General features: G+C 39.3%; 3 protein-coding genes across 3 annotated transcripts; 1 reads left to right on the forward strand and 2 right to left on the reverse strand.

Moving 5' to 3' along the window:
- The first annotated feature begins 17,505 nt into the window (after window positions 1-17,505).
- On the forward strand, window positions 17,506-68,059 carry SLC2A12 (solute carrier family 2 member 12). The gene is made up of 5 exons (XM_019732702.3): window positions 17,506-17,822; window positions 36,308-37,648; window positions 54,071-54,193; window positions 58,703-58,835; window positions 65,883-68,059. Exons 1-5 carry the CDS (start codon window positions 17,708-17,710, stop codon window positions 66,028-66,030), a joined length of 1,860 nt encoding a protein of 619 aa, XP_019588261.3. The 5' UTR covers window positions 17,506-17,707; the 3' UTR covers window positions 66,031-68,059.
- Window positions 68,060-69,670: 1,611 nt separating this feature from the next.
- TBPL1 (TATA-box binding protein like 1) lies at window positions 69,671-97,502 on the reverse strand. Its single transcript, XM_019732770.3, has 7 exons — window positions 97,260-97,502; window positions 76,206-76,384; window positions 74,122-74,204; window positions 73,897-73,960; window positions 72,259-72,362; window positions 72,073-72,167; window positions 69,671-70,279 (listed from the first exon to the last, which is right to left on the reverse strand). Exons 2-7 carry the CDS (start codon window positions 76,338-76,340, stop codon window positions 70,200-70,202), a joined length of 561 nt encoding a protein of 186 aa, XP_019588329.1. The 5' UTR covers window positions 76,341-76,384; window positions 97,260-97,502; the 3' UTR covers window positions 69,671-70,199.
- A 39,895-nt stretch (window positions 97,503-137,397) lies between these two features.
- Window positions 137,398-140,516, reverse strand: TCF21 (transcription factor 21). Its single transcript, XM_019732708.3, has 2 exons — window positions 139,711-140,516; window positions 137,398-137,946 (listed from the first exon to the last, which is right to left on the reverse strand). The coding sequence occupies exons 1-2, from the start codon at window positions 140,158-140,160 to the stop codon at window positions 137,857-137,859; spliced, it is 540 nt and encodes a 179-aa protein (XP_019588267.1). The 5' UTR covers window positions 140,161-140,516; the 3' UTR covers window positions 137,398-137,856.
- Window positions 140,517-144,179: the final 3,663 nt, after the last annotated feature.

Consider the following 144,179-nt stretch of genomic DNA (forward strand, 5'->3'; position numbering starts at 1 on the left):
TAATCTTGGCCTGAAACTTTTTTCTTCCTGATTCATTTTAAGTTTTGTTGCAGTAGATCCTCAGTATTTTTTTAATTTTTTCAGAAGGGTAAATAGCAGAAAATTTTCTGAGGTCTGCATGTCTGAAAATGCCTTTATTTTGCTTTCATGTTGGAGTAATGGTGTGTGTTGTTATGTAACTCTAGGTTGTCTTAATTGACCACCCTGAAAACTGGAAGCTCTTTTCTCTCTTCTTTCCCTCTCTCTCTCTCTGTCAATCTCTCTCCCCCTTTCCCCCAACCCTTCAAGGTCAACCACCTACTCCTGTGTCCCCTCAGTGGGAGAAGGCCATATTTCTCCTATTAACCTTTCCCTTCCCAACCATCATTCTTCCTCTTATTACAAACTCTCTATGCTCCTTTCTAGGGCCAATCTTTCCACTTGCACATCAGACTCTGTTCTCCTTTATCTATTAAAATGTATTGTTCCAGCTATTGTCCCATTTCTCTCCTGTATCACTTTCATTTTTGCTCTTCTCTTCTAGATCACTGGCACCAGCATATATACATGTAGTAACTTTTCACATGTTAAATAATCTCTCTCTTGATCCAACATCCTTGCCCAACTCCTGCCTGATTCGCTGTTTCTCTTAATAGAAAAACTCCTCCAGTACGCCAATTATTTCTCCATAAAACTGGAAAAAATAATTATTGAAAAAACCCTCTCCTCCATAGCATTATCCATAATTGCTGACTGGTTTGTCTCTTTCCATTCTCCTTTGAACCCCACTCCAAATGGCTTTTATCCCCATCATTCCACCAAAATGGTTCCTGCCAAGGTCACAATGTTCCTATGTTGCTAAGCACAATGGGGCAGGGGGAAATGATCAGTCCTCATCTTTTTTGACGCATCAACAAATAAAACGGTTTTAACGTTGTTGACCACTCTCCCCACCATGAACCATATTGTTCACTACACATCCAGAGCATCACACTATTGTAACTTTTCTCCTACTTCATTGGCCTCTTATTCTCAGGAAGAATGGGCAAGTAAAGAAGAGGAAAGTTTCCAGTATACAGACTAAAGGAAAAATTATGTTAAAATGAAAACGTGGAGGAGGGGTGGGGGTGATTAAGAGATCTGGGATGCAGCAGACAGACGCTAGGTAACTCTCCACGATTCCTGCTTCTTGATGTTCATTCTCTGGTGTGATCCCTTCTCTTTGAGTGTGGGTTGGACCTATGATTTCTTCTAGTAATCAGACTATGGCCAAGGTGATGGAATGTCACTTTTGTGATTACAAGATCCTTTCTTGCTAAGAGACTAATGCTAGGGATTCTCTTTCCCCAGCTGGTGTTGAAGAGAAAAGCCATATTAGGGGGCCCATGTGGCAAGTATCTGAGGGTGGTCTTCAGGTGCTGAAGGTGACCTCCAGCCAATAAACTCCCAATAAAGCAAGGACACACAGTTTTAGAGCTGCAAGGAAATGAGTTCTGTGAAGCTTCAAAGCAAACTCTTCCCCAGTCAACCGCCAGTGAGACTGCATTCCAGTTGACACCTTGACTGAAGTCTTTTGAGCCTCTGAGCAGAGAACTCAACTGAACTATGTATGCCCAGATTCCTGGCCCGTGGAAAGCATAAGTAGTAAATGTGTTTTGTTTTAATCTGCTGAGTTTGTGGTAATTTGTTATGCAGCAATAGATAACTGATACATGAGAGATCAACCCAAAATTTGGTCAATGGAGGTTCCAGAAATGGATACTGGAGAAAACAAAGGGGAGGAGATAATACATGAAATAATACAAGAATATTTCTAAAATATAAAGAAAAATTTAACAGCTCAAATTGAAAACTAATGAGAGTGAGTAATAAATGGGGAGAAAAAAGATTCAAACCAAGATAAAAAATTTTAGAATACCAGATTTTGAGGGGAGGAAGAATACCACAGTTTAGGTAGTAATTAGGTGGCCATCCTATTGCTAGGTAACTTCACAGTTCTAAGGAAAGTTTATTTTAGTCTAGTTATGTACCATCCCACACCATTACTCCAACATGAAGAAAAAATAAAGGTATTCTCAGATATGAATAGCTCAGAAGATTTTCTATTTCTCCTTCTGAAAAACAATATTGAGGATATATTTTAAGAAAACTTAAAATGAATTGAAGGAAGAAGAACGTATGAGGTCAAGAGAGACTAAACCATGATGAAGTTTATGCAGTGGACCTGGAAAGCAACCTATTCATATTAAAACAAGATGCCAAAGAAGGGCAGTGGATTCACCTTAACAAATATAATTAAGAAACTAGAGGACCTTAGTGAAAAGGTAAAGGCATATGCTTCTTTTAGGAAAATACAAAGACAATTAGAAAGTAAAAGAAATAACAAACATCTATAAGAAAGTCAAGGTTCAAATATGAAGCAATCTGAAATGTGGTATAATTTGAAGCAATTGACATAGTATAAGAAAATAAATTATTTAATTTTAACATTGGGACATATTTTGTCTTGTGGTGTTACAGATTTTAGTGACCCATGAGTACAATTCTTTCTTTATGCATCACATCACATTATTTCATTTAGTCTGTAGTGAATAACATATTCAGAATCATCCTGTGGTAAATACTGAGGTATGGTGAGTACCAATGTTTAAAAACAATCTATAGACAAACCATGAATAAATTAATTAGAGCTGGAGACACTAAAAACATAGATATTATAAGTATTGAAAATGTAAAAATAAGTTTAGTTTTAAAAGTTGGGAGGTATTATAGTGAGAATTGGAGGCATGTGGAAAAATCCAATAGAAGAATTAATAATAATTATAAAGAACTGGGACGAGAAAGGACTGGCAGGTTTGTGTAAGTGAAGGAGCCAGTAGGAAGTGAAATCTATTCTGCACTCTGTTCATCAATCCATGTGTGAAAGGGACAGCTTGGGACATTGCTTTCTAATTTCCACAACAACTGGATGGAGAGAGGAGGAGCAACCTCTCTGGGTAAACTTAGAATCCATTCCTCCGAGAGTCTGCCAGCTTTGCCCAAATGTTCAAGGTAGTGGGAGTGTGTGTGTGTGTGTGTGTGTGTGTGTGTGTGTGTGTGTGTGTCTGGGTGGCAGGGAGAATGCTGCTTCTCTAGGTATGGAAATCAGAAAAGCTCCCCATTCCCTTCCATTTCTGGATGGTGTCTCTCGAAAATCTTCCTCCCTTACAGTTTCTTGGGTCTTTTCAACCCCGAGCACTCACTCCACTTATTCGTGCTCTCAGGCAGCTTAATTCCCCTCAATGAGCCCAGGCCTAGGCAAAACAAAAGCCAGGAGGAGGGCTGTCTTCTGGGTGCCTGGCAACCGCTACTTCCTGCAGTGCCACACAAAAGCACCAGGGTAGCTGGGAACACAACGGCCTGTCTATCTTCTGGGATGGGGGAGGTAAACTCACCCTAGCAGCAAGATGCAGATACAAACTGATATTTTCAAGGAATGATCTTGCATCATTCTTCTCTCCTTCCTGCCTCTCTGTACAATCTTGAAGTCTCTGAAAAGAAAACTACCCTCTATCCCGTGTTCCCTCTAAAAGGACCAGGTCTACGTTTCCTAGGATGTTAGTTACCCTGCCCGAAGCAGCTTGTCAGTTAGAGAGGGATCTTCCCCAGACGTTCTGGTTCTACTAGTCAGGGGAGCCAGCGTCCACAGCAGGTGCACCTGTAGGCAACTCCCCAACTTTCTATATGCATTCCCAGGCTTGGAATTTTCTTAATCTGATGAAGCCCAGAGCAAACCTCAAGTGTGGGAAAGCAGTGTTTGGCTTAAAGACAGCTGGAGAGGTAGAGAGTCAATTTTTTTACAAAAAATAGATCTGGTTCCAGGTTAGGGTTAGGGAATTGTGCTGTTTTCTTCCTCACTATTCTTCCTCCCATTTTCAGGACCTTTGTAGTGTGGAGTAAAAGGAAAAACTAAAGGAGCCAGCTCAGCCTAGTTTCTTGTACACTGTGTCTGCACTCCCTGCCCCCTCCCTGATTCTACAGGATCACTGATCACCATGAACACACACTACCTTCATTCCTGGGTGCAGTCTAGCGTAAGAAAAGAAAACACAGGCCTCTGGCTTCCCTAAACCCTCAGTGGCTTGCTCTGAATCTTCCTACCATGAGCCCGGGCAGGGCTCCCTGTCTTCACTGGAGCCACTGGGGCCTCCTCCATGTTTCAATCACTTCACTTGGGTTCAGGGCCACTCCTTTAAGGACCAAATAAGAGCCATGTCTCCTTGATGAGGTCCCAGACCAGAAGGATTCTCTGTGCCTCAGCCTCCAGTTCTGAGGTGGCCTGTGGAAGGGTGCCCACACCAAGCTCCCAAAGCCTGCCGGAGGGCACCAAAGCTTTTTGTTGCTGTGGTAGATTCCCATCTATCACAGAGGTAGGATGCGGGCCACTGAAGTCAACCCATCCGTGCCTTGCTCTGGTACTCAGTGAAGTGAGCAATAACTTCCAGGCCTCTCACCTTCCCCTTTTCTTCACCTGCTTCAGTGGATAAGAGAGCAGTTGGCATGAGGAGAGGGAATAGACACAGAATGCAGTGAGGGCGAGTATGCAGCAAGCTGAGGCACTTAGCTTTGCACGTACCCATGCCTGTTTTAAAATAATAAGTTCCAAGTAACAAGAGTCTAAATCTTCTGAGCCAGCTCCTTCTCTACCAAAGACTCTAATCTTAGTATAAAGACCCAAGCCTCTTATATGTCCTTAAGGTGGGTATTTAGGGAATTGACCTGCAGTGTCCTCTGGTCTTTTTAAAAAAATTCTCTTCTGATGTTCTTAGACATTCTGGAGAATGTCGGAAGAAAGGTTGTTCTGAGCAGAGTCCCTATTGAGCCCACCTCCCAAATTAATATATTGAAATTCCAAACCCCAGAACCTCATAATGTGACCTTATTGGAAATTGTCTTCACTGATGTAATTAGTTAAGAAGAGGTCACACTGGAGTAGGGTGGGCCCCTAATCCAATATGACTGGTGTCTTTATGAAAAGAAGACATTTGGACACAGACACATACAGGGAAAATACCATGCTAAGATTGGAATTATGCTTCCACAAGCCAAAGAACTACCAGAAGCTGGGAGAGAGGTTTGAACGGAGCCTTCCCTAGCACTTCAGAGGAAGCATGGCCAAGTTGATATCTTCATCTCAGACTTCTGGACTCCAGAACCAACAAAATAAATTCTGTTGTTTAAGCCACTCAGTTTATGGTACTTTGTTACAGCAGCCCTAGCAGACTAATAATATACCTGGGATATTTCATTAGTTGATATCATTTCTGGCCTTGGATATCTGTAACTGTGGTGCCATCTATTTCATATTCCCACTTCTCTCAGCCTGGGACCCACAGTCACTTATTTTCTGATTGATTTCTACCCCAGGCCTCTTCCACTATCAATCTGAACCACTTAGCCTGTTACTCAGATGGCATGGCCAGGCTGGAAGACACTGGGGCTGCTCTCGTATTTCTGAAAAGGGTTAATTTTTAAAAGAAATTCAGAATTCGAGATATAGACCTTAAAGATTTCCATCTGTGTCCTTCCCTTTCATGAGGTTCTCCTGAAGTATGCAGCAGGATAAATCTTTTCAATAAACTCAAGCAAGGCTCTCTTTGTGTTCTCTTTCTGACATTTTTTGTTGAACATCTAGCCTAATGTCTGCCCAAGAGTTTCAAAGCACTTTATAGTTTATGTTTTGTTTTGTTTTGTTTTGTTTTCCAACATCTTCTTTGAAAATCCACTGGTTTTCCCCAAATCAACAGTGACTTATGGAATTCTTCACTCAGCCCTGTTGACCAATTCTCTAAAAGGGTCAAGACCTTGTCAAAGAATCAATGGCGACCAATTTTAATGTGGTAATCAGCCATGGATTGTATAAGAATTCAGATAAATTCTGCAACTATTCCTCATGCATAGTTGTTATGAATTTCATTGTACATCACAGGTTGTAAGGAATGTCACATTTCTTGTGTTCCTATAAATCTACTATATAAGCCCCCACTGGTAAAAAAAAAAAAAAAAAAAAGTTATTCTCAGTCATTTGGGGGCTCCTTCTCTCCCAGGTTGGGTAAATGACGTGGAAGTCACAGTGTTGAAAAGGACCATCTGGTCACTGATCTACAATGGAGGCCTCTCCTTTACAAGCCCCACAGTCCCTTGGTGGGGTGATTTTGTTGCTTCAGGGCACACTTAGACCCAGGAATCTTTGCTGAGGTGGTAGTCACCTCACTTTGTGCCCAAACCCCTCTAAGTGCAGCAGATTGCCACTGTGAGCCCGGCCCTGGTACCTCTCTGGGATCCCCTGAGGAAAGCATTTAGGATCCTCACTAATTGTGACACCACAAAACTCTCTGTCTCCTCCCCCAATTCTCAAAGCCCCACTTGTCGAGTGTTGCTTCTGGCTCTTTGGCCCTGTACTGGATTGAACAGTATCCCCTCAAAATTTATGTCTTTCCTGCAACCTCAGAATATGATCTTATTTGGAAATAGGGTTCTTACAGATGTAATTAGTTAAAATTAGTTACGATGATGTCAGACTGGAGTCATCCTGTATCACTGGCATCCTCAAAGGAAGAGCAGAAAGGATACAGACATAAAAGGAGAACACCAAGTGACAATGAAGGAAGAGTCTGACAGGATGTGTCTACAAGCCAAGGAATGCCAAGGATGGCCAGCAACCACCAGACGCTAGAAGAGTAAGGAAGAGTTCTTCCCTAGAGCCTTCAGAGACAGCATGCCGACACCTTGATTTCAGACTTCTAGCCTCTAGAACTATGAGAGAATAAATTTCTGTTGTTTTAAGCTACGCTGTTTGGGATACCTTGTTACAGATTCTTTTAGAAACTAGTATAAGCCCCAAGCACTGTCCCACCTTCCCGCTAGCTGTTGGATAATCCAGCACAATCCCCCTCCATCAGCCTGGACTTTGGCAAAACCAAAGCCAGAAGGCAGCATGTCTTCTCAGGGTCAGGTCTTTGTTGCCTTCTCAATAGTCGGCTTCTCAACAACCCCGAGGCAGGGTGGTTCAAGCCCTGATTCCCTGTGGGTGCCCAGGTGGGGATGGGCTGGGATGGAGCACACACTCAGTTATCTCTATAAATTATGCATGTGGAATTTATACAATATTTGTAAAGCTGATATATTTGGACCATTATCCAAAATGCCATATATTTTGAGTCATATAGAATGTAGCCTATTTATATTGGATTATTTCTCTGAGTATTATGCATTTAGGACTTGATAGATCTAGTTGCTTTACTTTTTTTACAAGTTTTCCAATATGAGATGGGTGTTGATCCTGTCTGCTCCTCATGCAAAGTTCAGGTCTCAGGTTCCAACTCATGGCACATCCCTTTCCTGCTTTCCGCCTACCATCGATCTAATTTAGAACAAGAATTCAGAAATGAGAAGACTGTCACAGAAGACGCTCGTTAATATGCTTATTTGGACTTAAAAAATAGTTTAAATATTTCCTGATGGAAAGTATTATTTAAGTTTTGGTGTGACACAGAGGCCTACCATGATATGTGACAGATGTTGTCCACAGACTGAATCTATAATTCCTTGCTTTTACTGAATATATTTAAAGAACATATACATTATACAGTGCTCTAGAAAATACAGACTTTGCAACTATTTAAATTTATGGTAAAACATTTAGATGTCAGCCTTAAAATACGTGAAGAAGTACAGAAGTTTTCAAGAGTTTTTCAAATGCTTTTAAAGTGTATTTGAGCAAAAAATGTTTGAGGGTCACCAGCTAGAAGCAATTGAGTAAAGAAGCTAAATTGGCTTCATGTTTCACACGTCAGTGACTCTTCAGGACATCATTGTACAACAACGCAATACACTAATCCACAGAAGAGTTCAGAAAATATTCTGACTGGTTCCTACACTTTGTTAACTAAGACAGGGAGGTATGTAATGCATATTAGGATGATGATAAAAATAAAATTCCTTTCAGAATATTCATCAGAAAGTCTACTCATCCTCTAATTCCCTGACCATGGCAAATTTGGCCCTTCGGTACATTTTATGAATTTTTTAAAATTACAGTTGACATTCAAAATTATGTTGTATTAGTTTCAGGTGTACAGAATAGCAGTTAGACATTTATATAATTTATGAAGTGATTTCACCCCCCGAGACAAGTTTAGTACCCATCTGGCACCATACATAGTTATTATAATATTATTGACTGTATTCTCTATGCTACACTTTACATCCCCATGACTATTTTGTAACTGCTAATTTGTACTTCTTAATCTCTTCCCCTTTTTTACTCACCCCACCATCCCCTCTCCCATCTGGCAACCCTCAGAGTGTTCTCTGTATCCATGAGTTTGTTTCGATTTTGTTTGTTCATTTATTTTGTTCTTTATATTCCACATGTAAGTGAGAGCAGTACATTTTATATTGCTTGCTATGATGTTTAAATGTTTTAGCATGTAGAGAAGAAAACAGAAAGTACCTGAGAAACTAAGGAAAGAGAAAATTAGAGTTACTAGGTCATGACATTAATCTTTGTCCAGTTACTGACCTGTACCTTGACCTTGGACAAGTCTCTGTCCTCGTCAGTCCTTTGTCAGGGGTGAGGCAAAGTGAGAGTAGCATCTGCAGGGCCCAGGGCCCACATCAGGTTCAGCAGCACAAGTAATTTGGATTGACAAATGCTTTTTGTAATTCTAATAATAAAAGATAACATGAAGTTAATAATCCTACTATATAATAATGAATGACTTCCTTTATAGATCAGTTTACTTACTCAATAATGATTGTGCATCAGAAAAACTCTCCTGAGCCCTAGAAAGGCTCATGCTCCTTTACACCGTAAGAATTCCATTAAGATGTCTTCCCAGAACTAATACCTTTCCATGCCCACGGTAGCTTCAAGTGAGAGATTCTGCCTCAAGTCTCAGTGTAAGACATAAGAATTCTGGAGACAGCAAAAATTACATGAACCTAAGGAGTTCATTTATAACTAAAAAGCTAAGTGTCCATAGAATTTAAATAGAATTTGGGATCTAGAAAACTGAAATGATGGTTGTTGGATGTAATAAGAAGAAGGAAGTGTTCATTCAGTCTTTGAGAGCCACATTTAGAACAGAAGGATGTTAGAGTCAAAAGGAAGGTCAGGCACAGGTGCCATGAATGTAGTCACACAGTCTGGAAAAGTCTCCAGTTCTTCCACAAGAGTGCCTCATTCATTGTTCGATCCTTGTCACCTTGTATTGTGCCAGGCACATAGTAAGCGCACAATAAATATATTGATGCATGATTGAGTTTTTAAATGAATGTCTATATTCCCTTTACTATAGGGCCCAAGGACACCTGGTCAGACATAGATGCAGCATGAAAAAGTAGCTAACAGAGGCACAAAAACTGCACAGAATGATTGACAAATGTCACGTCCACGATTGACATGCTCTCTTTTTCCAGTAGACAGACAGACACCAGCAGTAACTTAACTGCCATCTCCTCAGTCCCTTGTAACTGGAAACCTGCTCTTTCTTTTTTCTATCAAAAGGGGGCAGCAGAGAAGAGCAAATTCAGATACAAGGCCTGCTGTGAGCAAAGCCACCTGGTCCCACAAATATCTTAATGCAAATTTCCCAAACTGTGCCTTTCTAAGAATTAATGGGGATTTTTTGTTGTTGTTGCTTTTGTGTGTGTGTGTGTGTGTAGAAATTAAGGATCTAAAATTAAAGACGTTAAGAGAAATCCACATTAAAACTATTTAGTGTCTATGCTGAAATTTTTCTTAGATATTAAAATGTGTTTGGTGACTCAAGAACAGCGTATATGTCATGCGGGGTCTCTGGTCCCGCTCCCCACACAAGAATGCAGGATATGGCTAGGCCAAAAAGAACACCCACGGAGCCATAGGTAGGGGAGTCATACCACTATATTCTCGATGGCGGCTGGGTTGGAGACACAGGAAGCAGGAGCCACACGATCCGCAATCTGCCGTCTGCTTCTCTGCCAACCAACCCACCAACCCCACTTGCTAGCTGCAATTCTCACTTGCTAGCTTAGCCACAGCAGTTATATACATATTAGCGGCCAATGGCTAACTGGTTACAGCTGATGGCCATCTAATACCAGAGCCAGCACCTTTCCATGTGAGGCCGAGAGCCTGGAAACTGCTCTCTGGGTCTCTGTCCCCACCCTATAATATGGAGAATTTCTCAGACTTTTTAAATGATGAAAAGAGCCCTCTTGTTTTTTAATCCCTTAGAATGCCTATTAACACCTTAAGGGACAACAAAGCTCTGTAGAAGATGAATTAGGAAGATCTGTCCTAGCAGATCCTTCCTTTCTTAATGGCTAAATTGATCCTCTCAGCTTTAAGGTATCAGCTCTATTTGTCAACAACGAGAGAAGGACTGCAACATTGACACCTGCCATTTCATGAGTAACTCTCTAAAGATGCAGGTTAAAAACAAACTCTCTAAAGATGAAGGTTAAAAAATATAGACATACATACCCTCAATCCTTTATACTTGGTGCTTTCCCGTCTCACCTTCTCTCCTAGTAGACAAGGTCAGCCCCCAGGTTTTCATCTGAGAGTTACAGGTCTTCCCAGGGGCCTCCAGCTGGGTACATGGCTCTGTGAAATGTTGAGTCAGGTCATGCGATTGTGAAGGCTGGAGATTCATGGACCTTTCTGGTTTATCACCACTGCATCAGATGCCAGTCTACTGTCACATGCTGCTTCTATCCTTAGTTAGAAAGAGAGAGCATGATTTGAATGAATAAACAAATAGACTAAGCATTAACCTGGTTCTCTCTTATAGCCACATTGGTGAATCAATTATATAGCGCCTTAATGGTTCTTAAAGTGCTTTCAGATACTTTATCTGATTTTTTTATTAACTAAACTCCTTTTAGAAGGCATATGTTAGGGAATATTTGGACTCTGGTCAACAGTAACAGCCAAAAATGAATTTGTTGCTTCATATTGAAGTGGTTTATAGAACTGAAGGAAAAAATAGGAAGAATAAAGTCTTGGGTACAACCAGGAAAGTTCTGGAGAAATGAGTAGTAGAAATTAGTTGATGGTCTGTTCTGGGTTTTGCCATGGGGAATGACTGACTTTTCCACTCAGGTACAGTGCTTCTGTCACTTCTCAAGACTCACATTTCAGGGATAGAGCATCTGGTTGTCATGGTAGGCAGTTACAAGCCTACTCCTTGGCTAGGGGCTGGTGTACATTAGCTGGCAGTTCCACCAAAATGGCATGTAATTTTGCCAAAGAAAATTACAAAAATATTGTCCAAAAAAAGGGGGGGGTGGATACTTGGCTGAGTGGCAACAGAATTAGTAGCTTTAGGCAAAGCAAGTATATGTCTTCCTGTCTTAGAGATGCAGAAACTGAGTCTAGAGGGATGATTAAAATTGCCCAAAGTCATGTGGATAATAAAAAAACAAACAAAAAATTCCAACATTATAATTTATTTTATCTTACTCTTGAACCAGCATTTTTTCTATTATTACTTTACATTTTTATGGAGTTCCTTGAATGCAACAATAACAAAAACTATCATTTGTTGAGGATCACTGTGGTCAGATACTGTTCTAAATACTTAGTGTACTCATATGTTAATTCATTCAATCCTCATGAGAACCCTAGGAGATGGGTGCTATTATACCATTTTAGAGATGAGGAAATGGAGGCATAAAGATGTTCCAGAGCTAGCAAGTGGTACAGTCAGAGTTAAAACCAAGACTAGTCCTAGAACCTACTTTCAAAATCATGCTGTAATGAAACAACAGAATATCAACTTGAACTTTGATTGCTTACACCCTCTTCCCCATCCTTTTCTTTGGTATTATGTTCAGCAAATATTTAGCAAGCAACTCAAAGTTTCAGACACCATTTTAGAATCTAGAGGAGTTGCAGTGAAGAAAGTGGTCGGTCACAATATGGCCTCATGTTGTTTACAGTCTAATAAGGAGAACAGGTTAGTAAATCATTGCAGGGCTCTATGCTTAACCTATTTTACTTTTGCAGATTTTACAAAAATGTATGAACATATGAATGCATTGCTGGGCCCCTCCCATGGCTTTGGAAGAGCCAATATGAGTGAGGGGCCCTGAGTATTCAGCTTTGTTAGCTTTGTGATTACTCTGCCTCTGCACACATAACAAAGGACTCAGCTAGATGAGTTCAGAAACCCGCTCCCACCTGGAGACTCTGCAGTCAAGAATAATTCCCATAGTCCTTCTCTGAGCTGGGCCAGCCACCTAGGGCAGAGCATATATCTAGTAACTTTGAACACTGGACATGGTGACCAGAACCACTGCCACCATAGTTGCAGGAATGGGGCCTGTGAATCCTACTGCCTCGTGCCACAAGTTTCTGATGCAAAATCTGGGATGTGTGATCTGCGTGTCAGAGCCTGACCCTAGGTGTAAAGGAAGCCAGAAAAGGGAACTTTCCAGCTTCTGTGTGGGACAGTCGATCTACTATGCAGCATTCCCCTCACTGACCAGTAAATAAGGAGACATGTAATGAAGGCAGACCAGAGTTCCCAAGCCAATAAAGGCTGATGTTGTCACACAGGATTGAGCAACTTTTTCTGACATCATGGTATACAAGGAAGGATAACCTTCCCTTCCTACAAGGAAACGCTTAGTCATTGAATAACTGTTTTTTTGTGAATGCCTCCATTCAAAGAACACGTTAATAGTTCTGAAAATTTAAAAATCAGAAATAATTTATTTTGAAAAATAGCTAATCAAATGGAGATGGGTGCTCATTTTATATAGATAAGCAGTACAAAAGCAAACATAGGCCAGACTAATAGTTAAGACAGTGCAATGTAAATGAAGATTATAATTTGAACAGCCTGATTAGTTGCCAAATGCATCTTTATGCAAATTAGGAAAAGCTGCCCCTTTTTAAATGATATTTTTATTATCATTTCCTGTTTTATAAACAAAAAAACCTCTCCTGTCTATGAATCGAAATGACCCAACTATATTTGTATAGTGTATAAATTGCACAACAGCATATGGCAGCCCTAACTTCGAAGAACATTTTTTTAGAATTATTCTTAGATATACATTATAACAACATTAAGAAAACAATTTTTTCAGTAAATACTTTTTACACATGATTTTTACATGATTAGGACTGGTCTAAATTCCTTAATGTGCCCTAAGATTACATTCTAACATATTAGTTATTTTTAATTTTTCCAAGTTCCCTTCTAGCCTCTACCAACATACACATACATTTTAAAAAAAAATTATTGTAATGGTAGCTAGCATGCAATTTTCTACTCTGATTTTCCCATTTAAAATAATAGAAATAACATTTCTTTCCATTGCTACCCTTTAATGATTTATTATATAATTTTATATCAAGTGGACTTATCTGTGATCTGAGGAACTTTAATCAATATGTTACAATTGGTATTTTACCCATGAGAAGAAAAGTTACTTTGACAACTTTTAGAGAAAAAGTTTTAGAGAAAACTTTTAGAGAAAGGAGTTCTTTAGATAGTATAAACGGGTAAAATAATACATTTTCTTCCAAAACATCATACCAGCATGAATATTTTATTGCAATATGGTTAATAATAAAGAGTTGAATTTGTATCTGGATTTTTTTTTTGTCTAAAGATCATTTTTCCCCATTTGTGTTTACACTGTAATGAACCATTTTAGGATAAAAAACTCCTACGGTGCATTTTACATAAACATAGAACAATGGGCTACACCGCAGAGAAGCAACAGGGTGTAGTAGAAAACATGTGGATTTTGGAATCGAATGAACTTGGACCCTAGTGCTTTGAAATGTTATGTTCTGCAAAAAGATTTGAACAAGAATGCTCATAACAGCTTTATTTCTAATAGCCCAAACAAAACAGCCCAGGTTTCCATCAGTAGGAAAATGGATAAACTGTGCTATATTCACTGATGGAATACTATTCGGAAATACATAGAATGAACTACTAATACACACAAAAACATGGATGAATCTCAAAATCATGCTCAGTGAAAAAAGCCTTCCACAAGAGAACATGCTCTATGATTCTATTATATGAAGAGCTAAGACAGGCAGAGGTAACACGTGGAAATAAATCAGAACATTGGTGCTTCCAGAGGTTGAGGGGGAAATTTACTCTGAAGACACGTAAAGGAACTTTCTGGGCTGATGGTCATGTTCTGTAACTTAATAGGGATTTGGATTGTACATATGTATGAGCTTTTCTGAATTCGTAGAATGGTACCCTTAGGATTTGTGCACTTCATTGTGTGTAAAATGTCTCAAAGAAAAGAAAACCTAAACAAATATTGAACTCAAGTTAATGATACACGTAGTGAAGCATTTCAACTTAACTTTGACATGTGTAAAAAGTAATGGATCAGTGGATGGATAAAGGGATTGATAGAGGGATAGATGGTAAAAGAGCACACATAGTGAAATGTTGATTGTAGAATCTAGGTTTTCCTTATGATTGAAAATTTTCACGATAAAACATTGGAAACTATTTTTTGATCAGGGATGTGATCCATAAACTTTCAATTTCTGCACAATGGAGGCAATAGCATTTACTTCAGTAAGTTGTGAAGTTTAAGAAAAATTGCCACAAAAATAGGCCTGGCATAGAGTGGATGCATGTAATGTTGTTTGCCTTCTGTTTCCTCCCCTTTTACCTGTTTTGTCAATTTATAAGTCATGATATGTATTTTTGGATTTGGGAGCCCTGTGAATCAGTGGTCTAAAATGGTATGTAACAAAATGATTGAGATTATGGGGGGTGAACTGTCTGTCTGCTGTCTGCTGATTATACATTCCTTGAATGGAGGAATAGCTTTTAATGATGATAGTGGCTCAAACTCCAAGGAGGAGGGACAGCTTGTGGTGATACTTGTTTTAAAAAGAGTAACAGAAAGGAGAGAGAAGACAAAGTGTTATAGGCAACCATCCTATGGGTTTTGATATTAAAAAATGAAATAGCTATTCAGCTCATTAAAAACTCCATTGTGAGCGCTCATTTACTTAACAAATATTTATTGAGGGTCTACTACATGCCTTGTATTGTGCTTGGAGCTGGGGATACAGAGATGAACGTATGGTATGTACGAGAAAAACAAAGGTGACTGCCCTCTTGGAGCTTACATTCTAGTAATGCTAAACTTGATTGGATTTACAGGGATCAGTCTGTTAGCCAACAAATATTTACTGAGTCTTTACTCTGTGCCAGGCACTTGGAATTTCATAATGAACCAAAAAGATATAATCCACACGCTCGTGGAGCTTACTATTTAGCAGATTAGGTGGATTTAGTCAAATCATTGTGTGTAACTATAAAAAATACATTATAAGCGTGCAAAAGACTGTGAAGGAGAAATACAAGGTTCTTAAGGAAGTTTTGAGAGGAGAATATTTTCCTCTAGCCTAGGTGAAAAGAATTTTCTCCTTCAACTTTTACCTGAGGTAAGAGAATAAAGTGAGCACAGAACAGAGTTGGGATAGCCAGAGGCCCATGTCAGGCCAATAGTGGAACGTCAAACAGCGCACCAGCAGACAATGTAGTCAGTGGCATCGTTTGCTTAGTCTTTTTGATTTCTTGTCGGTTTATGCCTTTGGAGTTCCTGTATTGTTCGACTATAGAAAGCAAAGTGGGAATCATTGAACTGCTTTTAGCCATTCTAAGGAATTCTGGAATTGGGTTTATCTTTTGCTGAGTCAAAGACTACAACAAACACCCCAACACTTTCATGGTGCCAAGAAGCCGCTGGAGACACAGAGCCTGGGATCATAAACAAAACAATTATACAACTGATTCATTGCAAGAACATGCCCCCCCACTGCGGTCATTGGTTCTGAGCTGAAAGAAGATAGAAGCTGAGAGAATATGGAGAGCTGATGAGAAATATGTGTCTCACAGATAAAAGCTGCTCCTTCTACAATCATGGCACATCCTGGGAACTAATAAAAACTAAAGCGTCATTGTACTACATTCTTTAATGGGGACAAGCTGATCTGTGGAATTCTGAACTACTCACCTCTTCATCAGGAGGGGGCCAGGCTATTTTTGGAGAACTTCCATTTTCCAGCGCTATCAGCAGACGTACAATAGGTGCATAATAAATACTAATTTAATTATTACAGTGTTTTTTCATTTGCTACCTGATTCCCTGAAGGATAAGAAAAGTATAGAAATAGCTGGAGACGAGCAAAGGAAATGTACAAACGATAAATTAACTTAGAGCTGGGTTATGATCCAGCTAAAATGCCGAAAGAGAGTTCCATGTGGTTCAGCTTCACCCTCTATAAGCACAAATTCTTTTCTCTGTCTGGAGGAATGACTAGGACTAAAAGCCATATTTCGTGGCATCTTCTTAATGTCAAGATGGGCTGAAAGTACAAGAAGCCAAGAAAATCAGAGGAGGAGAAGCCTGGGAATTTAGGATATAGGAGAGTGATAGCATTAGACCACCTGGCTTCGTAGTCTCAGCTGTGCCCCTGAGTAGCTGTGAGACTTTAGGCAAGTTATTTCCTCTTCTGTAATATGGGTCCCTGCCTCACAAGTTTTTCTCAGAAGAATTGTTTGAGTTCATGCCCTTAGCACAATTTCTGGCACATAGTAAGTGCTCCATCAATTTTAGTTTTCACTTCCAGTGGTTTTCTAAAATAATCCTAATTTCCGCTCAAGATTTTTCAATAAATATGATTTGCTAAATACATAACTGAAAATAAAGTGTCGTAATGCTGCCAGTTTTTTTTATATAAACATACTCACAAATCAGGAAAAAACTCTTTTTCTCATGGCTGGATTTTGCTTCAGATTATATGACCACCATACCCACACAGTGCGGCATACCGTCTGGCCTTTCTGAACTGCAAGTACCTTTCTCCTACAATCAAGCTATCACATAACCTGGCAGAAGATTCAGAGTTCATTTCTCTCTTAAAGACCACTATGCATGAATCAATTGTGTTACTTTGTTATAATCCAAGGGTAAAAGAAGTCCAAAGAATCTATGCATTCTGAGTGTGTGTGTATTTGGTCTCAGGCCCTGATTTGTCTGACAGGCCTTGGAGAGAGAGAGAGTATACAAGGCATTCACCTAGTCTAAAATCAGATTAAAACAATAAAGATATTTTATGCTTTGTGTAAACTGGTAAGTGTCATGACTCTTGGAATGACAGTCTTGTTGAAAATTTGACACACTTTTCCTTCTGGTATGTCTTGGCATAAATTGTTCCTCTCTCTGCAAGATTAACTGATACCATCTGTTAGTATTCTGGGCCCTGACTCTCAGCCTGTGTTTGAATCTGCGTTTCTTTTCTCGGTTTCTTTTCAAAGGTGCAAGAACACAAGCGCTACCCCTCGCTGATGGCCAAACGCAAAATCAGTCCGAGCTCCCGTTTGTTCCCAAGCCTTTTAACCCCTTGCGCCCAACTCTACATCTGAAGGCAAAAACAGTCCTCGGAGACTTGGCCCACCCCCTGCCTGTGATAGGCTGCTTGGAATAGCAACTGCCTGTGTCACCGAAAAGGGCAAAGCCTTCTGAAATAGAAACAAAGTTGGTCACAAATCACATTGGCTTTGCTCGAAGTTTTTTTTTTTTTTTTTTTTCCACCTTCTTTAGCATGCGACCATGGGGAAAGTGACCACTGCTGTCAGGGAGGGAAGTCGGGGTGGTTTGGTGCGGAGGGAACGGCTGTAACTTCTACGTGACTATGGTACCTGTTGAAAACACAGAGGGCCCCAGTCTGCTGAACCCGAAGGGGAGACCAGCAGAGACTGATGGCAGCGACAGAGCCAACAGCGGCAGGCATCCTTCCTGGACCAGAGGTAAAGTGAGGCAAATGGGCTTGGGGGACTGTCTAGAGTAGCAAGCTGAACTTGTGTCTCACTCCTGTGTGCGTGTGCGTGTGTTTAGACATCAGTGTGCTAGGTGCACAGAGAAAAGGAGACAGATCTGGTGGGAGGAGTGACAAGAAGTTATAATGTGAAGGCTGAAGTCCCACTACTGGTAAGGTGGGTCCCATCGATTATGCTGACAATACAATGTATAAATCTTTTTTTCATTTTGGGGCATTTGATAAGATAGTCAAGTGTAAACACACACACCCACTTTGGCATTTATTGTCACACATGGACAATCTGCAACAAGTGGATATTATAACTATAATTTTTAAATCAGTATTTATTTTAAGTAGGCTTCATAAAATTATTAGTTACATAATCAATGAACACAGCTTGGTTTTTAGGTTCCAGGATCTGTAATGAATTGGAGCTTTATTCAGCGCCTAAAACCTCTGCTCCCTTGCTCCTGCTCTCTTTAAAACTGGTCTTTCGAACTGAGCTTTTAATTCATTTCTTTCTGGAGGTGAAATTTGGAAAGGTTTAAATTCATTTCAGTTATCTGTGCTAAACCAAATGCTTTTCTTCACTTGCACATTTACAACTCCCACAAAAACATGGCACACTTTTAGCTGTCTGTTCCTATTCATTCAGTTCTCAAAGGAATAGAAAGGAATGGTAATATGAAATGAAATCAAACACAGATAATTTTTTTCTTCCTACTGCTTTCCTCAGCTCTGCTCCCCCTAGCCATATAATACATTCCTAGACCATATATTGGAATTTCATGAATAATCCAAAACACCAAATGATACAAAAGGCATTTACCTTTCACCTTGAAATGGATCTGTATACTTATATTTGCACTGTGGGCTTGTCTGATCTTAGAATTGCAGCAACGACCTCTCTCATGGAGACACAGAGTGGTACCTCCTGGGGAACTGAGAAGCTGTCATTCTTCCCTGTCCTGCTCCTTGCTCAACTTTCTCTTACTTTCCTCTTTCTAGAATGAATATCTGGCGTCATCTTTCAATATAGCCTAGCCCTCTCTTAAGCAGAGTTTCTCTAAATGTGTTCACTGACTCCTCAGTCTAAAAGTAGGCAAGGGAAACTTGTATTTGGGGGTAAGGGGAAAGATTTAAAGAGTTCTCCTCTCTGAACTTCTGGAAGATTGAGCTGAAGGACTAGCTGAGGTAGTGAAATCAACAAAAAGGTTAACTAAATAGTGTCAGTGATAATGGCACAAAGAAGATGAAAAATTTTGTCCTGGATGGGCCTCCACAGTAGCAATTAAAAATTGACTATTAAATTTGGATATGGCTTTGAAAGCACAGAGTACTCTTAATAGGTTAAATTGCACAAGTTTACAATTATCTAAAAGGAATTTAAGATGTATGTATGTTTGTAAAGGTTGAATGCATGCACAATTTTCTGTTTAAAGTTCAATGGCTTATGTTCTTGAAAAGTAATAAATGAATAAATACCACAAATTATCTTTTAAATTTAATTATAAATGAACCTTTATTATGCACAAGAGGAAGCCTAAATGTTTCATCCAGGAAATTCAGAGTATTTAAAATATGCTTTAAAATGATCATACTGTTCCTACATTTGAAGATAGCAAGTTTTTCTATAGCTCTAGATGGAATAATTAAAGCCAAAGAGGAATGAGTTATACAATCCAGGACAAGGTAATTAAATCATGTGAGATACTGAAAAATGTAACAAAACAGAGGTCCTAAGCTCTGTAATTGCACCCCCTTAATGTCAGTGTGCACAATAAAAAGTGTTAGCAGGTCTTCCTCTCCAACCCCTCTTAAACTGAAAAGAATGCTCTGTTCCAATAACTAGAAGCTAATGAATATAAATTCATTTTCAAAAATCTTTAACTCAAAGTGGGTACATTTTTAGTAAATTTTTCAGTCTTTATAGACATGTTGTAACTGACTTGATAGGGCAGGGTTGAGCTCAGCTTGAAATTCTGGTGCCTAGAACCAACAGATATAGGTAATATGAGAAACGTGCACTGTTGGATCATCTCACACAAGGAGAACATGAGGCCAGAAGATGTGTGGTTGGCCCACGTTCATGCAGTGGCTGGTGCAAAGCTGACCCTGGCAGCCTCTCACCTAGAAGGCCTAAAACCTCTTCCTCCATCTCAGACACAGGGTCTCTGAGTCTCTTCTAATTTCATGATTCAAACAACTGGCTAGGGAGAAGATTTCCTTAAAGCGCTCTTTACCCCACTAGTACTGCTTTTTCCTCTGGATCTGCCCAAAGGGTCAGAAACCAAGAACAATATCCATTGTATGAATGCAGGTTCTCAGCACTACAGGTCCAGCCACCGAATGCACTGGAAACCAGATCATTAGAACTGGACTCTCTGTTCCATCTGAAAGAGCTGCACTCCATGCTCTCTAAGACCCTTCTAAGTGCCAGATGCCACAGTCTGAAGTTTGTTTGTTTTTTAATTTATTGGGGTGACAATTGTTAGTAAAATTACATAGATTTCAGGTGTACAATTCTGTATTACATCATCTATAGATCCCATTGTGTGTTCACTACCCAGAGTCAGTTCTCCTTCCGTCACCATATATTTGATCCCCCTTACCCTCATCTCCCACCCCCCACCCCCCTTACCCTCTGATAACCACTAAACTATTGTCACAGTCTGAAATTTAATAAATGCACACTTCTAATCAGATGAATATTCTAAGGCAGTTGTTCTCAAATATATTTAAAGCTGTGAACTTTGTACAAATGGAAGCCGAGTAGGTGGTCAGTATGTAAGACAGGTCATCGTGGCCTGCTCTAGTGGAGAGAAGGGAGGTAGAGAAAGGAAGGACCTGCAGCCTGGCTGCTTCCCTGCTTCCTCTCATCCCTTGTAGCCCCCCCACCCCCCCAATCAGGCTCCTCGAGTGGGATCACATTCAGCAAACCTGATATCCATCATTACTCTGGTTAGGCAGGTCATTTTTTTCCGTTGGGGCATATTTACTGTGCCCCTACTGAGTATTGGGCCTCCAGGTTTAGCTTAACCAGTCCTCTTGAATCCAGTGAGGCCCAGCTTTCTCAGGCTTCCTTGGGCAGCCCAAGGGGAAGTCTGCTTGTAACACTGAAGGGACTTTGGAGAATAAACTTATCCCCAGGGAAGAGAAAGTCAGGCCAACCCTCTTGACCTAGTAACGTGTAAGAGAAGCGATTCCAACAACAGACCAGTCACTATGGTAAGACCCAGGTCTGGGCCGTTGCCTTTTTTTTTTTTTCCTTCAGGTTTTCATATATTAAAAAGTAAAGTGACAAAAATTATTGTGTTTTAAAAACATGTATTTAAAAAATTAATGGCTGATAACAAAAAATGTTTGCATGTACTTTGATATTCCCAAGGAAGTGACAGGATTTATAGACATGTGAATATATGAGAAATTATGGACTCTTTTGTGTGGAAATAAGATCATATTTAAAGATAACTATCTCCTTTTTCATTTTAGTTAGTTTATCTCTCTCTGATTATATATTTAACCTCAGTTGGAAATCACATTAAAAGTGTAAATTTGAGACTGCAAGGACTGGGCAAATGGCTTCTCCAAGATCTAGGCAGGGAGAAGGCTCTAAACAAAGTTGGCGGGAGCTGTTTCACCACAGACTCTGTGAGCCTCGCGCTTCACCTCATTGGCTGCTGACCGCTGAAGCCCACGGCGGCCCACCGCAGCTCACATCGGCAGTCCAGCTCCAGGGAGAGCCATTGTTGAGGCGTAGCTATAGGGCGCACAGCTCACTGCCCATGCGGGAATCGAACCGGCGGCCTTCCACATTAGGAGCACAGAGCTCCAACTGCCTGATCCACCAGGCTGCCCCATCCAGATCTTAAACGGCTCTTATTACCCTTTAAGATCATGTCACCAAAGAGGCCCGAGAGGTTGTCACTTGCCACAGACCACCTCTTGGCTGCCACAACAGCAGCAGACACACACGTGTGGGAGCCTGTAGTGGCAAGGCCTGGCAGATATGGACGAAGCCAGGCCAAAGCAGTGCTGCTAATCTGGAGTGACTGAAATTAGCTGGCAGACACCAGTGTGCCTGAACTGGTTTTACAGCCAGTGTCTGCTCTGATAGGTCAATGCCCCTATCCCAGTTGTTAAATATTTTAAACATTATCCTTGTCTCTGGTAAGCTTGCCAGCAGGAGCTGACACCCAGAGTTCCCAGGAACATGCCTAGTGGTAGCTGATAGGACCCTAATGTGAGCCCTCGAGACATATTCTTTGTGAATTCTCAAGGGAGTACTTTCTACTGGTCCAGATCTTATAGTAGCTGGTGAAACCAGAGCTCAAAATATATTGAATCCACTCTGGAGCTGACTGAGGAAATTCCAATTTACAGGTACATATCAAAGGTGAGTCAGCTGGTTTTAAAATGCAATTTTTAATTGCTATAGATGTGTGGAATTCTATTTTTCATTCGAAAAATAGTTATTAGGTTGGTGCAAAAGTAACTGCAGTTTTTGCAATTATCATTATTATTCTTTTGTTCATTTATTTATTTTTAAGGAGGGTGCAGCTCACAGTGGCCCATGAGGGGATCCAACCGGCAACCTTGGTGTTATTAGCACCACGCTCTAACCAACTGAGCGAACCGGCCACCCCTGCTATTATTTTTAAGCTTTTAAACTGCAGTTACTTTTGCACCAACCTAATAGTTCTTAAATTTGCTTTTATAGGTAGCATTTTCTCAATAGGAGGAACCCAAGTATTGTTTTAGCTTCAGGGTTTAAAAGTTCTGAGAGCTCCAAACCACCCTCCATTAGTGTACAATTAGCTTGGGCTTCTAAGAGCTGAAGCAGCTATTTACTCAGATTTTATAAGCAAGAACTGGTTTTATAAGATTCTTAAATTAAGCAGAGTCAGCACTCCCTAGTTCAATTTTTTTTTCTTTCTCAGTAACAGTCTTCCCCAAGAGAATGAGTTATTGAATACAATAGGCAATGAAAGCCATGTAAAAGGACACCAAATTATGGTGGTTAGAAAGGGGAAAAGTAGAAATGGTCTCATTCCCAGGTTGCTATTTGACCTGTGGAGGCAGGAAGATAAATTTTCATCCTACCTTTCTAACTTCTGGTTGGACTAATCAAATAACACGAGACAGATGAACAGGAAAAAATAGCACCATTTATTACAAATGTACATACATGGGGTCCCATAAGAATGTGAGACTGGAGGACAGACTGGGCATTTAAGGCTTATATGCCTTCTTGAGCTAAGGAGAAGGGGAGTATGGTGGTTTGGGACATCATATGGCAGGAAGACAATTCAAATGGTGATGGAAAAGCAAATGTTTGGTAAATAAACGTTTGCTGGGCCATGTTTAATAATGGGACACAGAGAGGACTTTGATCAATGGGGTCTTCTAGGTTCTTCCCTAACACACCAAGTTCATATTGAATTATAGTTGTCTATGACGGTAGCTCTCTTCTGGGAGCAGATCCTCTATATAAAATATTTTAAGCAGTTAGGGGGAAGATCAAAGGTTTTTCCTGAGTCTTTCTTTTCTTAAAAAATAACCAGCTTAAAATAACCAATCTCCCAAAAGGCATACTTTGGGGTACCAAACTTTGCTTCCCCTCAGACCAAATATCAGATAAGAATGATTTCTCATTACATTTTTCCTCAAAAATTACTCAATCTCAGTTAAAGGTACAAAACCTGAGACCCCCAAATACTTCCCAGCTGAAACTTTGAGTCAAATATGTTAGCTTTATAGTATATCATAAATTCATATAGGTTTTATCCTATTTTATTTTGTTTTGATTTGGCTCAATGGTATCATTTTCCTTCCTATGTCATAACACACTTATTCATGCATTTGCTAACTGGCTACACCTCAGTGATATATTAAATTTTCTATACAATTTAAGGAAGTAATAATAAGACTAAAGTAATTTATCACATTATTCTAATTTTAGGAGCCGTCATTATTTTTGAACCGTGAGTCACTTTCTATGGTGCTGCCAAAATATCAGGGAGAAAAAAAAATGCAGTTTTTCATGTAACTTAAAGAAGTGATTTTTTTGTTTGTTTTTTCCTTAAGTAAATCAAGTGTAATTTAACTTTAAACTGTTAAATTGTGCTTCCCTTGGAAGTAATTATTTCTCAGAAACAAGAAACACTTATGACTCAGGTCTACCTGGCATTGCTAATCTCTGAGACTTAACTATGTCCATATTATTTTGTCCAAAATATTTTGCTCCTGAGCTCACCTGTTGCCCTACTTTGTGGAAGTCAGAGTTGGGAGCTATGTGCAGTGCAAATTTAGAAACCTGCCTGAAATGGCATCTCAGCCTCAGAGGTGAAAAGTTTTTTAAGAATAGGGGGGAAATTTGTAATTAGAATTAATTTGTATGTTGAAATAGCATCCCCAGACTGATGATATTTTTTCATTTCCATTGAGGAACAAAGCTATAAAAACCCCAAGGCAAAATCACAGGAAGAATGTTTCATGCTGTAGGCCCAATTATGTAGGTACTGCCAAAAAGAAATGAATCTAAGAATTTGTAAAAAGGCATAATTGTTATTTTATTTCCTTTTGCCCATCATCCAGACTAAAAATAAAATCTTTGTTGAATGATTATCATGGCCAAGAGCTTCTGTCACAATTATATCTACTTATCTTTATAACAACTCAGTGAGGTAATATTACCCACAGTTCACAGATAAGGACACTGAGGCTAAGAAAGCAACAACTAACATTTACCAAACATTTACTGCTATGTACTTCTATCTCATTTATTTTCAATAAAAACTTTATGAAGTAGGTAATACTATCTTTGTTTTAGGAACGAGGACACAGAAGAACAGAAAGGTTAAGGGACATGTCAACATCAAGCACTCTGATTCCAGATTGTACCCTCACCATTAAGCCCAGGTGCCTCCTGGAGAGAAGCAAAGTGGCTTATTCCAGGCAGCACAGATAATAGATGGCAGCGCAGAGATCTGAAGCTCAGTATCCTATATCCAATCCAGGGTTTTGCCCATTTGATCAATAATACCATCCAGCACTGATGTCTCTACTTCCTGCTCTGTTTGGTGAATTTGAGTACCCAATTACACTCATTTCAGAACTTTATTGCATTCTATTTTAGCTAATTTCCTAATTTTACATGTAACATGTCTTTTTCTATAAGAGTGTAAATTCCCAGATAAAATATATATTATTGTACCTATCAGAGCTCTAAGCTAACTGCAAGTGCTTAGAAAAGGTAAGAACTATGCCTTTTCTCTGTATTTCCGTCAGGGATCACATGCATGGAGCCCAAGTGTCACCATCTTGTGCCATCAGATCCAGACGTAACCTAGGAAGTGTCTTAACACAGAGCTCACAGGACCACCCTGCTGATTGTACTGTCTGCCATCCATGCCCAATACAGTGCTGGCACCTAGTACACGCTGAATTGTTACATGAGTCAAAAAGTGTTTGTTGAGCTAAACTAAAGAGTATTAAAAAAAAAAAAAGTATTTTAATTCAGCAATACTTATTGAGAGGCATGGTGCTAGACACTTCAGGGTAGAAAAAGGAGTCAAAGATGTGATTCATGTCCATAGATTTTTACCAACTCATCAGAAAGATAAGAGTCTAAATAACAACAAGACAATCATTTAACAAAGTTTGAGTGTCTATTATGATTCAGATATGATGCTAGACTCTGGGTCCATGGATGAACAAGAGACATCCAGGCAATGTAGGTGATTATTAGCAATTGGTGGGGAGAAACGAGATCAGGACACCTACAATGGAAGAGGTGGGCAGATACATAACACTCTGGTAGTGCCCGGGGGACAGTGAAGCCAGTTTTTGAAGGATTCTGTAAGACAGTGTGGCTAAGCTGAATCAACAAAGCATAACTGAAGCCAAGAGGTTTACAGACAGCATTCTAAGTAGAGTAATTATCTTGTATACAAATTTGGAGAACAGAGAATGACACTTTCAGGAACTGCAAATATTTTTGTGTGATGAGAGTACAGACTTCAAACGGGAGAAAAAAAGACGACAAAAGAATCTGAAGACATAAGCAGGGCCAATATGATGCACTTTTGTGTGCTCTGTACCATGAGAGGAGGAATTCTTAGGCGGAAGAATACTTAGGAAGAAACCATATCAGTTCAAGAGAAATCAAGAAAGTTTCTGAAAGTAATGGAAATGATGACCGAATTAGGGGGTCTTGGAAAACTTCATCTCATGTCTCCAAATCCTCTAGCTTTATGGAGTTACCAGATATTTAAATAAAAATAGCTTCAGCTCCCGTAAGGCTAAATCTATATGCCTCCTTGCTTCTCACTCCTGCCTTGTCCTCAAGAGTCTTGTGGTTCTTCTGATTGCTTTTTGCACCAACTTCCTGTTTCCACTGGAATCTTGCCCCTCACTTCCTACATTAGTCTTTTATCTTACTTCTGCTCCAATCCCTAAGTGGATGATAGCTCCTTTTCTTTCATGTACTCAAATCCCATTCACACAAGCTTTTATAGATTTTTACTAATGATTTGAAGAGAGCTGGGCCCATTCTTAAAATCCTCTTGTCAAATCCACCATAAGGAATTTGTTATAAACCAGTATTTTCTAAAATCCACAGACCTCTTGCCCAATTGTTCCCTTGTGTTCTGTCCCCATTCCTACCTCCCACAACTTGACAACCTGTCGTAATATTTTCTTCAATTTCTCCTATTTCTGAGCTCTTTTAGCTATTCTTTCTTCTTCTTCTCCTCTCTCTCTCTCTCTCTCTCTCTCTCTCACACACACACACACACACACACACACACACACACACACACACGTCAAAATCCTCCCTTTATATTATATAAAACATCTTGGCCTTTTCTCTTTCTCTCTTCCTCTTTCTCATAGTCTGGCTGTGTATTATCAACATGCCCTATGGGCTTCTCCCCTACCACCCAGGCATTTATTTTTTAGTAAATAAAGTGTTTTTCCTAAGAGCTTTACAGCCACAGACTTTACAATTTTATTTATTTCCTTCCCATTTTGTATCCCTAAATAAATAATTTAAACAGCACTAAGAGTGACTTGCAACCATTTTTGAGTACATGGACTCCTTTTTAAATAGAAAAACACATTCAAATTTTCACATAATAGTCTTCACCGTTTTGTATTTATTGATTAGAAAATATAAAATGACAGAAAGCTACTTTTGCATTCACTAGCACTTAGAATTAAAAAAAAAAAAACCTTATCACATCCATGTATGTTTAAATCTTGAAGTACAGATATGTGTGTTACTTACTACTGTTCCAACAGCCAATAATCATTGATGGGATGAGGGTCCTTTTTAAAAACCTTGTCAGTTTTCAAATGTCCATAGTTCACCACAGCTCTCACACATCGAGAACCTCCATCCAAGAGACATCAAGTCTCTAGGTAAAATGGCTGCCAGTTTGTTCTCCAGATTCACCCCTCTTAACTCTATTGAAAATCCCCATGAAAACATGGGAAGAGCTGCACACGTACAATAGCACTAAAGCCAGATATATTCTCGATGAGTTAGAACTTAACCGTAAATAAAATGCAAACATGGATGTCATATATAAAATAAGACAGTAAAATGTTAGATTTTCACAGACTGCATCCCTTATTGAGAGAATTTTCACCCTCCAGAGACACAGAAGACGTGTCTGTAGCGCCTAGAGCTGTTTTCTCAGATGGTCAGAAGTTTTTGCTTCACAATGCAATTCTTCCCACTCCTGTCTTGTCATTATTACTTCTCTTTCTATATCTCTGTAGGGGCTACAATTTCTAAGATTGCAGCCACTTTGGGCTAGACAGGAAAGACAGTGCCCACTGTGTTTTGAGACATGAAGTCAATGTAAGAAGGGACAAAGCCTAGAGGAGCCCCTGGGATGATGCGCTATAGAAGTTGTAGTTTTGTATGGACTCTTTTGGATAAGCAAGGAACTACAAACTGCTTTAAATAATGCATGTATGATATTCCTTATTCATAGTCAGGGGACCAAGAAAAAATTCCTTTCTCAGTTCAATGGAGCCACACCAGGAAAATAACTTCTAGACGTCAGAAATTTGGCTAGTGGCTTTGCACATCAATTGTCGAGGTTTAACTAAGGTCTAACTTAGAGGAATTTCCAACTGCAACCGAGTGGCTAGAATGAGGTCAGACACTGCCAAGCTAAGAGCTGTTCCAACTCCCTCTGCTGCTGCCATCTGGGGAACTAAAAGATTCAGATACTCACTTCTCAGTCTCTCTTGTAGCCAAGTTTGACCACGGATCCCACTGGTTCTGGTCAAAGAGACATTAGGGTAACTTTGTAGGGGAGGAAAAAAGTTTTCCTCAATCCTTTTGTGGTCCCAGGCTGGGTCTGAAAATTAAACTGACAAAGACAGATTAACAGCAGAAAAGCATCCAAATTTATTTAATATAAGTTTTATAAGACATGAGAGCCTTCATAAGGAAATGAAGACCTGAAGAAATGGTTAAGCCTGAGTATTTTGATGCCAGGTTTGATGTAGAAATATGATATCTTAGAGAGTATGAGGTAAGTGTAGTCAACTTGGGGGAAACATAGCAAGGCCTGTTTGTTCAGATTCTTCCTGGCTTCTCTTTGGAGATAAGATTGTTTTTCTCCTGGTATAGGGAGGGCACCTCTTACAGGCTTTTATGACCTGCTTCAGGGGGAAGAGTGAGGGAAAGGCCAAAGGAACCCTCCTGCTTCTGTCATTTCTCAAACTCCTTCAGCTTAAAATATTCAACATGCCAAGGTGCCATATTTTGGTGTACTGTGTCCTGAACCTCATCATCTTTCAAGGTGCTTCTGGAAAGTTCCCTCCCTTATAAAAAGAAAAAGGTCTTGCCCTAAGCCTTCTCCCATTGTATCTTGCCTTTGAAACTGGTTGTGAGAGAATCTTATGCCTGGAGCTGTGGCAGCCACCTTGCCCATATGATGACAAGTCTGGACAAAAGCCAGCCCTCTGAGGAGGCAGGAACAGAAGGATAGATAATGAATTCTTGGAGACACCAAACTCAAGCTGGTCATCTCACTAATTAAACAATAAATGCCATGATGTTTTAAGCCCGTATTTGTCAGGGTCTTGGTTTCTTACGGTCAAAAATGCCACTGACTTGTGCGGGCTGGGTAAAGAGAATGTAACAAATCTGGTTATTGGCAAGTACGTTTTAAATACCAAGGCAACACATGCATTTTAAAATTTCTTTTTACAGGAAACATAGAAATTTTGTAAAGTATCTGATTTTTGTTCTGTATAAATTTGTGAAAATGGACTCTGAAAAAAAGATCTAGGACATCTAATAATAAGAGTAAACTGAGGTACAGCTAAAGGAGCTAGCTGAGAATGGAGATGCAAATAGGCCTATATAAGACATGTAAAGAGTGTGAGAAGACTAAAACTGCAAAAGCAGAATTATTAGCTGAAATCTGTGATGTGGAGGATAAATATGAGAAGCTATTCTAGATGTACATAAAAAGGACAAGGAGCAAGAGGTGAGAGAGGAAAGGAATATATATAACTAACACATAAAGAATTATGACTCAATAAATGGGGGGGGGGGGAACCAAAATGACTAGAAGAAATCTTTTCTGAGTAGAACTCAACTAGTTACAGAAAAGCTTAGAAGAAACAATCACCCAGACTTATCCTTGAGAAAGTTTCACATTGAAGGAGGGGAAGAAGAAAGAGCCGGAAGGAGAGAGAAAAAAGAATGAAAGTCATACATGTAGTAATCAGGCAGAAAAGGATAGTTAAAAACAAAGCAAGATGCAGGGAAGAGTAAATGTGCAAATTTAAACAATGTCCCCTCTTTATGTTTCCCTAGCCAATAGAATTTCGAGAAGACTGGTTTCAGGAAAGTGTGTCTAATCAAAACAAGGATTGGAGAAACAAGAAAGAAAGCAAAGTTCCTATCTTTTTGTCTGCAAAAGGTCAAACAATAGTAGGTATGGAGAGAGGCCAAATTTTCCGTTGGTCAGAGTTTCATTATATGCTAAAGAGAGGATTGACGTACAGGGAGAGGGGTGAATAGTGGTTAGAAAAAGGCACTGGCTCATGCCCAATATTAACCACCACAGACAGAACCACACACGGTCCAGAGCCAAAAGGCAGTATCTGGGACCTTTGACAGCTATTGGGAATACCACACCTCAACTGTTCATGGGAGGTGCCCTCTGGGAAATTGTGTGAAGCAGCTTTCTGGTTAAGCCATCACTCCTCCTTCTTGTGGCACCCAACAGTCTCTCCTGAGCTGTTGTACCAGGCACTGTGTGCCCACCCCCCCATACAGACGCTCCCCATCTAAAGCAGAGACAGACGTAACTCAGTAAATCCAGGATGCTATAAGGCCATGGATGCAAAGAGAGAAGTGAGATTAATGCTTACCAAAGAGAGGGAGTCTGGAAAGGTTTTGTAAAGGGGATATTTGAGCTGGATCTTCAAAGATAGAGTTGGTTTCCCTAGACTGAAGTAGGGTAAGGACATGCCGTGCGGGGGAACAGCATGAAGACCAGCACAAGTCTGGGGAAGTGCACAGCATATTCCAGAAACAGCAGGTAATCTGGATGTGCTGAAGAATTGGTACCTAGAGACTGTAGTGGGACCTGAAAAATCTGCTCCCCTGAAAAGGGACCATTAAACGCTGAGTCTGATTGATTAGAGAACATGTCCGTGCACTGAGCTGACATTTAATAAAATATAAATATACAAGGGACAATGAAACATTTTAAGGTCTATGCAATGGTTTTCAAGTTAACTAGCTAATAATAGTGCTGAAAGCTTTATAGAAATGCTAACAGTATGCTGTTCAAATGCTAAGCATTTATGCAAAGATAAAGTTCTATATGCTAACCATTACATAATACTAAATATTAACCTTAGCCTACTGACAAAACTGGGAAGAAGAGGACCAAGGTGTGGTATTCTGGAGTGCTGTTATCATTCATTCATTTATTCATTTACCCAACAAACATGTATTGAGTATTTATCTTGTGCCAAAGACTAGAAGTGGGAATACAGATATAAGTGAAACAGAATTCTTGGCTTTAAGGAACTTTCAGTCTAATAGGGGAAGACAAACAGGTAAATAAATGAATCCTTTAAAATGTGGCAGGTGCCCTGAAAGCACACATTCTGTGCACAGTGGAAGCACTGAGGGGGTAGGAGTGGAGCAGCAGAATAAGGCAGAGCAGGGTGGTCATCGTGGAGGAGGTGGCTCTTGTGATAATTCTTGAAAGATGGGTTGGTGTTCAGGAAGAAGGAGCAGAGAAAGGGGAGACCACAACTACAAGGACATTTGGGGGCCACTGCAAGTTTTTGTTGAGCAACACAAGAAATAGGAGGTCTTCTAAATTTGTGAAGCATTCAGTTGGTCAAGCTGTATAATTACTTGGCCGCCTGCCAAAACCAAACCAAACCTGTGTATGCACGCTTTTCATTCTGTTGTAGGATTTAGTCAGTCAGCAAGTGTTTATTGTGTGTCCTTTATGTACATATGTAACGATGGGCATATGTGAAGAAAGGAAAAAAGAAAGCAGACAGAAACTCAAATATTGTGGAAAAATTGAGTGTTTCTTTGCAGGCCATTTAGTTGTGTGTTTTCATCTGAGTCACCATGAGCTGGGCAGACAATGAAGCTATTGTAATATTGGCTGCAGTCTCATGGCCTCTGGGGGCTGTCTGTCCTTTTTGCCCTTGCTGAGGGTCTTGGCACTCTCCTTTGCATAAACCCTCCTGGTTGCGATCACATCTTTGATAGGAAGAGTTTTACTTCATTACCTTATTAAAGAATCATCATTGCTTCAAAAAGAACATGGCTCGCATTCTAGCAAATCAGCAACACAGAGTGCATGCATGACCCAACATCCTGTGGGGACCCGTAGCCAATCACCAGATAGTTGCCACTACTGTGATGTCCACAAAAGGATGAGAATTCCCTATGGCCCTTCTGGGGAACACAGGGATGTCAAGGAAGGGTTCCTGTAAAGCAAAGGTCACAAGCAAAATAGCTAGCGAAGTGAAACTTCATCAGGAACGTTAAGGGCGGGCTGTTTGATTTCAGGTTGAGTGTTTTTTGAAAAAGCATTAATTATGATTCCTCACCCTACTCGCTCCTCTAGCACTGACTGTTTCTCATTTGTCCACCCAGCTGCCCCAAACTCTCCCATCTGTGTTTAGGCAAACATAAACCCCACCTTCTTGCCACATCCTCTTTCTTCCTGTTCAATGCCAGATTTCTTGGAAAAGTGATCTTTGCTTTCTGACATCCATAGGATAACATCTTGCTTCTATCATCATCAACCAAAAAGTTGACACAGGAAAAGCCCACTCCTTATGTTTCTCTTCATTGTTTTTGTGTGGTAAAATAGCACCAGGAAAATTACCTGTGATGGAAGTTGAATGGGAAGAAAACACTTTCCTCTACCCTCAGAGTTCTTTCTGCTGGTCTAATAATCAAATAGACATGAGACAGATTAGCAAGAAAAAAATAACCAAATTTAATTACATACACATATATGGAAACCCCACATACATGAGAGTCAGAGACAGAAAGAAAACTTGAGGTATATACGACATTCTGCGCTAAGGTACACTGGCGCTTCAGAAGCAATTGCAGGGACAGCACATGTTCAGCAATTATTAGTTTGCCCTGCCATATAGGAAGGTAAAAAGTGATTTCTAGTGATAACCCTTATCATGGGCCAAGTCCCTAATTTAAATTCTTCTGGATAGTTAAGCGGGGAGCAGAAGTTTCTCTTAAGCCTGCATGGTCTTGGTTGCATTTAGGCTTAAAATAATCTGCATATCACTAAGGCATATCTTTGGATGGCTAGTTCTGAACCCCTACAAAGTCATAGGGTGTCACAGGGCTGCAATCTTGGGAGCATTACAGACTAGCTTTCCCCACTGAGTTGGAATTCAGAATCCAGAATGGGCAGCTTGAGGATTGTAGTAGAACTTCAATAGTAATAAGTAGCAGTCATGAGATGAGTGGGAAAGCTAGTTTTGGGCAGTACCACTTAAAGCATATAATGGGGGAAATTATATCCCTCAAATAAAAGTCAAACAATGAAGACCTTAGCATAATTCTGAAGCATATAAACCATGTTGGTATGCCCCCCCCCCCGTCATGTAGTAATAGGGTCATAAAATATCGTAATACAATTTTTTAAGCTTTTACATGTAAATTTCCTTGCTAGATTAGATAGATAGATGATAGCGAGATAGATAATGTGATATATAATTTAAATTTTTTTAATTTTGTAAAAATTGTTTAACCAATTCTTATAGAAATGATTTACTATGTCTCTAAAGAATCATGCTTAGTACTAGCATCTGGGTCTCAAGAGGGACATTGACAAACTGGGATGGTTTCCAGACCCTTTGCATACATCTCAGTCTGCCAATATCCTATGAGCATTGGCTAAAAGAGTTAGGTATATGAAGTTAAGTCCAGAAAGCAGAAGAAAAAGCTGAATCCCTCTTCTATTGGAAGACATTTTCCCCAGACTACAGGAAGCTGGCTTGCCCCACCCCTTACCCCCACTGCTCCTTAACCTGTCCCCTTGGACTGTCTCTAAAGTAGGTTACTAGAGCATCAAAGGAAGGGACTCTGCTATCTCAAGGGGTCTTTCCTTTTGTAGGGAAGCACTATTTCCCATCTGAAAAAAGAGGAAAACTAGGAAGGGGAAGGAGAAGGACAAAGTGGCAAGGACAATCTTCTGCTATTCTAGTAGTTCTGGCCTCTATTCCCCCATGTCCTTGATTCAGTATCCTCATGCTGTCCTCTGTCGCTCTAAGTCCCCTTCTGGAGTGCCTCACTCACTATGCCTCTCCAGTGTTTCATTCTCCAAGTCCCTTCTTTCTCCAATCGACTATCAGAGATCAATAGCTAAAACACACATGATAATCAGCACATCAAACATAGATAAAATGAAGAATTATAAGTAGAGATATGAAGCAATATAATATTCTCAGCCAAATGTAAGAATTTGACCCAGTTCTCCTGTGGTAGAGGAATTTGTTGAGGCTTTTAAGATCACACAGGAAAAAAAAAAGTGGCAATTGAAGACATGAGTGAACCTATAAAAGAGTACTTTCAAGTCATTCTGCATGTAAAAATTAAAACAGTACATAATAAATAATAGATAATAGAGATATTGCTAGAATGTTAAGTTTCTTGAGGTGCAAGCACCACATCTGTTTTGTTTTATTGCTATATATGTACCTCAAATGTCTAGAAAATGCCTGCTGTGCAAGAGTGCAAATATTTATTTGTTTTTCTGATTAGCTGGATGAATTGCTGATATAACTTCAATTTAATGATTTGTGTTTGCAATGCTCATAAAGTACTTTATTTTATTTTATTATGGATTAGTGAATTTTTATTTGCGCCTCCATCTAAATGGCCAGTCCTTTTTAAATTTATTTTTGGAGTCTCCCACTTTCCCATATCCCATCAGATTCCTGGAGATGTAAAATGCCTTGGATATTTGTGGTGAGAAGAGGTATAGATCACCTTTATTTGACCTGTTCCTTTCACCAGAGCTAAACAACATTTTTTAACCACACCCTCGATCCCCCACATTGGTGGGGTTAAATAAGCCTTAGCTCAGCCTGTGATCATTGTGTGCCCAAGCACATGTTTCTAGTGCTTTTTACACACATCTCAGTTCTCCTTCTTCTCCGTATCCTTTGCTGTTGCCTCGTCTTCTAAATGTTGGCATTCCCTAGGTCCCAGGCCCAGTCCCGCTTCTCTTTCCCCTCTATTCTGCCCCCGTACGTGATCGCATCCATTTCCATGGCTTTAAATACCAAATACATGCTCCTGAATCCCAAATACATATCTCCAGCCTTGACTTACCTCTTAATTTTCAACTCTGTATACTCAACTCCCTCCTTGACATGCTTGTCTTAATGTCTGATGTGTAAAAACAAACAAAACATTTTAGAAAGTCTAAGATGGAACTTTTGGTTTCCACTGCTCCTTTTACTCCCATTCATAGCCAGTTCTCTTCCCAGTCTTCCCAGGGTCAGTGTATCACCCAACCAACTGCTCCAACCATGGAGCCATCTTGGGTTCTGACCCACTTCCTTATGCTCCAATTTCAATTCATGAGCAAGTGTAGTCATTTGAACTAACTGTTGAATCTATGAGTCTTTAGTTCCACTACTTACACTCAAGTCTAAGCTACCATCATCTTGTGTTGAGACTAAGGCAACACACTGCTCCCTGATACTCATCTTGCCTCTTGACTCATCTACACACAGCAGCACGAAACTCATTTAGAGTGTCAACACCACCTTGCCAGTCAGTGGGCATTGACCTCATTATACGTGGAATACAATAAAAAGTTGCCCCTGTGACCTGCCAGGCCCTGGATGAAGTGTCTCCTTTGTATTTACCCACGTCACTGATGCCTTCTCCCTCCTACCTCTCCAAGCTTCCGCTGTGCCCCACACATGATGTACTGGCTGCCCAAGAGGCCTTAGAGCATGATGACAGCTTTCCTGTCCTCAGGCTTTGTTCACTCACTGCTGTTTCCTGCCCCAGCAGTGGTCTCCTTTCACCTACTTTTGGTTTGGTTTGGTTTCAGTTTTGACAAGTTACAAACATATAACAAACACTTGTGCACCTACCACTGAAAATTAGTAACTGTTGTCATTTTGCCATTTTCCCTCAGCGTTTAACATTATAACGATAGAACAACATAAATTCCCTTTTGCTCTTCTTTCCCCATGTTCCATCCCTTCCTCCTTACTCAGAGCCAGTAATGGATATTGTGGATTTCCTCCCCTGCATCCATTTCTCCCTTCTTTCTGACACAGCTCTAACTTTGTTACACCCCCTCCACTCCCCACCACGCACTCCTGCACTTCAGCAAAAGCCAACTGTGGCCTAGTTGTGGCCAAGGAGACAGACATGAGGAAGGCTTCCTGGGGGCTGGGCTTCGTTTTCCCCAGGGTACCCAATGGTAAGCCAGGAACGTTTCTTGAGGCTCCTATCTGCTCTATCCTGCTCTCCAGGGTTTGCCTTAGGGAACTGGGTTGGAACCAGAGGAGTGGGTTCTCCGAATTTCTGATCCAATACCAACGCAGGAACTGAAGTGTGTTCTTATTTGTTCAGTCTTCATTTCATCATCTGTCATCTGCTTATCTTGCATAGCTATCGGCTGGACACTTACAACAACATCACAAACAGAAGCACACGACTTCCTAAATGTCTCCGCCCCTCTCCTCCCAAAAATAAAAGAAAAAGGATTTTTCCTTTTATATTTAACCTTTTTTTTGGTTGGTTTTTTGGTTAGCATATTATTTTATTATACTTATCTGTGTGTTTATACTCAGTGCTATGAAAAACTCACTTACAGAAGGTTAAGTGTCCACTCAGATATAAAATGTTTAAAAGAACAACTCACAACTGACATGTCTGTTTCTACCCTCTGCTTGTAGGTTGCGGCATGTTTACTCTCCTGTCATCTGTCACAGCTGCTGTCAGTGGCCTGCTGGTGGGTTATGAGCTTGGGATCATCTCCGGTGCTGTTCTTCAGATAAGAACCTTATTAGCCCTGACCTGCCATGAGCAGGAAATGTTTGTCAGCTCTCTCCTCATTGGGGCCTTACTCAGCTCTCTCACTGGAGGGGTCCTCATCGACAGGTATGGAAGAAGAGCTGCAATCATGCTGTCTTCCTGCCTACTTGGACTTGGAAGCCTAGTGTTAATACTCAGTTTATCTTACACAGTTCTTATCGTGGGACGCATTGCTGTAGGGGTGTCCATTTCACTGTCTTCAATTGCCACCTGTGTTTACATTGCGGAGATTGCCCCACAACACAGAAGAGGTCTTCTGGTGTCACTGAATGAGTTGATGATTGTCATTGGCATTCTTTTTGCCTACATTTCAAATTACGCATTTGCTAATATTTCCCATGGCTGGAAGTACATGTTCGGCCTTGTCATTCCTTTGGGAGTTTTGCAAGCCATTGCAATGTACTTTCTTCCTCCAAGTCCGCGTTTTCTGGTGATGAAAGGACAGGAGGAAGCTGCTAGCAAGGTTCTGGGAAGGTTGCGACCCATCTCAGCTACAACAGATGAACTCACTGTGATCAAATCTTCCCTAAAAGATGAATATCAGTATAGTTTCTGGGATCTGTTTCGTTCGAAGGACAACATGAGGACCAGAATAATGATAGGCCTAACATTGGTGTTTTTTGTACAAATCACTGGCCAGCCAAACATATTATTCTATGCATCAACTGTTTTGAAATCTGTTGGCTTCCACAGCAACGAGGCAGCTAGCCTCGCCTCCACGGGGGTTGGGGTTGTCAAGGTCATCAGCACCGTCCCAGCCACTCTTCTCGTAGACCATGTCGGGAGCAAAACCTTCCTCTGTGTCGGCTCCTCCGTGATGGCAGCCTCATTGCTGACCATGGGCATCGTCAATCTCAATGTCCACATGAATGTCACCAACATCTGCAGAAGCCATAGTCCTATCAACCAGTCCTTGGATGAGTCTGTATTTTATGGACCAAGAAACCTCTCAGCCAGTAACGACACTTTTAGAGAGTCCTTTAAGGTGATCACATCCCACAGCAGAAGCTCACTACTGCCCACGAGAAATGATGTGGATAAGAGAGGAGAGACGACCTCAGCATCCTTACCAAATGCTGGACTGAGCCAAACTGAATCCCAGATTGTCACAGACCCTGCAGAAGTCCCACCTTTTTTGAAATGGCTATCCTTAGCCAGCTTGCTTGTTTATGTTGCTGCTTTTTCAGTTGGTCTTGGACCGAGTAAGTATTTTTATTCCTTCCCTCTCACCCCTTATAAATATTAACGTATTGCTTTTGACTAGTGAGAGAGTATCCCACAGCTATAATATATCTTGTATATAGAACTACTAGGAGCAGGAGAGGGAAATATTGGCCACTTGATGTTTCTACTGATGCAGAAAGGATGCTTGGCTTATATCTGCTTTGTGAAATGTGCAGGGCTAGTATTCCCCCAAAGGGTAAGTTTGCCATTATCTGTCACATGAGGAGATTTTAACACCAATTGATTGGGGATGAACTAGACCTTGAAAGATATTTACTGCCTAAAAGAATATATTGCTTTATGAAAGCAAAGTTTAGTGGGATGATATGTGTTTACATATCATCTGGTCTTCATAGGTGAAAGAAAAAAAATCAAGATTTTCTTAAAGATGCAATAGTGGATACATTCCAGTAATAATGAAGAAGAAGGAAATTATGAGTTGAAAAGGAGAATGCATTTTTTAAAGTATATTTTATCACTAGAGTAACCTCCCAGGGTGCTTTACTCTCGTCTATTAAACAGGAGAGTGGGAATTAAGTTACTCCCTTTGAACACAGTACAAACAATTTACAGGGAGAAAGATACAAGGGGGTTTTATTTTATATGTCTATCCAATGGCAAAGTTTAAACACTTCTCTGAAACAAACTCTCTAGAGTTTCCTAGAATAGGTTGTTTTTAGCCTCACATCAAAAGTTTAAACCTCTTTGTAGGGAAATTGTGAAGGGTCTTTTGTACTAGAAAATAGGGCCTTTCACTAGAAAATAAAGTGCTTAAAAATCCAGGGTAGTCTCTTTCTACCACCCTAAACTTCTACCCTTCACCTCTCTCTCTCTCTCTCTCTCTCTCTCTCTCTCTCTCTCTCTCTCTCTCTCTCTCTCTCTCTCTCACAGGGTTAGTATTAAAACTTTTGTTGACAAGGATCAAGGACCAAACAAACTTGCTCAAATAAAGGGACATGATGGAGGTTAGGAATAATAAAAAGACATGGACTGTGTGGAATAAGAAAGAGGAACCAATGTAGGTTTCTGGTGACAGGAACTGGACAATGTTTCTGGAAAGAAAGTTATTTGAGGGCTGAGTTAATGATCCACTGTTAACTCATTAACTATTCATTCAAGTGATATGTATGGAGTGACTAATTTTTTAATAATGAAGAACTATGCTAAATGCTGGGGAAACAGTAATGAACACGACAGATAATGTCCCTGTCTTCAAAGAGATTATAGTTAAATGTACTGAGCTATACTCCTTGTGTCTTCTTCTTTCTGGTCGGCAACCAGCAGGTTTGGCTTGCTCAATCTGAGCTAATTAATAACTGAACTTGCACATGGCTGATATGGCCTCTCCTCCAACTCTTCCTCATCTTTCAGTCTACTCCCACTTCTAAGTGAGATCAGTCTCTAGATATGATTCATTGAAATTCCAGAGTGAGAGTAGGAATCTGATTGATTCTGTTTTTTGTTGTGCTAAGTTGTAGGTGGTTGTTGTAGTCTAATCAGTAGTGGCAAGATTGGGGCCACTACTCCAAAACATGGGGCCACATGGTCCAAAACATGGATGACCAGAAGCTGGCCCTACTTCTGGCACTCTGAGTAGACAGATTTCCCCATAAGAGGTTTCCCCATGGGCCGATAGAGTAAACACTACAATACTATCAGTCTCAGATCTGTCTGACTTCTTCCTGAACCTTGACTCTGCTTTTTAAGACTTAACAATGATATTAATAAATACCATTAATTAACAGTTTCCTGGAAACAAGTTTTTACCATTATTTCAGGATTCAATTATCTTGGGTGTGTACCTGTCTTAGTAGTTTCTGACTGCTATAACAAATTACCAAAGACTGGGTGGTTTAGACAACAAACATTTACTTCTGACAGTCTGGAGGCTAGAAAATCCAAGATCAAGAGACTTGCAGATTCTGCTTCTTGGTTTATAGAAGGACACCTTGCTGTGTCCTCCCATGGCAGAGGGGAAGACCGAGGGGGTGAGGGGAGGAGAGAGAGAAAAAGAGAGAGAGAGAGAGGAGACTAACTGGTTCCTTTGTGTCTCTTCCTATAAGGGCACTAATTCCATTCATGGGGGCTTCACTCTAATGACCTAATTACCCCCCAAAGAACCCATCTCCAAATACCATTACCATGAGGATTAAGATGCAGTCCATACAATATGTATGTGGTTACTCAGATATATAAATCTAATGAAATGTGAGCAAGCATCTTATATTTTTATTTTCAGAAACTCAAAACTCTATCAGAAGGGCAAGATATGAGTGTTATCTTGTAACCAGGCATAACTTTGTGGCATAACTTTTTTTTATGTCAATAGGTACAAGATTTTGCTCTTTTGGTAAACTTCAGGTGGTATTGTTCCACATATTTCCTTTGCCAGCATCTTTTTTTCTGCATAGTCATAAAACTAAAAATATCTCCTTTTTACATCAGTTACTTGATCTAATCATTTGAAATGTCAAGAATCAATTAAGAATCTAAGAAAAGGTTAGCAAAAAGAAAAGGATACCTTCTTTGGTTTAACTCAGAGAAACTTTCAAGTTGGCAGAGATTATGACATACCACATATTATGAGAGCCATTGATGTTGTTTCCAGAACCAACCTATTCATGGTAAGAATCTTCCTTAGCTAATGCTGCTCGTCTCTCTTTAATTTTGGGGTAACTTTGAAAAATGTAGCAAATCCTCAGTTACTAATATATCATCTGATGTATTATTGTATTAGAGCAAGAGTTCCCCTTCTCAGGAAACACAATCTGATTTTGGAAAAAAACTGTTGGAGGTTGTTTATTTACCTTTTTGCATGACTTAGATAGTATTCTATATGAATTCTTTTAAAATATAATTTAAGCTTTAAATTCAACTAATATACACTTATTATGTCAAATACTGTGGTAGGAAGTTTTTACATACTTTGGAGGTCTACATTTTACCTTGACAACAAGCCTGTGAAGAAAGGGTATTCAGCAAATTTTACAAATGACGACATTGGATCTCAGAGAAGTTAAGTGGCTTGCTCAAAAAATGAAAACATACTGTCTTCTGAAATTCAGTGTTAATCCCTAGCCCAAGACAAGAACAGGCGGTCTTGCTCTGGTTTTGATAGTAAATGTTAATTATTTTTAGTTCAGTCCTCTCCAGGAAGATACATTAGAAGTAAGGACGAATGAAAACAGGGCATCGTGAGGCTATTAAATGGGCCACAATGCATTTTATTCAAGATAGAGACAGTCTCTCTTTTCCTGAAGTTCAGTGAGGTTGAGTAAGCACGTACTCTTTATAAGGCTGAGCCACAGGATAAAACAGGAGGAGGATAATGATCAGGATATAGGAGTTTTTGATATGCATGTACGTGAATAACTGAACTTAATTAAGGTAATGTTTAATACGTATATTGGTTAACATTCAAGTTCTGCTATAAAAAAGACCTAAATAACTGTGGCTTAAGCAAGATGGGATTTTCTTTCTTTCTCACTTAACAACTGAAGCCGGGTAGTTCTGGGTACCGTGGAGGCTCCCGGATCAGCCCCCTAAAGCCTATAGTTAGTGTTCCCAGACATCGTTGTAGCCAGTGCTTTAATATTCATTTTCAGTCTATCATGATGGCTACTTAAAAATATGAAAATGCATTTTAAAATTTCATCACCGTTTTCTGAGAGCTAATGGTCCCTTGAGAATCAGTGAAATGCACAGTCAATTAAAGGGAGGCAGGGTATAGAAAGGCCTAGATAATAAGACAGTATGAGCTATTCTATCAGGGAAGCAAAACCACTGTGTGTGATATGGGGTAAGGAATTACCTACAGGGATTAGACCTAACACAGTCGTGCTAAGAAAGCAAAAGTGTGGAAGGGGACGCGTAGAAGAAAAGGAAAGTCATTACCCAGGGCCATGAAGGGAAGCTGGTGAAGAACCCTGAGGAAGGCTGTTGCCTCAGCCTGGCTGCAGCCTGAAGTCTCTGCAGGTCAGCAGGGCAAGCCCAAGGTAAAGCTGCACTCACCTCAGGGGAGCAAAGACAACGGACCGTGCTAGGACAAAGTGGAACCCCTGAGAATGAACTGGAGCCCACATCTGTCTCTCACTGCATAGACTTGAATAATGACACATGCCACCTGCAGAAAAACTGGGATTCTTCTCCATAGAGCGCTTCCAATGTGCCTGGCCGAGTAGTTGGAGAAGCTGAAGCAGGTGATCCGGTGTCACTAGCTGTTCCTCTACACCTACAAGGAGATTCAGCAGGTCACAACAATATGCACAAGCTGCAGAGATGTCTAGCGCCCTGCACCAACCCCCCAAGCACAGGGCTTAGGTGTCACTTTAGCCTTCCAAGTCTCATGCAAATTTCTCTTCCTGCCAACCCTAACCCAGAACTACACATGAAAGGGAATTCTGGGAAACATAGTTCCAGCTTAGCTAAATTAACACAGTGCAAAACCACCAGAGTAATAAACTCTAGAGTAAGAAAAAATAGATGTGAATATGGAAAGAAATATTTGAAAAGTTCAAAGGCCCTGTATTCTGTCTTCAATTGCGGTAATAGGCATTTATTTTTTTTTCATGAAAACATTAATTGTGAAAATATATGACAAGCTCCCATTCCATCTCTGTTAAAAAAGAGGTGAGGTCATTTCATTAATGTCTCTTGGCTTTTGTTTCTTCAGTTATAAAATCTAAAAACACTCTTTTGCTAATGCATTATGAAAGATTTCATATTTATTTTCTCAGGAACGTTAATTATCTCCCTTGAGCTGATGACTCTCACTTATCTCCAGTTCAGTCGTCTCACATGACTTCTAGTTTCTTTTTTCCCAATGAGTACTAAACTTTTCCACTCGATGCTTCACTGTCAGCCAAACACAAGAAGCCCAATGTTGAATTCTTATCCCCTCACACCAGGGGAACTTCCCTTTCTTTTTCTTGGGCAGTTACTGTGCTAGTCACTCAGGTTTGATGCTCTGGGGCCTTTTCCCAATCCAGTCAATGACCAAATGTTCTTTGATTTTCCCTCACCAATGGCCCCTGTGTTTATCTCTTCCTTCCCATTTCTGCCATCCTAGCCTAGCCCTTATGGTCTCATTCTTAGCTTGCAAGGAGACCCTTCCTGTAGTTCTAGGCCTTTCTCAGCCCATCCATCCTCCGTACCAGTGTTCCTTAAATACCATTTTCCACATGTCACCAATGCTCACACACCTTCCATGGAGTCCTACTTTCTACCTCATCAGAGAAGTCAAATGCCTTGAAAGGTGAAAAGGAGATTAGAAATGATCTAGTCCAACATTTTCCTTTCATAGAAACAAGCTCCAGAAGATTGAGATCACACAGATTTAAAACCAGAACCCTAGGCATCTGAAGCCTAACTCCATGCTTTTTCTACGACTATATCACCCATCTTTGAGGGAAAAATTGTGTGATTTTCAAGACTTTCCATCATCTCACCCAACTATCTCAAGGCATTTGCACAACTCTAGGGGGCACCATTTACACTGTATTCTATGGAGTTGTGTTCCAGGGTCACCATTCATACAGAAGTACTTGTAAACTCCACATAGACTATAAAGTGAATGATGCCTCCTGGCTTTGTGTAATGAGGCACCACTTTACTTCTCTGGGTTTCTTTATGCCGCACTGCTCTATGCCCAAGTCTAGAGACACAAAGCTCTTATTGTGGCTTCTTTTACTTCCCCCTTTACTCTACCCAAATCCTTCCTATCTTTAAGTTCAATGAAATTCTTCTCTCCTCTATGCATTCACTCCATGTCTTAGAGGTCTTTATTTGTATGAACTACTAGTTATTTCTAATGTAGAAGAGTTCAGTTCTGGGCTACAATAAGCCTGAATTTAAAATCAGAAAACTTCGGTTCTAATCCGTATTGGCTGTGTGATCTTTAAGTCATTCATTTTCTCTGAAGCTGCTTCTAATCTATGAATTGGGCATAATAATACCTGTCTTATCTCAGAATATAGGTGAGCATCACATGAGCTAAAGTATGTGTGTTTTGGATGATATAGAGTATGGTATATTATATAAATGGAAGTTACAGTATGGTAACACAACTTAGTCCTTACTGATACAGCATATTGCTTCTGGACATTTGTTTTGGTTTATTGGCCAGAATATGGTTAGAGTGTAAGAAAGAGTTTAGATTATAAGCTCTTTAAGGAAAGAAATGACATTTCATTTTTTTCTTCTCTCCCTTTAAGTGAGCACTGCATAAGTCTGCTTGAAAACCATGTAGGCATACATTTGTGTTTCTAAGGAGGGAAGTGGGGAAAGACTTTAAAAACAAGATGCAGATATAGAAAAAACCTCAAATCATGCATCTTTACATGTGTCAAGCTATCTAGGGGGCAAACTAAGTACCATGTGAGTTTGAAATGCTAGACTGTCAAAGAAACTCCTCTTCCTACCAGGTACCATCATGAGTTTCTTTCAGAATATTCCATCACATGGGCATGAGTTCTAAAACTCGTGTTTTTTCTCATAAGGAAAGATGCAGGAGAATTAGTAATGCTTGGAAATGACTCGCGGGAGGCATTTAGGGCTTTTCTTTGTCAAGTCATAGACATTTGGGAATTTTGGACACACAGTACCTTAAAGTAGTCCCAGATTTTTTAGACACCTCTACTTTTTGCTACAACGTAGAGAAGAAACTCCCCTTGAGAATTTCTTAGACAAAAAGCAATACTAGTGAGATAAAGGATCTTAGAGTTGAAGGAGGTTTGGGTGTATGAAAGGGGAAAAAAAACTCTTCATCTTGTGGTTTCTACAACTGATAACTGCAAATTCCAAGGACTGAGTGGGTATTCACACCTGAGGCTGGGGGGCATGTAGCCTGACACACAGAATCCTGTATTAGCCACTGTAAGCAGAACAAGCAGTCATTTCCCCTCTGTGGTTTGGGGCTGTTGGTTCTCCTAGAGCTTTTAGAAGGGATCTGAATAATCGTCCTTTTTATTTTTCTTGCCAAGAGTCGGTCATTTATGTCCATATTCATTTTGTAGTTTATTTTTCACCTTTAAAGAAAACATACCATAGGAATTCCAATTTAATCACTGAAATTATATTCTAGAGCATGAACTGCATGAACCAGCTGGAGTTTAAAGAAGATTTTAATTAAGAGCAAGGTTTTCATACCAGATCTTGAATGCATTCTAAAACTTATTAACCTAATATGATTATTGCTCAAGTATTTCATTTAGAGAGTTGATCGCTTGTAATAAAGCAAATCCTTTCTGTAAACAGAGGCTTAAAGGGAAAAGTATTTCTTGTTCTAAACTAAAATTGAAAGCAAGATTATACCATGTTTATTAAACCTTCTTAAACATGGTTTGACTTAGAACAACATTCCTTAATTGTATTAAATCCCAGCATAATTTTTTCTGTCAAAAAGTGTTTCTATTTTCAGGTTACAGTGTATGTCTTACGTCATTTTACTTTCTGGTCCTCTGCTTCCCTAACTGTAAAATAATAGAGTTGTCCTAGAATCTGGAATTCAGGAGGGGGGATGAATCAGGTATTGTATTTTATGCATTTAAAATATTATTCTAAGAAGGAATCCAAAAGCTTCAGCAACCTGTTGAAGGGGTTCATGGCTCAAAGAGGTAAAGAACCTCTGCCCTCTATTTCTCTATAACTAATATGAAAACTTTTCTGTCAGATAAAATCAGGATACATACTCTACCACTTTTATTGGAGACTGTTATTAAACATTCTGTTTTCCATACCTTATTTCCCTTTAAATCTATTCAAAATCTTAACCTTACTCTCCACTGTATTTCTGGGGTGGTCCTGATCAGCATTTTAGCTCCTTTTAATGACTGAATATCTTTATCATGGTTCATGCTTCTGGGGAGAAGATTCTTGACATTGTGAGGACTTAGAGCCACATGAAGATTTCTATTCTACTCATGCTTCCAAAGTAAAGCAGAGATGAGCCCAAACCCAAGGCAGAAAATGATTATCTCATGAGGTCATTTGAGGTGACACTTGCATAGAAACCCTTTCTTAAATAGGCACTGTAACGCAAAAAATATGTGTGGCTGTTCTGTTCACAATAATTATCAGGGCTTTTTTTAAATTTCCAAATTCTGTAAATTAATTGGCCTCTTCTTACATCTCATGATTAATATATTTTCATTATGAGCAAATGAAAGGAATTTGTCCAAGGTCGCATGTTAAGTTCACTAATTGGGCTGTGACTGCCATCCTTTTACTACCTTTGTATTCATACATTCGAGGGGAACCTTACACTAAAGACTAAAGGACAAGTGACACAAAGTCACCCTCCCTCCCCCAATCTCTTCTACCAAATAGGCAGGAGTTCCAGCAAGAAAGCATCTTGGAGTGACCAAGAAGAGAAGAGAGAGGGGAAAAGCCCTCTTGATTCACTCACTTATCCAACACATGTGTATTTCTCACCCATGATGTACTGGGCATGGTGCCAGGTGCTGAAGATTTAGAGATGGCTGAGTGAGATCCACTCCCTGCCCTCATGGAGCTAGTGTGGGGATGATCAATAAGCAAGAACATGAACACAGGCATAATGCATCTTCAGGAAAAGAAAAGTGTTAAAATTTAGTGATAGAGAAAAATGAAGACTAAATGAAAGAGCATGCTTGGAGGAGGATTATTTTGGGTTGGGTGGTGACAGAAGGCATTTATGAGGTGGTGACATTTGGGCCAAGGCTTGTATGAAGAAAACAATGTGAAGATCTGGGAGGAGAGAGTTTTAAGCAGGGAGAATGACAGGTCAAATGGACGTGAGGGGGACATGAGCTTAAAGGTTTAGGAAAACATCCAGAAAGCCTATTGCGGCTGTACAACATAGTGTTTGAATTTGGATGAGGCTTTGATATCAGACTGCCTGGCCATGAGCCCCAGCTTCACAATATAGGACTTTGGGCAAGTCCATTCACCTCTGAAGGCATCAGTTTCCTTATCAAGAAAGTGGGGCAATACTGTCTATCTCATAGTGTGATTGTGGGGTTAAGTGAAGCAAGTTGTAGAACGTGTACCTAGTTTAGTTTTTGATATGCAGCATGGACTCAACACACTCAGTTATTAGTTTTATTAAACCTCTGATTGTGGTCTAGACATGAGAAGAATAGTTCTGATAATGGCAGCATTGACATCAGCAGCCATTTGCTTAAGTCATGTCATGATACACAGGAAGTGCTCTACAGTCTTATATTGAATTATGATGCTATGGTCCTTCTCACCCCCCTTCTAGAAACCAGTTCAGTTGGATCAAGACTGAAAAAAATAGATTTGTGGCTTGAAGTATGGTTCAATTTTGGATTACCTATAGTCAAGAGAGCTTCCTAGGAAACCAGACAGGTTGTACAGAAAATCTCGAGGCTTTGGTGAAAGGTGACAGATGTGATGTAGGCTGAGAAACATACAAATGTCCACTCTTCTAAGTTGGTGCAACTAATTTAGATTATATATCCTGTGTGCACACAAAAGGTTTTGTTTGCTCTTTCTTTGAGCCTAACCTTGGGCCTGCCCCACAATAGGGGCTCAATAAATATTTGTTAGATAAGTCAAAAACATCTCAAAAAACAAAAAGAGATGTTTCTGACATTCTCTCAGCTTCTGTGATTAAATGGGAAGTCTCTCTCTAGTCTAGTGTTGATACTCAGATTCTCCTCTGGTATGAATCTGAGTCAATATCTAGGGAATGAGAGATGTATGTGTTTTGGATAGAATCCCATGCACATCTGACCGAAAATTATATCTGAATAAAGCTATTCAATTTAGAATGCAGGCCCATCTCCAAATCAATTGATGACTAAAAACGTTCATGTTTGAAATATATTAAGATTAAGGTAATTTAAAAAATTATAGTATTAGACAAAATATTTATTTCCAAATTTCTATTGTTTTCTCCAAATGTGAGACCCAGCCCTTCCCCTGAAAAGCAAAAAATAAATAAATAAGATGGAGATTAGCCACATCATGGGATAGTTATTCCTATCTTGGTTTAGTAATTTAGAATGTTTTAATCTTGACTCTTTACCAAAAATAGTTCAAGGTAATTCTTTTATGGTTTTTCTAAGAGAAATATGTGAAAATCTGAACCTGGAATTTGGGGGTTATTTTTGCTTGCTTAATTAGCGTTAGAGCTTATAGAAATATTTCAGTGGATTATCTCAGGCTTATGAATCACATTAAATCCCTCAGATATGAATAGGCAGTCCAAAGTTAACAATAATAATAATAATAAAAGATCTTTGTAGAAAAGTTATACCATAGCCACAAGTAATCAAACTTTCAAGAATTGCAAACTAGCCATTTTAGCCTACTTGCAAGCTACCAAGTTAGACTATCATAGTTACATGTTGGCAAAAGACACAAGAAAGCCTGGTCAGAGACAAAGGAATGTTTGTTACTCCTAGCAATAACAATGGTCAGAATATCAGCATTTGAACCAGTTGCCCAAACCCTAATACTCACAGGGCAACATGAAGAGGGTCAGATGATACCTACACACATGATGGGTTACTTTAGAGAAGAGGAACCCCAAGCTTAGGGAACCTAAATCTTTTATAATAGACATTAAGACAGCCTGATTTCTTCCCTGCAGGGAGACTTTATCATTAAGTTACTGGATAGTAAACACACTTTTGCTCCAGATGAGACACTATCTCTATCTTCCAAGGAAGTTTGTATAAATTCCATGAATATTTCATGTCAATCCCTTCTGGCCTGCAAAGTTTCTGTTGAGAAATCATCTGACAATCTTATGGAAGCTCCCTCATAGTGTTGTCTTTCTCATGCTGCTTTTAGGTTTCTCTCTTTGTCTTTAACTTTTGCCACTTTAGTTATAATGTGTCTTGGTGTGGGACTGTTTGGGTTCATCATTTTTGGGACTCTGCACTTTCTGGACTTGTATGTCTATTTCCTTTACCAGGTTAGGAAAGTTTTCAGTCATTTCTTCAAATAGGTTCTCAATTCCTTGCTTTCTCTCCTCTCCTTCTGGTACCCCTATGATGTGAATGTTGTAATACTTGATGTTGTCACAGAGGTCTCTTACACTATTCTCACTGCTGTTCTGATTAGGTGTTTTCTGCTACCTTTTCTTCCAAATTGCTGATTCAATTCTTTGCGTCATTTAATCTGCTGGTGATTCCTTCTAGTGTATTCTTCATTTCAGTTATTGTATTCTTCACTTCTGTTTTTTTCATGGTTTCTTTGTCTGTCTTTATGCTTACAATCTCCTTGTTGAAGTTCTCACTAAGATCCTTGAGCATCCTTATAATCATTGTTTTGAACTCTGTCTCTGGTAGGTTGCTTGCCTTCGTTTTATTTAGATTTTTTTCTGGATTTTTCTCCTGTTCTTTCATTTGAAACATATTTCATTGTTTCCTTGTTTTAGCTGTCTCTCTGTGTTTCTTTCTATGTATTAGGTAGATCTGCTCTCTACTAGTCTTAGCTGGGTGGCCTTATGTAGTAGGTGCCTTGTGGAACCCTAGCACAGTCTGCCTGGTCACCTGCCAGGTGCTCCAGGAGTGTTCCTTATGTGGGTTGTGTGTGCCCTCCTGTTATAGTGAGCCTTGATTGCTATTGGTACGTCAGTAGGTGGGATTGACCCTTAGGCTAATTGGCTGTAGGGTTTGACCATGTCCATATCTTGCGGGTTGCTATGCAGGGGGCATACTCCACTGAATGGGATTTGCCCCAGAGGACTCTGGTGCCTGTTGAGATCACCCTTTGTGTGCGCCATTTGTGGGGCTAATTGGGCAGTGCTCTGCTGTGGTCTGAAGTCATCTTCCAAGTATATTGGTTTTGGAGCCTCTTAGGAGGGGGTCCGGTGCAGGCCCAGGTCACCTACTGCGTGTGACCAGCCAGGGACTACCTGGTAAGAGCTACAAAGTGCTCCATGGTTGTTCACTGCCTGTGCTAACTGTGGAGGTGCGTGGGAGAGGTCACACTGTGAACTGACTATGGCTACCACCAGTACTAGGCCTGGGACAGCTCTGCAAAAAGCCAGGACACTCTGAGGCCTGCTGCCAACTGCTGGCTCACTTAAGGTTCAGCTACCGATAAAACATCATGTAGTATGCAAGTTGGCTAAGGCAGGGAGTCACTACAGTGGGAAGAGTTGCAGTCACCAGATTAATGTAGATTCTGATTTGGTGCCAGGGCTGAGCCTGGAGCTACTCAGCAAAAGTCTCAGAGCACACCTCTCTAGGCCAGTCGTTGCCTGCCTGGGGTCCACAGAGTCCCAATTGCTTTCCAAGAAAGAATACAATGTGGGTGGGGCTGGCGGCTCACTGAGAAAGTGCCTCTGGCTTTGGGGGAGTTGGGTTGGGGTGGGTGGTCCTAGTGGAACTCACCAGACCAATTCAGATTCAGATTTAGCCATGTGGGAGAAACCCAACACAGAAAAGATGGTGCCTGCCTTGTGTAAAGTATTTCTTTTAAAAAGGAGTGAAGAAAACTCAGAGAGACAGAGAGAAGGGATAATATAAAAAATAAAAATAAATTAAAGCTGCCCCATCATTGTTGATGTTGGAGATGGTGGCCTATGGTGAACTATGTTTTTTTAAAGAACGTAATTTTACCATTTAGGGAACTTATGAGGCTAGAATTTAGACATCTGGTTGGAAGGAAACAGGCATATTCCCTTTCAAATCCACTTTTTAAGTAGTTGTTTGCAATGAGAGAACTAGGTGTGCTGCATACTGCTTGCAAAGACAATAAAGGCCATAAGATTTGGCTTCACTCCTACAAAGTACAGGACACTGGCTGCTTGGCAAATCAAGTTGTTGGAAACTCTACAGGCTGAGTGTAGAAGTTCCCCCAAAGTTGCTAGGAGTTTTGTTAAGAGTTTCAAGACCTCCATGAATCTTTCAAACCTGGGGCTAGCATGCCAGGGGATTCAGGAAGAGCTCAAACCAAATGGAAAGAGTGCCCAGAAAGCTGTAGGGTTTAAATCTGAAAGCACAGGGAGTGAAATGACACCCTCAGTGGGAAAAACTATGGCAATGGCAAAAATATGGAGGAAGGAGGAGATAAACATGGCAGCTCACATGTGGTAGGACTTAGTCATTTCCATTGACTGTCCCGATTAATCTAAGTCCATGTCCTCTACTGCTCCCAGAGACACTTCAATGTATTTGTCCTTCATGGTCTTTTTAGGATACTCTGTGCAGCTGTAAGCACTATCTGCCTATTTCATCTGCATCAGGCAAGTTCTGACCGGCAGCCCTGGTGATTTAATGTCATGTGAAACATGACTTCCAATATCTGTGGACATTTACCTTCCAGCAAATCCAAAATTCCCTCAATCCCTGAAGCATAGAGAAGACCTTAAAGATGTGGGCAGATGCTAACATTTACAGAGGCACGTATTGCTGAGGTAGTCCTGCGATGATAGGGTTAAAGGTATAATAGACAAGGAGAATTGCTTCAGGGCATGCTAAACTGCAATGGCTGCACTCACTGTGGTTCACTGTGTCTCTGAATACTCTGTGGATTCCTCACAAGCAAATAGCACAAAGCATCTCCTGTAGGTCTATCATCAGAGTAGGTAGGGGATAATGAGGACAATCAGAGAGAGCCCCTTCTTTACTATGGCAGTGAGAGTAACATGATTTTCCTTGGGCGAGAAATTAGGCCATCTCATTAGAAAAAACATCAGTGATTTTAAGAAAATGTACACCTGTCATTATATTATAAATATCAACATAATAAATCCTCAGATGATGGTTTACACATCTGTGCTCCTTATGAACTAAAACAGAGCTTCTCCAGTCCTTCTGCTTTGGGCATTCACAGCCCATTTCCAGGGCACATGGAGGGCACTATCCATGGGCACTATCTTGCTCCTAAGTCAGCCATGGAAAGACTCGTGCCTTTTCAGTAAGGTCTATCTTGCTGCAAGTGTCATTTTGACTTTTTATTTCACTCTCTGGATCTGAAAACCTGTGATTTTATGTTTCTGAAATCACTGTTAAAATAATATTCTCCTTATTTGTGACTTGACAGGCTCTGTATTAGGACGTTGAGCTGTCCTCGTTGAAACACCTGTCAATTGTTGCAACATCCAGTTCATCTATTAGATAAACCAAAGTGACAACTCTTGAATTCTTTCCACTAGATCAAAAAAGTAGAAGCTTTCAGCAATGAAACATTATCTTTTGAAGTGTCAGGTGCAAGGTTTGCCTGACAAGTTTCCATCAGACACTGAGGAAGTCTCTCTTTCAGTATTCAGTTCATTGCTCACTGACTGGCTGAACTGCCCAAGAACTTAAGCTCAGCTGCTGCATTGAATGCATGCCTAGGACAGGTTTTCAGTGTGGATCTCTGGTGCTTTTAGGCAAACCCTGGACAGCTCAGACTGAGCACTTAGTACTTTGTGCAACTGTCCTATCTCCTTGTTGGCGAGAGCCATCACTTTCTATAAGAGCAGGATAGACTCATTCTCATCTGTGTCCAACATGGCTCTGATGACCCCAGCAATGACCTTCCCAAAACCCCACCAAATAATTCCAAAGGCCATCGTGATGAAAGGTGGGGAGGGGAAGAAGGGTGTTTCATAGGCGGTGAAGTGGGGATGAAAATAGATGAAGGAAACCTGTGCTAATTCTTTTAGTAAAAGGAAATGGAAGAGTGTCCCTTCCCCCAGCTCCTCTCACAGTTGCTAAAGCCAAAGGCCACATAAGGGACCCTCCGCTCCACCCCCACCCATGTGAAATATTCATGGCAGGAAGGTACATAGGGGGATTGGTCTGTGGCACAGATTGTTTAGCTTCAAGGATTTACATAATTTTATGTTGTATTTGCCCAAGAACAGGTCATTACAAAGGCTTCACAGAATTACACAGCTATCATTTTATTCAGAGCCGGCTCCCCAGTCTTGCAAAGCTCAAGACAAGGTTATCTGAGCATTTCACTGGTTGTCAAGGATAGAATCTGCAAGAACCTAGTGAAGGTTTTTTTGGGGAAGGGAGTGAAGGGGGAAAGTATGGACTTTCATTTTTGAATTCCCTGATGATTAGAACAATAGTAATAATCATGTCCCTTCTGTTATAATTACCGTCCAGGCCCTAAAGGTAACCTATATAGATTCACTTGGAGAAGATAACCAAGAAAAAAGTGTGTTTCCAGCCCTCTCCTATAATTTAATTTATTTTTCTTACTTTCAAACAGCAAAGTTACCATCAGATGTTTTCTCGTGTCACGAGAGGCATTGGTAAAGTAGAGGCCCAGCTGAATGCTCGGTTCTGGCACAGGTGGTCCACGTGCTTGCTGGGTAGTGGGGCCCTCCCTGGCTTCTTGCTTCTTCCTCCCACCACCTCCTCTGGGTTAGGATGATGCAGCTGGTCTGCATTTAAATGCTGGCTTTCTAACACAAGGTGACTTTGTCAGCAGAACTAGTGCTGGGGCAGTTCCTAAGTCCTTCTTTCCTCAGAATCGAAGGTGCTTGCGCTCCACATTTAATTATTGATTAACAAACATTTATTCAGCCACCACCAAGAGAGCACCATGATTAAAAAGCCTGATTTCTGGAGACTGACCGCCAGGGCTCAATGCCACTTCTGCCACTTCTGAGACCTGTGAACTTGACAAATTATGAAGTCCTTGAATTCTTACTTTCCTCTTCTATAAAAGAGGGAGTAATAGTTCCTGTCTTGTAAGATTTTGTGAAGATCAAATGAGATAAGGTTTGTAAAGTGCTCAGTTCATTGTAAGAACTCACAACTGTTTTGTTAGGTAAACTCAGTTTGATAGGCTGTGAGCAGGAGACAAATTAATTTACTCCTCTACTGCTCTTTCTAATCCTGTCAGGCAGCTCCTATAAGTTTCCCTGTCACTCTCAGTTAATAAACAGTCCTCTGATTAGTTTTCGTGCCAAGAGGAGTCTCTTTTCAGAAATTCAAATGTTTAGTTGGGTACAATATTCAAATCTTGGAGCTCTATTTAATTTAGAGCATTTCTCCATCCAGCTTGGAAGCCCAAGTAGGAGAACTGAGAACAGCTGCCTCCTTCCTCCCGCCCGCCCTCCTAGCTTTATTTCCTTCCCACTCAGTAACTGTGAGGTTGGGCTTCTCCAAGGTCAGGGCCAAAGGAGATTACACGAAAAGGCCCAGAGGTAGAGCAGCAGACTGAGCCTGAGGTTCTGTGCCCCAACCACTGCTCCTCACATTGGCATTTGTCAGGCCTGGGTCCCATACCAGCACTCTGAGTTCCTCTCCCAATGCCTGGGGACTATGGTCAGGCTCCCTGTGCTTCTCCTGAGTCCTGTCTCACTTGGCTGCAGGGAAGGGAAAAGCTCATGGCCCTGCTCTCCAACCACACATCGTGCAGGACAGACGAGGGCGGGCCCTTCAGTTTCAATGGCTTTTTGATAATTCTGCTGCCTCGTCTGCCTTTTCTTCCAGTGCCCTGGCTGCTGCTTAGTGAAATTTTCCCCGGTGGAATCAGAGGACGAGCCATGGCTTTAACTTCGAGCATGAACTGGGGCATCAACCTCCTCATCTCTTTGACATTTTTGACCGTGACTGGTAAGGACACATCCTGTTCCTCTAGTGTGTTTGTGCTCTTGGGACAAATGTTAAGGAAGTACACTCACCTAGAAAACATTCTGGTTTGGACATTTTCAAACACATTCAAAAGTAAAGAGAACGGCAAGGAACTGATGACCCTCCCACCCAACTTAAACAGCTGTCAATCTTAACACATGTGTAGCACCACCTGCTCTGCCTTCTAAATTATTTTAAGTTATACCCCAGACAGAATATCATCTTGTCTATAAAATTTCAGCATGGACCTTTAAAAGATAACACATTTAAAAACTATACCCACAATATCATTATCACACCTGAAAATATTAATAATAATCCCTCGGTAGCAGTCAACATATGTATTCATGTTCTTCCAAGTGTCTTATAATTATTTTTTATGGTTTGTTTGAATCATGATCCAAATATATAATTTACAATTGATTGGTATGTCTTATAATTTGTAGGTTTCATCCCCATTTCTCCTCCTCACCCCCACAACTTTATTTTTTCAATTAAATTTATTGGAATGATATTTAGTTTCAAGTGCACATTTCTATAATACATCATCTGTATATTGCATTGTGTGTTCACTACCCAGAGTCAGTTCGCCTTTCATTCCGATATATTTGACTCCCTTTACCTTCTTTTACTATCCTCCTCCCTCCTGTACTCTCACAACTTTGTATTTTTGATGAAGAAACTGGGTCATTCTTTTCATAGTTTTCTCCAGGCAGAATATTGCCAATTGTCGTCACATATCCCATGACCTTTTGTCTTTTGTGTTTCCTGTAAACTGCACTTTAGATCTAGAGGCTTGAGGAGATTTCGATTTTCTTGTTTGTTTGCAGTCTCCTTCACAGGGGATGGCGTGTGTCCTGCCATTTGAGGCATATCTTGTTTGCTTGTCTCCATTTGTCATGTCAGCTTCCTTGGAGGACCATTGCCCAGATTCGTTATGTTTATTTTATTTTTCCTTCTAAATTTTTATCTGTAATATTTCTTTAAGGAGAAATTTCTTCTATAACTATTAGAAGAAATTTCTACTAACTATTATTTGCCTACCCTGAAATATGGGTCACGTAAGAAACATAAATGCTTGAAACTTTCCCTTTATTTTCTAGTTTTTGAAATAGTGAGGTTGTTCCCCAGTATCCTCCAAAATTGACTAAAAGTTGAGTTTTCTCTTTCCTTTTTTCTTTATATATATACATATATATGTGTGTGTATATATATATAAATACATATATATGTGTGAATATATATATATATATATATATATATATATATATATGTAATAATATATATAAATTTTGCAAACAAAGAAACAAGAAAATGTAAATCTCCCCAAGCCTCTAGATTTAAAGAGCAGTTTACAGGAAACACAAAGGATAGGTCATGCGATATGATAATAGGCAAAATTCTGCCTGGGGAGACTATGAAATGAATGACCCAGTTTCTTCATTAAAAATATAAAGTGTGTGTGGTTGGGGTGAGGAGTAAAGGAGGTAAAATACTAAATTATAAGAGACATATCAATCAATTGCAAGGTATGTATTTGGGTAATGATTCAAGTTATAAGAGAACTGGATGAATGTGAATAATACATATATATTATATATAACTTTTCAAAAGTGGATATATACTCAAAAAAGTATATATCTATATAATAGTACTTCTGAATCTTGTAAACTGCTTTTTTTTTTTTTTTTTAGCACATCTACTTTTTGAAATGAACTTTTGGAGTTGTTAAATAAGCATGGTTTGAGTTTTTACATACAATTTTCTAATGTTATATCCTTCCTACATTTTTAGAAATAGTCCAAGATTAAAGGAAATAAAGGAACTGGTCATTAGCACTAACCATATTTCTCCTATTAAGATCGTGCTCGAACGCACATGTATACACAGACACAAACCTTGTCTGATGTTTGATATGGAGAAAGAGAAATATAAAAGAAAGAATGTAAATGCTAAGGGACAAAAACAGATGACACAAGTCTCTGGGAAGGATAGCTAATATATAGGATGAGCTACAGAAGATTCAGAAATTCTGCATAGGCTTTAGAACAAATGTTGGGAAAGCATATCCACTGTTTTAAAAATCCTGCAATGATCTGAAACCTGTAGATGATATTTAATTGGACTAAGTTTGAAATTCTATACTTTCAAAAATCAATTTTCCAAGTGAAACACAGAAGGGCAGTGAGCCCTTGGACACCAACCTTTTGAGTGCAATTCCATCTACACAGATAGATAAACACTGCCACGCGGGGTCTCTGGTCCTGCTCCCCGCACAAGAATGCAGGATATGGTGAGGCCAAAAAGGAACACCCATGGAGCCATAAATAGGGGAGTCATACCACTATATTCTCTCTGGCGGCTGGTCGAGACACTAATCCAAACATCCGCCAGTACCCCACTACATGGGGTCTTCCTGCACCCCAGTCTTGCTGCTGGCTGGGCAAGACACAGGAAGTAGGATCCACACGATCTGCAATCTGCCATCCACACTTGCTAACCCCACTTGCTAGCCACAATCCGCGGTCCACTTCTCTGCCTGCCTGCCTGCCTGCCTGCCTGCCTGCCTGCCTGCCTGCCTGCCTGCCTGTCTGCCTGCCAACCAACCAATCAACCAACCAACCAATCAACCCCCTAGCGTAGCCACGACAGTTATATTAGTAGCTAATAGCCAACGAGTAACAGCTGATGGCTGCCCAGCCACAGCTCATGGCCATCTGATTACAGCTGATGGCAATCTAATAACCGAGCCAGCACCTTTCCACATGAGGCTGCGAGCCTGGAAACTGCTTTCTGGGACTCTGTCCCCACAGACACAGACTGTTCTAGAGAGATAAACTTACTCGGCAGTGGTCAGGATAGAGCTGCTATATTGAGTTCAGCTCTGCGTATATTTTTCAAGAGAGTTGTTTAGATGTTTTAAGAGGGTTGCAGTGTGTCCACCAAGCAAGTGCAATCTAGTGACATGGGCATGTGACCTATGGTCTGTGAAGAACAGTTGCAAGAGTTCAGGCTGTTGGACTCGGACGAGAGGATGCTTGGGGATGGGATGTCATGAAGAAGCGATGGGAAGAGACGATTCAGAGGACAAAGCAGAACCTCTGAACAGAAGTTCTTGAAAGGTAGACTTGAGGTTAGGAATTAGTAAGGAATACCTTTTAACACGGAAAGCTCACCATGCAGCGAGAATCTGTGAAGTGGTGAGCCAGTTACTGAAATTGCTCAAACACAACCATCTAATGAGACAACCTTTTTTGGTTTCTTTCACCCTCTATATTCTGGTTTTATGCTCCAGAGAGGGCAAAAGAGCCAATTCTACAAGCACTTTATTAAGCACTCACTTGGGCAAACCCCGGTGCTAGCAGCAAGAAAAGCAGAGGGACCGGAGTTAAAATAAAATGGCCAGAACTGTAGGGCCGTGCCTTCTTCCTGTTGCGCCCCTCATCCCCACAACCGACTGACAAGTGGTTAACATGCCTAGCTCATTCCACACTGCATTCACAAAACTGCCTTGTAGGGAACTGTTTGGGTTACTTTTCCTGGCTGACCAATCATGACTTGTGGCTGTGAAGGGCTATTTACATGGTTTCAGCCTGTGGTTGGTCTGAGCTTGTGTTCAGAGCCAGCTTCCTTCTCACGACTCCCTGGCACACTGGACTTTCTGCTGCTGAGCCAGGGGGTGGCACAATGCAAATGGCAGATTCAAGTGCATTGGGGGCCGTTTCTCACCAAGTTAATGTACCTTGACCTTGGTCAGTAACTACGAAGGGACCGTAACTTTGGCTAGAAGTGGTCAGAGGAAAAACTAGGTGAGCAGGTGAGATCCATCCTGCTTCTTGTGGACGCAAGAATTCACTGAGCTCAATTCACTGAGCAAGTGAATTCCTTTCATTGGAACCATTATCACTTTGTTTTCCTCTGAATCCAGGAAGAAGCATCACAAATATGCTGCTAGATACTAAATGATAAAATATTGCCAACATGAAATGATTTATTCAAGTCAAAAAAGGGTGAGCTCATTCCAAGAAAAGTCCATCTGTATAAATATGTGTTTTAAAATGTTCCCTAAGTAGAAACCTAACTGCTATGGCAGGGATTTCCTAGAGAGGAATTGTGGAATGTGAGGAAAGAGAGGAGATATTTCACCTTCTGCTTTATATGTTTCTGTGTTGATTCAGGTTTTCTTTTTGCAAAGAGCATATTACATTACCATTTTGAAAAAGAAAAGCATGCTCACCAAGAAGATGGCGTTGGGTTTAAACTAGTTACAAGACTGCTGTTTATTTTACCAGAGAAAGCTGGGGTGGTTTATGAACATGAAACTTTCAGAGGCTGGGAATATTTTTAATTTGTGATTGCTATTTCCCTGGATACTACCTTGCATGTTTGAAAATACATGCATTTTTATACATGTGCTAAGAAGCAGCTGTCCATAGGCGGGATCAAAGCACACAAAACACATTTGTAACCAGTTTCTTTTGTCCTTTTTAGATCTCATTGGTCTGCCATGGGTGTGCTTTGTATATGCAATCATGAGTCTCGCAGCCCTGGTGTTTGTTGTTGTGTTTATACCTGAGACAAAGGGATGCTCTTTGGAACAAATATCAATGGAGCTGGCGAAGGCGTAAGTATGATGTACATTGAACTCCGAACAGCACTCTTGGGTCAAAAATGCAGCTTTTATATACAACTAAATCATAATAATGTCTGAATTATTTCAGCATATTCCCTTAGGTTTAAAACTATATCTCAAAGCATAAATCCAGTTTATCTCTTATGTATTTAATGTGGGTGACTCAGCTAAGGAATTAGGATACCAGTGTTTTCCACTAAGTGAACCTTTCAAAGTTCTTTTCAGTAAGGATGGAAGAACACCTCTCCTCTCCCTAGCTTCCCTGCACAGGAGGGTTTTTTTGTTTGGGGTTTCAGGGAGGTCCTATAGGGTTTCAGGCTCACCCTGTGCTAGAACCGTGACTTCAGTCCTTCCAGCTGTCACCCCGCCAGTCTCTTTAAGCCCTAAACACTTGTTAACACTAAGATTATCAGGAAAATTCAGGCTTCAATGTCTACAATTATTCCAAATATGGCGCAAAGTAAGCTTAAGAAAGATCAAGAATTTCTTATTTGAATAGGCATTCAGAAAACCGGTTAAATAAATTTCACCTGGAAAGATAACTTAAACAATTAAACTTAGAAATGGGCTGTAAAAAAGAACTCCCCTTTTCTTTCACTAGCGGAACTCATACGTTCTAACTGCTAGGGAAGGGGATGGTGTACAGGGGCCAGGAATGAAGGGGGAACTTGTTCCTCTTCCTAGGATTAAATCCTTCTACTTGAAAATGTAGAGATACTTGTTCTTGGGTCTTAATACAGTGGGGGGAAACTACATATTTAGTTTGTGACTTTCTTCTAAAAATACTTTCAATACACTAGAGAGAAATGTATGATTGCATGAAATTGTGGGCATCGTGATTCTTCAGCTTTTATCTGAAGGAAGAATAAACATAAACTGATGGTAGGCATATGTGTACATACATACTTATATAGCCCAAACTGTTAATCCTGGTTTATTAGGATGTATAGTAAGCGGGACTAGAAATTTTTCATTTTACTTTATACACTTTTAAATGGTTTATAATTTTAAAACATTTCGCTTTAGTAAAGCAAAACATTTACCTCAAGCCTTAAGGTAAGTATCAAATTGTAGGGCTACTTTTTGATATAGAGAAGGCTGTTTTTAAAAAATAAAATTAGAATGAAATTTATTCTCTTATAAAGAAAAACACAATTGTCAGGAAGGCTGGCTATATATATACCATTGCCTGGCTCTCTGCAAATTGAAGCCAAATGACTGGATTTCTTAACGAGCCTAGAATCTGAACAAGACTATTAATTACAGTAGATGATTCAAACAATAGCCTCAGATCTTGATAACTCGATGTGTTCATCTGTAAACTGGAAACATTTCTGACAGTTGAGGCCTTTTCCAAAACTGAGATGCCAGGACACCAGTGTTTTTCAAATCTGTTGGGCATCCTTCCCTAAAGCTTGTTTCACATTAGTTACCTATTTAGGTAAAACAAATCATCCCCACATGTACCGTGTTTCCCCGAAAATAAGACCTAGCTGGACTATCAGCTCTAATGTGTCTTTTGGAGCAAAAATTAATATAAGACCCAGTCTTATTTTGGGGGAAATATGGTATCTCCTTAGTTCTCCTTCTATTCCCACATTATAGGTATTTCTGAAGATTTAGCTCTGTATCCTTATGCCTTAAGGGCCACCTCAAATCCTCATCCTGAAAGCCCTGAGTAACTAGCCCTGGAGAGCATTCTCTTCTCCTGGATTTTCAGTATTTTCTAGTCCCACTGTCTTCTATATTGCCTTAGCTAACCCTCTTGTGGTTTCACCTCCTTAACTAGGTTATAAAGTTTTGGTTTCCAGAAATGGTCTCTGCCTATTATCTTTCTCATGTAAACTTTACAGTGTTTACTGTGTTTTCCTGAAAATAAGACCTAGCGGGACAATCAGCTCTCATGTGTCTTTTGGAGCAAAAATTAATATAAGACACGGTATTATTTTACTATCAGACCAGGTCTTATATAAGACCGGATCTTATTTTACTGTAAGACCGGGTATAATACCGGGTCTTGTATTAATTTTTGCTCCAAAAGACACATTACAGCTGATTGTCTGGTTAGGTCTTATTTTTGGGGAAACACGGTAGCTTGATACTGATTCCCAGCAGATGACTAAAAAGTATCCACTGTTAAATTCAGTAACTTGTGGACAAGGCCAATGCTGAATTCATTATGTGGGGATTAGATCACGGGTAATAGTATAAACCATACAGGTTTTGATCTGTGGGTCATAGGATGTGACTTAATTTATATAGTCTGTGCAATGGGAGGAGGAAGAGGTGTAAGTGAGATATACTGGCTAAACCACAGCACTTCCTCTCCAGCAGTTCAGATACTATTTATTCAACATTTTGTTGGCCATCTACTGTGGACCAGGCACTATACTAGGAAAGAACCGAAGCTATAAGAAGACAAAGAATCCATAGGTTTACTTTAGGAGGCAGACAAGAAGACAGACCATTACTGTGTTGGATGGCACAAAGGAAAGTCGTGTATATTGGAGTTCGTCTATAAAAGCTTCCTGAAAGAGATAATGCCAAGGCAGAATCTTGAAAGAGTTATCTGGGCAAAGAGGAATGGCAGGGAGTCGGAGTTGGGGGTCACAAGCAGAGGCAGGTACACTCACCGGTGTGGTATGACAGGACACATTCTGAGCTGGGGAACTGAGAGATGAGCCCAGAGCACAGGGCAGAGAGCTGCCGGGAAGAGTCTTATCTGTTTTGGTAAAGAATGTGGATTTTATCCTGAAGGCAGTGCGTCATGTTAGAAACAATGGAGCACGGGGGAAAGCAGCCCGATTCTTGAAGGAGCACTCTGGCAAATATGGAAAATGGAAATGAAGGAGACCTCTAGGAGTCAGTTGGAGGAAACAATGGGGCTGGCTGAGGTGTAGGGATAGAAAGTACTACACAGCTCGGAGCTAGACTGGAAAAGGCAGGTGCGGGAATGGAGGGAACCAGGATCTCTGTAGCTTAGAGAACCTACTATACAATGGGACATTCACCCACCTAAGACCTGGAAGAGCAGGAAGACAGGTCTGGGAGGCAGGAGTCTGGTGGGGGTCGGGGCAATACCGAGTTCAGTTTCTACAGACTGTATGTGAAGCGCCTCTGGGAGAATGCAGGTGGAGAGGAAAGAAGAGTATGTGGACATCGGAGCTGGAGCTGAGGAGAAATATCTACATTGGAGTTGCTGGTTCTCAACACAGAAGTAGCCAAGCAGGGGCGGATCCATGTTTTGTGGAGCCAAAGCCTTTGAGGGCCCGGCTTAAGAAAAATACTACAAATTATGAATGTTTAGGCATGACTATGTGGGTGGGTCTTGGAAGGGCTGTGCAAGTGGAGTCCCAGGCTTCAGGCTCATTGGCTTTATGAAAAATCCACCTTGTGTATACGCACTTTTCAGCTACACATCTACTAGCTGGGGGAGAAAAATTCCTTTAGAAATAAAGATTTGTTAAAATTCTTGTGAGCAACATTAACTAAAAAAAAAAAAAAAAAAATTGAGGCAGAGAGAAAATAATGAATTAATTGAAGGATGCTAAGGACCTTCCCTGTTATCACTCCTTATTGCACTTTTTCTTAAAAAGTCTAAGTTGAAAGCAGAATGTTTTCGATGAGTTAAGAAACTTTTAGATCTATTTTTCATAGAGGGCTGTCAGAAAGTATCACACTGCAAATTAAATGAAAATTTGAAGGCAAAATTTCAGAAAAGCCCATCTTTCCATCTAGTGACCTGAATAAGACATTCCTTAAGAACATATATATGATCTAAAACTCAACGAAACTATTCAGTCAGAATTTGGGGTGGGGAAGGAATCTGTCTAAATTAGTAAGACTCTGAACTAGGAAATAATTTTGAATCACATTTCTGTTACTTTTGAGTCATGCAATTACTCAAACTTAAATCCATACCCTCTCCAAGAAAGTTATAAACTGCAAATCAGGAGAGATCCAATGGGAGGTTGGTATGAAAAACAAATAGGTAAGGGCACTGGCACAAATAATTATGAAAGATGAGGTGGCAAAATAATTCTTCATGTTAAACTCACTGGTAGCAGCAGTAACAGTATCCCTTGTGGGGAAGCCCAGTACTGAGGACAGACAGGAAACAAAGTTGCTTTCAGCAATCTTGGCAAATCCTTATTTATGCCACCCTAGAGAGCGTAGGGCTTGTCTTAGCTTGAAGCAGCAGATTGGCAAACGCTTTTTAAATGAAAATGGAGAACTCTTTAAGTGTGTTAAATTCACCTATCACACTTGAACTGTTAAACACACATATACTTAGAATCACCCATTTAAAAAAAAACAACGTAAGCAGACAATTGTGGAAATTAATCAAAGTATGTATGAAGTATACATGCTAAACAAGTTTCCCTGGAGGGAAATATCAGACAAACTGAAATACGTAATGTTATTGAAAAGTTGTCGAACTAGCTAAGTGGGGTGGCAGAAAGCCCAGGGAACTTGCTAGGACAGGGAATCTGCAGGGAACTTGGAAGACTGAGGAAGGACCCTGCAGAGTTAAGGAAGTCTTTATGTTAGGAGTTAAGGAAACAGTGAATTACCTTTTGTCACCAGGAAAACCGATAACTCAGAGGTGGATATCCCAAGGATTGGCTAAGGAGTAAGAAAGGAAACTATTCATAATATCGATTAACTCATTGCTTAACATTTTCATGTTTGGAGTTGGGTTCTTTGACTCCTATTCCTACCAGCCTGAAAAAACAAATATTCTTCCAAGGTTGTTAAGTTTCTTATAAAATACAAGCTGAGAGGTCAGGAAAGATTTGGACAATAATGTAATTTGAAAGGATTTTATTTTGAACTTCTGCCTTGCCAGCTACAAACTCAAAATGGGACGTTTGCTACCTGTGCTATTTCAGCTGTGACTTTTATTCTTTTTAACAGTTTAGGTGGAAACATAGAGAGAAACCCAACAAGTTAACGTTTTGTAAATATTTTAGTTCTGAGGCTTATGTTTCACTTTTAGCAGTTAATTTCATGCGGCCATTCCTTTATTCATTCATACAAATTCATTTACTCAATAAATATTTACTGAGCATATATTATATGCTGGACACTGTTCTAGGTGCTACAACAGCATTAATCAGTAAGCAAATATGCCCTGAGAATTAAAATGCACCAGTGAGATATAATCGGGGGGGCTACTTTTGATTGGATCACCTGAGGAAGTTATACTGCGAGATAACATTTAAGATAAAATCTGGGTGATCAAGAGCCAACCCCCTTCAAAGATAGGGAGAAAAAGAATTCAGGCAGAGAGAAACAGCTACCGCAAAGACTAACCCAGAAAAACACTTGACCTGTTCCAGGGATCGAAAGAAATCCAGGAGGCTGCAATCTTTGAGACTCGGTTAGGAAGTCCGTAGAGACTGGTGTGTAGGGATTTGCTGGCTGAGTTTGGATTTCATTCTAAGTGCAATGGGAAGCTACTAAAGCATTTTAAGCAAGGGAATGCCGCGATCTGATTTACATTTTAAGGCGTGCCAAGTGGGAGTCTGCAGTCACACAGCTGAACATGGCTGAGGAAGCACACAGAGGGCTGGGTCTCATTTCACATCACGATCACCAACCTCAAGCAGCCCTCAATAATCACATATGTTCCTGGTCCATTAATTGCCTCCCTCCTAGACAACTGTTCAATACCACCTTCTCTCTGGAAACCTCACCTCTTCAGCCCTCCTTATTCCTGCGGATGGCCTTGCTCTGACTTCATTGAGAAAATGGACACAATCAGAAATGAACTTTCATAACCTTCCACACATCAGTATTTGTATCCAAAACATCCCTCCGGGTCTCTCTTAACTCCATCATTCCTCGGTGAGGCCAACCACTTCACGCCCTCTCCCCTTCTCCCCTTCGCTTCTCCATGCTCACCCCTATATCCTTTATATTTCACCTCTGCTGGATCTCTCCTTACCATCAATATAGAAACCTAGGGTGGATTCCCCCCTGCCCCTGCCAGCCAGAAGAAAAGTCTTTTGATCCCATTTTTCATTCATGTACTTGTCATGCTCTAGCTATGCTGGTCTTTCTGTAAGCACAATACAAGTACATAACTTGCAGTTCTTCACATGGTTCCCTCCCTAACTTCATTCTGGTTTCTGATCAGATTTCACCCCTTTTGAGATGCCAGTATGATACAGCACCTCTCTCCAACTAAGCCATTCTTTTTCCCTGCCCGTTTATTTTCTCATGAGCACTTTTGCTACTTGAGATTACATGCTTATGTGCTTCTTCTCTCTATTAAAATGTAAGCACCTGGAAAGCAGGGGTCTTTATCTTCTCTACCCAAAGCACCCAGCATACTACCAGGTATGTTGTGGCCAATTGATTAACTGGTTTAATCCCAGGGGAAAATATCTGAAAGGGGAGAGAGGTCCAAAGATGGCCTTCTCTTTTTTAATAAACGGAAAATACTAGAACATATTTTTATGCTGAGGGGAATAATCCTATAGAAAATAATTTGTCAATGCAGGAGCAAGGGGATAACGCAGAAGGCAGATGATGTAAATACAGGCATATTGGTAGTCTGAAAACTGGGGGAAAAAAGATTTGAGATGTGGCCTCCATTAGTTCTACATAATATCCTGTTTCCCTGAAAATAATACCTAGCTGGACCATCAGCTCCAGTGCATCTTTTGGAGCAAAAATTAATATAAGATCCGGGTTTTTTTTTGCTCCAAGACACACTGCAGCTGATGGTCCCACTAGGTCTTATTTTGGGGGGAAACATGGTACTATCCTTGGATTCCTTCTCTGCATGTAGGAATGCCGTGTTCTGAGAATACACCCCACCCACTCACTCTTTGCATGAGATTGACCAAAGTTCTGTGGTATCATGAATTTTATGATACATCAAGGCTTTGTAATAAAAGATTTTGTCTTTATTGGATAGCTAAAACATTAAAGCCCCAGAGTGATGTAAAAAAAATAATAGCCTGCGCATTTTTGTTAAGTACTGTAAACAAAGAATGAGATTTTCATTAGTGCCTCTTTCTCTTTCAGGAACTATGTGAAAAACAACATTTGTTTTATGAGTCATCACCAAGAGGAATTAGTGCCAAAACAGCTTCAAAAAAGAAAACCCCAAGAGCAGCTATTAGAGTGTAAAAAGCTATGTGGACAACCACGGCAGCTTTCTCCAGAGGTCTAATGGCCTCAAAACCTTCCAAAGGTTGATACAGTATAAGAACACTTAGTAGGGTGCCTTCATAACAATATATATTGGCCACTCCCATGCTTTTTTAGTGTTACAGAGCTAGTTTTAAAGGGACACCCTGTAATTATAAAGATAATCTTTAATCTCCACCCACAAAAGGTAAATGAAGTGTAAGGTACCAAGTGATCTTTCTTACTCTGAACAGGATACGTTAAAAAAAAAAAAAAAATACTGGCTGGTTTAATGCTTTCCACCTTTTTCACAGAGCAGTCTTTGAAAGACTATGAACTAGTGATGGAATCACCTTTTGCCTTAAGCTATTTGCAGCTTTATTATTCAGACACATAAGTGGTCTAAACACGAGCTTATGGTTTTTTGTCTACTAAGACACTACTTGCACTGGGTCTTGTGTAAAATAAACAAACAAACAAAAAACCCAGGATACAATGTGGACAACTTCACATATATTCTAGATTAGGGTAGGGTCCTGGCTAGTGATAATTCCTAATTATAGTTTAACAAGTACAAAGAGTATGCATCTTATTTTTACAAATTATGAACTATAATGTAATGTAAAATATATTTTACCAATATCATGTTAGTACTACAAAATATTATAAGAAATAATTCTGCAATAGTTGAGAAAAATAAGTATTTTCCCATCCATTTAAAAAATATGAATAGAGAGGACAATTTCAAAATCCTGGGACCATATTTATTTAGAAATAGCTGTTAAAACATTAGGAGTCAGGCCGTTAGGTTATTATTCCAAATCTCTAAGCAATTAGGTCTGGTTTATTAAGCTAAGCTTATAAAATTCTTTGTATGGCATTCATGATAACTTAACAGCAACCAAGAGTTGCCTGCAATTCTTTGCACTCCTCAGGATTATCACTACCTCAGGTTATGGCATACAGACTATAATCGATGCTGACTTTCAGATGACTGCAGACATAATAAATGACACTCGGACATCAGGACAATTCCCTCACTATGTTCTTCTCTATGATGAAACACAGATCGCCAACTGTACCAGAAACTTGGCTTTTCACCCACATAACAATGGGTTGCTCTCGTGTGTATTTCTCCAGTTGAATTTAAGACTTGGTGAGGCATTTTACCAATAAAATTTGGATATGATAGAAAATCTACAGTAAAGGATCTCAAACCACTTAAGTAGTAACCCATTAAATTACTCATATTATAAGCTATGGAAAACATAAGAAACAAAGTATGAACAATCTAACTTGAAAAGGAATGCAAAAATATGATTAACCTGAAGAGAATCCTAAAAATCAAAAACCCTTTTTATTCAGCTTGGAATTTTCCTACTGGCCCATAACAAGCCGTCCTAAGTTTGATATAAGGGTGTATGATCTATATTTCCTTGTAACACAGTGGAAGACTATAACCGATGTAAACAATAGTAAAACTGTATTATCAGAGACTCAGAAGAATGACTAAAAGTCCTGGTTCTGAAATGTACTATCTCAATTAAAATTGGCAGGGGGAAATTTTGAGGAAAGGAGTTTTGAGATCTTAATTCTGCCATGGTCATGTGATATGCAAATCAGAGCATGCATTGTTTCTTATTCATTTGTTTTGGAAGGAAAAGGGAAAGTGTGTTCTATAGTGTCAATTTAAGAAACTCATTATGAATCTTTGGTGGAATTATGTGCTGAGATTTTTTTAAAAACTGTAATAGGTAATCAATGTGAAATTGTTTTTCTTTGGAAAGCATCACAGAATGTAAGATATTTAACAAAATTACTATGTGTTTTCTTTGAAGTTCAAACACTTTAGCTATTTCTTGGTTTAGCCATTCATTGTAAATCGGCAGGAAATTGTATATAAACCTATTATGTTAATTACTAGTGATTTTAACTTCAGTATCTTAAAACACTTTATATTTTTCTTTTATTATCCTGTCTATAAACAATTGTCTTCAAATTAATTTTTACACAATGCACCTCCAATCAGAGCTTTTTGATTTCCAAAAATAAAAAAGGGGAAATACTTATAATTTGTATGTATATATTCACAGTTTTTATTTATAAAAAAATTTACAGCACTTGTGAAAAGCCAGCAGAAGACATCAGACGCACTCATTTCTTACCAGCTCTGTTAAGTTTTGTGGGTTATCCGTGACACTTTGCCAAGTGACGCTCGTGCAGCAGCCCTGAAACCAGACCCGGTCAGATTGTCTTTCTTCCTCTTTTCTGAGAAAGCATTTTGACGAGTTACTGATCTAACTAGGTTTCAAGTCACTCAAATACTGAAAATGTTAGGACACCTGGATCTGTACCTTGGCCATGTAATCAAGTTTTTCCCCCTTTCTATATTTCTTTTTTGGGAACACAGCAAAACAAGAGGTCACTTATTAATTACTGTCAATTAAAACTAAGTGGGAAATCTCAAAAATTTAAAGGTCTTCTCAGAACTTGTAACTTTTTCATTGAATTTTATTAACTATTATTTTATGAGGTTATCTCTCCCTACTGGAACTTTAAATGAGGCAAATAAACACAAATGTAAAAAAAGAGAACGGAAGTGTAAAAATCACAAGTCTTTCACAAGAAAGAAAATATATACAAGTTAGCCTATGCCCCCTGCTTATGAGGCAGAGGCAGGGTACGGGGAAGGCATCAAGAAGATGCAAATAAACGTAAAATGGTATGTCTTTTTCAGTGCAGTGCTTAAGCTAGGTTTTCAAGATTTTATAATAGGGTAAAGAAAAAAGAATATGGAGGTTAAGATGTCGCAATTTTTCACAAAGGTTTCAAAGCATTTTGGAATTTCAGGTTTTAAAGGAAAATTGCATTAGAATATTGTCTCTCCTAACTGAGACACTTGTTTGACTCTCCACTCAGTTTTATTTCTAGGTAATACCATTGTTGGTTATACCAAACTCCTAAATGCAGTGGCAGAGCCCAACAGCAAGCTTGATCCTGTGTCACCATCCAGGGCTTGTGGGTGAGCCAGAGAGCCACTGCTTCACAAATGCATATGTATTTTAACTTTCAGAGTAACCATTCATATACTGAATAGTCACTCTTTAGCTCCATTAAATAAGACACAGCAAGGGGAGAGAGACAGCTTGCAAAATGGCTTTAAAGTTCAAGTTGAACTATATTATAATGATACTGTGGCACAGAGGCAGCTTGTGGAGACTTCTTGTTAAAATAGCACAACATATCAACTTCTGACAAGACTCTTAGTATAGCCTTGAGTACCAACCTAGATTATTACTTCCCTCTACCAAGCATTGAGTCTTTCCAGAATAACAAAGGTACATATGAGGTACAACCCATCACAGCTTCTTTCTCATATCCATCTTGTAGATAAGAGGTTTCTCTTTTTAAAACTACAATTTTGTTACTTTTAAAAGATATTTAACATTTTCTATCATATTAAATTAGCAACATAAAACATTATGCTTAATCTATAAAGTTCTAGTCCAGTTACCTAGAATTTATACACTTTTTTTTTTTTTTTTTTATCTGCAAGAAAAATTCCTATTTGATATTTGGTAACAGAGCATTAAAAGACTATATACACGTGGCATATATATATTTACAAAACACACTTCAAAAAGAAGCCAACACACTTTAGCAAAAGTCTAAGCTTGCATAGATTAAAAAAAAGAATTGTGAATACAATTTTTATTAAAATAGAAAATGGGGAATAAAAGTTACAGAATGGATATGAAGAGAGACCTTTTCCAAACTTTTATTTGTGCACATTCAATTGAAAAAGATAACTTTTACAGGTTCTTTGGTGCCCATATTCAGCATACAAAAATGTAAAAGACTATTCACAAATAAAACACATTAGCTCAAACTGGAAAAAAAATAACAACAAAACAATTTAAGGTAGTGCACACTGTGACAGCTCTGTTTATGGGGACATGAGAATTACTGCGAAAATAAATAGAATGTCTTTGTGTAAAAGCAGCAACGTCATGTCTTGTAAACTTCCTTTTTATATTACAGCAAGGTCTGAAATAAAATCCAAAGGGACTGGTGCTTACACTGTAGCCGTGAATGCATAAAAGAGTCTATTTCCTCAATTACTGTTGGTCCAGTTTTCCTTTTGTTTTGAGTCTAATGTGCAGCAGGTTTAAAAGGTGCTCAGTTAGGGATTCTAACCAATTAAGCGATGAATTATAAAATTTCTTTCCTGCTTTCAAACACAAATGGGTAAATCTGTTCCACAGCAGTAGCGACCGCCTTTACATTGGGCCCTGTAACAAACACAATGAAGGAAGGAGTAAGAAGAGGCAAAGAGTGCTAGAAAAAGCTCACTTGTCAGAATGAAAAATATCCAAGCAGTTCTGGGATCACTGTCTTAAAAAATCTACACTGACATAATTATACACACAGTCATATGAAACACCAAGAGAGTAACATTTTCTTCTGCACAATGAAAGGAAATCTGGAACAAAAATGGTGTTCCTTATCTTGTTTGGGGGCACCAGTGTGAAGAGCATATTTAAAAAAAAATGCACACAACCAATCTCGGAGGAGAATGAGAAGTGCTATAATAGGTTTATTAAAGGAAGAAATGACTGATGGGATGAGACGAGTATTGTCCTTTTGGTCGCTGTAATCTGGCTTTTAGTTAGGCTACTACTGAAGCTCCCAGGAACATCGAGGAACACAGCAGAGCAAAACAAAGCTGCTTCCAAAGTGTTGGGAAACCAGAGGCTGTTATAAACTACATGGTCTAAAAATGCCCACAGATTTACGACTACTTGGCAGCACCATGTTTACTACTAATCTGGCCACCTCACCTTCACAGCTTAGTCAATAGGAAAATAAAAAAGCACAAGTGAATGAAGTGACACTACATATTAATTAATTATATAACACTATATATTATTAATTTATACAATTTATATTCCTCCATAGGAATAACTCTTTAAAACTGTAAATTTTCATTTAAATAGCTCAAAAGAAACATAAAGGTGGACAATACAAAATATTTTCATAAAATCCAATTTGAATAAATACGGTTTCCCTAATAGATACTTCCTTTGAAAGATCCTGAAATCCTACGTATGCACCCACTGTGTACCCTTTGGGTACTGATCACATCTTATCCTGCTCTGCTCCTTCCTGCTCACCGCACCCCCTCACAGAGTATGGTGCTTTGTCCACGGGCAACACTGACTATGTGTTCACTGAATTGTTAATGTGTCCTGGGATATTCCAGATATAAGTATATAATGCATAATAACAAACCAGGTCAAGTTTGTTACAGTGTTAATTACCTATTAACTCAAGATGGATTTTCCATATGCATCGCTTTATTCTAGACATAGCAGGGATTTATCAATAGACTCTGGGCCCCTCAGAAGTCTGGGTTCCGAAGTGTAAAAACAGACAGTTGAAAGAAGGGAACAAACAGACTTGCTCCCCACCAAGGATTTTTAAGATTCAGGCAGAACCCTGGCAATAGGCTTTAAAAGGCTCCAAGGAAGGTATGAAAACTCATGGTATGAATCAAAACTAAAACTTATTTGTTGAGCGTTTAAAGGTGTTAATTAATAATTTCTATTCTACTCTAAGGATTGAAGGAATAAAAATAAAAATTCAAAGATACTAATTTCCCTTAACTCAATTTTGTCAAAAGTTGGGCCTACTAAGTAATGTCCGTACCATTTATAACCACAGTACCTCTAAAAATCATCCTGCACAGCTAACGCTACCCCTTGACATCTATGTGTAGTCTTTGAAACCACCCCTTCCAAATACTTACAAGACTCAAAAGATATAGCAAAATATACATAATGTATAACAAATAGGGATGAACTATGGTTAAATATTTTGCTTATGTAAAACCTCTATGATGTTCATAAAATGTATTTCTCTGGAGTATTTTAATCTACAGTGTTAAAAGTCAAGAGATTGGTTACCCTTGAAGGGCAAAAGTGACTAAAGGGGACAAATTAGACATTATTTCTCTTTTGGCATGGGCACCTCTTATCTCATTCAATCCGTAACTGACAAGTTTGGTTTAAGTATCATAAAATACCTGTTACTGTGATACTTCCTGTTGAAAAAATCTGTAATGTAGCTCTTAGAGATTTTATCCGATAGCACACAGCAGGATGAAGTTCAGGTTCATAACTATACGAAAAAAGTCACAATTAACATAAATATTTATAGCCTGACAAGTAATTTCAAATTGGTAAATTATCTTGATTTTTCAAAGACCTACCTGGCATGAGGTCTATTGTTCTTTGTGAATTCTGGCAAACGGATTTCAAATGGCATGTTACACACTGCTAAAACGTTAACAACCTTAAAATCTGTAAATATTACCTTTAGGAGAGAAGTGAAACTCAATGAATTATTGTGAAACAACAACAAAAAAATCTGCTCATCAGGGAAATCCTTAATAATTAAGTTTCAATCTTTAAAAATAAAAGCAAACAAGCTAAAACAGATATCTTAAGTATAGATCCAGTATTTTAAGTTATCAATGACGCCTTAAATGCTATAATTAAAGAAAAAAAAACAACCTCAAAAACCTCATTAATAAATAAAACTCGAGATGTTTGCATGATTAAAACAGTTCATCGGAGTTATTTTGAATCTTATGGTTTAGTTTAATTTTTTGATACTTTAAATGGGATATTTAATCTACTGGGATAGGAGAGTGAATAGTGAAGGAAAAAATCAAAGCAGAGTCCTCCTTTCAAGAGTCAAAACGGAAGAGCTGTCACTTTAAAACTCAATAAATAGTTGAGTGCACACTGAACTCCAAAGATCAGACTTTTTCTTATACGCAGTAGGGTATAACGACATTTTTGTGAGTTTAGTTAGATGTTTATTTTTGGGTATAGAGTTAGGGATAAAGTGGTAAAATTATGCTTTTAACTGATTGGGATTTCTCTCAACATTTCCAGTTTTATGCTAAGACAAGAATATCCAAGGCAGAAAATGGTATCAACTCAAATTAATAACTTTAGTCATTCCTATCAATATCTCGAATGGTTTCATCTTATTATCATCTTTTCAAACACTCCTCATAAAACCACAATTATGGATAAACTAAGCATCCTCCATCTTAGTACTTGCACAAGGCTGCTGTATAGTTATAAAATTGTGCACATGGCACCATCATTAATCGTGTCTCTATACTGCTACTCTCCACAAGCACTAACTCCCATGTCCCAGCAGCACTTCAGTAGCATCCTGTCACCTTCACCCTCAGGGGACTGAAATCATCAGAAAGAAACTCAACTTCCCATCATTTCCCATCCAAATCCCAAACAGCTGAGGCCCACCTCTTCAGGGACCATAGCTCACGTTTATCTTTCTTTCATTTACTCATCATTTGCAAGTGACTTAGCAAGTCCATAAAGTGCATTAACTTTATTCAAATTTATACCTCTACAGAATTATATCTGACAAGGTTAACCTGCTAGCAATGGTCACTGTCCCAGTGTGAGAGCATGCCAACCAGCATGTACGTATCAACAGGAGCTGCAGGAGCAGCTCTCTCTGTTCATCCTGACATACTTAACTCTTGAGATGATCAAAAACATTTTTTGTTTTTGTTTTTTCCGTAAAAAGTGAAGAAACTCAAAGAGTTGAAAAGGTAGTTAACTTGTAAGGAGACATGTCTGTCTCTTTATAAGAAAGAATTTGGAAAAAAGCGAGGATCCTTTACAAATACCCAAATGGGTAAGTATTACTACTAAATTTTTACACTGAAGAACAGTATAAAAAAACTAGAAAAAGGTCAATCATGAGAGGAGTTTCTGTGGTGATTTCTTTAGTCTATTAATTTTAAATTCACAAAAATAAATCCTTGAGTATTTGCAGTTGGGATAGTTTTTGAAAATGTTACCTGAAAACCTAGTTTCTGCAGACTGCGGGCTAAACGTCTGGCACCAAATTTAGCTTCTTCTTCACTATGGTTTTAAAGAAAGAAAAAGATTAACAGTTATACAGGAAATGAATTTTATACTGAGGAACATGAAAAACTGTACACATGATTTTTTTAAGTCTAGAAATGTACTATCCATGATGGAAAAATTTTAAGATTAAAATTAAAAGCTCAAGTAACATTTACCTTGTTGCTCCAGTGCAAATAATTTTTCCTGAGGACCAAATTGTAGCTGTAATTCTAGGTTTTCTAAGCTTCATTAATACTTTCTGAAAGAAAAAAAACCAATTACATAATAAGGATTACTTTTTCACATATGGTTCTGGCTCTATGTGGTTATTTTAATGTTTAAATACTCCAAGCTTATTCAAGACTGAAATAACTGCTCCAAATCACCCATTCTGAAAACAAGTACCATACTGAACAAAAGAATGTATTAATACAAAACAACATTTAACTAATTGAAAAATACATGGGTCTGTATAAGTCTCTCCTTAATGCTTGAAATCAACGTAAAGTATGTAAACATTTCATCTCTCAGTCCACTCCGGTCACAGAACTGGAATTTTCAGTTTGCATGGATCCTCAGCCATGGCAAATTTGTTCAAACCTCAGGAACTTTGCAGTAGCTGTTACTTTCATCTGGAATATATTTCCTTCAATATTCTCATTTCATTCAGGTCTCCCACCAGATGTCACCTGCATAGAAAGGCCTTCCCTGACTGTTCCAGCAAAACAAACATCCCTTCACTGCCCTCTATTAAATTCTTACTCTGCTTTATTCTGCTTCATGGTACCCATCACTACTTTATATTGTCTTACATATTCCAGGCCCACATACAAATCTTGAATGCAGGTGAAATGTTGGAGCTGGAGATGTAATTCTAGATTTCTTTAGATATGAATGGCATTTAAAGCTATGGGGTTGAACGAAATTACCTACAGAGTAAATATAAGTAGGTCAAGGACTAAGGTCCAAGATAACATGTAACTTAAATTTCACCGCAACTTTTCAGTTATGGAAATATTTATGATATGCCCATTATGTGTAAGAGAGATAAATGTTTACTGAATAATGTAACACAAATGAATCAGACATTTCACCTTAAAGCTTCTGTTACATTTTGAGGTGTTCCCTTTCTCTGTCATGTGCCATATTGTCAAACTAGAATCTAAGCTCTACCAAATCTGGGAAGACAAAATTTACCAAAGAGCCAAAATAAAATTTGAGCTAAAATACATTATGAAATTTCATACACAAGTGGCTGAGAAACACCAGACTGAGTTCATTCTACATTTAATTGTCTTTCATTACCAGCTTGTCCATCAACTCAGCTTGTTCAGTAACCTTCCTAGGAAAAATGACTTCACCATATGGCATGCTAAGTTTAAAAGTAGTGTTAGACATTTTCCTCTCTAAACTTTTTAGCAGATATATTTACCCTTTTTTTTTTAAATGAAGATGGCATTATTGAATAACTTGAAAATCTTTAATTGTGGGACACTGAAAATTTTAAATGAATTTCATTCATCTTTACTTAGTTTCTAGTACTAGGAACTAATGATAATTTAGCTAGGTATACTGGCATCTAATTTTTAGAGCTTAAATAAAGCCTTCATATATATTCTTAATTTCTATAATAAATGTATAAGATATCTCTTTCATCATTCTTTGGTTTATAAAAGCCAAATGAACACCCAATGTCATTTATAATGTTAATCTCAAAACATTAAGGTTAAAAGCAAGTTACCAGCTTTTATTTTAAATATTGCAGGTTTAACAAAAACTAAAATTTAAAATGCACAGGTTAGGACATGAACGATATTTCCAGCAATTTGTTACTAAAGAATACCAACTATCTTGGCTAAAGTGGGGTATGCTAACATACTGCAAAATTTACTACACACACACACACACACACACACACACACACACACACATGCACGCCTGGGCATCATTCAACTATAACTGTATTTGAATAAGTATACATGAAAGTATAAACAGCCCTTCTTCAGCTGAAAGCAATGGAGAGAACAGTAAAATGTCTAGTAGCCAGTGGGTTTGGTAAGACTTGGAGACAAGTCTCCAAAAGCTGCCGCTTCACGAGAGGAGAGGCCGCTTCTACAACAGGGCTCACAGTTGTATCCAGTACAACTGGCACCCGGTAAGAGACAAACTACCTGTAGAGTGAATACGTTTTAGTACAACATGCATATAGCACTATAAAATTAGGCTATGTAAGCACACATACCAAAATTCATATACTTACTCCAACATCACGCTTATAAATTACATTTGCTCCCTCTAAAGCAATCTTCCTTAAGTTCAAATGGCATCTTGTTCTAAAAACACAGACTACATTTGTAATTAGAATGTCCAATGCAACATCACTGTCTGCATCCATTGGGGTAGTTTAAAAACTTAGCTTCCCACCACGAAGATCACATCCTGAGAAATAAAACAAAATAAAGTAATTAAACGTAAATGCTTTGCAAATTTTTCACAATCTTGAAAACTAAAACACAAAGAAAACCCATCATCTTTATTATTCATTTTTTAAAATACTATTCAAATCATGTCCTTCTTTTCCCCACTAAAAATGCCATTTTAAAAAAGATAACATGTCGTATAATATCCTTCCAAATCTGGACCTAACTTTCATTCTTTAAAGTTAATAAGTAACTTTTATACGCCAGGAGCCTGCCAGACTTATCTCCTGCCACTTGCCTTTATAACCATTGTGTTCTAGGTGTATCTCAGTTACGACAATTCTCTAAACACACCAAGTTCAAGGGCTGGACTCCATGGTTCCCATGTCCCACTTGCTAGGGCTATGAAAAGGATGACCTAGTTTTCCTCTATTTCGGATAGAGTAATTGACTTAAGTTTAAAGAAGCAGAAATTCTATTTATGGCATTTATTAACAGACTTTTCTCATTTACTAGTTATTGATTCATTCATTCTTCACTTCTGAATACCTTCTATACACTGAGGATACTGGAGGAAAACATGAGTAAGGCAAAGTCTTTTGTCAAGGAGCTCTAACAAGTAATTCACCATTTTCATCAAGATCAATCTTCCAAAATATGTATCTATTCAAAACTATGATAGGAGCTTTTCTATATACAAACAAAAATGAGCCCAGTTTGTACTGAGCATATGACCCATATCCAGCTAAAAAATTCTGTTTCCACATCTTAAAAAAAAATAAGTAATGGTAATTCAACTTATTTAACCCACAAAAAGAAAATCATAAAACAGTAATAATACCATTACAATTATCTTTACGATTCCTTGCAGCCATGATACATAGAACTAGTATTCTTTATAAGGATTCTATTATGTGACTAAAACAATGAAGGTGCCAAGAGTCCAAATAAAGAAAATTCAACGTTGTTTTTCTGCCTTTCAGTATCTGATGGAACACAGTAAGTCAGACCAAGACTTCTAACAGCTGTAAAGGGTCACACATACAACATCCAATTCTGTGTATCAATTGTACCTCCACTTCATTGTATTTCCTCGCTTTTAAGCTCCCTTCAATCTGCTTATCTTCTTCTTTTTCTGTTCTTTGTGTATGTTTGAGCAACCTTAAATGAGCTGTATGTATCAGGTGGGGCAGGGGTAGCAGTGGCCCTGATGATAGACGTATGGGTAGAGTAATCAGCAGAGGGCAGAGGCAGTTAGCAATACTGATCTTCAGCAACAGACTCAAGGTCTGACTAACCACTTTACTAGTTACTAGAACTTGGGCAAGTTATGCAATCTATCTGTGCCTTGGTTTTTCTCATCTATGACATGTAATAGATGGTGTTGTGGGGATTATAAAAATGTATGAAAAGGACTTAGAACATATATCTGGGAAATAGTGCAAAAATGACAGTGATTATGGACAAAATAAGGTCAAATCAATAGGCAGAATAGATTTCTTAGCATCACTTCCCATGATTGTATTATAACTGCGAGGTGGGGGCTCCTAACTGCTTATCCCAACGTCTATTCCACCCTTCTTTCAAAAGGAACAGAACCCAGATGTCTAGCTGGGCACACTGTGGCAGAAATAAAATACTATGCTTTCCAGGCTCCCTGGCAACAGGTACAGCCAAGAAGCCACATGATTCTGTTTGGTCAAGGAAATATGAAATGAAACAGTTTTGTCTTTTGGGAAGTCTGCTTAGAGGGACTGAACTAGACCAGCAAACACCCCTTTGGCCTTTCTGCTCTTCTGCATTCTTGCTGCCTGGAGTTTGGACATGAGGACGGGAGCCATTTGGGATCATGAGACTGGAAGAGAAGGACGGGAGAACAGTCAACACAGAAGAAACCCGAGTCTCTGATCCCGTGACACTCCTTATTATCCCTGCACTTCCTAATTCAGTTCACGAAGATGAGAGAAAAATCAATTTCCATCTTAAGCCCCTCATATGTTGGATTTCTGTTATATGTAGTCAAACCTAATCCTAATCGACACACATCCCATGAGAATAGGTTACTAACAGCACAACTTAAGGAGAAATTACGCATGACGAAACTATGTCAAATTTACTGTTTCACACAGATTTTTTTACATCAAATAGGCTAAAACAAATTGACTCAGATCTACTACTCTTGAGTATTAAACTGTTGAACTATCTGAGGGGAGAATTCAACGACAATACGTAGGACAACAATAAGTCAAGAAAGGAGTAAAGCAAATCTTTGTGAATGCAAAGAAGCCCTGAAATTCATTTACAATAGATGAAATTAATTTAAAATAGATGACTGTTTCTGTACTTGAGCAACTTGAATTCTAAAAATGAGGTCATGGGCATAGTTCATCATATCACAAGTTACTAAGTGTTCACATTTTAGATTAATAACCTGGAAAGCAGCCTCAGGAAATATTATTACTTTAATAATTATGAAGAAGTCAGTACTTTAAAAAACAGGCATCCTATATGAAAGACTCCACATTTGTGAAGAGGTGTAAAAAAAAGACCCATTTTCAATCTGTTTATCTATTCTGTAACACCAGAGTGGTTCAAACACCCACTTCTTAAGGCTAAGCATATTATATCCCTTTAAGTAGGATAACTAGAATGGCAATCCAGTGAAAGGGACAAATCTCAGTTTCTACAGAGCATCTGACAGCTTATCGTATCTCTTTTAAGTGTAGCTAGCTAATTTATCAATGGGTTAAAAAAGGTCTTCCTGAGTAAACTTTAAAGAGGAATTGATTACTCCTAAAAGTAGTTCAAAAGGCGTAGGTTATTCCTGAAAGTACACATAAAACTTAAATTTTTTTTTAAAAAAAAAGGTGAGTTAAGATGGTGGAAACTAATTCCCAGTGGAGAAGAAATGTTCCAAATTGCTTGTGACTATTACATTACCTATAGTTAAGCAGCTGGAACATCTATTCCCCCACTAAATTCTGAGCTTCTTGACATCAAAGACTGTATCTTAAAGGTCTGTACATTCCCATGGCTCAACACTAAGTCTGGCACCTACGGTAGTAGGTGGTCAATTGTTATATGGTGAATGAATGCTAGAAAATCCAACATTTCATTCTCCAGTCTATATTAAATTTCTCATCTACCTAGAATTCCAAAGTATTTCTTTTAAAATTAGGCATGGAAAAAACTTAAGTTGGCAAGCCGGAAACTCAACTTCCAAAGCCACCTATTTTCATATGAATGCAAAAGAACCAGGAGTGTTTTTCTTCCCTACACACCTTTTAACAGAATATCCATGTATATAGACTATAGCATATGTATATAGACTATTATATTTCATGCGGTTTATATGTAAATTTTTAACTGGTTTATACAGTTCCAAAGGGAATGTTAAGTAACTCCACAAAAAAACATAATATTTGAAAGTGACATATAAACTCACAAATTAGTCACACCTACCAACACTACAGTATGAAATATTTAAGATACACAAAAGGGAAAAAAGAATAATACAATGAACGTCTATGTACCCACTACCCAGCTTAAAAAATAAACATTACAATACAGTTGATGCCTCCCCTTTTACTTCTCCCAAACCACACCCTCATCCCTTCCCTCCAGGGGAAACCTCTACTCTGAATTGGTGTTTTACCATTACATATGTATTATATTCCTAAATCCAAGTAAGTCATGATAAATACACACACACACACTCTGATGGATTTGGTTTGCTAACAGTTCCTTTAGGATTGGCACCTCTGTGTTCATAAGTAGAATTAGCCTATAGTATTCCTTTCCTGGACTGTCCTTATCTGGTTTGAGTATCAAGGTTATACTAGACTCATTAGACAAGTTAGGGTGATTTCTTTCTTTCCTTTTTAATTCTCTGGAGAACAGTTTAGAAGACCTTATCTGAAAATTGTCTGAATCTGTTTCTTGTTTGTTTGCTTGGTGGGTTTTAAAAAAGACTAATTTTATTGAAGAGTTTTAAGGTAATTGATGTCTTCTATTTCTTCTTAAGTCAGTTTTCTTAAATTTTTAAATTTAGTGGCATACAATTTTTCATGATTTTTAAATACATTTTAAAAATCTCTGCTGTAATATACTTACTTCTTTTTCCTTATAATATCACTTGTCACTGCTTTTCTCCCCTTCAATCCTGCTGAATGTTTTTTCTATGTTGTTAAGTTTCTTCAAAGAACAAAAACTATTAGCAGTCAGTTGATCCTCTTTATTAAATTTTTTACCTTATGTTCATCATTTCCTTCTTTCTACATATCTACTTTTTTTCTAATTTCTTACATTGGAAAGTAAGTTGGATGCCTCGTACCTGTCAACATTTAGGCTGATTACAACCAAGTGCTTTAGGTGTGTCTTAAGTTGGACATGTGTTTTGATTATCTCTGGATCCTAACAACATTTAAATTTCCATTATTATTTTTCATGGACTATTTATTTATAAGTTCTCTGCCTTTAGAAATACATGGTGTTTAAGTTCCCTAATAATAAGGAAATGCTAACTTAAAAGAATGAGATACCACTTATTTATATTGACAAATATCAAAGAGTGTTGGTGAAGGTGTGAGTAAACCAACACTCTTATAATTTGGTAGAAAAACTTTCTACAGGAGATAATCTGGCAGTGTACATTCAAATAATTTAAAATGTGCATATAGGTCGAACTGCAGTCAACTGTTAAGAACGCATCTGGAGAAATAATTCAACTGAGCAAAGTATAAATAGAATTATATATCACAATTTTGTTAATAATAACCTACGTGTCCATTTTGAAGGGACTGGCTGAATACAGTACAGCAGTTTTATATAACAGGCTACTAGTAGATTTTACAAATTATAAAACTGCATGAATGTAGACAGAGGTCCAAAATGTGGGGAAAAAAATGGGAGTTCATTTTGGTTTATATATCTATGTACGTACTTATATAGCCAAAATGTTAACAGTTGTTCTATTCAGAGTTGGCATCCGAGTGGCATAAAAAATTTCTTTTCTTCTATTTGTAGAGTCTAGATTTTCTTTTTTAAAACAACAAATATATATTAGATTTACTATAAAAAAATAAATTCCATTTCGATTTAAATTATCCGTTATTTTCCCACTGCCCACAGTTTAATACTGACGGTTTAATTAGGTATTTCATCCTGTTTCTTAAATAAATACCTAGTATGAATTTGTCAAATATTTCCTTCTAATAAAAAGCAAAATTCAAAATTTCAGCTGTTCTAACTTCTGGAAATGTCCTATTTCTAGCTTTCTATTAAAATGCATTGTAGAAAATGAAGCAACTTCTTCCTCGAGCCATGATTTTATGGACAAGGACACACTGTTCTTTAGGTCCTCTGACTGTGTAGTGGTATTTAAAAACATTACTTCAGCAATCATCAAGCTGCAACCTTAAGCATCACCTGAAAAACACTGCCACCTCCTGGCTTTTAAGGCAAATTGCATCCAAGACTACCACATTTAAAATTTTCCACACCAGGAAAAAGATATTTAAACCGAAAGGCCACAACAAACACTATCATGAAAACAAAACAAAAATTACTCTAAAATCTAACTAAAAGCCAAAAGAATAAAACTAAATAAACATGAGTATAGAGAAAAGTAGATTCTAGCAACTTAAAATGTATTCAAGTTGCATCTGAGGATACGGAGGGAGGGCCCTGACAGGTTTAACCACCAAATAAATTACCATCCATGATTTAGAAAATGGCAGAAGGATATGGACTCATTTGCAAACACAACACGAACCCACAGGGTCTTATATAGATCACTCTTTTCTAAAAGTAAGACATGCCATCTAAACTAACTCTTCTTTATAAAGCTCCCAAAATAGCAGATAAGGAAACAGACATTTTGCATTGAGATTCCAACAGATTACTTACACTTGATAGCCTCTCAACCCAGGCCTGTGACCAAGATGGAGAAAACTGAACATTCTGCCTTTTAGAAAGAGGGTGTTCTTTTACATCTGTTTAATAGTACCGCATACACCTTACGTTTCTCTTTTGGAAATTGGTAATAATATCACTGTACCTCCCAGGTGCTTTTAAGGATCCAATATTATTATCTATGTCAAGTACATAGCATACAACATATGTTTCTTAAATGGCAGCTATTACTGTATGATGGATTCACATGTAGTTGAATACTGTAACCAAATGGTTAATGAACAGTTGCAAAACTTGTGAAGTCACATGAACAGACAGAGAAAACCAAGACCTTAACAGATCTGCACACTACAGCCAAAGGGCCAGTGCTGTTCTACAAAAAAGGTTTTATTGAAACAATCATGCTCATGTGTTTACGTAATGACTAGTAGTTCTGACAAAGACCAAATGACCAACAAGCTTACAATAGTTACTATCTGGTCCTTTAAGAAGTTTGCTGATTCCTGAGCCAAGCCCAATGAGGCAGTATCAATAAAATAAAATTTAATACTGAAAAATGTAAAGCTCACATTTTTATTAAAATGACCACAACATCCGTATATTATGGTCCTTCACTGGATACTGGTTTGAACAAAACAGCTGTAAGAGATATTTGAGGGAAATTTGAGCATGAATCCTGAGTGATAAGTGATAATAGGGAACTACTGTTCATTTTGCTAGATAAAATAATAGAGTGGTTACGTAGACAAATATGCTTATTTTTTAGAGATGCATATTGAAATATTCAAGGGGGAATGTCATGTCTGTAGTTTTAAAATATAGGTATTTTTCACTATTTGAACTTAGTAACAAATAGATTTGGATAAAGTTTCAGATGACTCTCTTGGTATCTGGAATCTTGCCATAGGAACCAATTTAGACAATCTATTCTGAGGTACAGAATGGATATGGATAGTAGGTATAATTGTATGTTAAGACCAAAAATGCCACTATTACTGCTTCATCTCTTAACAATTGTTCAATCTAGGCAACAGACATATGGGTGTTCATTACACTGTTCTCCCTACATATTTGTCTGAAAATTTCCATAATAATTTTTAAAAGCTATTTAAGAAAGACTTTTCTTCAAAATAGGTTACACTAAGACAACATGGGGTTTTTATTATGTTACTTTAAAGAAAACAAAACACTCAAACAAACAAAAACACGCCTAGGTTAGATAGGCTTGTCCAGAGCAAAGGGAGTAAGAGTCCCTTTGTTACTGAAACATCTAGAATATCCTGACCATGTCATTTAAAGAGGGCACTGATATCCAGAGGAAAGTAGGATGGTCTGAGATATAAAAAGAGTCGTGTGAGGAAAGTCTCAGGACATTTAGCACAAAGAAGACAGCAGTTGTTCTCAACTATCTGAATAAAAAGGAAACTGAGAGATCCAATTAAAGTCACACAGAAGTAGATCTCATGAGCCACACCAAAAAACAAATAACTGCAAAGTAGTGGGCTCCACAGAAGGTAAGTGTCAAAAAAGGGGGACGTAGTACTAGATAATTAACTAATAGTTAGGAATGTTATAGAACGAGTCTTCAGATAGTAGGTGGCAGATGAGACGAGATGGTTTATAAGATCCCATCTAATTCTAAAATCCCAGATTCTAACATCTTAAAGATATACTATAGACAAATTTAGAAATTACGTACTAAATTTCGTTTAAGTCTACAGCTACTATGGTACTTTAGCTAAATTAACATCCCAATTCTGAACTTCCTACTTTTCCTTCAACATGCATTTGAGTTCAAAGGGGCAGTAAAGGAAGAAAGTTAGATGTACTAAGGGGCAATGGCATAGACAGTGAACAAAACTGTAAAACCTTTAACTTGTTTGGTGGGGTGACATTCTATCATGAGGACATTTTTGTGCATGGCCCAAGAGCTTATACACCAGTCCTTGGGTTTGGCATGTTTGTATTATAGACACATGAAAAAATATATATATATACATATATATATACTAACAGTATGCTTGGTTACAAAAACCCTTGTATCTTCCAAGGAAAGTATTATATAGATACCATCATATAATGTGAAACATCTGGCAAGTGCTTAAGTAAAAGCAAAAGTATCTGATATACAAAGCCATCAGTACATTAAGTTAAACAGAAAGTAACCATCCTCATTACGAGAATGTCTCCACCTACTATATCTCTGATTCAATCTAATACTAATTCTGAAGACTGGTGAACAGGTAGCATTCATGTGAATAACTTGCATCAAAATAAATTGTTACAATTTTTAAAAAATCTGTACTAACACTACAAAAATTTTTTTACGGAAATTAACAGTAACTCTGAGGGTTGCCAGCAACTACCTATTTAAAGAAAAAAATAGTAAAGAGGAGTGTATTTTATGTTTCAGTCAATAAAAATATTTGTAATGGTATTTAAAAGGTGAAGATAGATTTAAATGATGCTGATTTTTCTGAGTGATTAAAACAAAAGATTAAGTCAGTAGTTTACACTCTCATGAAAAAAGTTTCAGTTGAAAACAAATGAAGTGTTTGGAAATTTAAGAATATATAACCAAATGTTTAGACAGTGGCCTACTTAAGAATTTCACTATTTCAGAATGGACTAAAATGTATCTGTAAGGAAAACTGAGATGTTTAAAATGAGGATCCTACTGGAAGCTATGTGACAGCTCTGAACTGTTCCTACCCTTATTTGTAAAACGCAAATACCACCATTTACTCACCACCACAGGAACACCTCACAAATTAAATAGGCTCTACTAAAGTAATGTCATGTTAGCCAATGCAAATTAGTTATTAATTTTAACTAATGTCTAAGTACAGATGACAAGAGAAAAACTTTTACTGAATATAACTTGAAATTTAGGGATTCAAACTCAAAGACGAGAAATGTAGCATATCGATTTCCTATTATGTAAAAGCAAAATTCTGGACAGATTTAGTATTTCAAATCAACAGTCTTAATATATACCTTTTAAAGAAGACAGCATGTCATTTTCTGATTACATAAGAAAAACTCAAAAAGAAAAAAGTCACCCATAATCCTACCACAGTGGTAATTACTAAGTTTTTTTCTATGCTCATATAGACACATTTTGAAGCTGCTAAACCCATGTATTTGTGCAAATTAAACAAGATTGGCATATGTGTATGCTGTGGTATCTAGTCAACAAAGGATTTTGTAAAATTGTTGACAACCTGGGATATAAAAAAATAACAATATTGATTTTCCTTGAATACTAACGAGAGTGAAGTTTTCAAATATTACTACTTGTATTTCTTGTATGTGAACTGTCTCACATTCTTTGTTCATTAATTCTGAGATTTCTTACTGATGTATAAAAACTCTATGTAAAGAATATTAACGTTTTGTCTGCCTATGCCATTCCTTTTGTTAAAAATGATCTATCTCCACTTCTACACTGGCCCACTTCTCCTTGTTCTATAGCTCAGCATCACCTTCATCCAACCAATTCTATAGCAAGTGAACTGGAAATCTAAGCATAGGCCCCTTGCTAGGGCTTGGGGATCCAGCAGTGGACAGGACTTGGGAGAGGGAATGTAGGGGCTCTCAGCTCTGAGAAGGTGAGTTAAAAGTATAAACTGTTCAGACCTGAAGGAGAGCCAGCATAGCTAGAGTGGAAAGAGTGAAACGGGAAAGTGGCGTAAGACCAGGCTGGAGACGCAGGGCGGGGTCAAATCATACCTTCTAGACCATGTGAAAATTGTTCATATTTATCCCAAGAGCAATAGTGACCTAAAAGAGAAGCAAGAGATCACACGATATATTTGGTTTTAAAACATACGAGTAAATCACTGCCACTTCTGTGAAAGGACAATGGACTGGAAGATAATAATGGGCAGAAAAGGCAGGCAGGGTCTAGTACAGTAGTTCTGGTGAGAGATGGCAGTCGTGGGGAGCAGGGGGGATGAAGACGGAACTAAGTGACAGAAGAGAGAAGGTTTCAGGAGACAGATAAACAGAGCTTCATGATTGATCCAGGGAAGAGGAAAAGGGAACTGGAGGATGACTCCAGATTTGTGGCCTAAGATACTATGTACTGAGACTGGAACACTGGAGGGAGAGCAGGTTTGCAGGGGCGATGGAAAGGAGGGGTAAGGATTCTGTTTTGGATATGCTGAATTGAAGGAACTTGGGAGACAACCAAGAGGAGGTACAAAACAATCAGATAAGAGTCCGTTCCTCAGGATAGCTCTAGGTCTAGATTGGAGGTGAAAATTTGGAAACCCTAGTATAGAAGGTAATGAAAACCATGATGGGTAAAATAAGAAATCAAAGGAACTAAGACATCTGACCTGCACGACTGAACCAGAGTATCCCTGAGTCCCATTACCATGTTGCTATCCATACCACTATCATTGCATTTTCCAACACTAGTGAAATTTCCTACTTATAGATGTCTCCTTGGTACACAATGAGCTTCTCAGATGCATGACCAGCAAATCTTACTTATTTCTGTACCCTAGTCTTGGCATAGCTCCCAAGGCACTAAACACATTCAATACAATGTCTGTAAGAGCTTAATTGTTAGCTTGACATTATTAAAAAGCAGTACCTATACACACACACACACACACACACACACACACACACACTAAAGTTTAAGAGCGCAGACTCTGTAGCAGATTACTTGGGTTAAATCCAGACTCTACCATTTATCAGTCAAGTGACCTTGGGTAAATTATTTAACACCTTTGTGCCTCGATGTCCTCATCTGTAAAATAATGCATATAACAGTACCTACATCACAGAGTGTTGTGAAAATTGAAATTTCATGCGAAGAACTTAGCACACAGTACTTGCGCATGGTAAGCATTCAAATTTAACTCTTCTCATTGTTAAAGGATATTATTATATCCTTTCTTCATCTTCCACGAATAGAGAAATGTTCAAAAATGGAAAGGATTTCCAGTTGTTTGTTACGGTCCTCAAGCTTTGGAACACAAAACAGATAACGTTCCTCAAGTCTAAAATCAAGGGGTAAAAATAAATACAATTTTGATGTATCTGATAAATGAAATTAGTATTTAAAAAAACAGCTAAATTTTAACAGCAAATTTAGAAAAAAAGTCCCAACAACAAAACTGTTTCAAACTATAATAAATAGTTGTAGACTGGTTTGGATATCAAATTACAACAAAACTGTTTATCATGTTCTTTTCATTTAAAGTGTAAATTTATCATGGTCATTTCATTTCAAGTGGAAGGCATCAGTTTTCTCCACAGGCATTACTTGTTTCCCTATTTTCCCATATTACTGGTGATCATTTAAAAGAGTAGAAGCTTATCTCTTTCTAGAGTATCTTGATATTTGTCCCAAGCTACCCATAATAAGTAACTGCAGTTTGTGAGACTAATTTAGCCATTAAGCTGATGCTCACTCATAAAACAGCAAAATTTTGTAAAGATTATTATTTTTTTTTTTTGCAAGTATAAATGTTAATTCACTAGGTAGCTAACAAACCCTCCTTCAGCTTCTGGTTGGTGTCAGGGTGAGCATGCATCAAGTAAAACTTCTCTGTATTCTGATTTTTATTTCGAGTGTGAATGCAGAGTTCAAACTTGAAACACTGACAGCTCATTAAGAATTTAGTCAAGAGAAAGCACCGCAAGGTGAAAACGTAAGAAGTGAAATTTCCTATTTTGACAGTTTCCTTTCAACTGTTTTCATAGGTTTACCCTTCGTTAAAAATGCCTGTGTTCGTGTAGACAGCCTGTTGTAAGGACTATGCCATGCATGACATCCAGGTTAAGAAAAGGAAGGTTAAGATTATGAAATTAGCTGCTTGGGAAATAGTGCACAGAGTTCAAACTTTTCCAGTTAAAAAATAGTTTTGTTACTATTTGGGAAAAAAATTTAACATACTTAACTAAAAGGAAACAGGATTATAAAATGAATACTCGTTCTACATATAAGCACCAATAATGTGATATATAAATGATGTATTACAGAATTGTACACCCGAAATCTATGTAACTTTACTAACAATTGTCACCCCACATATTTTAATTAAAAACAAACGAACAAAATTTCTTGTTTTACTTAGAACTAGATAGATCTTTAATTGATTGAGAGCTATGTCACTCAAAAAAAGATAAATATGGAGAACTTAGCTAAAGATCAAAAGAAAGCCATACATTTTTTTTAAAAATTGGAAACTAAGGTCTGTGAGAAAGACTAAAGGACACTGATTTAAAATTAGAACAATACTAAACTGAGTAATTAAATAATAACACACAAGTAAACAAGAGGCTTCTTACATACAACACACAAGAGTGATAAGGAAATGTTCTGATTGGAACACTGGTTCTTAACTATCAAGAAGACAAAACAAAACAAAATAAAAACTATGAAGAGGCTCAATCCCTAAAGATATTGCTTAACTAACCTCTGTAGGGCCTTGATTTTTAAAACATTTCCAAGTTGTTTCTAATGGGCAGTCAGTTGAGAACCACTGGACTGAAACACCACAATAGGTCATCAAAATAATGGAATTTTCCTTTCAGTAAGAAGGTCTTTAAAAGGGGCTATAGTCTCATATCAGGACTTTATCACAGAGAACATCAAGATTTCTGCACTCTGTTTACCATGCATTGTTTCCTTAACTTGGATTCATGCACTAAATCGTCACAATCTGCCTTTTGCCTCTGCATGGTGTGAAACGTGATGATTGAATGGCTCACTGCTGAATAGTGTCACAGCTGAAACTCCCTCTTATTAGACCCATCCAGGTCATAAAGTACTGGGGAACCTCTGATTTTCAAAATTTTCCCTCTGGTACCACCCCCATCCTTTGTTTCTGTGGTACCTTTCCTAGGTTCTCCTCCCATCTCAAATACTTTTCTGTCTGCTCCTTAACTCAGTTCTTAACTGAAGTCTATGCCAGGCCCTGAAAAGCTCAACAACAGGTTAGGTAAGGAATCCCTTGAAATTATTTATATATGTACACACACATTTGGACATGTACATGAGGAGGCCTCTGTTTTCTTGATATTTTCAAATGAGTTTAAGATCCCTGAAATTTAAGATCACTGCCTTAAATCCTTTTCTTCATTAAACTTTCAGGCTTCAATTGCTATTGCTATTCAGTAGTTTATGGCTCCTACTACATCAGTTCTGACCTATCAGAGATCTGAATCCATATCCTTAACCGTCTGTTAGGCATATTAATTACATTAAAACACATCCAAAATTAATTAATCCCCTCAGAAATACTGTCTCTTCATTCTTACTTTCAGTTAATGGAGCGACCATCCAACACTCACACACGTGACTCAGAAATTTCAGAATCACCCGTCAGCTGGTCTTTTTCTCCTACACCCTGTTAACTTCTCATCTAGCTTCTTCTCCACATCAAAAGCATCAATGTTTTATTTTAGGCTTTCACATGTCATGATGGCTACAGCCTTCTAATGGAGCTCCCTGCTTGCAACCTCTCCAATCTGGTCCATCTACCCACCAAATAGGCAACCAGAATTATCTTCCTAATGGTGCTACAGCCCTGTTGAAAGAAACATCTCTTGGCTCTTAGGGACAAAACAGAATCTAATTTGCTTGGAATGCAGTGAGCTTCACATCTCCAATATACCTTTTGTAACCTAATTTCCCACTTCCAACACACATTAACAGTCTCAACTTTTTACCATTCCTCTTGCAATAGCAGACCCTTTCCTGATTTTATATCTGCCTAGGATGCCCTTTCCCCACTCCTTCAACTAACAAATTATTACTCGTTATTGCATTGACTCAGTATGCAACTGATGTGAACCAAGCACCGCGGCTAGACACTGGGAACCTAGCTCAGAACAACAAGGTCAAGACAGTTGTATTCCTGAGGAAGAAACAACAAAATAGAGAAGCCATAAAAGTAATGAGAGAATGTGATCTACGCTATAAAGAAAAAAGACGACACAAGAGAAACTTGAGAAGGAATGATCCAGGAAGGCCTCTTACCTTCCTCAAAGATGAGAAATTATTCTTAAAATTAGATCTTGAAGGATAAGGAGCCGGCCACATGAAACACTCAGAGAAAAGACCCCAAGCAGAGGGCACAGAAAATGCAAAGGCGCTGTCTGTATAACTGGCTCCTGGACTGGAGGCACCACACTCCTTGAAGAGAACTGTTTCATATAAATGTGAGTCTTTAGAATTTGGCTTAGTAACTGGCACTGGGTCATCAACTGAATAAATAGTTGCTGAATTAAATGAATGCTTTAAGAACAATTGAAAGAATTGTGGGGTTAGGAGATTGAGTGGAAAGCATAGACGCTTTTCACTGTAACAATAAGCTTAGTAACCCCAAACCACGTAAGTTCTTCAACAGTATCCTACTATTTCCTCCACTTTCTGGTATGTTCTCCTTAGTGTTCCTGCACTTAACATGTTGTTATTGGTTTGGGTTCAGATCCCCAAATCCTGAGGAGCAACTGTGTTCCAGGAGCATTTATAAATACAGAAATATAATACATTTCTGAGGTAAGGAAGAGTTATTTTTATTACAACACGCATACAGACCCTCAGCACTTCTGATACATAGTTCCTTTCCCTCTATTTCACTCCCAAGGGTCCGAACTCATCCATAAGCTAAGTTCATTCCATGACGGCTGGTCATAGGCTGGCTATCCTGTCAGTTACTTCTAGCACAGCAACCATCCAATTCAATAGGGCTTGATGATAAAGTCATTATTCCTTTTTTTTTTACAAAGGGAGAGTAAGGATACAAGACAAGACAAATTAAGTTAAGAATATAATTTCATACATTTGAATCTCTTCCAATTTGACAGGCCCAAAACAAAAAGCCTACAGAGTAAATTAACAGTCACATATTTTTCATGTACACACAAATGAACAATTATCCAAGTAGTGTCACACTGTGTATGGAAGCAGAATTTTCAAGATTACTAGCCAGCCAACGGTTTTCTCTGCTATCATGACTTAAAGATTCACATTAGCAATATGCTGCTGAGAAGATGACAAAAGTTTTATTCATCAAGCTTTTTTTTCCATTGGGAACTGTTGAGACCTGTCACATCTCTTACCTCCGCCTCTCCGTCCCACCACTACCAAAAAAGAGAACCGAGTTAGGAAATCTAGCACCCCTTGAGATGAGCACACTAAGTCTGTGTGGAGGAAGGTCTAATGAATCAGGGACCGTGTCTTCAACATGTTGTGCCTCCTAAACCACCATAACCTGCATCCAGCAGAGATGCGGGAATGTCGGCAACCCACGAGCAATTCCAGGAGGCTCATTACAACCTCACGCCGTTCCACATGCAGACAAGTAACTGGATATACCCACGAAGCTCACTGGAGCCGTAAGCAGGAAAGAAAAAAGAGGCTTTGTGGCTCAACAAAAGTTATCTGGCAAATTAAAAAGAATGAGGTGGTTCTTGCTCCACAAAAGTTTCACGTTCACTATGAATCTTAGCTGAGGTGCAAACAACAATTAGGTTCTATAAATGTTGACTATTGTCGTAAACCAAATAATCCATCTTCACATATGCACTTTTGGGTTACACATGGGCTTTAGTATCTTCACATCTGAAGGACGGTAGCATCTGTCCCTGAAAAAGTATGGTGGAAAGAACACTAGGGCGCCATTAACAATGTGTTAGACAGATCTTTATCTCAAAACAGGCAGGTTTTATTATGGAAAATAACACTGGCACCTTGGAGACCTGTTTTCCTAAAAAAACCCTCTAATACAGTGTGTGTGTGTGTGTGACAGAGAGAGAGAGAGAGAGAGAGAGAGAGAACAAGAGAGTATGAGAGAGCGAGAGCACGCGCCATCATTTCCTTACTTATCTCAATATTTTTTAGATCCAGAATCCATGATGACTACAGAAATAATGTTAACAATATTACATCAATACTAAATCTATTCTGGCCAAGGTAGTTATCACTCAGATCAACAGTATCAACTAGACTTTATACTCTTTAAACAAGAAAACAAAGACACACCTCTAAATACAAGCATATTTGCCAATCTTCTGGGGGGAAGGGTATAAAAACTATAACAAATAAACAAAAACAGCACAACATAGAAGAAGAAATTCTAAAACGTTACCTCTGAACAGTTAAAGCAAAACAAACTTTTAATAATATATTCCATATAAACTTCTATAGTACATATTTTATAAAAAATATTTCAACTAAAAACCAAGACCTGGATGTGAGCCAAAACTGGAAAAAGAGTTTGCAATTCATTGTATATAAGTATAAATATTTATTTTCTAGTCAGAAGTTTCAAATGTCCATACAACCAAACTGTAACATTTGGACTTAACTTTAAAAAGTTAGCTATTTCAATGAACAGTTAAACAAAGCTATAATTATCAAGTTATTACCCAAGTAGGTAGCCTTAGTATTTGGTGTTCGCCTTACCATAAACAAATAATTTTGCAATCTTATACAGTCACTCTTGAGCTTCTTGAATTATTGGACTAGAGCAGCAGTTTCAGCTACCTCTAAAATTACACGACAGCCACTATGTAGAACATTTATAGTGACACAGAAAACTCAAGTTAAATAGCTTGACAATGACACCAACAAGTTTCAAGTTTACCATCATTTAAGGTTATACAAGTAAAAAATCGTGTCTTCTAAAGAAAGACTAATTCTGCTAAATGAAACCATTGGGGTCTATTGCTTTTATTCAGAAGTACCACACAGCTAAACAAGCGGTCGAGTCCACAGGGAAATAGCCTTTCAATAGCTGCGACACAGAGCCAGACCAGGCTTTGTTGGCCTTCCTTTTCCTAGAAACAGAGATGTCTCTTTTTACCGAGTCCATCTGCCATAAGTGATAACCAGATGCCTGTGTGACAATTCAAAATTAAAACAAAAGTGCTTCCCCTCCCAAAATCTAACAGCAGAGATGAGTCCAACAGTCAGTGATCACAAAGAATGTCAATGCTTTAATAGAAAGCTTCCAAGTGCAAGAAACAAAGCATTCAAGTGGTCTAATGGTTCATGTTGAATGCACTACTGAGCACCATTACTAGCACCAGTTCATGTTTTTTCAGCTAACTCTGCTGAGCCTTGTTCTAAGCGCTTTACACTTAGTGACTGGCTCAAGGCCGGAAGCAGTACTGGCACCAAGCTGAACTCGGGCAGCCTGTATCCAGAGTCCACACTCTGAGGCTCTATACTAACCCTAATCCCAAGAAAGTCTAACTGATTTTCATCAAAACTATTATCTCGCAATGAAAATATTTGTCATTTATTGGTTGGAGGGAGGTTAACACGTGATTCTGTGGAACCATTTCATGAATAAAAACAATTTTTTACTTATTTTAAAAGGTTGTGAGTTAAAAAAAAAAAAAAGAGTTAAAAACAAAAACATACCATAAACCAATGTCTATAATGTCTATGGTGCCAAACACGAAGTACTGAAGTCATCCACACATGTCCTGAGAAAACTCTGTCCTTAACACAACAATACAGTTTTCAGTACTTTGTCTTGATGGAGGAATATCGCATGGCCAGAGTTCCCAGCAAACTTTTGTGCTGCATTTTTTGGTGAAATTTTAAACAGTTTCATTATTGACCCACATGAAGGCTGATGTGAACCAGCCCAGAATTCACCTTAGTGTGTTTAACGTTTTATGGGATCCCCAGCAGCATGCTTCAAGTACAAAATAAGCCATTTAACCAAATTCTGAATTTTATCACCCTTTGTCACAGGGTAAGACCAAATGTGTACAATTTCTGATATGACCTGATTCCTTTCCAGTAATGACATACTCCTGGAATAATGCGTTTTCACAATTATACACACACACACACAGACACACACACACACACAGCATGAACATACAATGTGATAGTGACTTATTGTCCTGAACCTCAAGAAGCTTCTAATTTTGTAGGCATGATGAAATACATACACCAGTAACTATAGCACCAAGCAGCATGTAATTAAAACATCTTAAATTCAAATTTTTGTCTGTCATATTTTGTCTATATCCATGTGTGTCATTTCTTTGCTATCTACAAGTGCACAAAAAGCACGTGAATAGAAACAACTTTCACCCAGCTTTGCATACCTGATGTGGCATCAGGCATATAAAAGGTATAACAAATGTGGGTGTAAATTGCAGGAAATCTTTATTTATTAATTCAAATGTCACAATAGAGCTAAATTTTCAAAGCACTACAGGTTTTGACTCAGAGACACAGAAGAAACAGTCTACTATAAATTCTTCTAAATTCATTTTAAACTTTCCTTTTCATAGCAATTATAATTTCATCACACAGTCTATGATGCAACAAAAGGAAATCAATCACCAGATTACAGGCCTCCTTCACCTAAAACAGCACTGATACCCACTCAACTAGATTATACAGTATTTGCTGATTTTTCAAATAACATGCCACATCCATAACCACAAAAATTTTGATATGACAATTTTTCACATGAAGAAAAATTTGTGGAAGTCACTTCAAATGACCCCTCAAATTGGGCAAAATGTCATTTCAGTCAAATATTTGGATGCAAAATGATCAGAAAAGACTGATGTTAAGTTTTTTAGAATATGAAAATCCAAGACTCAGTTAAAAAACACACAGCAGGTTCTGCAAATACTCTTTTACCCTTAAAAAAGTGACTACATCTACAATTATAGTACCACCACTTGGACTTCTAAAACTACCGTTTATTCTATTAAAAAGTTCAAATATTTTTACATGCATTATTTTAATATAGTCTTTTGATTCTCAGCATAAGGCTCTTATCTGTTGTATTGCATAACCAAGTTATTCAGAATGAATACAGAACATCTGACACGACCACTCCAATTCTCCAAGTAAAGGGGAGGGATACAGAAGGAATATACAACAGACAAAGTAACATTAATGAAAAGGATATACAGGCCAAGGACGCATGTTGAAAACTCCCTAAGAAACAGAAATAATACAAATAGCATAACAAATCATTTTTGATTGGGACATGATTAAGTAAGGAGAGGAAATAAAACACCAAATGCTGAGAGTGTGAGAGCAGAGAGCAGGGAAAGCATATTGGATTGTTAATAAAGGTGGAAGGGCTTGACCCCCCACTCAAACGTGGAAGGGATATAGGCAACAGCAAATAAGGTCTAGGTGAAGGGAATGTGATGGCAGCCCTGAGACAGGGAATTCACTATGTCTCAACGTGCACTATGAAAATCCTGGGGCTTAACATCCAACAGCCTCAAGTGTGGTCCCTTAAAGAAGAACAGCTATTATGAAAAATTATACAAAGGTCCTTGATTCATTAACCTAAAGATTACAATATTGGGTTTTTCTTCTGAGATTCTCAAAATGCAATTTTAAGTTTCCCAGTGTTTACACTTCCCATCTTTGTTAAAGGAAAACAGCCCACCTCTTTGCACATGAAATTCCTTTAACAAGAGACATTGACCCCCAATTCCATGAAAAAGCCTGAGTTAAAAACTCTATATTATGGTATTAGTCAAAATCAAGAGCGCACAATAGATCATTACAGTTTCTGAGAATGATTTTGAGGGCAGAAAATATGAAAAGGAGGGGCTGGGGATAAGGATGACACCTTTTTAAGAGAAACCAGGCACAGTGATAAAAAAAAAAAAAAAGGTAGAGGACAAACAGAAGCTGTGATTTATCAGTTTTATTTTCATCTTTAATCTTTGATTTTATATCAAGACCTCTGTTCCTACTGAACACAAAAATGGTATTACTGTAGTGAGTATGAGACCTTTTCCGTGTGCCACAGAAGAACCTCATTTACTGACCTAGAATTGTTTTGGAAAGTATAAAACCATTAAATAGTGGTGTAAGGTTTAGAAAGAGAACATACGCGGGTAAGTATTTAACTGGACACTCCAAACTGTGAATAATTCTTTAAACAAGACAGTAATAAAAACCCCTTCTCGATTTGAATGAATTGCCATTTTCTCAAACTTCCAAAGAGACTGCAGATTATAGATGAACTTGCTCTTTATAGTTCTCTTTTTCAATTTCCCTAGGGAATCTGCCATTGTTTCTTCACACAAAATCACACCAAGCTTATTTCCTTCTGTTTTCTTGAGCCAATTTTAAGGCACTGTTCTTAACCCTAAATACACAAGCCCACGCTGGTTAACTGCCAGTGTCGCTTTGGAACTGCAGGTGACAGATGCAGTTAAGAGAGCTCACAGATGTGGATTGACTGCAGTTTAAGCCTTATTGCAACGAGCACATACAGAGCCCGCAGATAACACATCTCGGCAGAAGAGAGTTTTAAAAACCGTCACTCACAATTAAATTTACTTTTATGATTCTTACTGGCTAATGTTATTAAGTGCTTATCCTGACTCTTGCCCCTGCTCAGCCCTACCCACAATTCATTTTATCTTCCCCAGTTTCCAGATCCTTCTGCACATTTTTTGGTTAATAAAAATAATAAAATAAAGCGGGGCTCTTGGCATTACTAGAACCAGGGACCGACGATGGTGCTATTTGGGAGCCTTCCCGCCACAGCAAAGGCTGCTTAAGTTTCCTGGGAAGCAACGGACCCCGAGCATCTTTGCGCGATCCCTCTCTCCCTGGGTGAGGGCTTCAGAGAGACAGATGGGGGAAATCTCCCTTCTCCTATCTTTCCCAGTGGTGGCCAACATAAAAAATAAAACACCTCTTTTCTTGTCCTACACCCCGTTGGATAACGCTTCCAAGCAGTTACGCCCCACCCCCACTCCGTTATCCCTAAGATCCCCAAACACCACTCTGTTCTCCGAAGAACTGGACACTCCCTCGGCCCCCGGACCTATTTCCCCCACCTGAGCGCCTCTCCTCCAGTCATCCGCCCCCGCACACCCCACCCGCAGCCCAGCCCCCGCTCCTCACACGCCCGCCCAGCGCCCAGATGCCCTGCACCGGGCACTCCGGCCGCCCAGCCGCCCGTGTTCCCCCCTCCCAGGGTCGCCTACGAGGTTACCGTGGGAAGAGGGGGCGGCGGCAGAGGACGCGGCGGCAGCGCTGCTGCCGGTTGCGTCGGACGCGAAGGATAAGCTGGAGGACAAGGATGATGATGAGGCGGGCACGCTCCCCAGTCTCCATGGAACTCCCGCCCCGGCCCGTTGCTAGGAGCCCCCGAGGCTCGGGCTCCGTCTTTCTCGCTTTGTTGTTCCGGGTACGGGGCGGCCGCCGCTTCTCCGCGACAATAAATAGACCAGACGCGGAGGAGCATAGAGACACTGCACGGGGGCTAGAGCGCCGCCGGACAGGGCGCCCCCGGGTGCCTCGCTAGCCAGTCATTTCCGGCTCTCACTGCTCCCGTCACTTTCCCCGCCTCTTCCCCCACTTTCGCTTCCTCCTTTCTGATCCGGAAGTCAGGCCCCTCCAGCCGACGAACTAGGGGAGGTGGGGTAAGGGGGGGGGGACGGGCGGTGCTATTGGGCTAGACTTCAAAATAAATTTTTTTTTCGAAAACAACTCTGTGTCCATTGTACCCTTTTAGATGATAGCTAAACATGAATATGTAATTTCTGGCCTAATGTATAATAAATGGACTTTAATTTTTTGTCGAAACCTTAGCACTTTCTCGTTAGCGCGTTCAATTTATAGAAAAGTTCCACCATTTAAAATAATTAGCAAAGCTAGTTCTTAACAACAGAATTTATTTTCCAAGCCTAAGACATTTCCTGTCTCAAAAAGTCCTGCTTCGCTTTTTCAGTTAAAATAAGAGCGTTAATTTACGACGTCGCGATAAAGCTCTCATTAAAGAATTCTAATCCTAATCTTAAAATGGAAAGAAGTTGACAGACGATGGATGGATGGACAGATTAGATGAGAGTAGGTAGGTAGGTAGACGATAGGTATATGGATAATGCAGGCATCTCGGGTCACACTTCTGTGGCCTGTCCCTTCGAGATTCCTTACTTAACGTGGGTGTGCGGCCAGGACAGACCTTTGGGTTCGGGAGGCCCTGCAGAGGCTTCTGCACCGCGGAGCCAATTCTGGAAGCATGGGCGGTGGGAGAGGGCGGCTGCAGGCTCGGGCTGGGGCGCTGGGCAGAAGTAGCAGGTGGGGATGACTGGTGCAGGAGGGCGCTCACTGGGAAGCCGGGCGACCGGAGTCTTGCAAGGCTCTGCACCCACGTAGCCCTGGAACGACGCGAGGAATCCGGAGGGGCTCACACTCGCCGGTTTGAAGGGCCGTTCTACGGTCCGAGCGCGCCCTCGTTGCCCCTAAGGGGGGTGGCCTGAGAGGCGCAGCGGGCGGGAGCGAGACGAGTAATTGCCCCGGAGGTCGGGGCAGTGCGGACCCCGCGCCTCCTCCATTCCCCGGAGCCCACTCCCAGCTCGGCTGCTGTCTGAAACCTCTGGCCGTGGATGAGGTCTAGGGGCAGCTCTGACTTACTGAAAGGCCACGAGGCGGGCTCATAGGCACCCACCTGTGATTGATGCGACTCGTGGATGAAAAATGATAATGCCACTCTCCTTGGAAAAGAGAAGACGCGGGCTGACTTCTGGGAAATTGGGGAGTAGAAGCCATTTGGGTCTCCAAAGATGCCTCGATCTTTTGCTTCCCAGGCTGAGTGCTCAGAAAGATATCTGAGCATTTAAAACCTGCAGAATTGTGGAATCTCCATTATGTTTCAATTTCTGTACAAAATTGTTTTTCAAATAATAGTAAATAATTACAGCTTGTGTTAGGTATAATGAAACTGAACAAGAGGCTGGGTTCGAAAATAATGTCAATGAGGTAGTGGGGAGACAACTTGTAAGAGGTAACATTTCAACCGTTATCTGAAAGGGATGGGCGCAGAAGGGGTGGCATAGTGTTCCAGGCAGAGGGAAGAGGGGATGCTAAGAGTTTGCTGTTGTATTAGCATAGATGGGGTATGGTGATTAGAGCAAGAAGAGTGACATGAGATGAACCTGGAGAGAAGCTAAGGCCTTGAACCTTGAGTGCCTTGTAGACTGTAGAAGGAAATTTGGATTTTCTTCCAAGTGATAGGGAGGTGAAGGGTTTTAAGCTGTAAAGTAATGTGATTTGATTTACCAAGGAAAAGGCAGTATTCCGGTGGTTACTGCTACTGCTGAAAAGTCAATTTTACAGCAATGGTGACCAATTCTAAGGTCTTTATGAGGCACCCTCCTTGGGTGCAGCAAGATACCTGGTATCAAGCATGTCAATTACTTTGGACTCCCTTTGTCATAGATCAGTCAACAATTTGTCTCACTCTAATAGTTCCTCATTCTGGAATTGGATTTGGTTTTTCTGCAAGCACCATTCTCCATAGACTTGACTTATAGAATGCTTATACACTATCACGTTAGCCCATACACTATTCCTGTGACTAAGAAATTCACAATGAAAGAAGTAAGACAATGAGATAAAGACCGTGCATGGCCTCTGCTGGTCTTATAATGCGCTCCATTATTCAAGGTTAGAATATACAGCATATGCTCTGAACCGAGACTCTTGATTAAATAGAAATTGATACTTAGGCTGGGCAAATAGTGAGCTTTATCAGTTAGATCAGTGCTACTTAAAATGTGATGTATAGACCAAAGCCAGTCTGCAAATTACCAATCACCAATGAAATAGGTATAGAAATTGAGAAGCACATTTTGAAACTTTTAATAATTTGACCTGTGACATCTAAGCATTCAAGTTTATATTTATGAAAGCATTGTCTGTGTTGGGTTGGTATCTAAAACAAATATTGATCCTTTACTAATGACAGTTATTCCCACTAAGCCTCTAGCTTTATGAACTTGGTTAAAAACAAAATCAGTCTATTGGAATATGTTAGCTACTGCTTACCTTCCTTAGTGCTATGAACGAGACAAACTGGTTCAGCATGGCCTTTCTGAAACAGGCGATAGTGGGGATGACAAACAACATTGTTAAGAGTCCTTTCTGCCAGTGGTCTAGTTATCCTATACTGATAGGGATCAGATAGTAATATCTACTTTGCCAATTGAGACAACTAAAATTTCTGCCCCACATAATGTTAATACCGTGTTTCTCTGAAAATAAGACCTAACTGGAAAATAATCCCTAGCATGATTTTTCAGGATGACATCCCCTGAACATAAGCCCTAATGTGTCTTTTGGAGCAAAAATGAATGTAAGACCTGCTCTTATTTTCGGGGAAACACAGTACACTAACTAGGAATGTGAAGACCTAGCAGAGCAGTGGAGTCAGTCACGCCTCATTCCTCGGGATGCTTCTCATATATCTTCTGTGCCCCCTTAATCATTATGCCAGTTGAGTGGTATGCAACTTAGGGCATAGAGTCTGATGCTGTAAATTGGGTTTATTACCCCATCCTGTTCCTTCCTTCTGCCCTCAGATAAAGTCTATGGCAAAGACAGTGAATTAAGATCTAGGGAGATTAACAGAGTTGCCAGGCCAGTTTCTAAGAGAGAGAAACCCTAAGAGGGAGTCTATATTCAAAGTTTATGTCTCAATGAGATTTCTTTTTTTATTGGGGAATATTGGGGAACAGTGTGATTTTCCAGGATGTCAAGTTGTTTTTCAGTCTAGTTGGGGTAGGGGTCGGGGCGCAGCTCAGCTCCAAGTCAAGTCGCTGGGTTTTTTTTTTCCAATCTAGTTGTGGAGGGTGCAGCTCACTGCCCCATATGGGAATCGAACCGGCAACTGTGGTGTTATGAGCACTGCGTTCCAACCACTGAGCCAACCGGTCGCCCAGTGGTGGCTCAGCTCTAAGCTCAAGCCATTGTTTTCAGTCTAGTTGTGGAGGACGCAGTTCACTGGCCCATGTGGGAACGGGACTGGCAACCTTGTTAAGAGCTTGCGCTCTAACCAACTGAGCCATCCAGACGCCCGCAACAAGATTTCTGATAACAAGCTAATGGATTTCCCCCAAATGACATTGACTGGCAGCCAAGTAAGTTTTAAGGTATTGCCAGAAAGTCCTCAGCTTGACAAAAGGCATCTACTGGTGTGCTGTCTCAAAGTCCCAGTCTGGATCTTTAGAAAGATGAATTTGGTTGTCAGGGCAGTCTCAGGAGATTCCTTCTCCCTACTCTAAGGCAGGGTGTTTGAGGATAATAGACAAAGGAAATCTTGGCACTTAGAACAAAGACCTCATTTCTCTGTTGGAAAAGCTATGTCCTTCTTACCCTTATCCTGTTTCCCCGAAAATAAGACCTAGCTGGACAATCAGCTGTAATCTGTCTTTTGAAGCAAAAATTAATATAAGACCCGACCTTATATAAGATCCGTTATTATATTATATCATATTATATTATACCTGGTATTATATTATATTATACCCGGTCTTATAGTAAAATAAGATTGAGTCTTATATTAATTTTTGCTCCAAAAGATGCATTAGAGCTGATTGTCCGGCTAGGTCTTATTTTGGGGGAAACATGGTATTATTCTTGTCCAACAGGATGTGGTATAGTCTCACAATCATTGCATATTGAACTTCCTTTTTGCCCTTTCTCATTAGTTTTCATTATTCCTCCCCCTCCTTGCCCCTTATTGTTTGTTTGCGCATTAGGGAAAATTTTCATTATTCATCATCTAGCTGTATCTGGACCTGATCAAACTGACTACATTCAAAGATGCTGAATTTGGTCTGGATGTGACATTGAGTTCTCTCCTCCCAATGGGAGGAGATTGAGGACATTTTCAATTATCGGTGGGATAGTTGCTTTATGTTAAGAGAAAGTATACATAATGGAGAAAGCTCTGTGTGTTTGTGTGTGTGTGTGTGTGTGTGTGTGTGTGTGTACACTAAGCAGCTCAAGGGTGATGTATAGGTAACATTTATTGTTTGTTAACCCAGAACTCCTTTTCTTTTGGGAGTAGTATTCTTCCCTCATATTTAGGGGAACTACTGCTCTTTGCCTACTTTGAATCTAATGTGAGTCCAAATGGGAGGTGCGACAGCCACAGTGATTGATAGAGACATGGGTTTCTGAGCTAAGCTGGGGCAACTATGTAGCACCTATACTATTATTGAGTTATTGCTCTTAGCTCCAAATTCATTCTTTATGACTGCTCTGTGAAGATGGGTCTTGACCCTTTAAATATGCTTCTTTTGCTTGCTATCACAATGTTAAGCTTTGTCAGTAGAAAGCGCTGGAGAGACATTGAAGTAGGAAAGGGTTTTGCCTCCTGGTTTCAGTGCGCTCCCCTGATAAGCTCCTAAAGCATGGAAGCCTTCTTTATAAGTCTTCCAAGTGGGCATAATTCAAACAGTATGTTTGTTTGCTTACCACGTCTGGAGTGAGCAATGACCAGAATGGGCAATTGCTAATGGTTTGTCTAGATGGACAGGGACTTGGAAGGAATAGGATTGAAAGATTGGTGACAAGGAAGTGTGTGGAAGAGGTATATGGGTGGATTTATCTGAATGAGATATTTGTGACCTAGTTGAAGGCACACTAAAAGCATCCACTGCAGAGTAGACTGTTACTAATCAGGTACACCAAATGGCATACGCTGGAACGTCAGCCAGCCCCTTTCCCCAGCCACCCCAGTGTTGTTCAGTGGTCCCATGAACAAAGTGCCAAGGTAGTAGGGATGCATGCTGTGCATGTACTCCGCAAACTGGATTTCTCCTTCCCAACGCACACTTTGCTGACACTACTGCCAGGTGTCTAATTTGTCAAGAGCAAAGAACAACATGGATGGAGTCCCCGATATGGCCCTGTTCCCCAAGGTGATGAACCAGTCACTGGTGCTAGGTGGATTACATTGGACTTCTTTCATCATTGAGCGAACAAAGACTCATCCTTATTAAAATAAGCACATATTCTGGAAATGGATTGGCCATTACTGCTCATAGGTCTGCCAGCATCACTATCTGTGAACTCACAAGAGTACATTCCTGTTGTCATGCAGCAGCCTAGCCGGCTGTCCGCCCGCCCCCCCCGCCCCCCCCTCCCCCCCCCCCCCCCCCCCCCCCCCCGTGCCTTTCCCTAAGGAAAGAAGAGTCTGTGAGACTGTGCCTTTTTGGGACTTTGTTTCATCTTTGTGCTTACGCTTCATGCCTCTCTGTTTGGCCCCCAAAAAGATGGTTGGTCAGTCAATGATGGGTAAGATTTCTCACGGGAGCAACAACCCAAGCCAGGCAGAACTGTGTGGGGACCACCAGGGAAACTCACGGAGTTGATCTGGGTGGGCACAGCCCCACCTTCCCCCGGTTAAGGATAGCCTCTGCTTATGGCTATTTCTTCCCATCAGCTGCTTGGGAAGCGAGTCAGTGAAGTGATAACATCTGCCCTCCCTCCTTATTCAACAATTAGTTTCAGCATGAAGAATTTGTCCCTAGGAAGGCACATACCATCATTATTAAGACATCATGGGACTTACTGTTTCGGCTGTTTGCAGGCAAGGGTGATTGGTTTGAATCAGTTTTCTGGTATGATGTATGAGACTCACAGACAGTGGAAAAAACAGTGCTACTTCCTTGTATGATTATCAATAAAAGCCATAAGATGGCCCAATTCGGGGCTCACAGTCTTAGGAGGCTGCAAGACCTTTGGCCCTCTGTGCATTTAACTTCATTTGATTTATGTTTCTTTTTTAACCCAACGCCGCCCCTTCTCGTTTCCTCACTGCCTGTGTTGCGCTGGACGCGACACATTCCTGCCAACAGTACATTCCACACAACACTGCATCTGATCAGGGAACTCATTTCATAGCAAAAGAAGTGTAGCAATGGGTCCATGTCTATGGAATTAACTGATCTCACCACATGAACTACCGCTTGGAAGCAACTGGCTTAACGGAACAGTGAGATGACTTACTAAAAACTCATTTATGGCCCGGTTGGGAGGTAACATTGTGGAAAAATGGTACTCTATCTTACAGGAAACTCGTGTACTGGGGGTGCCAAAAAAATGTATACAAGTGGACACGTTGGTCAATGTTGCTCAAGTAGTAGTTAGCCATAACCAGTGTCTGGACCCTGATGGTTACCACTTCGAATACCTCTTGTCATTGCAGAAGTGAAACGTGACTTGCAATCATCTTTTGTTATCTGTATATATTGAGTATTACAATTTTAACAGAGTTTTCCTTTCTTAAAATGTGTATGTATTTGTTTGGCACCCTCTGTATTTTGATCAGAGACCATCATATGGTCTCTCTCTCATAGCCAGGATGCATATGAATCAAGATATGGCAGTGGCAGTGGCTCTTCTCACAATTTCACCTAATAATCCACTCTCAGAATTTTTCCTCCCTTACCTGGAAACTTGAACTGCTGCTCGTGTGGAAACTTTAGTCCCCAAGGACAGAATACTTCTTGCAGGAGAAGCAACAATCGTTTCACTAAATGGGAAGATGATACTACCACCTAAAAATGAACAAAATATACAGAAAAGTCACACACAAAATACAGTAATTTTGAACTCTCTTACACTTAACTAAACTAATAATACAAATAAATCCCCATCCAAAGATGTAAACGTTTAGAACTATATAGTCAAATGGTGGCACTATCAGGGAAATTGGCTTGCTTGTACACTATGGAGGCAAGGAAGACAGTCTGGAACCCATGGGATTCTCGGGGATCCGCTTAGTATTTCCATGTCTAATATCAAGGTTAATGAAAAATTATAGCAACCCAGAATAAAAGGTAGGGTGCTTGAGGACTCAGACCCTTTGGAAATGAAGGTTTAGATCACTCCACCAAGCAAAGAATCCCAACCAACTGAGGTTCCAGCTGAGGGTAAGGGAACTACAAATTAGAGGAAAATGGAAGCCATAGATATTAGTTATAGTCTTGGGAACAAGTACAGAAATGGGGATTGTAGTATCTTTGCATATTTTCAATTGGCTTGTTATATCATTTTCTTTCTCTCCTTCTCATGTTTATTTTATATTCAAGTTGTTGAAAATTCGATTAGTTTCCTAGTGCTCCTGCAACAAAAGTACCAAAAACTTGGTGGCTTAAAACAATAGAAATTAATTCTCTCACAGTTTTGGAAGCCAGAACTCTGAAATCAAGGTGTTTGTAGCGTTGGTTTCTTTTGGAGGCCCTGAGGGAGAATGTGTTCCATGCCTTTAACTAGTTTCTGGTGGCTGCCTGATAATCCTTGGCATTCTGGGTTTATGATACATCATTCCAATGTCTGCCTCCATCTCTTTTTTTTTATTAGTTTCAGGTGCACAAGACAAAGTAGTACTTAGATGTTTATCATTTATATCCCTCACACTGTGTGAACCCCCCTCCCCCATCCACTATCCCTCTGACATTGCACAGAGCCATTACATTTCCACTGTCTCTATTCCTAATGCTGTGCTCCACTTCTTGTAAGTATATACATATATATATATATATATATATATATATATATATATATATATACACATACACACATATATATGTAAGTATATACATGTATATGTATATATATGTGTGTGTGTGTATATATATATATATATATATATATATATATACACACATATATATAAACTTGTAGTTGACATTCATTATTCTTCAGCTTCAGCTTCAGGTGCACAGTGCAGTGATCAGGCATCTCCATCATCCCCCACCTCCATCTTCATGTCATCTTCTCTGTGTGTTTCTGTGTCTCAAATCCCCCTCTTCTTTTGCTTATAAGGACACCAGCCATTAATTTAGGACTTACTCTAAATCCAGGATGATCTCATCCCAAGATCCTTAATTTAATTACACCGGCAAAGACCCCATTTCCAAATAAGGACACATTCACAGGTACTGGGGGCTAGGACTTAGTTGTAGCTTTCTGAGGCCACAACACAACTCACTACCGAAGTTAACTTCCCAATTAGTCTTTAGGTAACAGAACATTCAGTAGAACTGTAACTGAATTTGAGGATTAATTAATATAGCCAGTGATGGATGAAATAATTTGTAGGACTCTGCCTCCTTATTTCAGGGAAAAGGTGAGAACATCACTTCTAAGAAGGGTAGCAGTATCTTATTACATAGAAATACAGCATTGTTTTGTTGTAGAAAGGTGCATCGGGAAGCTTAGTAGCCAGGCAGGTTCCGGTAGTGCATGTAGCTCCCACAATGTGAGCAGCTTCTCAAGTGTCTGCTTCCTACAACACATGCAGCTTATCCCCAAAACATTTCCATCATGTGAGGTTTTTTTTTAGGAGCGTGCCTCTAGCAAGATACCACTCCATGAATTGCTTTCCCCAGCAACTAGAGGATGGGTTTCCAGTGAATTCTGTGTATGAAGCATCACAGCAAATTCTGTGTCATTCAGGGAGCCGTGGCTATGGCCTCTCCAACAAGGTATGGAGCTCAGCCATGTGGGGTGTGGGGGGGCTCTTCCTTGGGTGCTCCATCTCAGCCTTAGGGTAGTGCTTGCTCCTTGTATGTGCGATTTCTATGTTATTTAGAGTTTTCTTTATTTCTTCCTAGCCAATCCCTCAATACTCCAATCCCCTATTATAGTTTAAAATTCTTTGTATTGCACTGTCTCTGCTCAAATTACTGTGTGGTTTTTCTGGGCCTTGTGATTGGTTGAGAAGAGGGTATTATGACTAAGCCACGATAAAGAGTGTCCAACCCCAGGATTTATTGAGGTGCATCTAGCAAAAAACAATTTCCTTTTCTGTTAAACTGGGAAGTTGTGAATTGAGGGCAACAGGCTGATATATCCTCTTCTATATGGAAGAGGATGATACTAGGAGATAACAAAGCTGACATGGAGAGAGAAACAGAAGAAAATGGAGAGAAAAGAGAAGCAAGTCTAAAACTGCTTCAATGGAAAAGATCGAGGGCATAAAGAAGTCATTTCTCTTCAAATTCTATAAATTTAATATTAATTTTATAAATAAATATCTATAAATTTAATATTATCCCAATCAATAGCCAATTATAATTTTAATGAAATTAATCAGATTCTAAATTGCATCTGAGAAAGAAAATGCAAGAGAATAACATTGACAATTTTGCAAAAGAATATTAAACTGCCAGATGTAAAAACACATTAAAAGTCAACAATAATTAATACAGTGTAGAATTGGGCAGAGAAGGACAAAAATATGAGTGGAAAAAATTAGAAATTACAGATCATGTATTTAAAGGAATCTCGTAAATGATAAAGGTGGCATTTCAACTCTTTTGGAAGAAGGTAAACAATAAATAGTATTCAGACAATTGGCTAACCACTTGAAAAAATATACTAGGGGTACCAAAAAAATGTATACACATTTTAAGCAATTTTAACAAATTAGTCTGCGTTGTTCAAACAGTAGTTTACCAAAATCAGAAGTGTCTGGATGCTGAAGGTAACCACTTTGAGCACCTCTTGTAATTGCAGAAGTCAAATGTGACTTGTATTCATCTTTTGTTATCAGTATATATTAATACAGTTTTTTCCTTTCTTAAAACGTGTATACATTTTTTGGCACCCTGTGTGTATAGTCGGATCTTTATTTCACAACCAAAATAAATTCCATATGGATTAAATATCTCCACTGTCTCTGATGTTTGCTCCATTTTTGTCACGTCCAGCGCAACACTGGCAGTGGGGGAACGAGAAGGGGTGGCGTTGGTTAAGTTTTTAAGAAAAAAAGAAACAGAGACTTAATGCAGTTAAATCACAGAGGGCCAAGGGTCTCACAGTTGTGAAAGACTGGAGCCCCGAATCCAGCCATTTGGTGACTTTTATTGATCCTACAAGGAAGTAACATTGTTTTTTCCATAGTCTGTGAGTCTCATACATCATACAAGAAAAATGATTTAAACCAATCACCCTTGCCTGCAAACAGCCAAAGCAGAAAGTTTCATGATGACTTAATCAAGGTATGCACCCTCCTGGGGACAAGTCTCTCATGTTGAAACCTTATTGTTGAGCTAAACAGGGAGAGCTGATATTATCGCTCTCGTGACTTCTCTCACAATCGAGTGAGAGGGAAAGCCAGTGTCAGCAGTGGCTCTCTTTGAACAGGGGGAAGAGACAATACCCCTTTCCATATTTTTCATGGTAGCTCATGGGGGTCCCCACATGATTCTGCCTGTCTTAGGTTGTCTCTCCCGTGAGAAATCTTACCTGTCCTTGGCTGACAAACCATCTTTTGGGGGTCAAATAGGGAGACATAAAGCATAAGAATACAGATGAACCAAGGTCCCAAGAAGGCACAGTCTCACAGACTCTTTCCTTAAGGAAAGAAAGGCATGAGAAGACAGTCGGCTAGGCTGCTGCGTGACAACACATTTTGGAAGAGTTGTTGTGACATTTGTCAAATGTATGGGTTTCAAAGATCCTTAGCTCTTTTAGGTTACACCATTAAATCTCTATCCATGTAGTTTATTTATAAATGAATATGTAACCTTTATTGTCTACATAAATAATACATGAATATATTTTCTTTGTAGAAATTCAGACAACACAAACATACACACACAAAATGAAGTCTCCTATAATCCCTCTCCTTCTGCCATTCTGCTCCCCTTCTCAGAATTAACAGTATAGGGTGAAATCTACTTTGTATGACTCAGAAATTCTTCACTGTTCTGGTGTTCTGGTAGCACTCCGACTCATTTTTAGTGCTGCTATGAGTTAATTTTCATGTTTGTATTTCTTCTAGTTTATTGAATTTTGAAAGGTTAAAGAGGTAAATATGTGTTGTTAGGTCATCTTCTTGAAACAAAAGTTCAACTGGTCATTTGATAAGCAATTCAATTCACAACTAAGATAAATGACATTATTTGGAAATCTATAAAATAAAAAATTAAATTGAAAATGCATCTCACTCTCTAGCGGTAGGGAAGTTATTTACTTTATTTCTACTTTGGAAATTTTATCATGCATACTTAGCAACTCAATTAAGTTGGGGGATCTAGTGGAGATTGATATATTGTTTGAAAGAGGAGGTAAGGTGTGGTTAAGTTTAGATTTTGTTGAGTTGTTAAGTAAAATTACTAAAAGACTACTACAATTATAAAGAGAACATAAAAGAGTATATAAATTCCCATCTAGTAGAAGGCAAAATTAAAGAATAAAAGAAATAAACAATTATAATGGAAGACAAGAAAGGGAAAAAAACAAAGTAGAACAAAAAAGAAGCATAATACAAGATAGTGGAAACAACTTCTAAATTTCAAGTAAACATAATACATGTAAATAGATTAAACTCTCATACGAAAAACAACAACAACAAAAAAACAACCCAGAAAATACAATAAATACAATAATGGATTAAGAATAATTTAACTTTATTCTGTGTGTAAATATATTGAGTTCACCACTTTTAAAACAAAGATTATTCTGGTAGATTAAAAAAATATATATATATTGTCTCCAAAAGATTCTTTATATTTAAAGAACAGAAAGTGTGAAAGTTAAAAAAAAAATGCAAAGGATTCCAGAAAAATATGTACCATAAACACTAGTAGCCATATTTATATTAGGAAAATAAAAGCAAAAATTAATATGGGATAAGAAATAGACAAATTTATATCAGAGTAGATATGCCAATAAATCTTTCCGAATTATTGATAGATAAAGGATATAAAATTAGTAGAGATATAGAAGGTTTAACTAACACACTTAATAACCTTTTTTTTTAAAAGAAAAAACCTGAAAATTCATGGGCTAACTATTCAACTTAAGAAGTTAGAGAAAGAATAGCATGAAAAACTTGAAGAAAGTAGAAAAATACGTGATGAAGATAAAGACAGAACTTAATGAAATAAAAAACAGAGAAAATAAAGAGAATTTTGTTGATTTTTTAAAAAGGAGTAGTAAAATAGACAACCCTTTTATGACTCTGACCAAGAAAAATGAGAGAAAGCCCAAACATGAACAATTAGGAATGAAAAAGGGAGTCTTAATTTCAGATATAGCAAAGGTAAAAAGAGAACACTATGGACAACTTTATGCCAATAAGTTTGAATATTTTGAAGACACACACTACTCCCTAAAAAAATATAATAGCAAAATGACTCAGAAAGAAAGGAATGGACCTCAGGATTCTGATAATTGACCAACTCTCTTGCTAAAAACTACTGAAAAGAAGTTGGGAGAAAAATCTAGACGCCTTTTGTAAAAGCAAATACTATAAAGAGAATAAGGAACTATGAGCTCAAAATTAAAAACCAAGGTAAGTGAGCATCAGAAGGCGTTTTTGCTGTGTGGATTGGCCAATCCTTAGAATTGGAACTTTTCATTTTGATATCCTCACACAGTGAAAGGTACAGCAGTAGCCCAGGGATTGCACAAAGTGGAAAGTTGAACAGGAGATCCTACTGACATTAAGGTGGGACACAGAAGGGCTATATCCTGAGGGTAAGAATGTACCTGAAGTAAAAAAGTCCTCTTGTGATCGTTTTCATCACCTCAGTAATCCAGGGAACTTCAAGCTTTGAACTTATATCAAGATGATCTCAGATTGAGAGTGTCCCTAGGTGCCTAGAAGAAACACAGACCTCTCTGTAAGAAGGTAGATTTCTATTAGGTTTCAAATTATTCCCATGAATAAGTTTGCAAGTTCTATCACCAGCATATATAGACTTAAACAGGCACATAAAGAAAGAGGGCAACTTGAACAAGAACCACCAGAAACAACAGACAATAGAAATAAAGCCACAAAATACTTCATATTTGAATTCAGAAGGTTATCGTACAGGTAATAAAGCAACTAAGCTTACTGTTTAACACAAAAAGGCAAATTTTAAATATCTGTAGGCAAAAACTATATAGCAGATTTGAAAAAGGACAAGATGAAATTTGTAGAATTGAAAAATATAGTAACAAATTAAAAAATGTACTGATGGCTTCTACATCAGAGTAAATACAGCTGAAAAGAGAATTGGTTAACCATGAGCTAGGTAAAAAAAATATATTAAAAAAATGAAACAGAGGTGGCTGGTTAGCTCAGTTGGTTAGAGTGAGGCACTCTTAACAAGATTACCGGTTCGATCCCCATATGGGCCACTGTGAGCTGCGCCCTCCACAACTAGATTGAAACAAGTACTTGACTTGGAGCTGATGGGTCCTGGAAAAACACATTTAAATACATAAAAGTTTTAACAAAATGAAACAGACTCAAAAAGAAAATACAGAAGAGAAGGTATGAGACATAAATGATAGAGGAGAAAGGAATAATGTACATTTAATCAGAATCTAGAAAGTAGAGGAGAGAGAAAATGGGGCAGAGGTAATATCTGAAGAGATAATGGCTAATATATATATTTAATAACACATATATTTAATAGAACATATGATATATAATAAAAAAATAACAAATATCTGTTTAAATGAGATTACTTGAGAGAAAGAGAAAGTACAAACAATTACTATCAGGAATACAAAAGGGACAGCATTACAGGTGCTATAGACGTTAAAAATAATCAGGATATTATAAGGATTCATATATACCAATGAATTTGAAAATATAGAATGTAAGGACAAATACCTAGAAAGCATATTTTGCCACACCTAAGAACTTAAATTAATAGCCAAAATTTTCCCACAAAAATTCCAGTTTCAGATGGCTTTTCTGAATACCAAATATTAGGTACCAAACTCAAAGAAGAAAAATAATTCCAATATTACATAAAGTGTTTCAAAGAATGGAAAAATATTAAATACTCTTAGATTTATTTTATGAAACTTAAATGACTTTTACCAAAACATGACAAAAAGAGTCTGAGATATGAAAATTACTGGACAATTTTAATCAGTAGACAAAATTCTTGAACAGAGCTTCTCAACAAATATTGCTGGAATAATTCAGTGGTTACCTGCAAAAAGACAAAAAAAAAAAACAAAACAAAAAAACCAAAACCAAAAAAACAAAACAAAAAATCAACCAAACAAACAACTTTAATTCATACTTTGAAGCATATATAAAAATTAATTCAAAATGGATCCTACACCTAAAGATAAAACATAAAACTATGAAACTTCTTGAAGAAAACATACGGAAAACTTTATGACTTCAGATTAGGCAAATATTTCTTATATACGGTATGACATCTAAAGAATACCCACTGAAGAACAAACTAATACATTGGACTTCATCAAAATAAACTTCTATTCTTCAAAAGACATAGTTAAGAGAATGAAAATGTAAGCCACAGACTTGGAGAAAATACTTGCAAATTATATGCCTTATGAAAACTCTAAAAACTCAACTGTAAGAAAACTTAAACAAGAAGACAGAAGATTTTAACAGAAACTTCACCAAAGAAAATATACAGATGGCAAATGAGCACATGAAAAGATGCTATTACTAGTCATTAGATAAATGCAAATAAAACCACAATATACTACTACACAACTCAAAGAAGGGCTAAAATTAAAAAAAAAAAAAAATCATACCGAGTGTTAATGATATGAAAGAAATGGATTTCTCATACACTGCTGGTGGGAATGAAAAGGGTAAAACCCCTTTAGAAAAACCATTTGGCAGTATGTTAAAAGTTCAATCTCTACCTATCATGATTCAGCCATTCTACTCCCAGAAGTGAAAGCATATGTTTATACAAAGACTTGAACACAAATGTTCATGGCAGCTTTGCAGTAACAGCACAAAACAAGAAAATATCAAAATATCCATCACAAGTAGGTGAGTAAACAAATTGTGGTGTCTCCATAAAATAGAGTACTGCTCAGGAATAAAAAGGAATGAACTATGAATACGGACAATAACAACATCGACAAATCTCAAAATAATTATGCTGAGTGAAAAAAAGTCAGGCAAAACTAAATACATACTGTGTGATTTCATTTACATAAAATTCCAGGAAATACAAAGTAATGTATAATGACAGAAAGTAGATCAGTGGTTCTCTAGGGATGAGAGAGAGGAGTGAGAAATATCTGCCATTTGTTGGATATCTAGTATGTGCCGGAAACTGCTCAACACGTTACATTCATTAATTAACTCTCGCAACCCTCCGGGGTATGTTAGTATATCTCTACAATAATAAGGAAAAGGTTTAGGTTGGGTAAGTTGCTCAAGTGGCATGATGGTTTGAACTTGCTTTGTCTGATTCCATAGCTTGTGCTCTGAAACACTTTGTTGTCTTCAAATAAATATTTGAGTAAGATATTTTCTCTATAACAGAGATAACTGGTGATCAGAAAAATTGTCCGAAGAAAAATACTTGGATACTTTCAAGGACAAGTGTTATCAAATTTGTATAGTATCTTATTTAATAGTACTCACCTCAAATAGACCAAATATAGTATATGCAATGTGATCAAGACTTTCTCTCCTGAAGAATGCTGCAGAAGGCATTTTAAATTCTTTGTCTCCCCTTTTTTAGACACCACAGACAAAAACACGTAGTACACTGCTGTCTTTGTATTAATTTTTCTTCAGAGGAGTTAACAATATTATTGATCATGTATTGCCCCTCCCCCTCACCAAAACTCTGCCTTGATGGGATTGGGTGGTTTTGTATTTTTCATCCATATTAGAAGCTGTTAGAGTTACTATGGTTAGAAATTGATTCTAATCATAGAATCAATTTTCTTCTGAGATGGTAATTTTATACACAAGGATCGACTTTAGCACATTTTCTAGGATATGGAAGTTAAATACTGAACACCAGTGTTTTCTAGCTTGTTATAACTTCCATCACAATCTTCCTTAATCTCTTTTGTTCTGGAGACTTTTAACCACTCAAGAGGTTTGCTGGGCTTGTTGTTTTCATGCCTTCCATTTGGAAAATGCTGCGAACACCCTCACTTCCCTACTTTTCACTTACTCCTGAAGGCTTTGTCCCACCATCCTCTTCTCACCATCTTAATAGATTCAGGTTCAGTGTCCAGTCACCTTTGGAATCATAAGTTAGATCTAGAAGGGACTTTGGACATCAATTCAATTTTATAAATAAGGAAACAAAGGCCCACATTACTTTTCTTACTAGTTTCCTCCAGAACTTGGTTCTCCATCAATTGGTTTCTTTCTAAACCTAACACCCATTCATTAACAGTGAGAATCCCTGCTGTGAAAATACAGAAGAAATGAGAAACAAGACTGCCACCGTGTGGCGCGATGCTAGAACGGAATGGAGCAGTTTACAGGAACAAGTGTGAGAACTGGGGACATTATGCAAGGTGACTTTCCATTAATTAGAACAGCAATTATCAATTTTTGTAATTGTCGTTTAGTGAGATTTACAAGAACGTAAAATCCTCTTCAGGCTACATCCGGAACTCCTGGAACAGACATTAGACCTAGCTGTGGAGCTGCCTGAAGTTCCAGGAAAATATCACAACTGACAAATGTCCATGGATTGAGACGCCTATAGAAGGCTCTCAAAAATCTATTTTTCATCTTAAAAATAGGTCAGAACTTTATTTTATAAAATCGAGTTAATTAAAACAATATGTTATGAGGTATTAAATTCTTAAAATTCTCCTTGTATCTGCCTTTGTCACAGTCAGATATTTTTGGCATGATAGTCATATAAATGAGATAATAAAATGTAATGAATGGTGAAGCAAATATTTAAGTAGGTTTTTCTTTCAGTACTTATATAAGTTCTGCTCTAGTTTGTGGCACAAAAATGTGCACTGAGATCTACTTTTGGTTAAACATAAAGTGGAGGCCCAAGGGGACTCAGCAGCTTGGGTCGCGCATCCCCTCTGTGGGATGCTTCCAGCAAGCTGACGCAGGGTAAGACGCAAGCCCAAAACTATTTACTATATCAGCCACAATCCTCATCCTAGACAGTTGCAGATTGCTCATGTCAAGTTCCCCCGGGTCTGCCCAACCTCCCCTGGAATGAATGAGGATGGGCAAGGGGCACCATATCAGTAACTCTTCCCCTGTTAATCTAACAGGGTTAGTAACGGGGCTGCTACTGGTAAAACAGCTGGACATTTCTTAAAAAAGCATAGGAGTCTCAAATGAAAAATCTCCTTTATTATTTGGAAGCAGCTGAAAAATATATTAACCTCATTTTGTATTTTTAAAACTTAAGAATTGAGAACATTTGAAATACAGTGTACAACAGACGGCCACTGGATGGCCTCATGGTGTGGTTATGGACTTCAGCTCTCAAGTCAGACCTATTTGAATTCTAATCCCAGTGCCACTACTTAGGTGAGGACTTTGGTTAAGTTATTTAACCTCTCCAGTCTTCAGTTTCCTCATCTGAAAAATGGGTCTAGTAATGTCTACCCACTGGACTGTGACCTGGATTACACAGAAAAAGGCACACACGGCACTTAGCACGATGATAGCACTTACCCAGTGCTCCAGAAACAGAAGGCTTATAGAATCCCCCCACCAGTGGACATGTGTGTACAACTAGGCTCTTAAGTGTGCTCACAAGGAAGCCATCAAATTTCATAGAGAAAATCATAATTTCTGTTGCATTTTGCGTTAATCAAAACATGTCATCCAAAAAGTAGCAGTTGACTGTTAGCAGGATTTCTCAGAGGCCTTAGTTGAGGCACCACATTGTCAGCCTAGAACCTGGAATTTCTTAGCACAACACTACACACACACACACACACACACACACACACACACACACACACACACAAATTAGTCTTTTGGTAAGAAATTCAGGCTGAGTTAGTGAACAGAACACCTGTTTTCTTTTCTGTTTTTTTTTTTGTTTGTTTGTTTGTTTGTTTTTTAACAGGACTTTATTGGGGAACAGTGTGTACTTCCAGGACTTTTTTTTTTTTCCAAGTCAAGTTGTTGTCCTTTCAGTCTTAGGAGTGGAGGGCGCAGCTCAGCTCAAGGTGCTGTGTTCAATCTTAGTTGCAGGGGGCGCTGCCCACCATCCCTTGTGGTACTTGAAGAATTGAACTGGCAACCTTGTGGTTGAGAGCCCACTGGCCCATGTGGGAATAGAACTGGCAGCCTTCGGAGTTAGGAGCCGGAGCTCCAAACGCTTGAGCCACCGGGCTGGCCCCAGAACACCTATTTTCTAATAAAATGGTCCCAGGTTTAAATTTTTATGTTCATCACTTACTGTGTGTTCTTAAGCTTCAGTTTTCTCATGTTACATTAAAAAGAAAGGCAGCATGCACTTACATAGTGCTTACTATATACCATAGTACATGCTGTCCTACATCAGGGAGGTAATGTATGCAGGGATTTCTTCCGGAGCAAGTCTGAATAATGTTTTTTGTTCCCTTGGGATTCTTTGATGATGGTGGTGGTGGTGGCGTCTAGAGAAATCCTGGGATTTAGGTACCTGGGAAGTTGATTTACAAATCCTTTTGTATCCTGAATAGAATAATAAAAATTCAGGGATTTATGGATGATGTAATACAGAATTGTAAACCTGAAATCTATGTAATTTTACTAACAATTGTCACCCGAATAAATTTTTTAAAAATTCAAGAAGTAATGGTTTTGGCAGTGTTTCAGTTATCAATGTATCATCTCTCAGCTCCAGATTAATTCGCGGTTCTGGAGCTGGATTTATAAGCATCTCTCCTTTGCAGTTAGCACGATTTTCAGCTTTGTCAGTAGAGGGAGCTGGAGGGCCACTGGGAGAGGACTAGGCTCCTCTTTCTGGTTCACCCATTGTCCTCCTTCCAGCAGCCTCCAGGACTGGCTAGCTTCTGCAGGCCAGGCTCCTGCAGCACGTGTGGCAGCTGAGCGTCTGGCAGCCAATGGAACACAGCACTTCCCTGTGGGGACTTCTACCCAGGATCTCTTCTGGTGGTACCTCCTGTGGATGGCTTTCCCTCGCAGAATTCCCAGAGGGTAAATTCCCAGTGAGTCCCAGCGGGGTTCCCCGTTTGCCAGCCTCTGCTTACCTCCACCTCAGAGCAGTGATCCCTGCGTGCTAGTCCCTGCTCAAATTCCTTGCTTGCCAGCTTCTGCTCAGACCAGCTATGGAGCGGCTCGGGCCCAGAACAACCCAGCGATTTTCTCTGTCCAGTGGACTTCTCCAGCCAGGCCTCAGTCCTAGCCTTGCGAAGGTGGCTTCTCTTCCAAGTTATTTCCTTCCCTCTGTGGATATACTCCCTTGGCCCAGGGTTCTGTCTTTCTAGTTAATCCTCTGCTACAGTTAATAACTTTATAAATTAAACTTTCCTTATTCAGATTACTATATGGTTTCTGCCCTCTAATTGGACACTGACTATCAATGTGGGTCCTTCATCCAATCTCTGTGAAAACCCGATGAACTCTATTCTACCATAAAAGTACCTTTCTTGTGACAAAATTTCATCTGTTTCTTGTATCTTCCTGAGAAGTTCTGGATATAGAATAGAGATCTTGCTTCTTTATGTCAATCATGTCCCTTTTTGTCAGTTGAGTTGTATACATTTTACTAAACAGTCAAATCAGTATTGATGGGAACGTGCTAATGTTATGCCTCTTCCAGTTGTTAGCTCATTTAATCAGGCCAATCTGTCCCATTCTGGGATCTGCCTTACTCACACTGCAGCTAATACCTTCAAGCTTAGGTGTTTGGCTTCATGGAGGAGGTGACATTTGAATTGGACTTTGAGGAAGGATAGGATTTCACAGAATTCAAATAGAGCCACAATCATGGGACTATTTCAGACGTAGGGAAAAGATGCAGAGGCATACCGGGAACAAAAACATTGGCTAGAGAAGAAGTAGGAGTTGAGTTGGGAAGAAGGTAGAGTCAGATCATGAAAGACTTTGAATGCTAGGCTAGAAAACATGGAGAGACACTATGTTTTCAGGAAAATTTGGTATCAATGTAGTATAGATTGAATTGGAACTTGATCTTAAGACTGAATCAAAGACACTAATGAGAAAACTATTGCTTGGGTCCCTCTGCTTCTCCAGGTGATCTGCTTGGATTGGGCCTATGGTGACCTCATGTATGCTGTCTTTCTCCTGTGGGGGACAAACTCTGGATATATTAGGTTGGTGCAAAACTAATTGTGGTTTTTGCAATTTGTTTTTTTTAACCTTTTAAACTGCAGTTACCTTTGTAACAACCTAACAGATTCCAGCACAGTATCCCAGTCCTGCCTCTGCCACCGGGAAAGGTAACCTCTACAGCCTAAGGAGGGAGCCACTCCCCATCCCCACCCCCAAATAACATGCAAAGCTCTCTGAGTAGCCCTGGGGAAGCTTCACCACCCCATGAGATGGCAGGCTCCTCCTTTCCCCCTTGGGATTGAGGTGGAATGGAGCTCACACCTTAGCTCCATACAACATACAGTATCTTTTTTCCCCTAGGAGCAGTGGTTCAGTATTTTCTAACTCTGTTTACAGCGGCTCTATAGAACATAACTCCCACAAGTAAGGAAAATTGACTGGACTAGCAGATGCCCTAGGGTATCTCCTGCATATTCTTCTTTACTTTCATTGTGTAGTAGCAAACCAATTTCTTTCTTCATCAGGAGAAATCACTCCAGCCAATAGAATAACCACTTCTTTGCCTGTTGATTAAAAGGAATGGGGACACCAAAGTGGGTGGAGGAAAAATCTCGACTTTCAGTTTAATGCAATTATTGTTGTCCCTCCTGGTGAAAGCATTCCTCCTTTTAGAACTAAGACTTCTAGACTAGCAGAGCTTAAAGTCCTGTGGGCCAGCAGCAAAAATTTTAGTAGTGAATCACTAGGAGTGATACTGTGTGAAGCCATTCCCATTTCTACCCTTTGATTCCTGGACCTGCAAATCCTGGCTACTGCAGGCAAAGCATGTGTTGAATGCTGATTTAGAGTGGATGCATATACAGTCTCTTGGAGGACATTGCCCCAGCCTTGCAAGGTATTGCCACTTAGATAGTGCTGTAACTGAGTCTTCAGAAAGCCATTCCACCATTCTGTCTAGCTAGTTGCTTCAGGTTAGTGGGAAATATGGTAAGACCAGTGATTTCCATCAGAATAGGCCCACTGATGCACTTTATTTGCTGTGAAATGAGTTTCTTGATCAGAAGCAATACTGTATGGAATCTCACGACAGTGGATAGAGCATTCATTCTGTAGATCTTGGGCACAGACTTCTGTCCACAGGTGGAATGTCTTCTTCATCTGGAAAACTTCAGCTCTGCTTTTAAGGCCTTTCAACTGATTGAATCAGGCCTACTCAGATTATCCAGACATTTTCTTTTACTTAAATTTAGCTGATTATGGGTTTTAATTACATCCATAAAATATCTCCACAGCAAGGCCTAGATTAGTGACTGATTGAATAACTAGAGACTTTAGGCTAGTCAAGTTGACATTCCAAAAAGACCACCATACCATGCCACATAATATATTCATAGGTTCCAGGAATCAGAAGGTGGGCATCTTTGGGAGGCCATTATTCTGTCTACTGCATATGGATAATACAAGGCAGGATAAAAATTAAAAGTAAGTGAAAGAATATAACAAAAGGATAATGAGAGCAAAAAACCTAAGGTGAATCTTGTGGTAGAGTCAGTGCACCGAGTTAACTACATGACTCTGAATATTTACTGTGATCTTTCTATTTATGATTTGCCTATTATCTTTCAAGCATCTATGGGCAAAAGGAGACACATTATACCATTCACATATTAAGGAGAGAAATAAATCAGTTGGCATGAGAAACACAACCACGTTTGGTATTCTGGAACATTAGTGAAATTGGTAAGCATACCCTGTTAGTTTCTCAACAACACCCTTAGAATAAATGTGGTAGCAAATGGTAGAACTCTATTTTACATAATACTTTGTATGTAACCAGCACAGTTGAGTAAATTAAGTCTTACCCACAGACAATTTGATGTGGTCCATAACTAGCTCTCTACTGCTCCACTGTACACTCAAGGGCAAGTTTCAGAATATTTGACAGCGGGGATGGATTGTGTATGCTTTTGGCTGTTCTCCATATTTATGGATTATCTCAACTGAAATTTAAATTATCTCAACTGAAAAAATTGCTTCAACACTCAGATGAGTTGGAGGAAAAGAACATATTGTTATAAATAAGAAGTTGGATATGAATACATTACTAAATAGAAAACTCCTCACTTTGTCATGCAAATAATGGAGTGGGCAGTTGAGAAACAGGTCCAAGTATATGTGGGAATTGAGTAGGTGATAAAGTTGACATTTCAAATGAATTAGTAAGAAAATAATTATTCAATACATTATTTTGGGATAAATGACTATCCACTTGGAAAAAAATTTAATCTCTTCTTTACATAATACTCAGAAATAAATTCCAAGTGCAACCATGATTTTAAAATAAAAAAACTATAAAGTTAATAGACAAATTTTAGAAAGTATTTTAATAATATCCTCTAGTAAGAAAAGCCTTCTTAAGAACTTCTTGAGGTTATTCTATATCCTTACTTTGTGGCTAGTTGTTCTAACAAATGTCGAGTGAGAGGTGTTGAATACTCTATCATTGTGGATTTGTCTCTCAGTTCTATCAATTTTTGCTTCACATATTTTTCAGCTCTGTTGTTTGGTGCATACACATTTAAAATTGTTATTTTTTTTTGGTGGATTTCTTTATCATTGTATTAATGTCCCTCTCTGATAATTTTCTTCACTCTGAAATCTTACTTTTTGATACTAACATAGTCACCCCTGCTTTATTTGATTGTTTACATAATATATATATTTTCCATTCTTTTACTTTTAACTTACCTATATTGTTATATTTTAGAAGTGAGTTTCTTGTAGACAGCATATAGTTGGGTCATGTTTTTAAGTCCATTTTGGCAATGCCTGCCTTTTAATTGGTATATTTAAATCATTTACATTTAATGTAATTATAATATGTTAGGAAATAAGTCTGTTATTTTGTGTTTTTTTGTTCTGTCTGTTTTCTGTGTTTGTTTTCTTTTTCATGCCTTCCTGTGGGATACTTGAATATTTGTAAAAATTCAATTTTTTATCTATAGTGTTTTCAGTGCATCTCTTTGTATAGTTTTATCAGTGCTTTTTAAAGACATTACCTTATATATACATAACATATCACAATCTACTGGTGTCACCATTTTACCAATTCAAGTGACATATAGAAATCTTACCCCTCTTCATGTTCATTTACCTGCCCCCCATTTATAATATAATTGCTGCCTTAAATATTTCCTTTACATACATTTAGAACCATATCTGACAGTGTTACAGTAATTTTTGCTTCAATTGTCAAACATAATTTAGAAAACTCAAGAGAATGGAAGTCTATTGCATTTACCAATACTTTTACTTACCTTGTTTTTACTTTCTCCTTGATGTTCCAGGATTCCTTCTTGTATCTTTTTTTTTTTTTTTTTTTTTTCTATTTAGAAACTTCCTTTAGCCATTTTTAGGTAGATCTGTTCTTGATAAATTTTCTTAGTTTTTCTTCATCTGAGGTTGTCTTGATAGTCCCTGGGTATTACATTCTGCCTTGACAGTTCTTTCTTTCAGCACCTAAAAAATAACGGGTCACCTCTCTCTGAACTTTATTGTTTCTGATGAGAAATCCACTGTCATTCAAATTGTTTTATCCACATAGCTGAGGTACCAGTTTTCTTTGGCTGCTTTCAAGACTTTTATTTATTTGTGTGTTTTTTTAATTTTGAAAACTTTTAGCATTAGTCAAATCTTATTCTGGATTTCTTTCTCTCTCTCCCTTTTTTTGTTTTTTTCTGTTTGGAGTTCACTCACCTTGAATCTCTAGGTTTATGGTCTCTTGCTAAATTTGGGGAATTTTCAGTCATTATATTTTTTGTACTTTTTCAGTCCTGCTCTCTTTTTCTTATCTTCCAGGACTTTGATAATACAATGCCAGATCTTTTGTTATAATCCCACAGGACCATAAGGACCTAACCTTTTTTTTCAGTGTATTTTCTCTCTATTGTTCAGATTAAGTAATTTCTCTTCTCCTGTATTCCAGTTCACTGACTCCTCTGTGACCTTCATTCTGCCATTGGGTCCATTCATAACTATTTTGGTTACTGTATTTTTCAGTTCTAAATTTTGCATTTAGTTCTTTATATCTTCTTTCTCTTCCTTTTCTTGCTCCTCTTCTCTTTCACCTTCCTCTTCTTCTTGGTTAAAACTTCTCCTTTCTTTGCTGAAACTTTATATTTTCTCATTTGTTTCAAGCATGTTTGTAATTGCTCATCGAAGCAATAATTCTAACATCTCTGCCATCTCAATAATGACATCTATTGATTTTTTTCTAATATTGTCTTTTTTTAGAGCAGTTTTAGGTTCAGAGCAAAATTGAGAGGAAGGTTCAAAGATTTCCTGTGCACCCCTTTTCTCCACACATTCAGTCTCTTCCATTATCAACACCCCACTCCATAGTGATACATTTATTATAACTGATGAACCTACATCATTATCATCCATCATCTGTAGCTTACATTAGGGTTCCCTCTTGGTGTTGTACACTCTATGGGTTTGAACAAATGTATAATGGTGTGTACCCACCATTATAGTAGCATACAGTGTATTTTCACTGCCCTAAAATTGCTCTGTGTTCCACCTGTTTATCCCTCCCTCATCCACTTGAACTCCTGACAACTACTGAGGTTATATGTAGCCATGACTTTTTAAAAAGAAAGCTGAAAAATAAAATTTAAAATGTTCTCATTTTTCATAAAAAATTGTTAAGTGAGGCTTTTCCTATTGCTTAGAAATGGCAACTAAAGCTATAAGCTGTGGACAAAGGGGTATCAACTACTCTGTTCTATGGTGATGCCCTCCAAGGAAGATTAAACATTTGTGCACTGAAATTTCTATTAGGGCTTATGGACAACTGGACAGATTAGCTTGCTGCCTCCAACTTTTATGCCAGTGAACCTCACCTTCCTCCAACCTCAACCATCTCCTCGTGCTCCCTTACAGTCCTATAAACAGAAGACCTGGAAATAGTGGTAAGATAGGGAAAAGTCTTGGGAGTCAGATTCTGTTACTTATGTGGGAGCTCTGCTTATCCTTCACTGACTTCTCATGGAACAAGGAAGGAGGATATTATCCCACTCCACGAATCAAGTAAGGGAGGGAGAGTCAGGATAATTGCTGACAGCCATTGAAAGTGCCTAAAAAACGATGAGACTGGCATCTTGTTCCCCAAAGGAATATTTGGGGTTTCAGCTTACTCCGTTGATTCATCAATCTGCCCATGTACCTACATGAGCAGGGGAAAACAGAACTGGAGGTAGAAGGCAGACTGATGAGAGCTGATGACAGGGTGAAGGGATGCCAGTGGCAAGAGGCCAGGGGCTGAAGGGATTGGAAAAGCTAGATGTGAAGACGTAGAGACAAACTCCACTTCAGACAACTGTGCAGAAGATGGCTTCACAGCATCCTCTCCCCTCCCAATGTGCCCCACCTCCAGAAAAGAGCTTGCAGAAGAACTTACTCTTGAGCCCTTACTAAACACGGAGGAGAGCCAGGGCAAGTGCGAAGCAGCAAGCAATAGAGGATCACAACACTACAGTGGACAGTCAATAAAGGAGCATCCTCTCTTATCCGCCCTTTGGACCCCAGCCACCAGAGACATAAGTTCTTGAGTAAAGTAGAGGAATAGATAAGCCAGACCCCTTCCCTTCACTCCAACCCACATCAGTGACTTGGCAGAGGAACCAAAGAGCAAACCCACTGCAGGTCCCTAGAGCGATGGGCCACAGCTAGTGGAGGAGGTGAGATTTACATCAACTGTGAGATCTGAGTTGTAAACTGGACAGTACTGAATTTTTCTTTTAATAACGAAGTGTTGGAAATACTGTGGTATCGGCCTAAGATATTATTAGGGATCTGCTCTCCACTAGGATAAAGAGACTCAACATAGCACAGTAATGGTAGAAAAATGAAACTGGTTTATATTTCTATCCCTGTGAAGTTAAAACTGTCAGTCAACATGTGACACGCACATGCACGTATGCACATATGACATGCACATATACGTATGTATGTATACATGTATGTATATATATGATAGTTTATATATGTATATTTTCTCTAAGGAAAGAATGAGGTTCGAAAGAATCTACTCTCCATTATTAACAGTGGTCACAAATTAGCATTATAAAGAAGGAATTTACAACAATCCATAAGTTTTTATTTTGGGAAATAAAAAGTTTTCCTTTATAAACAATGGATGTGCACAATGTAAGTTCCAGCCAGATAAGAACATGTTCATATATTTCATAAAGTTGAAAAAGGCTTCACCAGTTGATGAGAATCAACCTGTAATGTTTGTACCCAATGCTCTGAGCCCCCACCATCTTGATTCACAAGTTATGGTCTTTTGCTTAATGAATTCCTAGGGGTACAACCCCTGTATAAGGTCGTTTTCAGTGTTGGAGTCTCTGGAGGACTGGTTAGGTGCTGGCAGGAGCTGGGTTGAAGCATCGGGCTGTCCTCTCAAGGTAATCAGAGGGGTGGTTCCTGGTTCCCTTAAGCCAGTGTTGGCTCCTCTCACCTTCCTGCTCAGTTGACAGCTGTCGCTCTTTTACTTGAACCAGCTTCTTTGGGACAGTTGACTCTTCACATGGGTTTCTTGCCCCTCTTCTGCTCATCTTGGGGTAGTGTCTTGGTGTTCTTTTCATACTAATTATAGGAAATCTAATTCTGGTGATGTGCTCTTAAAAACAGCATTCTCATAGCACAGTAATGTGCTGTCCTGGGATACTTTTCTTTCAGCCCTCAGTGGCGAGTTCAGAAGATGCTTAGGCCCAGTTTCCCATTCTCCCTGGAGCAAACACTCTCTTCAATATCCATGTCCTGCGGTGCAGTTTAGTCTACTCCCTTCCACTCTTTTTCACTCAAAGTCATGTTTTTCTATTAGCTTTCCCTATCCTCCAGATTACTCTGGAGACCAGCAGGTTATAAGGTCTGTATATCTCCTAACTCCAATTGTGAACAGAGTTCAAGTTATTTCTCACAGGACTTCTGAACTCCATGCAAACCAAGGGGAGTGATTGGGCATCTGTTCTGCATGTCGCTCGATATTTCATAACAGTGAAGTTAATCAGGAAGCAACGTGACCAGACCATTCAGGGAACTCCTAAGGGGAGAGGGTGCCTAACTCCGATTGACCTCAGCAGCTCAGCAGCTACCTAAGCCAAACGCTACAAAGGGAAATACCGTGCCTTTCAGAGCAATCTTTGAACAACTCTAGGGGCAAAAACTCTCACTCTCTCTTGATAAAAGCTGTATAAATAAAGAAGTAAAGTTACTAAGACCTGGTTTGAGAGCAACCTGGAAAAAGTAACAAGATGTCTTTGACAAGATTTAGAAGACTAACCTTAAGTGTTCAGAAAGATTCATTGTAACTAATATGCTTTCTTATACACTGCTGGTGAGAGTCTGAATGGGTACAACCTTCCTATAAAGCAATTCTGCAATATTTAAAAGAATCATTTCTAAAAATGTATCCAAAGAATAATCTGGGAGGCAATAATCAGGATGGATAAGGATGCTCAATGAAATTATTCATCACAGGAAAACTGGAAACAACTTAAATGTCCAAAAAAATTATGGTTTATACAATATATGAAAAATTGTCCAATATTTAAAAATCATGTTTCCAAAAAAATTGTTTGCTGTAGCAGAAAGGTTACTTTACAATATGAAGTGACAAAAAGTAGAATATAAACTGTGTATGCAATTTTATTATGTTTATCAATCTATCTCTCTGGAAGTAAACCTTTTTCCAAATGCTTTAAAATAATCAGAGGTTGTGCTTATTGTCAGAAAAAAAGTTAACAGAATTTGTTATAATTTGGCAACAGCCTATTTCTGGGATTTCTGGTTTAGCATTAGAGATCTGTGAGGCATACAAGGCAGAATTTTGTTTCTGAAGGACCTTAGAAATGGAATGGAAACACAAAAAATTTGGAAACAAGTTTATTCCCTCTCCCAACAGTTGCATTGTTGTAACAGTTTTTACTTTTTCATGTTCTCCTTCAACCTTTGCCCAAGAAAAAATATTATTTTTTAAAAAATTGTAAGTGGATCTAAAAGGGGCAATGGTATGAATTGTGGTGAAGAGAGAAGCTCATTCACTTCAACCTCTCATTCTCTATCTGCTCAATGGCTAGACTTCTCTAGGAGAAAAACAAAAACAAAAAACAAAAAAACAGTTACATTTAAAATTCAGTCCATGTAGTGATCTAGGAAATTGCTGGTGGTAAAATGAGAAGCGATTGGCAATATGTATGACGAGCCTAAAACCGGTCATGCTCACTGGCCCAGAATTCTACTTTGGGAAGATAAAGGTCCAAGATGGGAACTATTGCCTAAAGTGAAATGGTGCAAAGTCAACGCAATCTAAATACCTGAAAATCATGGAAAGGTTAGCTAGACTGTGGGTGGGATAAATCAAATATGATAAAATATTAACTCTTTAGAAGGTTTAATAAGTCTTCAGCGTGTCATGCCTTAGGCTATCATCCTCTTTTTGCTTATCCAGCCATTGGTGGAGACGAGCCCTAGATCAGGGTGGTAACTAAATAGATATGAGCATATAATTTATATTTGAACTTTCTCTAAAGAGTATATAAATTGTAGAAAAGGAAATCATTCTAATGAGAGAATCTTAGAAAAAAATTCACGTTCTTGGTTCTGATAGTGAGAGCTAGCAGAGGTTCCAAAACTTGTCATGGTACCAAAAATTTCTGGGATATTCCACAACATCTAGTTGACATTGGATGGGCATTTATCTGGCTGGCCGAATACCAGAAGTCTGGCTCAAAAACCACAGGGTGTTTTCTCTAGAGTCATGACTTTTATTTATTTATAATTTAATGCTAGAAGGAACATTAGAAATATTACTGGTGAAGAAACCAAGGCATAGAGAGATGAAATGAATAGCAACTTAGTGGCACAGCTCCTATCTCTGAGCTTTTGAAAGTACCACTTATTAAAACCCTTATTCTAATAAATTAGAGCTTACCTGATGTGAAATATTGAGAAAGATAGTGAAATTCAGTAGCATATAACTTGTGAGTTGATTTATAAGATTCAAAAGAGAAGAAAAAGCAAAAAAGATTCTGGAGACAAAAAGGTTTTGGAAGTTTATAAATTGTTTGAGGGGAAAGAGCTGAGATGATGCAGAAGACTTGGCCGGTGACAGATGAAAAGTTAAGCTCAGCTGTCACAGGGCATGGCCTACTGTGCTGATCTGTCATTCATAGTTTTGGTGTTGATTTTCTAGTAACAAAGATAAGTTTCACCTATCATATCCTAAAATCTTTTTCTTAGGACCAAGAGCACGCATTTGCAAAACGGCAGGCTATTTCAGTGTAGCAAAATCATGGCTCACCATGTTTAGTCCATTTCCAAATGGCCTGAGATCGAATTTTAGCCTTTGGAAAATAAAAACCTCCAGGACTCTCATCTACAACCCCTCTTCCCCCTTACCCTCTGGTGACCAATCTGGGTTCAAATATATGGTGATGGAAGGGGAACTGACCCTGGGTGGTGAACACATAATGTGATATATAGATGATGTATTACAGAATTTTACACTTGAAACCTATGTAACTTTACTAATCATTGTCACCCCCAAATTTTTTAATTAAAAACAAAACAAAACAGAAACCTCCAGGACAACCACCCAGATGTAGAAAGGAACCTTTTGAAATCACTTCCCCATATATTTGCCCACTATTGGCAGATAGGTTAGTCTCAGTGTAGAGACAGCTGGGAGCGCTCCATGTTGGACTAGCTTTGTGAATGGCAGACTGAGGTGCCTGTAGACTAGTGACTAGAGTGTGGCAGGGGCAGCCAGCATGTCCTGTTAGCCCACTTTTCTGGAAACTGGCACAGTTGATGCTTTTCAGAACTCAAGGTTGCTTTACCCTTCCAGATACTTGCAGACAAGAGATTCTGTAACTATTGGAGAAGACCAAAGCTGGAGGTCAGGAAGATGTCATCTATCTCCAGTGTATAGGGTCCTGCGTACACTGCATACTCAGTGGTGATGCATAGAATGAAATGAGCTACTGTATATCATCACCATTCTTTTCACATCGACACATTCCTAAAATCGGAATGCATCTTAACATTGGTCTCTGTTTGAATTATCTATATTGTTGGTATTACTCATGCTGGGTTTAATTGTCACTAAAACTGTCTTTAAAAAGATTATGTTCAGATTCAGCATTGGCAACTTAATTAATATAAAATGTTATTCTGCTATATAAGTAATACAAAGTACCTTATAAATAACGTTATTCTGTTACACACAGAAAGGCATGGAAATAGAGCAGTGGTGTGTAGGAACAAAGGCATTTGTCACTGAAGGAATATCTATAATTCTGTATTTTCTTACAAAGTAACATACCTCCAAGAACGTCACAGAATGTAAGAAAACCATAAGTCGATGACCCTGTTATGTTTTGTTATTGAGATACATGCCTATCGCATGCTGTGTTAGTTTCCTGTGACTGCTATAACAAATGACCCCAAACTTGGTGCCTTAGCAAACAGAAACTTATTTTTTTTCTCAGTTGGTGCCCAGAAGTTCAACATGTTTCATTGGGTCTAAATCCAGGTGTGGGTACACCCCACTCCCATTGGAGGCTCTAGAGGAGACTTCCTCACTTGCGTCTTCCAGCCTCTGGTGGTTGCATTACTGTAATCTCTACCTCTGTGTTCACATCATCTTTTCCTTTTCTGTGTGTTGAATCTCCCTCTCCCTTTTTCTTTTAAGGACACTTGTAAATGGCCCACACAAATAATCAAGGATAATCTCTCCTTCTCAACTCCCTTAACTTAATCACATCTGCAAGGAACCTTTTTCTGAATAAGGTAACATTTACAGTTTTCCTGTATTAAGATCTCATATCTTTGGGTCCACCATTCAGCCACTACATATCACATGTCAAGCAGCACAATTAGAGTCAGAAAAACCTCCAAATTTCTAAGAATAGGTGAAAGAAAGGTTGGTGTGAGTGACTGATTTATGTTGATATTTCCTTTATGCTGCCTTCTGACAAAATCAAAAAAGGGAAGCATTGAAACTTGTAGAACAGTGTCAGTGGCTTGGAAGAAAATCACAGTGACAATAGAGGAGAACTCTTCTAAGAAATGTTATTAACAACACAGAGGGCAAAATTGGGTACTAAATCACTAGATATTGACAATTCAAGATGAAAAATGATTCAGAAGGGATAGACTCTCAATATAAAGGAGTTTTAGGAAAACCTTAATATAGCAAAATAATTATAAAAATGGCCCCAAATCTCCACCCTTCACTGTATCCAGTCTTTGCTCAATGTGACTTCACAGCTTCTCCCATCAAGAGGTGGAATCTATTTCCCCATTCCTTGCATATAGGATGCCTTTGTCACTGGTGTTAGCCAATAGAACACAGCCAAAGTGATGCTATGCCAGTTCTAAATCTAGGTCCAAGAGGCCTTGGGAGCTTCTGTTCTCTTAGTCTCCCTGGGAACAAGTACAAGCTAGCCTACTGGATGATGACAGACATGTGGATCAGTCAACCTCATTACTCCAGCCAAGCACCATCTAGCTACAAGGCACAGGAGTGAGGCCAACCTTGACTGGCTAGCTCTCACACACATCACCAGCCAACCACAGAAGCAAGTCCAATGCGAGCAGCAGAGCCTGGCCCAGACCAGCAGAACTACCCAACTGACTTATAGACTCATGAGCAATAACAAACCCTTATTGTTTTAAGCCACTGGGTTCTGGGGTGATTTATTATATGACAAAAACTAACTGATACATGATGGTGGAATATCACCAAACTTTAATAGTACAGTAAATAAGTGATTCAGAATGAATGGCACTCTGAATATAAAACAGTTTTTGGAATATTTTAGCTAACTTTTTGCTTATAATTTCCTTTGTTTGTATCCTAAACGGTCATAAAGCATAAAAATACACTTATAAATAAGTCCAAAGGAGATCCTTAAGTACGTATAAAATAAAATTCTAATTAAAAAAGGATCATGTCATACTATAATTGGAAACTTTTTTTCTTTTTAGGATTATAACTGTTCTAAATTTCTTTTATCCTGGGAACTCTCCTCTGTTCAAGACAGGAACCCATTTCAGTTTCAGTGAAATACAGTAATTCTGTACTCAGCTTTTTGCCATTTATTCACTATATAACTTTTCCTGATTTACTTGCTGTCTCTGAGTTTCAGTTGCTCTATAGAAAAGTGAGGATGATAATACCTCCTGGTTAGGATTATTTTGAAGATGAAATATGATAGTGTATATGAATTGCTCTGTGTAATTCAAATGGATGAAGAAAATTAAGAAAGATAAATCTATGTTGTTTTAAAACATACCCAATAATAGCATTATTGGCTAAAAAGTGGTAGTGATAGTCTCAATAATATTGTTCTACCCTATAATGTAGATAATTTAGGTTATATGAATATATGTTTCCTTGTTTTTATCCCTATCCTTGCCTCTATCATAGACACAGTAAGACCTGTGAATGTGACCTTTTCCCAAACACATGTTGCTCACCATTGGTGTAGCCAGGTGGCCCATATGCCGATGAACCAGCCCTGATTGTAATAGATTACATTGTAGTAAACAGATTTGGGATTTTTTTGTCCCCCAGAGCCTCCATCTCAAAAAATCTCCCCCAGCTCGCAGCCACCCTGCCCACACATCCCCAAGCAATTACAGCTGACAGGACGAGGCATACAACTGACCTGGAGAATTTAATCAGAGCCTCCTAGAACAACTTCATAGTGGCCCCTATCTTGAGAATTCACATTAAGAGATTCTGAAGCTAAAATTTTGATTAGTGGAGTCTGCAACGGAATGTTCTTGTAGAACTGGGTTCATAATCAACAACCTAACAGACCCACCCCATATGAAATAGAACGTTTAGGAGGAGTAGGAGGTGAGCCAGCACAGAAAATCAGATTGCAGAGAACATGCAGAAGACTGGCAGAGATAAGGGCCCACAGAGGCCTAGAAAGAGAGAGGGAGCTTGCTCCTGGTTTTCAGTTTCCCAACAGATTTTCCCTTGTGTCTATTTTCGCCTGGAGATGTCAGCCTGATTCCTTGGACTATCTTTGCAATGGCTTATTCCCCTTTTTATTTAAGCCAATTTGAAGGGATTTTTGTTCCTTGTAAACAAATGACCCTTGTTGGTTTGAAACATTCCTTTGGGTTTACAGATGTCTTGCATTTCTTTTTAGTCCTTGGTGAAGAGAGTAAGAGGGCTTGTTAAGGAAAAAAAAAAAGGTTCAGGAAGGAGCTATTGAGTGGGTGACAGATGCCTGAAAGAGACGAGAGGGCAGCAGATGATGGTGATATTCATGTAAAGTCCAAAAGAAGAAAAAATATTCTAACAGATTCATTAGTGAATGACCCCAGGAACCAAACAGAAAAATTTAGAGATGACTGTTCTCCAGTGATAGTAAGTATGCTGAAGGGAGATGCACATTGTTTTGAAAGGCACAGTGCTTAATCTGAACACTTTCCTGGGATGTAGTGCTAAAAAAAAGAATCCGTGTGTGGTGAGAATCAAGGTTTCAGGTTAATTCTTCTTCAACAGAATTGATGGTGATTTTTTTTCATTATAAATTTATTTTTATGGAATAATTGTCCATTACTAAATTCTAAAATTAAAATTAGACAATATATTTGAACCAGCATGTGGTGATAGCAATGCAATATGAGCTTACCTAGCAGACAGAGGTATCTCAAGAAGTTTATTATTAAGCTTTATTAATGCATTCCTCTTTAAGCACTTACCATGTGCCGGTCACTGTGCTAGCACCTGAGGACACCAAGGTGGACCAGCCAGACATGGTCCCTGCTCTCATGGAGCTAGCGGAAATAGGTATAAACTTAGTAAACGAACAGAGGAATAAAAGAAAACAATAATTATCTGTTATCAATAAGGTGATAAGTGCTGGAAAAAGCAGAATTAGGAGCAGGATTTACTGCAGATAATGTGGTAAATTCTCACTGAAGAACTATGAGACCTCAATGACAACCTGTTTTAATCACACTGAAGATGACCTGAAGCTACTGGATTATCACAATAACTTAATAATTTTTTACTATTGGTTAGATAACTAGGGAAAACGCGTGTAATTCTTTTAGGCACTTTTGTAACTTAATGACTAGAAGAAAGGGAGAAAAAGGGAAGAAAACCAAAATTAATAAATGCTTATCATGTACCACCAGACATTGCCTACATATATTATCCTACTAAAGTAGTCATTATTATATCCATTTTACAGATGGAAGATCCGAGGTCCTGAAATGTCAGGTATCTTTCCAAGGACTCAGTCTACAGCTCTTTCCACTATACCATTCACTAGGTGTACATGTAAACTATATTTGTGAAAGGCAACAAATTACTTCCTTATCACCAATTGGTTTAATTTAAAAATAAGATCCTGTGAATCAATATTTTATTCTTATTAAGTGTTTCAAACTATTTCCATTCTTCAAAGCACCTTTTAAGCTAATGATTTTGATCTAAGGGCCATCTAAATCCAAAACGAATAATGTCATCTTTAACTGGAAAGGGAGAGAACAGATTTCATCTGAGTGTGGGGGAAGAGCGATTCCAACCTCCCACCCCAGCTGACGCCATTTAGTCCCATCACGTCTGCTTGCTTTACTCTTTTTGTTAAAATTTATTTTTATTGAATGTTTGCTTTATTATTTTCTCAAATATGCACCTAGACTTCAACATGAGAGAGGTTCCGTTTCAATTCAAGCGCACCAACAGCCCCACTGTCAATTTCTTAGCTCCGACTGCCCTCTATCTTATCTATTTTCTTCACCATAGACTCAGAGTTAATGATTCACTCATGATTCAACTTTTATTGAGGCGTCAGGTACTAGAATGGGTGACAGGTACAAAAAAATGACGTGACGTTGCTCTCCAGGACTCTGGTCTCATGAGTCCGCCAGCATTCTAAGGGTGGTTCCCTCCGCCCTTTCCATCCCTTTCTCCTCCCTCTGCCTAGTCCTTGCGGTGGTTAATTGTTCTGTGAACTTGCAGTTGGGTGGACCAGCGGAGCCCGCCCAGATCTAAAAATCAAAGAGGCGTGGAGCCAAGACGCCTGGAGGAAGCCAGACAGGCCATCAAGAACACCTCTGGCACCACGCGAGTTTCCAAGGCCACAGGCAGCATTTGGAGGGAAGGATGCAAAGCTAAGAAAGGAAGTCGGCTTGCCAACTGCGTGGGGTCTGCGAATGCCCTCCTTGGCGGTGTGGGGTCCTAACTTTAGAACTTTCCCCGGCCCGCGCGTCTCTGCGCGCGGCGCGGGTTTGCCCCTGCACACTTACTGGAAAAGAGACAGGGATCCAGGAAGCTGTGTACGCTGGGGCTCAGACCTTGGAGCCTCCTTCCTGCTCCTCCCGCCTATTTCCATAAACTCTTTAGGGGGGAAGGGGAGTGAGCACAGAAGCCTCTTAGGAGTCCTTTCCTAACCTGCCTCTCGGCTCCGGTCCCCAACCTGCCCACTGGCTCCACCCTGCGCTCACCCTACGCACAGTCGGCGCCTACCCCCACTCTCGTGCCCCTGCACCCTAACCCCAGGAGGACTTCCCACACGCCCCACGCACAGGGCCCCAAACCAGAATGAACCCACCTTCTTCCCCTGCGTTGAAGGGGAAATATCTGCTGGCCTGGGCCAGAGGACCCTCTGCGCAACCGAGGAGTCGCGAGGGGCTGAGTCCCGGGTGCCCAGATTTCTCCGCCTTTAGGAGTCACAACGGAGCCAAACGTCAACCGGGTCCTGATCCACCCAGGTCTTTAATTCTGTCTTTGACATCTGTCTTTGAGTGCACAAGATGAACGCACACAGGTCCACACACCAGGGTAGCACACCTCCTATTTTCCGAGGACGAATGGTTTGGTTTCCCCGACTATCATTTAAGCATTAAGAACACACTGCATGTCATCGTGAATAGAAAAATAAATGAAACTGGAGCCCGGAACATGGAGTCTTTTAAGAAAAAATTCCAAATGTTTTCTTTCCCTCTGCATTAACTTCTTGTGTCCCTCTTAATGAGACAGATCAGAAAATTGTTTCTCAAAGTGTGATTCCAGGGACAGCATCATCATCTTCGCTTGGGAACTTGTTAGAAATACAAATTCTGGCCTCCCACCCTAGAGCTCTTAAATTTGGAACTCCGGTGGATGGAGCCCAACAATCTGCCAGCAGCCGTCCAGGTGGTTCTGCTACACACTGAAGAACCGCTGGCATACAACTCTCCTTGGGCAGTGTTTTCCACTGATCACCGAGTATAATATAACCAGCAGGTACAAGACCTTGTTTACCACTTCTTTTTAGAAAGTCTCGGATTTGACAGTGGGGAAACCTGCTAGCTGCACAATGAGTTACTTGTAAAAAGTCATATAAACAAATGAGAGAGAGAGAGAGAGAGAGAGAGAGAGAGAGAGAGAGAGAGAGAGAGACTTCCTAGGTGGAGGGACTTCCTACAGTTCAGTTTCAGTATCTGTCCACTCCCGAGAACTGGAAGACACTTATTTGAAGCATTTCATTCTCCTTCCCAAACTTCCACAGCCCGTTTCGGGTGTTCTCCTGGTTCTTTCTGGGAGCACCATCTAAGATAATTTTCAAAACCAAGAGGTCACAGACAGGACACTCTCCACACCTCACCCCTAACTATATTGGCTTGTGGCAATGGAGTTCCCCCTTTCCTTCTCAGGCAGCCGCTCGCCTCCTATTCAAACAGAGACACACCTAGTACCTGGGCTGGGGGCCGGTGTGCTATAGGCTGCGCCCTACTGGGACAGACAGACTCCTGGAGAACTACAGACACGGAAGAAGGGCGTGGTGGGTGTGGGAGTGCTGACGATCTGGTTTAAGAGAAGGGTCCCTGGGGAAGGAGAGCTGTTTAGACTGTGGATACCCGTGGAAGGTTTTGGATACTGTTGTCACATTCCTGGGGCTGGTGGTAGTCACAACCTAGTAATTTCCACCGTGTTGCTTGCTCCTTTCAGTGGATAACAGCGGGGTGGCCAGTGCGCCCGGCCGCAAGGCTGAGGACCCCGTGGGCGGGGCTTCCCAGCAGCTAGACATCAGCGTAGCCCTTCTATTTGCTGGTCCCAGGCCCCATTTTGCTCTCTGACTTTTTCAGGATTCAAGATTTCTAGGAAATAGTCATGTTTGTAGAAAGCTTTGGACAGATTTGAAGAACATTGGGAAAGGGAAGAGAGAGGGGGTGGGGGAGAGAGAGAGAGAGAGAGAGAGAGAGAGAGAGAGAGAGAGAGAGAGAGATTGTGACGTTAAACACTGCATCCAAGAGAGGTGTTTTGATTCGTGCAATAAAGACCATCGCCTGTACGTTATAAACATACACCCTTTTCAGCTTCCTGCCTGAGATACTTTCAGGTCTGGTCTAGCAGAGACAGCTCATCACCCACCACATAATAAAAGTACCGATATTTGCACGCACCTTTTCCTTTACAAATCAATTGCACAAATATAATCTCATTTGAGCCTCAGTAAGGCTTCGTGAGGTAAAAGAGGAAAAGTACGAGTATGGTTATTATTATGATTATTTTCATCACCTTTATCCCTATTTGCAGAGATAAGAAAAAAGGATCCAGGCCCTTTTAGGAAAAAGCTGGACCCAGAAGTAGGGATTAACCCGCTTGTTCCATATTCACAGCCTCATGCCTCATGCTTCAAGCAAAGTTTCAAATTATAGGTAGGAGACACGAGGACTTTAAAAAAAAAAATCCATTTGCAGTTCGGGCCCTCAGAGAATGAGCAAGCAGAAGTTTCTTCTCTATGGGGCCGCCTGCATCAAGTGCTCAGAATTTTGAGCATTTCGTAAAAATGTGAAGTGAGAGCTTGGAAATTTTGCTGAACTGAAACACACACACACACACACACACACACACACACACACACACACACACACACACACACTGAATCACCTGGGACTCATCTCTGCCTTGAACTCCGAACGGTAGAGGCCAGGGCAGTGTTTCTCTGATAGGAGAGAGGGAGGGGGATAATTTGGGGGATAAGAAGGTTGGCCAGAGCTTAAAATGCTCTCTCGAAGGTCAAGTGTGGGATGGGGGAGTGCTAGGGTAGACCGACGACGCCCAGAGAAGTCCTCCGACCTGCAGGACAGGCAGGTGGATGAGGAGTCACCAAAGTTCCTAGCTCTTGGAGAATGAATTGCACTTGGTAACGTGCTAACTCTCTCTGGCAGAGATCATTCTGGGGGCACAATGGTTCCCTCATCTTGACAAGCTCCTTCCTTACTGGCCAAGCTGAGGGCTCCATCCCCTAGAGCAGCCTTTGGGGTTAGTAGGAGGTGAGGGCGGGAAGGGGAGCCGGGGTGATCTTATTCCAGGTACCAAACCGAGCCCAGGAAAAGAAAGAAAGAAAAAAAAAATCGAAAAGAAAGAGCAAATGAAGCGGAAGTTTCAAGGCCCTCTGCGAGGAATAACAGTATAAATAACCGAAGACGTCTTGTAAACATTGCGGTCATAACCCCGAACATTAAACAGCCCCGGTGGCATCTGGCTCATCGGCAGCGGCGGGCTGCGCTGGGGCAGCGAGGGAACCCGGTCCCAGGCTCCTCCGCCTCGCCTCTCTGTTTATCTCAACTTAATCTTCCCCAACGAGCTGTTCCGTAGCCTGGAAGATGTTTAAATTAAAACCCAGTTCGCCGGAAGTCGTGGCGGGGAGCTGAATGCACTGGCTAACCTTAACCCAAAGCAGGCAGTCGCGTTGCTAAAATTAATTATCAATGAGAAATACATAAAGTATGTTGCGGCACTTTGAAAATCGGAAAATACGTCCTAAGGATTATGGAATTTACATTTTTCATTGTTCCCATGATTTTTTCACTGGTTTGCAAACATGGGTTATTTGGTTTCACGTCCGCGCGTGGAAAGTTACAAAACGCGGAGTTTACCTTCCTGCTCATGTCAGCAGTTATGCTGTGGAATACATGCAAATCGGATTTTCCTTTTCTGGCGTGCTGTTTTCTCCTGAACTGTGTAGCTGTTAATAACTTTAATCCTGCCCTTTCTTTGTTTACAGTTACGTTATTTCTAATTGTCTTAAAAGTAACCTGCAAACCTGAGAGACCAGAGGGTTTTTTGTTGTTGTTGTTGAAGTTTCAGTGCAAAATACCATCTGCATCTTCATAGAGGAAATCATATTTACTTTTCTTCTACCTCTAGAAGTTTGGATTGAGGTTCAGAGAACCACTTTTATTATCAAACTTCCCCATAGTTACCCACTTTTCTATTCCAAGTAATTATTATTTTTTTAAATCACACCAATGTCAGGGCTTTTAGCAATATAAAGAAAGATTTATTTTCGAAAGTAGCAAAATTTGTTTGAAAAAAATATATATCTTTAAGTGAATTACTTTATAAATGTGACTGTCAAAGTCAGCTATTCTATGATCTACATTTTACAACATATTGTACAAAAGATACACATTGATAGGCTCTTATTATCTATTCATATATTTATAATTACATATTGCACTTGGACCAGCAAGGCTCGCAGAGTCATTCACGGTAGAAGTTAATAAAGTTAAATAGATGGGAATCTTTGTAAGTACAGTTGATCCCTTCTGGTTTGGAAACGAATCTCCTCGTCGCTGTAAAGTGTTCTCGCGGGGTGGGACAGGGAGAGGAGCTTTGCAGGGGGAAGCAGAGACAGAGAGCAGGGAGGGCAAGGGTCGCCTTCCCGGGCCCGCTCCCCCCTGGGAGCGCGCCTTTCCCAGACTCGCACCTCCAAGGTCAGGACGCCGTGGTTCCACATAAGCGGCTGGCGGTCACCACTTCTTTCAGGTCACTTTCGGGCTTCCCGGCCACCATAAAGGGCCACGTCTGCAGGAGAGAAGAGGGTGGAGGAAGTAAATGGCCGTGGAGGAGGGGTTGGGGGGGCTCGCAGACTGAGACGGAAGGACAGAGAGCCCTGGGGGCCGGCAGTGAGTTGGACAGACCCGTTATCTCTGCAATTTACTCGGCGTCCGGGTGAGCCTTGTGGCTGGATAAAGCAAAAAGTAGTGTTGGCGCCAAGTCACCACCCCGGGTGGTAGAGCAAAGAAGGGATCACTTCTTGGGTTCGAAGTGAAACCCAAGAGAAGAGGACCGTGGAAAGCCCAGCGTGGCTGGTGCAGTGGCACAGCCCAGAGGCAGATGCCACGGTGAGACTGAGCAGGGGAACCCAGAAGGACCTCTCGCCAACTGGGCACTGGGTTTGAGGCACAGCGCCCTCCTAGCCCTACTTTTGAGGCCGTGGTCGGGTTTCCCAAATGTCTTGCTTCTATTCCAACATCTATCTCCCCGCGGCCAACTTTCGTTTCCTCCATCACAAATGCGGACTTTGCTCAGTTTCTAAATTAATCGAAAGAAAAACAATAATGCTAATAAAAGAATACACACGCGTATTTTATTTAAGATCGTCTTCCTAGTGGGCTGAGCAAGCATAACTTTCTCTTCCCTTCTTCGTGGTGTTTATAATAAAGCTCACTTAAATTTCTGATTCAAAGATGAAGGCAGCAGCAACTGTAAATGAAGTCACTACTTTCATTTGAGCTCCAGATTTAAAAAAAAAACCAAACTATTTACTCATCTCATTCGAAAAATAAATTGGAAGAAAAGAAACGATTTTCACGGCAAAATGTGGTTTTACCCCCTTTCCCCAATTCCTGAGACTAACTCAGTGAGAAGAAGATTCAAACCTCGAAACCTCTCTCACTCGTGCTGGCCGATAAGACGACTTTTTAAGAGGAAAACCTCTCGTTCTTATCATATATAAACAGAGGTGCTAGTAAGTTGTTTTTCTTTCCAGTCAGGAAGTTTTAAAATTAAATCAAATGAAAAAGGAATTAAATATATTTCTTAAACCGTAAAATGCATTTGAGAAAAATGGTAGGCTCAATGAGCGTTATTTTTTTAAAAGACAAAAATAAAATGTTCTTAAATCTTGGATGAAAGTGATCTTTTAAATATTATTTATTACACTAATACTCGTGAGAATGTACTGGTTATGCTGATAGTTGCTGGAACTTCTGGAATTTAAAAATGTTAATCCACCTATAGAAGAAACGCAGAATATTTAAGTAGTTGGGGACTTAGATGACAATTATTGAGGGCATGAATGTGTCTATATGTAATTATTATGTAACATATACATATATGTACATGTATATTTGTGTGTATATATATATATATATAAACAGTTGGGTGTTTACAAGAATTAGAGAGGAAAATACAGTTCTATTCTTTAGAAGCATGAAAGGATTAAAGTGCCCCCTGGGCGCGCTACATCTTGTCAGGGCTCCGGGTCTCACACAGCCCCTTTAGCCCTCATGGCGCGGGTGCAGGGATCCCCCTCTTTGCTAGCTCAGTACACTTGAAACTCCTAATTGCGCTGCCACGTTAAATACTCGCATAAATCATCCCTGCTCCGGCGGCTTGTAAGACAGAGCCAGGGCAGTGTGGGGATCTCCTGTAATGGTCCCTAGAGACTCTGGGCTGGTGGTGGCCGAGGTGCGACAGTCCCAGCCCGCGGTGCACACCACGGGCGGAACTGCCGGCGCGCTGGGAGGGGACACCGCACCGCAGCAGCCACACCAGAGAACTTACCAGGTTGACCGGGTGGATGTAACCGTTCTCGTACTTGTCGTTAGCCAGGATCTGCCTCAAGTGGGCGATGTAACTGGACGCCAGCCTCAGCGTGTCCAGTTTGGAGAGCTTGGTGTCCGGGGGCACCCAGGGCAGGGTGGTCTTGAGCCTGGAGAAGGCCTTGCTCAGCACCCGCATCCGGGCCCGTTCGCGCGCGTTGGCCGCGTTGCGCTGGACCTGCTTCCCCTCCTGGCTGACCCCGCTCAAGGGACTCTTCTTGGTGGGAGCCTTTCTCCTCTTGCCCAGGCCACCGCGGCCCTTCTGGGGAGACCCCGTCTCGCAGTTGGAGCTCTCCTCGGTGCTCTCATTGGAAGTCACAAACTCCTTGTTCGAGTCCATTTTCAGCCCGTCGCAGTCCAGCATCTCCACCTCTTGAAGGTCCTCCACATCACTGAGGGAGCCCGTGGACATGTTTGCGGGAGAGGACGAGAGAGAGAAAGAGAGAGGGAGGGGAGGAGAGGGAGAGAGAGAGAGGGAGGGAGGGGAAGAGAGAGCGAGAAGGGGGGGGAAGAGAGAGAGAGAGAGAGAGAGAGAGAGAGAGAGAGAGAGAGAGAGAGAGAGACCCCGCAATCAATGGGCCCTCCGAGTGTGTAGTGTGGAGCAGCCACCTCCTGTTGGGAGTTGGAGTTGGGGTCCTGGTTGGGTCTCACACCCCTTTCCCCTTTGCAGAGTTGTGAGAAGGAACCGCCAGGGCTTCTTTGGCAAGGAAACCGACGCTGTTTCCCCACCCCCGGAGTCGTGGCCGTAGTGGAGTGTGAGAGAGCGCTGAGGAATTTGGTGGACACTAGGAATTTATCTGGGGAATAGAGAGGCGGATCCTTGCAGCCCAGGGGAGGGGCCTGCCAAGCCCCAGCAACGCTCTGAGACCCCTTTCACAACCGGAGGGAAACTCTCACGCCCAGGCCCCCATTCCAAAGTGTAATGTAAATCAACTCAACTGCAACACTTAAATACCAGCCAAGGAGGAGCAGGCCCCACCCACAGCCCCTCTCCTGGACTCTACTCCTAAGGCCTGCTTTCAGTCTTAAGAGGTCATAGCTAGTTGTATGTAGAGAACTTGAGGAAAACGACCAGATCCTTATGCTTTTTCTGGGCCTTCGAGCCACAAATCTCACAAGCATCTCCCCGGCCTCCTTTCTCACCAAGAAAACACCAATTAAAATCCAGGCAGAGATCAACTGTGTCCCACCAACACCCTGCAAGACTTTACCAAGGTATCTTCTCACCTTATCTTAACTGGGGTGAATTACGAAAAGAAGTGCTTCGTAGAATCTTTAGGATAGTGGCAGAGAAAGTACCAAAAAATCCACCTGCACCTGGTCACTTTAAAAATATCAAGGAACTGCCTGTGTGTATACAACATACTCCCATTGCACACCCTCACACAACCACACACAAGTCAGTGGGAGTGGGGGTAATGAGACAGAGTACTTTGAGTGTATGGAAAGCATTTTGTTAGTTAATAATCTTTTCTTAATGGAATTAAAACTTTCCTCTAAATGTCTTTCTAGAAATGCATTTAATATTGTCTTAAGGATCTTAGTTGTTCTCAGACATCATCTTGCCTGGGACTTCTTGTTTTCTCTCTCTGTGTGCTACTGCCTTTGCCTTCTTCTTACATGCTCTTTGCTAGCAGGGTTCCTCATGTGAAACTGACATTACAAAGCACTAAACAGTATCATCCTTTTGAGAAAAGTTCGTTTCCATTACTAACCCCAGCCTGCACCGTCTTTCCTGGAGAAAAAGAAAATCAGGGAGTAATTGGAAAAGCAAAGGGAACCAGACCTAGGAACTGACTGAAATCAACGAGATGAAATTAGAGAGACTGAATGCAGGAATCTCTTATACTACTTCTTCTCCAGGTTTTCTTTCCTTACAATTAGGTGTTGAAGATGAGGGGCTGAAACAAAGTATAAGAGTGGCATCTGAGCTTTTGGCTGGGAGTCTGCACCCCTCTCCTACATTAAGATATCATATCTCTAATCCTGGGCTCAGCTGGGAATTCACTAACCTCTAACGTTTTGTTTTGTTAGCAGGGTCTTGTTTGCTTTCCCCCTATGCTGTAAACTAAACAGATTGTCAGCAAATCAGTCTTTATTAATGAATTAGTGAGACCCCCACCCTTCATCACCATAATATCTTTGCCCAGGATTCAAAATTTGTTAATCACCACTGTAGAGATTTATGAGCTCTCTTATTTTCTGTTGTTTGTGCAGGTGGAGATTTAAATGACCATATCCACCACCAAGATTTATTGCGAGAATGATTGATGTTATAAACCAGGAAAAGGACTCTTCCCACAGCAGGGATGACAGAAATATCAAGTTGAAGTTGCCTTTGTCCATGTGCACAAATGACCCAGTTCTACAATGCAGAAAGCATAATAATTTAATCTGAGATCCAAGACAGCATTAGGAGAACACCCAGCAGGCCTGTTAAACTTTTCCCCACGGATTCCCAAACGAGTTTTCTTTGATTTGTCCTCCCCCCTTCCCAGTCTTGGTAAGACATGAAAGTTAAAGTTATATTTAGACTAAAAGAGATATATGAAAATGGTCATTCACCAATACTTTGTGAAACATGTGTGTGTGGGGAGGGGCTACTGAGATATCTGCAAAATAACCATAAGTAATTAATTTATTTGTTTGGGCTCTGCAATGGGATTATAATTAAGAGTCAGAACAATGGCTTTACCACATGCCAGGCTATTAAGCAGTAAAGACTTTGCTTCTAGGAGCCACTCTTTTTTGGGGGGAGGAAGAGGGTTTGGGTTTCTGCTATACCTTAGCTGGTAGGTCGGTCAGGCTGTTTGGGGGATAGTAACAGATGTAGTAATGCATACCACTGAATAGATTTCTGCTGTCTATTTTTTCAAGATCTGCAACTTAAAAATAATGATTTTTGGAAGGGAGCAAAACTAGCTTCATGCCACAAGCTGCTTTTTGTGCCTAGAAATTATTATTATTATTATTATTATTATTATTTTAGATAGCAAGAATTAAGTCCATTTATCCTGCAGCAATACATACATTTAGTCTGGGAAGGGCTAGTGGGTTGATAATGAACTTCAGGGTATTTATAAAAACTCTCTAAGGGATAGCTACCAGTTTGGGAGCAAGATGTGAAGAAGGCTGTTATTTAGGTGTCGTGATGTGAAGTCTTGAAGAAAGTAGATTAATATAAATAATACTTTTCTTCTTTTGACATTTTGTGTCTATCCCTGCTAATAAACACTATGGGACACATGGGTGAGGGAAATGACTTATTGTTGGATTCTACTGAGAAAATCAGTGAAGCTGTAACTTAAGCTGTGCCAAATTTTCCCAAAATATAAACTATATTCTGTGAGAAGAGAAGCACTTTTGAGAAACTGTATTAACTCTTTCGATAACAAGAGAAATACTTTGAACATTACTGTTTCAGAGCAGTAAATGGAAAACTAATGGTATGTAAGCATGAGGTAGTTACTAGAAGTTCTTACCTTTCTTCTAAGACAACAGTGATGCCCCAGAAACATCTGGTCAATTTGCTACACACTTCTAACAATTTGTTTTTCAAGAAAGGCTATCTTTGAAAGATTTCAGTGCAAAGGAAAATTTATCTCCAAAAGTTGTAAAATGAAGATTAGGCATGGAATGTATCCTTGAACTTAAATCCTGGTTTATCAACTGATAAATTTTCAGGAAGCTCAAATTTGATTCAGTTGCAATTGGTTGGAATAATTTGCTTCCTTTTTTTATGAGAAGGAAAACATTACAGGCTTCTTTTGAACTGGCTTCATGTGCCGTCACATTCTCTTTCCTAGGGAAGAAAAATATGTCTTTAAACTCAAATTTTAATCCTTTTTCTCATATTCCCCATTATCTGGCTAGAGGCACACAGGCTGGCAAATTGACGAAAGAGCCAATTCTCTCTCTTGTTTTTCCCACTTGTAATTTACACCTCCAAATGTGTTGTTCTCTTTATTTGATGGGAACCTCCACCCCTGCGACAATGTGCTAACCTTCTATGCAAATTGTCGCGCTTTTCTCCATTTGATTTAATTGTCACTGTACCCTTGGTTTGCTGCTGACTGATTGGTTTCCATCTTCTGCTCACAGACCCACTGAAATCGGACTCTATTTTATTAAATTTTACCTTTAGTTTATAAAGTGAACACTGTCTCCCTTTACTTGTACCAAATTACAGTGGTGCTCATCTGTGATATTTTGGCCACCAAAGTGAATATAGCACTAGTGAATGAGATTAGTGGCTCCCTACGGAAGTCAACAATGGTGATTTGGGGTGCTGCTGTTATCTTTACCTGCTGTCATTTATGATCAATGAATCATAAATCCATTCAGTTATCAGAAGTCCTCTTGGTACTCATCACACCCTAACTCCTTTCTTTCACAGGTAATTCAATGAATTGTAGATCAGATGCCACAACA

This window comes from Rhinolophus sinicus, chromosome 2 (genome assembly GCF_057876585.1).
Source record: "Rhinolophus sinicus isolate RSI-liver-muscle chromosome 2, RSI-T2T, whole genome shotgun sequence".
NCBI classification, from domain to species: Eukaryota; Metazoa; Chordata; class Mammalia; order Chiroptera; family Rhinolophidae; genus Rhinolophus; species Rhinolophus sinicus.

What these genes read in the sequence shown, in the direction of transcription:
- SLC2A12 (XM_019732702.3), top strand. Translation starts at nt 17,708, where the DNA reads ATGGTACCTGTTGAAAACACAGAGGGCCCCAGTCTGCTGAACCCGAAG. An exon ending in GCATCCTTCCTGGACCAGAG is followed by an intron (nt 17,823 to 36,307) that starts GTAAAGTGAGGC and finishes CTCTGCTTGTAG; the next exon opens with GTTGCGGCATGTTTACTCTC. An exon ending in GACATTTTTGACCGTGACTG is followed by an intron (nt 54,194 to 58,702) that starts GTAAGGACACAT and finishes TGTCCTTTTTAG; the next exon opens with ATCTCATTGGTCTGCCATGG.
- TBPL1 (XM_019732770.3), bottom strand. Translation starts at nt 76,340, where the DNA reads ATGGATGCAGACAGTGATGTTGCATTGGACATTCTAATTACAAATGTA. An exon ending in ATTTGCACTGGAGCAACAAG is followed by an intron (nt 73,961 to 74,121) that starts GTAAATGTTACT and finishes TTAAAACCATAG; the next exon opens with TGAAGAAGAAGCTAAATTTG. An exon ending in AACAATAGACCTCATGCCAG is followed by an intron (nt 72,168 to 72,258) that starts GTAGGTCTTTGA and finishes TTTTTCGTATAG; the next exon opens with TTATGAACCTGAACTTCATC.
- TCF21 (XM_019732708.3), bottom strand. Translation starts at nt 140,160, where the DNA reads ATGTCCACGGGCTCCCTCAGTGATGTGGAGGACCTTCAAGAGGTGGAG. An exon ending in ACATCCACCCGGTCAACCTG is followed by an intron (nt 137,947 to 139,710) that starts GTAAGTTCTCTG and finishes TCTCTCCTGCAG; the next exon opens with ACGTGGCCCTTTATGGTGGC.